The sequence below is a fragment of the Ranitomeya variabilis genome, chromosome 1 (assembly GCF_051348905.1).
Source record: "Ranitomeya variabilis isolate aRanVar5 chromosome 1, aRanVar5.hap1, whole genome shotgun sequence".
Classification (NCBI taxonomy): Eukaryota; Metazoa; Chordata; class Amphibia; order Anura; family Dendrobatidae; genus Ranitomeya; species Ranitomeya variabilis.
In genome coordinates, this window is record NC_135232.1 from 560,408,068 (window position 1) to 560,552,246 (window position 144,179).

At 47.8% G+C, this 144,179-nt stretch overlaps 2 protein-coding genes across 7 annotated transcripts; both read left to right on the top strand.

Moving 5' to 3' along the window:
* Nucleotides 1-10,872: 10,872 nt before the first annotated feature.
* On the top strand, nt 10,873-106,829 carry SYT11 (synaptotagmin 11). Of its 3 annotated transcripts, none has more exons than XM_077256689.1 (5): nt 10,873-11,036; nt 67,524-68,314; nt 68,406-68,529; nt 103,004-103,303; nt 103,993-106,829. In XM_077256689.1, exons 1-5 carry the CDS (start codon nt 11,003-11,005, stop codon nt 104,037-104,039), a joined length of 1,296 nt encoding a protein of 431 aa, XP_077112804.1. In that variant the 5' UTR covers nt 10,873-11,002; the 3' UTR covers nt 104,040-106,829. The 3 variants fall into 3 exon arrangements, with proteins under 3 accessions (XP_077112804.1, XP_077112812.1, XP_077112817.1); XM_077256697.1 differs by having other exon boundaries at nt 68,406-68,526; XM_077256702.1 differs by lacking the exon at nt 103,993-106,829 and having other exon boundaries at nt 103,004-103,446.
* A 13,103-nt stretch (nt 106,830-119,932) lies between these two features.
* RIT1 (Ras like without CAAX 1) lies at nt 119,933-122,276 on the top strand. Of its 4 annotated transcripts, XM_077256732.1 has the most exons (6): nt 119,941-120,007; nt 120,781-120,880; nt 120,984-121,040; nt 121,127-121,200; nt 121,359-121,550; nt 121,627-122,276. In XM_077256732.1, exons 1-6 carry the CDS (start codon nt 119,942-119,944, stop codon nt 121,852-121,854), a joined length of 717 nt encoding a protein of 238 aa, XP_077112847.1. In that variant the 5' UTR covers nt 119,941; the 3' UTR covers nt 121,855-122,276. The 4 variants fall into 4 exon arrangements, with proteins under 4 accessions (XP_077112855.1, XP_077112847.1, XP_077112839.1 ...); XM_077256740.1 differs by lacking the exon at nt 120,984-121,040 and having other exon boundaries at nt 119,933-120,007; XM_077256715.1 differs by lacking the exon at nt 119,941-120,007 and having other exon boundaries at nt 120,607-120,880.
* The last annotated feature ends 21,903 nt before the right edge of the window (nt 122,277-144,179 follow it).

Here is a 144,179-nt window from a genome sequence, read left to right on the forward strand (position 1 = left end):
TACACTGTATATAGAGATCAGTACTCTGTATATAGAGATCAGTACTCTGTATATAGAGATCAGTACTCTGTATATAGAGATCAGTACTCTGTATATAGAGGTCAGTACACTGTATATAGAGATCAGTACTCTGTATATAGAGATCAGTACACTGTATATAGAGGTCAGTACACTGTGTATAGAGGTCAGTACTCTGTGTATAGAGATCAGTACTCTGTATATAGAGATCAGTACTCTGTATATAGAGGTCAGTACACTGTATATAGAGATCAGTACTCTGTATATAGAGATCAGTACTCTGTATATAGAGATCAGTACTCTGTGTATAGAGGTCAGTACACTGTATATAGAGATCAGTACTCTGTATATAGAGGTCAGTACACTGTATATAGAGATCAGTACTCTGTATATAGAGATCAGTACACTGTATATAGAGATCAGTACTCTGTATATAGAGATCAGTACACTGTATATAGAGATCAGTACTCTGTATATAGAGATCAGTACACTGTATATAGAGGTCAGTACTCTGTATATAGAGATCAGTACACTGTATATAGAGATCAGTACTCTGTATATAGAGATCAGTACACTGTATATAGAGATCAGTACTCTGTATATAGAGATCAGTACACTGTATATAGAGGTCAGTACACTGTGTATAGAGGTCAGTACACTGTGTATAGAGATCAGTACTCTGTATATAGAGATCAGTACTCTGTATATAGAGGTCAGTACACTGTATATAGAGATCAGTACTCTGTATATAGAGATCAGTACACTGTATATAGAGATCAGTACACTGTATATAGAGGTCAGTACTCTGTATATAGAGGTCAGTACACTGTGTATAGAGGTCAGTACACTGTGTATAGAGATCAGTACTCTGTATATAGAGATCAGTACTCTGTATATAGAGGTCAGTACACTGTGTATAGAGGTCAGTACACTGTGTATAGAGATCAGTACTCTGTATATAGAGGTCAGTACTCTGTATATAGAGGTCAGTACACTGTATATAGAGATCAGTACTCTGTATATAGAGATCAGTACTCTGTATATAGAGATCAGTACTCTGTATATAGAGATCAGTACTCTGTATATAGAGGTCAGTACTCTGTATATAGAGATCAGTACACTGTATATAGAGATCAGTACTCTGTATATAGAGATCAGTACACTGTATATAGAGGTCAGTACACTGTGTATAGAGGTCAGTACTCTGTGTATAGAGATCAGTACTCTGTATATAGAGATCAGTACTCTGTATATAGAGATCAGTACTCTGTATATAGAGGTCAGTACTCTGTATATAGAGATCAGTACTCTGTATATAGAGATCAGTACTCTGTATATAGAGATCAGTACTCTGTGTATAGAGGTCAGTACACTGTATATAGAGATCAGTACTCTGTATATAGAGGTCAGTACACTGTATATAGAGATCAGTACTCTGTATATAGAGATCAGTACACTGTATATAGAGATCAGTACTCTGTATATAGAGATCAGTACACTGTATATAGAGATCAGTACTCTGTATATAGAGATCAGTACACTGTATATAGAGGTCAGTACTCTGTATATAGAGATCAGTACACTGTATATAGAGATCAGTACTCTGTATATAGAGATCAGTACACTGTATATAGAGATCAGTACTCTGTATATAGAGATCAGTACACTGTATATAGAGGTCAGTACACTGTGTATAGAGGTCAGTACACTGTGTATAGAGATCAGTACTCTGTATATAGAGATCAGTACTCTGTATATAGAGGTCAGTACACTGTATATAGAGATCAGTACTCTGTATATAGAGATCAGTACACTGTATATAGAGATCAGTACACTGTATATAGAGGTCAGTACTCTGTATATAGAGGTCAGTACACTGTGTATAGAGGTCAGTACACTGTGTATAGAGATCAGTACTCTGTATATAGAGATCAGTACTCTGTATATAGAGGTCAGTACACTGTGTATAGAGGTCAGTACACTGTGTATAGAGATCAGTACTCTGTATATAGAGGTCAGTACTCTGTATATAGAGGTCAGTACACTGTATATAGAGATCAGTACTCTGTATATAGAGATCAGTACTCTGTATATAGAGATCAGTACTCTGTATATAGAGATCAGTACTCTGTATATAGAGGTCAGTACACTGTATATAGAGATCAGTACTCTGTATATAGAGATCAGTACACTGTATATAGAGGTCAGTACACTGTATATAGAGATCAGTACTCTGTATATAGAGGTCAGTACACTGTATATAGAGATCAGTACTCTGTATATAGAGATCAGTACACTATATAGAGATCAGTACACTGTATATAGAGATCAGTACTCTGTATATAGAGATCAGTACACTGTGTATAGAGATCAGTACACTGTGTATAGAGATCAGTACTCTGTATATAGAGATCAGTACACTGTATATAGAGGTCAGTACACTGTATATAGAGATCAGTACTCTGTATATAGAGATCAGTACTCTGTATATAGAGATCAGTACACTGTATATAGAGATCAGTACTCTGTATATAGAGATCAGTACACTGTATATAGAGATCAGTACTCTGTATATAGAGATCAGTACTCTGTATATAGAGATCAGTACTCTGTATATAGAGATGAGTACTCTGTATATAGAGATCAGTACACTGTATATAGAGATCAGTACTCTGTATATAGAGGTCAGTACACTGTGTATAGAGATCAGTACACTGTATATAGAGGTCAGTACTCTGTATATAGAGATCAGTACACTGTGTATAGAGATCAGTACTCTGTATATAGAGATCAGTACTCTGTATATAGAGATCAGTACACTGTGTATAGAGGTCAGTACACTGTATATAGAGCTCAGTACACTGTATATAGAGGTCAGTACACTGTATATAGAGGTCAGGACACTGTGTATAGAGGTCAGTACTCTGTATATAGAGGTCAGTACACTGTGTATAGAGATCAGTACTCTGTATATAGAGATCAGTACACTCTGTATAGAGATCAGTACTCTGTATATAGAGATCAGTACTCTGTATATAGAGATCAGTACACTGTGTATAGAGATCAGTACTCTGTATATAGAGATCAGTACACTGTATATAGAGGTCAGTACACTGTATATAGAGGTCAGTACACTGTATATAGAGGTCAGGACACTGTGTATAGAGGTCAGTACTCTGTATATAGAGGTCAGTACACTGTGTATAGAGATCAGTACTCTGTATATAGAGATCAGTACACTGTGTATAGAGATCAGTACTCTGTATATAGAGATCAGTACTCTGTATATAGAGATCAGTACTCTGTATATAGAGGTCAGTACATTGTATATAGAGATCAGTACACTGTATATAGAGATCAGTACTCTGTATATAGAGATCAGTACACTGTATATAGAGGTCAGTACTCTGTATATAGAGATCAGTACTCTGTGTATAGAGGTCAGTACTCTGTATATAGAGGTCAGTACTCTGTATATAGAGATCAGTACTCTGTATATAGAGGTCAGTACTCTGTATATAGAGATCAGTACTCTGTATATAGAGGTCAGTACACTGTGTATAGAGATCAGTACACTGTATATAGAGATCAGTACTCTGTATATAGAGATCAGTACTCTGTATATAGAGGTCAGTACACTGTGTATAGAGATCAGTACACTGTATATAGAGATCAGTACTCTGTATATAGAGATCAGTACACTGTATATACAGGTCAGTACTCTGTATATAGAGATCAGTACACTGTGTATAGAGATCAGTACTCTGTATATAGAGGTCAGTACTCTGTATATAGAGATCAGTACTCTGTATATAGAGATCAGTACTCTGTATATAGAGGTCAGTACACTGTGTATAGAGGTCAGTACACTGTGTATAGAGATCAGTACACTGTATATAGACATCAGTACTCTGTATATAGAGGTCAGTACTCTGTATATAGAGATCAGTACTCTGTATATAGAGATCAGTACTCTGTATATAGAGGTCAGTACACTGTGTATAGAGATCAGTACACTGTATATAGAGATCAGTACACTGTATATAGAGGTCAGTACTCTGTATATAGAGATCAGTACTCTGTATATAGAGATCATTACTCTGTATATAGAGGTCAGTACTCTGTATATAGAGGTCAGTACTCTGTATATAGAGATCAGTACACTGTGTATAGAGATCAGTACACTGTATATAGAGGTCAGTACACTGTGTATAGAGATCAGTACACTGTATATAGAGGTCAGTACTCTGTATATAGAGGTCAGTACTCTGTATATAGAGATCATTACTCTGTATATAGAGATCAGTACACTGTTTATAGAGATCAGTACTCTGTATATAGAGGTCAGTACTCTGTATATAGAGATCAGTACTCTGTATATAGAGATCAGTACTCTGTATATAGAGATCAGTACTCTGTATATAGAGATCAGTACACTGTATATAGAGGTCAGTACTCTGTATATAGAGGTCAGTACTCTGTATATAGAGATCATTACTCTGTATATAGAGATCAGTACACTGTGTATAGAGATCAGTACTCTGTATATAGAGATCAGTACTCTATATAGAGATCAGTACACTGTATATAGAGATCAGTACACTGTATATAGAGATCAGTACTCTGTATATAGAGATCAGTACTCTGTATATAGAGGTCAGTACACTGTGTATAGAGATCAGTACACTGTATATAGAGATCAGTACTCTGTATATAGAGGTCAGTACTCTGTATATAGAGATCAGTACTCTGTATATAGAGGTCAGTACACTGTGTATAGAGATCAGTACACTGTATATAGAGATCAGTACACTATATAGAGATCAGTACTCTGTATATAGAGATCAGTACACTGTATATAGAGATCAGTACACTATATAGAGATCAGTACACTGTGTATAGAGATCAGTACTCTGTATATAGAGGTCAGTACTCTGTATATAGAGGTCAGTACACTGTGTATAGAGATCAGTACACTGTATATAGAGATCAGTACTCTGTATATAGAGATCAGTACACTGTATATAGAGATCAGTACTCTGTATATAGAGATCAGTACACTGTATATAGAGATCAGTACTCTGTATATAGAGATCAGTACTCTGTATATAGAGGTCAGTACACTGTGTATAGAGATCAGTACTCTGTATATAGAGATCAGTACACTGTATATAGAGATCAGTACTCTGTATATAGAGATCAGTACACTGTATATAGAGATCAGTACTCTGTATATAGAGATCAGTACTCTGTATATAGAGATCAGTACTCTGTATATTGAGGTCAGTACTCTGTGTATAGAGGTCAGTACTCTGTATATAGAGATCAGTACTCTGTATATAGAGGTCAGTACTCTGTATATAGAGATCAGTACTCTGTATATAGAGATCAGTACACTGTATATAGAGGTCAGTACTCTGTATATAGAGATCAGTACACTGTGTATAGAGATCAGTACACTGTATATAGAGATCAGTACTCTGTATATAGAGATCAGTACTCTGTATATAGAGATCAGTACTCTGTATATAGAGGTCAGTACTCTGTGTATAGAGGTCAGTACTCTGTATATAGAGATCAGTACTCTGTATATAGAGGTCAGTACTCTGTATATAGAGATCAGTACTCTGTATATAGAGATCAGTACACTGTATATAGAGGTCAGTACTCTGTATATAGAGATCAGTACACTGTGTATAGAGATCAGTACACTGTATATAGAGATCAGTACTCTGTATATAGAGGTCAGTACTCTGTATATAGAGGTCAGTACACTGTGTATAGAGATCAGTACTCTGTATATAGAGGTCAGTACTCTGTATATAGAGATCAGTACACTGTATATAGAGATCAGTACTCTGTATATAGAGATCAGTACTCTGTATATAGAGATCAGTACTCTGTATATAGAGATCAGTACACTGTATATAGAGGTCAGTACTCTGTATATAGAGGTCAGTACACTGTGTATAGAGATCAGTACTCTGTATATAGAGGTCAGTACTCTGTATATAGAGATCAGTACACTGTATATAGAGATCAGTACTCTGTATATAGAGATCAGTACTCTGTATATAGAGATCAGTACTCTGTATATAGAGATCAGTACACTGTATATAGAGGTCAGTACTCTGTATATAGAGATCAGTACACTGTGTATAGAGATCAGTACTCTGTATATAGAGGTCAGTACTCTGTATATAGAGATCAGTACACTGTATATAGAGATCAGTACTCTGTATATAGAGATCAGTACTCTGTATATAGAGATCAGTACTCTGTATATAGAGATCAGTACTCTGTATATAGAGGTCAGTACTCTGTATATAGAGGTCAGTACACTGTGTATAGAGATCAGTACTCTGTATATAGAGGTCAGTACTCTGTATATAGAGATCAGTACACTGTATATAGAGATCAGTACTCTGTATATAGAGATCAGTACTCTGTATATAGAGATCAGTACTCTGTATATAGAGGTCAGTACACTGTATATAGAGATCAGTACTCTGTATATAGAGATCAGTACTCTGTATATAGAGATCAGTACACTGTATATAGAGATCAGTACACTGTGTATAGAGATCAGTACTCTGTATATAGAGGTCAGTACTCTGTATATAGAGATCAGTACTCTGTATATAGAGATCAGTACTCTGTATATAGAGATCAGTACTCTGTATATAGAGGTCAGTACTCTGTATATAGAGGTCAGTACACTGTGTATAGAGATCAGTACTCTGTATATAGAGGTCAGTACTCTGTATATAGAGATCAGTACACTGTATATAGAGATCAGTACTCTGTATATAGAGATCAGTACTCTGTATATAGAGATCAGTACTCTGTATATAGAGATCAGTACACTGTGTATAGAGATCAGTACTCTGTATATAGAGGTCAGTACTCTGTATATAGAGATCAGTACTCTGTATATAGAGATCAGTACTCTGTATATAGAGATCAGTACTCTGTATATAGAGGTCAGTACTCTGTATATAGAGGTCAGTACACTGTGTATAGAGATCAGTACTCTGTATATAGAGGTCAGTACTCTGTATATAGAGATCAGTACACTGTATATAGAGATCAGTACTCTGTATATAGAGATCAGTACTCTGTATATAGAGATCAGTACTCTGTATATAGAGGTCAGTACTCTGTATATAGAGATCAGTACTCTGTATATAGAGGTCAGTACACTGTATATAGAGATCAGTACTCTGTATATAGAGATCAGTACACTGTATATAGAGATCAGTACTCTGTATATAGAGATCAGTACACTGTATATAGAGATCAGTACTCTGTATATAGAGATCAGTACACTGTATATAGAGGTCAGTACACTGTGTATAGAGGTCAGTACACTGTGTATAGAGATCAGTACTCTGTATATAGAGATCAGTACTCTGTATATAGAGGTCAGTACACTGTATATAGAGATCAGTACTCTGTATATAGAGATCAGTACACTGTATATAGAGATCAGTACACTGTATATAGAGGTCAGTACTCTGTATATAGAGGTCAGTACACTGTGTATAGAGGTCAGTACACTGTGTATAGAGATCAGTACTCTGTATATAGAGATCAGTACTCTGTATATAGAGGTCAGTACACTGTGTATAGAGGTCAGTACACTGTGTATAGAGATCAGTACTCTGTATATAGAGGTCAGTACTCTGTATATAGAGGTCAGTACACTGTATATAGAGATCAGTACTCTGTATATAGAGATCAGTACTCTGTATATAGAGATCAGTACTCTGTATATAGAGATCAGTACTCTGTATATAGAGGTCAGTACACTGTATATAGAGATCAGTACTCTGTATATAGAGATCAGTACACTGTATATAGAGGTCAGTACACTGTGTATAGAGGTCAGTACTCTGTGTATAGAGATCAGTACTCTGTATATAGAGATCAGTACTCTGTATATAGAGGTCAGTACACTGTTTATAGAGATCAGTACTCTGTATATAGAGATCAGTACTCTGTATATAGAGATCAGTACTCTGTGTATAGAGGTCAGTACACTGTATATAGAGATCAGTACTCTATGTAGAGGTCAGTACACTGTATATAGAGATCAGTACTCTGTATATAGAGATCAGTACACTGTATATAGAGATCAGTACTCTGTATATAGAGATCAGTACTCTGTATATAGAGATCAGTACTCTGTATATAGAGATCAGTACACTGTATATAGAGGTCAGTACTCTGTATATAGAGATCAGTACACTGTATATAGAGATCAGTACTCTGTATATAGAGATCAGTACACTGTATATAGAGGTCAGTACACTGTATATAGAGATCAGTACTCTGTATATAGAGGTCAGTACTCTGTATATAGAGATCAGTACTCTGTATATAGAGGTCAGTACTCTGTATATAGAGATCAGTACTCTGTATATAGAGATCAGTACTCTGTATATAGAGATCAGTACTCTGTATATAGAGATCAGTACACTGTATATAGAGGTCAGTACACTGTGTATAGAGGTCAGTACACTGTGTATAGAGATCAGTACTCTGTATATAGAGATCAGTACTCTGTATATAGAGGTCAGTACACTGTGTATAGAGGTCAGTACACTGTGTATAGAGATCAGTACTCTGTATATAGAGGTCAGTACTCTGTATATAGAGGTCAGTACACTGTATATAGAGATCAGTACTCTGTATATAGAGATCAGTACTCTGTATATAGAGATCAGTACTCTGTATATAGAGATCAGTACTCTGTATATAGAGGTCAGTACTCTGTATATAGAGATCAGTACACTGTATATAGAGATCAGTACTCTGTATATAGAGATCAGTACACTGTATATAGAGGTCAGTACACTGTATATAGAGGTCAGTACACTGTGTATAGAGATCAGTACTCTGTATATAGAGATCAGTACTCTGTATATAGAGGTCAGTACACTGTATATAGAGATCAGTACTCTGTATATAGAGGTCAGTACACTGTATATAGAGATCAGTACACTATATAGAGATCAGTACACTGTATATAGAGATCAGTACACTATATAGAGATCAGTACACTGTATATAGAGATCAGTACACTGTATATAGAGGTCAGTACACTGTGTATAGAGGTCAGTACTCTGTGTATAGAGATCAGTACTCTGTATATAGAGATCAGTACTCTGTATATAGAGGTCAGTACACTGTATATAGAGATCAGTACTCTGTATATAGAGGTCAGTACACTGTATATAGAGATCAGTACACTATATAGAGATCAGTACACTGTATATAGAGATCAGTACACTATATAGAGATCAGTACACTGTATATAGAGATCAGTACACTGTGTATAGAGATCAGTACACTGTATATAGAGATCAGTACACTGTATATAGAGATCAGTACACTGTATATAGAGATCAGTACACTGTATATAGAGATCAGTACACTATATAGAGATCAGTACACTGTATATAGAGATCAGTACACTGTATATAGAGATCAGTACACTGTGTATAGAGGTCAGTACTCTGTATATAGAGATCAGTACTCTGTATATAGAGGTCAGTACTCTGTATATAGAGGTCAGTACTCTGTATATAGAGATCAGTACTCTGTATATAGAGGTCAGTACTCTGTATATAGAGGTCAGTACTCTGTATATAGAGATCAGTACTCTGTATATAGAGATCAGTACTCTGTATATAGAGATCAGTACTCTGTATATAGAGATCAGTACACTATATAGAGATCAGTACTCTGTATATAGAGATCAGTACTCTGTATATAGAGATCAGTACTCTGTATATAGAGATCAGTACACTATATAGAGATCAGTACACTGTATATAGAGATCAGTACTCTGGACATTTCCCTGCCTTGGTTGCTTTGGCATTCTCCTGCAACCGATCACTATAGATTTCGGCTGTTTCCGTGCACTGGGCGGGGTTGAGACTTCGGCTGTTTCCGTGCACTGGGCGGGGTTGAGACTTCGGCTGTTTCCGTGTACTGGGCGGGGTTGAGACTTCGGCTGTTTCCGTGCACTGGGCGGGGTTGAGACTTCGGCTGTTTCCGTGTACTGGGCGGGGTTGAGACTTCGGCTGGTTTCCGTGTACTGGGCGGGGTTGAGACTTCGGTTGTTTCCGTGTACTGGGCGGGGTTGAGACTTCGGCTGTTTCCGTGTACTGGGCGGGGTTGAGACTTCGGCTGGTTTCCGTGTACTGGGCGGGGATGAGACTTCGGGTGTTTCCGTGTACTGGGCGGGGTTGAGACTTCGGATGTTTCCGTGTACTGGGCGGGGTTGAGACTTCGGCTGTTTCCGTGTACTGGGCGGGGTTGAGACTTCGGCTGTTTCCGTGCACTGGGCGGGGTTGAGACTTCGGCTGTTTCCGTGTACTGGGCGGGGTTGAGACTTCGGCTGGTTTCCGTGTACTGGGCGGGGTTGAGACTTCGGTTGTTTCCGTGTACTGGGCGGGGTTGAGACTTCGGCTGTTTCCGTGTACTGGGCGGGGTTGAGACTTCGGCTGGTTTCCGTGTACTGGGCGGGGATGAGACTTCGGGTGTTTCCGTGTACTGGGCGGGGTTGAGACTTCGGATGTTTCCGTGTACTGGGCGGGGTTGAGACTTCGGCTGTTTCCGTGTACTGGGCGGGGTTGAGACTTCGGCTGGTTTCCGTGTACTGGGCGGGGTTGAGACTTCGGCTGTTTCCGTGTACTGGGCGGGGTTGAGACTTCGGCTGGTTTCCGTGTACTGGGCGGGGTTGAGACTTCGGATGTTTCCGTGTACTGGGCGGGGTTGAGACTTCGGCTGTTTCCGTGTACTGGGCGGGGTTGAGACTTCGGCTGTTTCCGTGTACTGGGCGGGGTTGAGACTTCGGCTGTTTCCGTGCGCTGGGCGGTACCCAGTCTCCTCAGGACCAGAGTCGCAGCATCTTTCTCTGTGCTGCTACCGGGACATGTAGTGACGTCTCTGCCTTCCAGCGCACACGGTCAGCATGGCGGAGATCACAAGTCTCGTCCCCAGCTTCGGTGAGTGGTCAGCAGAGGCCCGGATCCGGGATGTGGCCCCTCTGTGCCGTGTCAACATCTTGCATGACGTCACTAGCCTGGTCGTTGTCATGACGTCACCTGACCAGTTACTCAATCTTAGTGACGTTTTCATAAAAAGTGGCAAGACATGTAGTAGAGTACTCATGTACGGGTGTCACACACACAGGAGGAGACGTGTATGGGCGTCACACACAGGATAGGACATGTACGGGCGTAAGCCACGGGAGGGGAACTGTACTGGCATCACACACACTGGAGGGGACGTGTTCTGGTATCATGCACAGGAGGCAACGTGTACGGGCGTCACACACACAGGAGGGGACGTGTACGGGCGTCACACACACAGGAGGTGACTTGTACGGGTGTCACACACACACAGGAGGGGACGTGTACGGGCGTCACACACACAGGAGGTGACTTGTACGGGTGTCACACACACACAGGAGGTGACTTGTACGGGTGTCACACACACACAGGAGGGGACGTGTACGGGCGTCACACACACAGGAGGTGACTTGTACGGGTGTCACACACACACAGGAGGTGACTTGTACGGGTGTCACACACACACAGGAGGGGACGTGTACGGGCGTCACACACACAGGAGGTGACTTGTACAGGTGTCACACACACAGGAGGTGACTTGTACGGGTGTCACACACACACAGGAGGGGACGTGTACGGGCATCACACACACAGGAGGTGACTTGTACGGGTGTCACACACACACAGGAGGGGACGTGTACGGGTGTCACACACACACAGGAGGGGACGTGTACGGGCGTCACACACACAGGAGGTGACTTGTACGGGTGTCACACACACACAGGAGGGGACGTGTACGGGCATCACACACACTGGAGGTGACGTGTACGGGTGTCACACACACACAGGAGGGGACGTGTACGGGTGTCACACACACACAGGAGGGGACGTGTACGGGCGTCACACACACAGGAGGTGACTTGTACGGGTGTCACACACACACAGGAGGTGACTTGTACGGGTGTCACACACACACAGGAGGGGACGTGTACGGGCATCACACACACTGGAGGTGATGTGTACGGGCTTCACACACACAGAAGGGGACGTGTTCAGGCCTCACACACACAGGAGGGGACGTGTATGGGTGTCATACACAAGAGAGGACGTATGATGGCACACATACGCAGGAGGGGACACGTTCTTGCGTCACATACGCAGGAGGGGAGACATACGGGCGACACACAGGAGAGAACTTGTACGGGCATCACACAAAGGAGGAGACGTGTACTGGCGTCACACACACAGGAGAACACGTGTACTGGCATCACATATGGGAGGGGATTTGTACTGGCGTAAAACACAGGAGGGGATGTGTACTGGCATCACACACACAACATGGGACGTGTACAGGAATCGCACACACAGGAGGGGATGGGTACGGGCGTCCCACACACGAGGGGGCGTGTACTGGCATGACACACAGGATGGGACGTGTATATGCGTCAGACACACAGGAAGGGACGTGTATGGGCATCACACACTGGAGGGGACATGTACAGGCGTCACACACACAGGAGGCGACGTGTATGGGCGTCACACACATAGGAGGTTACGTGTACGGGCGTCACACACAAGAAGGTAAGTGTAGGGGCATCACACACACAGGAGGGGAAGGGTACCGGCGTCAGACGCATAGGGGATGTGTACGGGCGTTATGCACAGGAGGGCACGTGTACGGGAATCACACACAGGGGACGTGTACTTGCATCCCACAAACAGAATGGGATGTGTACGGGCCTCATACTCACAGGAGGAGACGTGTACGGGCGTCACACACGGGATGAAACGTATCTGAGCGTCACGCGCAGGAAGGAAAACGTTCGAGCGTCACACACGCAAGAGAGGACACATATTGGGGAACTGTACGGGCGTTACACACACAGGATGGGAAGTGTACGGGCGTCACACATGCATTAGGGGACACGTTCTGGCATCACACACACAGGAGGGGACAAGTTCGGGCATCGCACACGCAGGAGAGGACATGTACGGTCGTGACACACACATGAGGGGACGTGTACAGGCGTCACAAGGGAAGACTTGTACTGGCGTCACACACACTGGAGGGGACGTGTATGTGCGTCACACACGAGGGGACATGTATGGGCCTCACTCACACAGGTGGCGACGTGTATGGGTGTCACACACACACAGGAGGAGACGTGTATAGGCGTCACACACACAGGAGGGGACATGTACGTGTGTCACACACTCTGGAGGGGACATGTACGGGCGTCACACACTGGAGGGGACGTGTACGGGTGTCACGCACAGGAGTGGACTTGTTCGGGCATCACACACACTGGAGGGGAAGTGTACGGGTGTCACACACACATGAGGGGAGTTGAATGCGCGTCACACGCACAGGAAGGGACGTGTACGGGCATCACACATACTGGAGGGGACATGCACGGGCGTCACACACACATGAGGGGACGTGTACGGGCGTCACAAGGGAAGACTTGTACTGGCGTCACACACACTGGAGGGGACGTGTATGTGCATCACACACGAGGGGACATGTATGGGCCTCACTAACACAGGTGGCGACGTGTATGGACGTCACACACACACAGGATGGGACGTGTATAGGCGTCACACACACAGGAGGGGACGTGTACGGGCGTCACACGCACAGGAGTGGACTTGTTCGGGCGTCAGACACACTGGAAGGGATGTGTAAGGGCGTCACACACTGGAGGGGAAGTGTACGGGTGTCACACACACATGAGGGGAGTTGAATGCGCTTCACACGCACAGGAGGGGATGTGTACGGGCATCACACATACTGGAGAGGACATGTACGGGCGTTACACACACTGGAGGAGACATGTACGGGCGTCAAACACACGGGAGGGGACTTGTACGGGTGACACACACAGGAGGGGTCGTGTACGGGTTTCAGACACATATAGGTGGGGACATATACGGGTGTCACACACAGGAGGAAACTTGTACTGGCGTCACACACACAGGAGGGGACATGTACTGGCATCACACACACAGGAGGGGATGTGTACGGGAATAACACACAGTAGGGGACGTGTACTGGCATCACACACACAGGAGGGGATGTGTACGGGAGTCCCACACACTGGAGTGGACTTGTACGTTCGTCCGACACAGGAGGAGTCGTGTACAGGCATTATACACACAGGAGGGGAAGTGTACAGGTGTCACACACACAGGAGGTAACGTGTAGGGCCATCACACACCCAAGAGGGAACATCTACTGGTGTCACACACACAGGAGGGGATGTGTGCTGGCATCACACACATGGGACGGGGTAACACAGGAGGGTACGTGTACTGGCATCACAAACACAGGAGAGGACGTGTACTGGCTTCACACACACAGGAGAGGACGTGTACAGGTATCACACACACAGGAGGGGATGTGTACGGGAATGTCATGAATCACAGGGGGGATATTTTTGTCATCCCACCGCTGCCACCAATATGTCATGAACCGGGGGGTGTTTGGTTGCCCCCAGTTCGTTCTGCTGGGATTTATTTACATCCCACTTCCCAGTTCTGGTATGGAACTTGCAGCTCTCTGGCGCCCCCCTTACCCTAAGGTCAGTCAGGGAACTGCACCTAGGATAATTAGTCGCCAGAAAGGCTGCCTGCTATGTACTAGCTATTGGGCACACACTGCAGTGAGGGTGATATTATTCCCAGCCGCATCTGAGCAATACACGTATAAATCCCGTTCCGTCACTGCCAGCGTTAACCAACAAGCTCAGTACGATCTGCGGACACCAGCTCCCTTTCCTAATGCTAATGGCGGGTCAGGAGCCAACCCAATCAGTAGCGTAATTTGCTTCAGGGGACGCTGGTGGTACGTTTAGAGCAAGGAGGACGAGACTAGTAAATATTATAGCTTTTACTCCACAATGATTAGGCAGTGTTTACAAAAGTATATAAAAACTATATTACAAGGTGAGACAAATGTACAGGCAATTATAAAATAAAAGGGATTAAAGATGAAAATAAACTTACATTTGTCTTATATCATGGCTGACCATGCGGGGTGGGGGAGGGATGACATCAAAATGCTTCACAGAGTCTTTAGCTGGCTCCCTGAGCAAAAACCTTGTGCAAAATGAGCGTCCACTATCTTATACCCCCCTGGTATTGACTTCACTGAGTGGGCTGTGCCATGGACTCCACTCCCCTTTAACCCCTTCATGACCCAGCCTATTTTGGCCTTAATGACCTTGCCGTTTTTTGCAATTCTGACCAGTGTCCCTTTATGAGGTAATAACTCCGGAACGCTTCAACGGATCCTAGCGATTCTGAGATTGTTTTTTCGTGACATATTGGGCTTCATGTTAGTGGTAAATTTAGGTCGATAATTTCTGAGTTTATTTGTGAAAAAAATGGAAATTTGGCAAAAAATTTGAAAATTTCGCAATTTTCACATTTTGAATTTTTATTCTGTTAAACCAGAGAGTTATGTGACACAAAATAGTTAATAAATAACGTTTCCCACATGTCTACTTTACATCAGCACAATTTTGGAAACAATTTTTTTTTTTGCTAGGAAGGTATAAGGGTTAAAATTTGACCAGTGATTTCTCATTTTTACAACAAAATTTACAAAACCATTTTTTTTAGGGACCACCTCACATTTGAAGTCATTTTGAGGGTTCTATATGGCTGAAAATACCCAAAAGTGACACCATTCTAAAAACTGCACCCCTCAAGGTGCTCAAAACCACATTCAAGAAGTTTATTAACCCTTCAGGTGTTTCACAGCAGCAGAAGCAACATGGAAGTAAAAAATGAACATTTAACTTTTTAGTCACAAAAATGATCTTTTAGCAACAATTTTTTTATTTTCCCAGCGGTAAAAGGAGAAACTGGACCACGGACGTTGTTGTCCAATTTGTCCTGAGTACGCTGATACCTCATATGTGGGGGTAAACCACTGTTTGGGCGCACGGCAGGGCTCGGAAGGGAAGGAGCGCCATTTGACTTTTTGAATGAAAAATTGGCTCCAATCTTTAGCGGACACCATGTCACGTTTGGAGAGCCCCCGTGTGCCTAAACATTGGAGCTCCCCCACAAGTGACCCCATTTTGGAAACTAGACCCCCCAAGGAACTTATCTAGAAGCATAGTGAGCACTTTAAACCCCCAGGTGCTTCACAAATTGATCCGTAAAAATGAAAAAGTACTTTTTTTTCACAAAAAAATTGTTTTAGCCTCAATTTTTTCATTTTCACATGGGCAACAGGATAAAATGGATCCTAAATTTTGTTGGGCAATTTCTCCTGAGTACACCAATACCTCACATGTGGGGGTAAACCACTGTTTGGGCACATGGTAAGGCTCGGAAGGGAAGGAGCGCCATTTGACTTTTTGAATGAAAAATTATCTCCATCGTTAGCGGACACCATGTCGCGTTTGGAAAGCCCCTGTGTGCCTAAACATTGGAGCTCCTCCACAAGTGACCCCATTTTGGAAACTAGACCCCCCAAGGAACTCATCTAGAGGCATAGTGAGCACTTTAAACCCCCAGGTGCTTCACAAATTGATCCGCAAAAATGAAAAAGTACTGTTTTTCACACAAAATTTCTTTTAGCCTCAATTCTTTCATTTTCACATGGGCAACAGGATAAAATGGATCCTAAAATTTGTTGGGCAATTTCTCCTGAGTACACCAATACCTCACATGTGGGGGTAAACCACTGTTTGGGCACATGGTAAGGCTCGGAAGGGAAGGAGCGCCATTTGACTTTTTGAATGAAAAATTATCTCCATCGTTAGCGGACACCATGTCGCGTTTGGAAAGCCCCTGTGTGCCTAAACATTGGAGCTCCTCCACAAGTGACCCCATTTTGGAAACTAGACCCCCCAAGGAACTCATCTAGAGGCATAGTGAGCACTTTAAACCCCCAGGTGCTTCACAAATTGATCCACAAAAATGAAAAAGTACTTTTTTTCACACAAAATTTCTTTTAGCCTCAATTCTTTCATTTTCACATGGGCAACAGGATAAAATGGATCCTAAAATTTGTTGGGCAATTTCTCCTGAGTACACCAATACCTCACATGTGGGGGTAAACCACTGTTTGGGCACATGGTAAGGCTCGGAAGGGAAGGAGCGCCATTTGACTTTTTGAATGAAAAATTATCTCCATCGTTAGCGGACACCATGTCGCGTTTGGAAAGCCCCTGTGTGCCTAAACATTGGAGCTCCTCCACAAGTGACCCCATTTTGGAAACTAGACCCCCCAAGGAACTCATCTAGAGGCATAGTGAGCACTTTAAACCCCCAGGTGCTTCACAAATTGATCCACAAAAATGAAAAAGTACTTTTTTTCACACAAAATTTCTTTTAGCCTCAATTCTTTCATTTTCACATGGGCAACAGGATAAAATGGATCCTAAAATTTGTTGGGCAATTTCTCCTGAGTATGCCGATACCTCATATGTGGGGGTAAACCACTGTTTGGGTGCACGGCAAGGCTCGGAAGGGGAGGCGTGCCATTTGACTTTTTGAATGGAAAATTAGCTCCAATCGTTAGCGGACACCATGTCGCGTTTGGAGAGCCCCTGTGTGCCTAAACATTGGAGCTCCCCTACAAGTGACCCCATTTTGGAAACTAGACCCCCCAAGGAACTTATCTAGATGCATAGTGAGCACTTACAACCCCCAGGTGCTTCACAGAAGTTTATAACGCAGAGCCGTGAAAATAAAAAAATAATTTTTCTTTCCTCAAAAATTATTTTTAGCCCAGAATTTTTTATTTTCCCAAGGATAATAGGAGAAATTGGACCCCAAATGTTGTTGTCCAGTTTGTCCTGAGTACGATGATACCCCATATGTGGGGGTAAACCACTGTTTGGGCGCACGGCAGGGCTCGGAAGGGAAGGCACGCCATTTGGCTTTTTGAATGGAAAATTAGCTCCAATCATTAGCGGACACCATGTCGCGTTTGGAGAGCCCCTGTGTGCCTAAACATTGGAGCTCCAGCACAAGTGACCCCATTTTGGAAACTAGACCTCCAAAGGAACTAATCTAGATGTGTGGTGAGCACTTTGAACCCCCAAGTGCTTCACAGAAGTTTATAACGCAGAGCCATGAAAATAAAAAATAATTTTTCTTTTCTCAAAAATGATTTTTTATCCCACAATTTTTTATTTTCCCAAGGGTAACAGGAGAAATTGGACCCCAAAAGTTGTTGTCCAGTTTCTCCTGAGTACGCTGATACCCCATATGTGGGGGTAAACCATTGTTTTGGCACACGTCGGGGTTCGGAAGGGAAGTAGTGACGTTTTGAAATGCAGACTTTGATGGAATGCTCTGCGGGCGTCAGGTTGCGTTTGCAGAGCCCCTGATGTGCCTAAACAGTAGGAACTCCCCACAAGTGACTCCATTTTGGAAACTAGACCCCCAAGGGAACTTATCTAGATGTGTGGTGAGCACTTTCAATCCCCAAGTGCTTCACAGAAGTTTACAACGCAGAGCCGTGAAAATAAAAAATCATTTTTCTTTCCTCAAAAAAGATGTTTTAGCAAGCAATTTTTTATTTTCACAAGGGTAACAGGAGAATTTGGACCCCAATATTTGTTGCCCAGTTTGTTGTGAGTACGCTGATACCCCATATGTGGGGGTAAACCACTGTTTGGGCACACGTCAGGGCTCGGAAGGGAAGTAGTGACATTTGAAATGCAGACTTTGATGGAATGGTCTGCGGGCGTCACATTGCATTTGCAGAGCCCCTGATGTGCCTAAACAGTAGAAATACCCCACAAGTGACCCCATTTTGGAAACTAGACCCCCCAAGGAACTAATCTAGATGTGTGGTGAGCACTTTCAATCCCCAAGTGCTTCACAGAAGTTTACAACGCAGAGCCGTGAAAATAAAAAATCATTTTTCTTTCCTCAAAAAAGATGTTTTAGCAAGCAATTTTTTATTTTCACAAGGGTAACAGGAGAATTTGGACCCCAATATTTGTTGCCCAGTTTGTTGTGAGTACGCTGATACCCCATATGTGGGGGTAAACCACTGTTTGGGCACACGTCAGGGCTCGGAAGGGAAGTAGTGACATTTGAAATGCAGACTTTGATGGAATGGTCTGCGGGCGTCACATTGCATTTGCAGAGCCCCTGATGTGCCTAAACAGTAGAAACACCCCACAAGTGACCCCATTTTGGAAACTAGACCCCCAAGGAAGTAATCTAGATGTGTGGTGAGCACTTTCAACCCCCAAGTGCTTCACAGAAGTTTATAACGCAGAGCCGTGAAAATAAAAAATAATTGTTCTTTCCTCAAAAATTATGTTTTAGCAAGTAATTTTTTATTTTTGCAAGGGTAACAGGAGAAATTGGACCCCAACAGTTGTTGCCCAGTTTGTCCTGAGTACGCTGGTACCCCAAAAGTGGGGGTAAACCACTGTTTGGGCGCACGTCGGGGCTTGGAACGGCGGGAGCACCATTTGACTTTTTGAACGCAAGATTGGCTGGAATCAATGGTGGCGCCATGTTGCGTTTGGAGACCCCTGATGTGCCTAAACAGTGGAAACCCCTCAATTCTAACTTCAACACTAACCCCAACACACCCCTAATCCTAATCCCAACTGTAGCCATAACCCTAATCACAACCCTAACCCCAACACACCCCTAACCACAACCCTAACCGCAACACACCCGTAACCCTAATTCCAACCCTAATCCTAACCCTAATCCCAACCGTAACCCTAATCCCAACCCTAACCACAACTGTAACCCCAACACACCCCTAACCCTATCCGTAACCCTAACCACAAGCCTAATCTTAACCCTATTTCAAACCCTAGCCCTAATTCCAACCCTAACTCTAATTCCAACCCTAACCCTAAGGCTATGTGCCCACGTTGCGGATTCGTGTGAGATTTTTCTGCACGATTTTTGAAAAATCTGCAGGTAAAAGGCACTGCGTTTTACCTGCGGATTTACAGCAGATTTCCAGTGTTTTTTTGTGCGGATTTCACCTGCGGATTCCTATTGAGGAACAGGTGTAAAACGCTGCGGAATCCGCACAAAGAATTGACATTCTGCGGAAAATACAATGCAGCGTTTCTGCACGGAATTTTCCGCACCATGGGCACAGCGGATTTGGTTTTCCTTAGGTGTACATGGTACTGTAAACCTGATGGAAAACTGCTTCGAATTCGCAGCGGCCAATCCGCTGCGGATCCGCGGCCAATCCGCTGCGGATCCGCGGCCGATCCGCTGCAGATCCGCGGCCGATCCGCTGCGGATCCGCGGCCGATCCGCTGCGGATCCGCGGCCGATCCGCTGCGTATCCGCTGCGGATCTGCGGCCGATCCGCTCTGTGTGCACATGCCATAACCCTACCCCTAACCCTACCCGTAACCCTAACCCTACCCCTAACCCTACCCCTAACCCTACCCCTAACCCTACCCCTAGTTCTAACCCTAGTTCTAACCCTAACCCTAGTGGAAAAAGAAAAAAAAAAATTTCTTTATTTTATTATTGTCCCTATGAGGGTGATAAAGGGGGGGGGGGGGTTATTTATTATTTTTTTTATTTTGATCGCTGTGATAGAACCTACCACAGCGATCAAAATGTACTTGTAAGGAATCTGCCGACTGGCAGATTCGGCGGGCGCATTTTCCAAGATGGCGGCGCCCAGCGAGGAGACGGCCGGACACCGGGAGGATCGGTAAGTATGAAGGGGTGGTGGGGGGGTGGATCGGAGCACAGGGGGGGTGATCGGAGCACAGGGGGGGGGGGATCTGAGCAAGGAGGGAGCGCACAGGAGGACGGGGGAGCCGGCAGGCGGACGGAGGGGACCGGACCCCATAACGGAGGACTGGGGGGGGCGATCGGTGGGGTGGGGGGGGCTCACATCAGTATTTCCAGCCATGGCCGATGATATTGCAGCATCGGCCATGGCTGGATTGTAATATTTCACCAGTTTTTTAGGTGAAATATTACAAATCGCTCTGATTGGCAGTTTCACTTTCAACAGCCAATCAGAGCGATCGTAGCCACGGGGGGGGTGAAGCCACCTCCCCTGGGCTGAAGCACCACTCCCCCTGTCTCTGCAGATCGGGTAAAATCGGAGTTAACCCTTTCACCCGATCTGCAGGGACGCGATCATTCCATGACGCATACGCTGCGTCATAGGTCGCTTTGGCACCGACTTTCATGACGCAGCGTATGCGTCAAAGGTCGTTAAGGGGTTAAAAAGAGACTCAGAACTTTATTAACACTCATATCCATCATAGCGTACTGTGGGAACCTCGTAGAGTGACGAAAGTATTACATGTCTTCTCATGAGGTTATCTTCCATTTACGTCTACACATGGGGTAGCTGTGTGACCCGGTTAAGTTTTAATCCGTTTCACTGTTTCTGCTAGGTGCTGAGCTTAGAAAAAATACTGTGCATGTCGCTCTACCCTGGCATATCCCAAATATGTAACTTTCACACCTATCTCACTACCTGGGGTCGAATTATTCCCTCTTGAATATCTCTCATACACAACAGAACGCACATGGCTGTGTAGCGCCCCCACTGCCGCAGGGCTGAGGGGTACCCGGTACCGGGCCTCTGAGTCTCTGCTCTGGGGTTGTCACGGTGGCTAGGCCCGGTCCGTGACCCTCCTGAGGGGCGTACAGTGAATGATAGATGTGGATGGTGGTGTTGCGGTGCAGTGTAGGTCGTAGTAAATAACGAGGACACCAGGTTGCAGTCTCTTTACCTCTTTACTGAAGATCTCTGGGTCCTCAGTCCGGAATCCGGATAACCAGGCTGCGCAAGTCCGGCCGGTCCAATGGCACCTCCAGAGTTCTCTTAGCAGGTGGAAATCTGTGCCTTCCTTCTAGCGCTAGGTGTTGCGGTCCTTCCCTGCTGTGCTTACGGAAAGTCCCCACAATTGTTGTGTCTGTTTCTTAAGTTCCCTCACAACTCGATTAGATGATGTTCTGCTAATCCTCCGTCCCTCCCTGATGTTACGGTTAGGACGGCACCCGTATGACGGGTAGGCTCGGAGCTCTTCCGGGACCCTAGAGTCGCCCCTCTCCACAAGTTGCCCCCCAAGACTGCATAGGTGATTTAGGTGAGACAGCCCGCCTTAGACTGACTGTCCTGCCGTTGGTTTAGAGTATTGCCTGAAGCTGAATATTGTAATACTCCCTCAGCGTTCCGGCTGCCGGTTGTGCGCCTCAGTAGGATGTTGCCTCGGTCTCACAGCACGACTCCTACTGGTATTCTCCTTCTTGCTTTGATCTCGTTTCTCACTCAGCACAATCTATCTCGCTTCCAATCCCTTCTTGGGCACCGCCGCTATGCTGAGCAGGCACGGTCCCGTTACGTTCGCTCAAGTTGCCAGGCCTCTGTCAGGATCCCACCCCTGACAGGGACCCTACCGAATCTTCTCCCGCAACACCCTCTGCCACAAGGTGTTGCCTGGTTCCAACCCAGTCAGCTTTCTGTTCTAACTTCCTGCCTGACCCCCAGTTTTACCAGTATGTGAGGAGTGGCCTAATGAATAGAACCCTTAGCTCCCCCTGGTGGCCCGACGGTGAAATGTATTGGTGTCTGTGATACCTGTTCAGATGAACTCCTTCAGTGCCATCAGACGTACCATAGCTCCCCTTAGTGGCGGAGCCACAGTACTGCAACGACCAGGACTCTGGGGCGCTGCAGCTGGAAAAAAAGAACGGGTTTTCTGCTAACCCTCGCATTCTTGAGGGAGGAGGAACAGAGTCACACACTGGAGTTTCACGTTACAGCTGTATTGTCAGCAGGGAGAAGGAGCTGGGAGGAAGGGGGGTGAAAAGCCCACAGCGTGTGTCTGTACCCAGACCTAATGGATGTAGCAGAGCTAAGTATGCTTGATAATAAAGAATCAAATACATCATATTCCTGACACCTCCCCCTTTTGGACTGCACTACGGAGGCAGGACCTCTCGGTACTCCTCCATGCGCACCTCGGCAGATTCACCCCGGCGGGACAACCCATCTGCATAGCCATGCTCGCTGCCCTTTTTGTGTTTCACGGTAAAGTCGTACTGTTGAAGGGCAAGACTCCAGCGTGGCAACCTTCTGTTGGTACCAGACATGGTGTGCAGCCAGTTCAGGGGGTTGTGGTCGGTCACCACGGTGAAGGCGCAACCATGCAGGTAGGGCTGCAAACGTTGCAGGGCCCAAACCATGGCCAGGCACTCCTTCTCGATGGTGGAATAGGTCACTTCCCTCGGCAGAAGCTTCCAGCTCAGGTACAACACGGGGTGCTCTTGGTTCCCCGAGTCCACATGCCTGAGCACAGCATGGAGGCCAAACTTGCTGGCGTCGGTCTGTACCAGGAACGGCCGACTGCTCGTCGACAGCTTGTAGCACCGGAGATCTGCACAGGGCTGTTTTCAAAGCCCAGAAAGCCACCTCACAGCCGTCTGTCCAGTCGACTGTCTGGGGTAGCCTCTTCCTGGTGAGGTCCGTCAAGGGTATTCCCAGGCTACTATAGTTCTGCACGAAGCGCCTATAGTACCCTGCAGTGCCCAGGAAGGACGTCACCTGTTTTTTGTTCTTGGGGGTGGGCCAGGATCGCATCCTCTTTCCCAGGCTCTGACCTCATGGAGCCCCCGCCTACCCGATGCCCCAGGTAATGGACCTCTCTCATGCCCATCTGGCACTTTCCTGGCTTGATGGTCAGACCTGCTTGGTGAATTCACCTGAGCACCTCCTGGAGATGCTGCAGGTGTTCCTCCCAGGTGAGATTGGAGATGGCAATTTCATCCAGGTACGCCACCGCATATTTCTCCAGTCCCTGAAGCAGGTGGTTGACCATCCGCTGTAAAGTGGCAGGGGCATTCTTCATGCCGAATGGCATGACCATGGACTCGTACAGTCCGAAGGGGGTGATAAAGGCGGACTTCTCCTGCACCTCTGCCTCAGGGGGATCTGTGTTGTGAATTCCGCTCTTGGGCTCCCTCCGGTGGTTGTAAGTAGCACTTTTGTGAATTCTGCTCTTGGGCTCCCTCCTGTGGTTTTGAGTGGTATAGCTACTTCTTGGATTTAGCATAAGCAGCTGCTTCCACTGATCGTCTTTCTGGCTCGGCTATTTTAGTCTGACCTTATTCCTCAATCAATGCCAGTTGTCAATTGTTCCTGCTTGGAGCCACTGCTCTTTTGGATTTCCCTGACACTCTGTCCAGTTCAGCAAAGATAAGTCCTTGCTTGTCCTTTTGCAGTCTACTTGTTGTGGACTTGATTGTTCAGCACATTCTATGTTTTGCTCATTTGTCCAGCTTATCAGTATGGATCTATTCAGCTAAGCTGGAAGCTCTGGGCTGCAGATTTTGCCCTCCACACCTTTAGTCAGGTGTGGAGATTTTTGCATATCTCTGCAGTGGACTTTTTCTAGTTTTTATTACTGACCGCACAGTGTACTTTCCTTACTATCTATTTAGCTAGAAGTGGCCTCCTTTGCTAAATCTTGTTTCATACTACGTATGTCATTTCCCTCTCCTCTCACAGTCAATATTTGTGGGGGGCTGTCCTATCCTTTGGGGATTTTCTCTGAGGCAAGATAGCTTTCCTGTTTCTACCTTTAGGGGTAGCTAGTTCTCCGGCTGTGACGAGGTGTCCAGGGAGTGACAGGAACATCCCACGGCTACTGTGTTATGACCCCAATGGCGAGGGTCTCAGAGGAACGTGGAAATCTGCAGAATACAAAAATCCAGCTCATAGGGCAGTGGTAACTGGGTTGACCATATATCTACTCCTAACGCCAACACTAGAAGTAGCCGGGGATCATTCCTACGTTGATTCTAGATGACACGCGCCAGCCGGAGAATCTAGCTACCCCTAGTAGAGGAAAACAAAGACCTTTCTTGCCTCCAGAGAAGGGGACCCCAAAGCTGGATAGAAGCCCCCCACAAATAATGACGGTGAGGTAAGAGGAAATGACAAACACAGAAATGAACCAGGTTTAGCACAGAGAGGCCCGCTTACTGATAGCAGAATAAAGAAAGGTAACTTATATGGTCAACAAAAACCCTATTAAAATCCACACTGGAAATTCAAGAACCCCCGAACCGTCTAACGGTCCGGGGGGAGAACACCAGCCCCCCTAGAGCTTCCAGCAAAGGTCAGGATATAGATTTGGAACAAGCTGGACAAAAATACAAAACCAAAACAAATAGCAAAAAGCAAAAGGCAGACTTAGCTGATATAACTGGAACCAGGATCAGTAGACAAGAGCACAGCAGACTAGCTCTGATAACTACGTTGCCAGGCATTGAACTGAAGGTCCAGGGAGCTTATATAGCAACACCCCTAAGTAACGACCCAGGTGCGGATAAAAGGAATGACAGAAAAACCAGAGTCAAAAAACTAGTAACCACTAGAGGGAGCAAAAAGCAAATTCACAACAGTACCCCCCCCTTAGTGAGGGGTCACCGAACCCTCACCACGACCACCAGGGCGATCAGGATGAGCGGCATGAAAGGCACGAACTAAATCGGCCGCATGAACATCAGAGGCGACCACCCAGGAATTATCCTCCTGACCATAGCCCTTCCACTTGACCAGGTACTGAAGCCTCCGCCTGGAGAGGCGAGAATCCAAGATCTTCTCCACCACGTACTCCAACTCGCCCTCAACCAACACCGGAGCAGGAGGCTCAGCAGAAGGAACTACAGGCACAATGTACCGCCGCAACAAGGACCTATGAAATACATTGTGAATAGCAAACGACACAGGAAGATCCAGACGAAAAGATACAGGATTAAGGATTTCCAATATCTTGTAAGGCCCAATAAAACGAGGTTTAAATTTGGGAGAGGAGACCTTCATAGGAACAAAGCGGGAAGAAAGCCATACCAAATCCCCAACGCGTAGTCGGGGACCCACACCGCGGCGGCGGTTGGCAAAGCGCTGAGCCTTCTCCTGTGACAACTTCAAGTTGTCCACCACATGATTCCAGATCTGCTGCAACCTATCCACCACAGAATCCACCCCAGGACAGTCAGAAGGCTCCACATGACCCGAAGAAAAGCGAGGATGGAAACCAGAGTTGCAGAAAAAAGGCGAAACCAAGGTGGCGGAACTAGCCCGATTATTAAGGGCAAACTCAGCCAACGGCAAGAATGTCACCCAATCGTCCTGATCAGCAGAGACAAAACACCTCAAATAAGCCTCCAAAGTCTGATTGGTTCGCTCCGTCTGTCCATTAGTCTGAGGATGGAAAGCAGACGAAAACGACAAATCAATGCCCATCCTACTACAAAAGGATCGCCAGAACCTGGAAACGAACTGGGATCCTCTGTCTGACACAATATTCTCAGGGATGCCGTGCAAACGAACCACGTTCTGGAAAAACACAGGAACCAGATCGGAAGAGGAAGGCAGCTTAGGCAAAGGAACCAAATGGACCATCTTGGAGAAGCGATCACATATCACCCAGATAACAGACATGCCCTGAGATAGCGGAAGATCAGAAATGAAATCCATGGAGATATGTGTCCAAGGTCTCTTCGGGACAGGCAAGGGCAAGAGCAAACCGCTGGCACGAGAACAGCAAGGCTTAGCTCGAGCACAAGTCCCACAGGACTGCACAAATGACCGCACATCCCTTGACAAGGAAGGCCACCAAAAGGACCTGGCCACCAGATCTCTGGTGCCAAAAATTCCCGGGTGACCTGCCAACACCGAGGAATGAACCTCGGAAATTACTCTGCTGGTCCACTTATCCGGGACAAACAGTCTGTCAGGTGGACAAGACTCAGGCCTATCAGCCTGAAATCTCTGCAACACACGTCGCAGATCCGGAGAAATAGCTGACAAGATAACTCCATCTTTAAGAATACCAACAGGATCAGCGACTCCAGGAGCATCAGGCACAAAGCTCCTAGAAAGAGCATCGGCCTTCACATTCTTTGAACCTGGTAAATACGAGACAACAAAATCAAAGCGGGAGAAAAACAATGACCAGCGGGCCTGTCTCGGATTAAGGCGTTTAGCAGACTCGAGATACATCAGATTTTTGTGATCAGTCAAGACCACCACACGATGCTTAGCACCCTCGAGCCAATGACGCCACTCCTCAAATGCCCATTTCATGGCCAACAACTCCCGATTGCCCACATCATAATTTCGCTCGGCAGGCGAAAACTTCCTAGAGAAAAAGGCACAAGGTTTCATAACAGAGCAACCAGGGCCTCTCTGCGACAAAACGGCCCCTGCCCCAATCTCCGAAGCATCCACCTCAACCTGAAAGGGAAGTGAGACGTCAGGCTGGCACAAAACAGGCGCCGAAGTAAACCGGCGTTTCAACTCCTGGAAAGCCTCCACGGCAGCAGGAGCCCAGTTAGCTACATCGGAGCCCTTCTTGGTCATATCCGTCAAAGGTTTCACAATGCTAGAAAAATTAGCGATAAAACGACGGTAGAAGTTAGCGAAGCCCAAGAACTTCTGAAGACTCTTAACTGACGAGGGCTGAGTCCAATCAAGAATAGCTCGAACCTTGACTGGGTCCATCTCCACAGCAGAAGGGGAAAAAATGAACCCCAAAAAGGGAACCTTCTGCACACCAAAGAGACACTTTGAGCCCTTGACAAACAAAGAATTTTCACGCAAAATTTTAAAGACCAACCTGACCTGCTCCACATGCGAATCCCAATTGTCAGAAAAAACCAAAATATCATCCAGATAAACAATCAAAAATTTATCCAGATACTTCCGGAAAATGTCATGCATAAAGGACTGAAAAACTGAAGGCGCATTGGAGAGCCCAAAAGGCATCACCAAGTACTCAAAATGACCTTCGGGCGTATTGAATGCGGTTTTCCATTCATCACCTTGCTTAATGCGCACAAGGTTGTACGCACCACGAAGGTCTATCTTGGTGAACCACTTGGCACCCTTAATCCGGGCAAACAAGTCAGACAACAGCGGTAAAGGATACTGAAATTTGACAGTGATCTTATTTAAAAGTCGATAATCAATACAAGGTCTCAAAGATCCGTCCTTTTTTGCCACAAAAAAGAATCCCGCACCAAGAGGGGAAGAAGACGGACGAATATGTCCTTTCTCCAGAGACTCCTTGATATATGAACGCATAGCGGTATGTTCAGGTACCGACAGATTAAACAGTCTTCCCTTAGGAAATTTACTGCCTGGGATCAAATCTATAGCACAGTCACAGTCCCTATGAGGAGGCAGTGCACTGGACTCAGACTCACTGAAGACATCCTGATAATCAGACAAATACTCCGGAACTTCCGAAGGCGTAGAAGAAGCAATAGACACAGGCAGGGAATCCCCATGAATACCACGACAGCCCCAACTTGAGACTGACATAGCCTTCCAGTCCAGGACTGGATTATGGGTCTGTAACCATGGCAGCCCTAAAACAACCAAATCATGCATTTTATGTAAAACCAGGAAACGTATCACCTCGCGGTGTTCAGGAGTCATGCACATGGTAACCTGTGTCCAATACTGCGGTTTATTTGCTGCCAATGGTGTAGCATCAATACCCCTAAGAGGAATAGGATTTTCTAATGGTTCAAGAGTAAAACCACAGCGCTTAGCAAATGAGAGATCCATGAGACTCAGGGCAGCACCTGAATCTACAAACGCCATGACAGGATAAGATGACAGTGAGCAAATCAAAGTTACAGACAGAATAAATTTAGGTTGCAAATTACCAACAGTGACAGGACTAACAACCTTAGCTATACGTTTAGAGCATGCTGAGATAACATGTGTAGAATCACCACAGTAGTAGCACAAGCCATTCCGGCGTCTATGAATTTTCCGCTCATTTCTAGTCAGGATTCTATCACATTGCATTAAATCAGGTGTCTGTTCAGACAACACCATGAGGGAATTTGCGGTTTTTCTATCACATTGCACCGAATTAGGTGTCTGTTCAGACAACACCATGAGGGAATTTGCGGTTTTGCGCTCCCGCAACCGCCGGTCAATTTGAATAGCCAGTGCCATAGTATCATTCAGACCTGTGGGAATGGGAAAACCCACCATAACATTCTTAATGGCTTCAGAAAGGCCATTTCTAAAATTAGCGGCCAGTGCACACTCGTTCCAATGTGTCAGCACGGACCATTTCCGAAATTTTTGGCAATACACTTCAGCCTCGTCCTGCCCCTGAGACATAGCCAGCAAGGCCTTTTCTGCCTGAATCTCAAGATTGGGTTCCTCATAAAGTAAACCGAGCGCCAGAAAAAACGCATCAAGATCAGCCAATGCCGGATCCCCTGGCGCCAGCGAAAAAGCCCAATCCTGAGGGTCGCCCCGTAAGAACGAAATAACAATTTTTACTTGCTGAGCAGAATCTCCAGATGAACAGGGTCTCAGGGACAAAAACAATTTACAATTATTCACGAAATTCCTAAACTTAAACCTGTCTCCGGAAAACAGTTCAGGAATCGGTATTTTAGGTTCTGACCTAGGATTTCTGATAACATAGTCTTGTATGCCCTGCACACGAGTAGCCAGCTGGTCCACACTTGTAATCAAGGTCTGGACATTCATGTCTGCAGCAAGCATAGCCACTCTGAGGTAAAGGGGAAGAAGAAAAAAAAAACAAACTCAGAATCTTCTTTCTTATAATCCCTCTTCTGCAATGCATTAAACATTTAATACTGGCCTGGCAAACTGTTATGACCCCAATGGCGAGGGTCTCAGAGGAACGTGGAAATCTGCAGAATACAAAAATCTAGCTCATAGGGCAGTGGTAACTGGGTTGACCATATATCTACTCCTAACGCCAACACTAGAAGTAGCCGGGGATCATTCCTACGTTGATTCTAGATGACACGCGCCAGCCGGAGAATCTAGCTACCCCTAGTAGAGGAAAACAAAGACCTTTCTTGCCTCCAGAGAAGGGGACCCCAAAGCTGGATAGAAGCCCCCCACAAATAATGACGGTGAGGTAAGAGGAAATGACAAACACAGAAATGAACCAGGTTTAGCACAGAGAGGCCCGCTTACTGATAGCAGAATAAAGAAAGGTAACTTATATGGTCAACAAAAACCCTATTAAAATCCACACTGGAAATTCAAGAACCCCCGAACCGTCTAACGGTCCGGGGGGAGAACACCAGCCCCCCTAGAGCTTCCAGCAAAGGTCAGGATATAGATTTGGAACAAGCTGGACAAAAATACAAAACCAAAACAAATAGCAAAAAGCAAAAGGCAGACTTAGCTGATATAACTGGAACCAGGATCAGTAGACAAGAGCACAGCAGACTAGCTCTGATAACTACGTTGCCAGGCATTGAACTGAAGGTCCAGGGAGCTTATATAGCAACACCCCTAAGTAACGACCCAGGTGCGGATAAAAGGAATGACAGAAAAACCAGAGTCAAAAAACTAGTAACCACTAGAGGAAGCAAAAAGCAAATTCACAACATACTGCTAGTGTTGTGTTAAGATCAGGAACTGCGGTCTGTATAGTTACCACCTGCTCGGAGCTAGTCGCATGTCGCTCCTAAATTACCAGTCCATAACAGATCTGCCAATATCCCCGGCTCAAATCCTTTATGAATAAATATTTTGTGCCAGTTAACTACTCAAGCGGCTCCTCAATGCATGGCATTAGGTGTGCGTCAGAGGTGGTGACGGCGCTGAGTCCCCTGTAGTCCACGCAGAAACATGTGGTCCGATCCTTCTTTGGCACGAGGACTACAGGTGTATCATCTAATCGATCTCCTGGCTCATAACCTGCTGCACCTCGTCAAAGATCTGATAGGGTGTTTGCTGTCGTGGTGCATGATTCCCGGTGTCCACCTCGTGGACCGCTAACTCAGTCCTTCCAGGTCTGTTGATGAACTCAGACCGGAAGGGTTCCAGCATGGTCTGCAACGGCGACCGCTGGGGTTCGGATAGCAAGGCGCTTACTTCCACGTCATCGATGGACCCACCGGCCTTGGCTTGGGCCAGCATGTCCAGGAGGGGGTCTTCCTCCCCGTCTTCGGGCAGGTTGCAGACCGGTAGGACGCAGGCTTCACGTTCGTGATGAGCCTTCATCATATTGACGTGAAAGGCCTTTCGCCTACCCTGAGCGTGACCACATAGGTGACTGGGTTGAGCGGTTGGTGGATGATGTACGGGCCTTCCCAGGCTGCCTGAAGCTTATTCTTTGGTACGGGGACCAGCACCCACACCGTCTGACCCACCTGGTAAGTCCGCTCCCAGGCGTTCTGGTCGTACCAGTGCTTCTGATCAGCCTGGGCCTGCGCCATGTTGTCATGCACCAACTGCGTCAAGGTCTGCATTTTGTCACGGAAGCGCATGACATAATCAATTATGGACACTTCAGAAGGGTTCGGCTCCTCTTCCCAGGATTCCCTTACCAACCCAAAAGGTCCCCCAAATCACCTGCCGTACAGGATCTCGAAGGGGGAGAACCCCGACAAGCCCTTCTTAACTTCTCGGTAAGCGAATAGCAGGTGTGGGAGGTACCGCTCCCAGTCGTGTCCTTGGGACTCAACCAGCATGAGTAGCATCTGTTTCAGGGTACCGCACTCACACAAACCATTGGTCTGAGGGTGATACGCACTCGATACCAGATGCTTCACCTGCATTTTCATACAGAGACCCTCCATTAGGTGAGACATGAATTGGGTCCCTTCCTCGGTAAGCATCTCCTTGGGAAATCCTACCAGTGAAAAGATGGCCAACAGGGCATCCGCCACCTTATCCACTCTAGTTGAGGACAGAGCCGCTGCCTCTGCCTACCGGGTAGCGTGTAGTCTACCACAGTGAGGACGTATTGCTTTCCAGAGCTGCTGGGGACGGCCAGCGAGGCCACAATGTTCACCGCGATCCTCTGGAAAGGCTCCTCTATCTCTGGCAAAGGGATCAGGGGAGCCTTAAGAGCAGGCTCCGCCTTCCCCACTCTTTGGTAGGTGATACAGGAGCGGCAGTAGTTTGTCACTTCTGTCCCGATCTTGGGCTAATACAAGTGTTGAGACGGCCGGGCCTTAGTTTTGCTGATCCCCAAGTGTCCAGCGAGTGGGATCTCATGGGCAATCCGCAATGACTCACCCCTGAATTGGTATGGGACGACCAGCTATCTTTCCCTCCACCACTCCTTTTGGGATTGACCGGAAACTGTCTCCCGGTATAACCTCCCTCATTCCCAGAACACCCTCTTGTCAGGAAATAGGAAGAATTTCTTATTTCAATTACACATACAGAGCTCTCAGCTGCACTTTCCTCTGTCTGCATGTGCCTGTGTGAGATTTCACCTTTCCCCCTCCCTCCCCCATGCTAAACAGCTGTAATGTGAAACCAGCGTGCCGGCAACCTGCACTGAGGAGTTTTATGGCTTTAAACTGGGAAAGCCAGTACTTTGTTTGAAACCATTTGCTCCTTTGTGTATCAGAGAATTATTCAAGATGGAATAATTACACCCCAAATAGTGACATAGATTTGAAAGTTATATATTTGGCATGTGCAACAATAGGGCTCCTAACTGGTGGGTTTCAGGAGCCCAACGCGTAGCAGAAAGTGAGAAATGCATTACTACATAACTGGGTCACCCAGATACCCCATGTCTATACTTAAACGAAGCCCTAGGTCACGCTGAGCATAATGAAACAAGTGTCATCTTTCTACAAGGTTTATAAGCCGAGATATGCGGGATGATGGTTTTTCATATGCTCAAGAAAAAGGAGTGCATTCCATAGCTCTGCCCACCCCATGAGGTCATCCAGGGGGAGAGACCCTTAGTTTTGGGCAAAGGTATAAAACTCAGAGGCCCAGACCAAGGGGGGTCTTTTGCCGGAGGATTAAGCTATGACAGGCTGTGCAATCTGACCTGAACATAAGTGGGGAAAGTCCCCTCCCCTGCCACCGCATAGCGTACCCTTGAATGATATGAAAGAACTTTAAGTCGATTTCCACCGTTAATCCCTTTTTATTTGTATTTGTTTGTACATACGATACCTGTCTTCTTTTATAATATCTTTTTACCCTTTTTTAAACGCTGCTTACCTTTTTGGAGTAAAATATATAAAATTACTAGCTTTGTTTCTCCTTGCTCTATAACGTACTGTCACGTCCTCTGAAGTGAATTACGCTACTAATTTGGGTTGGCTCCAGACCTGTTATTAATTAAGGAATCGGAGCTGATTACAGCGGATTTGTTCTGGGCGTTTGGGAGACCTGGCAGTGACGGACGGCGTTGATAACTATTGCTCTTCCCTGAGTGGGAGTAGTTATATCGCCCTCACTGCAGCATGCCCATTAGTCAGTACAAAGTAAGGCAGCCTTTCTGGTGACTAATTGACTAATTATCCTAGGTGCAGTACCCTGTCTGACTTGAGGGTAAGGGGGGCGCCAGAAAGCTGCAATAAATCCCCTTCAGAAAAGAACATGGCAACCAAACAACCCCGGTTCATGACATATTAGTGTGAGTGGCGGGGATGATAAAGATATCTTCCCTGGGATCTGTGACACCACGAAAGCTGGCAGCAGCCACACGCGCCTCGACGGAAGGTGAGAATAGCAAGGGTTTTTTTTATTCGTTTTAACATTACATCTTTTTACTGTTGATGCTGCATAGGCAGCATCAATAGTAAAAAGTTGGGGACACACAGGGTTAATAGCAGCGATAACGGAGTGCGTTACTTGCGGCATAACGCGGTCCATTACCGCTGGCATTAACCCTGTGTGAGCGGTGAGTGGAGTGGACAGGCAGCTGGCGAGACCAATCAGCGACGTGGGATTTCCGTTACGGAAGTTGAGGACAGAAAGATGGAAGTAACCCTTAGACAATTATATATATAGATATCACTCTCAGGGGACGCATGCAATTCTCCGTCATTATCCGCATTTGCATCACCTTTAGCATCACATTGGGTAGGGGGAATCGGGGACATAATATGCAGGCATTCTCCCTAAATCAGTCCCCAATGAAATATCTGTGGGCAAGTTATCGGACAACCCCACTTCCTTCACCCTGGCTCCCGACACCTCAATCTATAAACACCCGAGCCATTGGCAGGGGACAGCGGATGCCCCCAATCCCGGTGACAGTCAGGGTTTTCCAGAGAATAATCTCTTCAGGGGCTGCAAGTTCGGGTCGGAGGGTTCATTCAACCCCGGTTTCCTTGAGGCCTTGAGCGACATGGCCCCCCACAGTGATGTGCTGCACATTGTCATAGACCCTCCCAACTGCCCCACCTACCAAAACAACTGCTGCATTAGGCCCTGGGGCTTTGGCTGGGGGGTTCTTCTGCTTCTCCGGACACAGGGTGCTAATATGACTTATTGCAGGAGAAACAATTGAGAAGATCGTTAATAGGTCTGTTGCTGGCAACGGGGACAGGGCCTCCGGTGAGTCGGCTGGCAGTGGCACTGGGGTTGGTTGCAGGCTAACCCCCTCTCCAGCTGGTTGGGGCTGGCTTCCGCACTTCCGATCTACGGTTGGCCTTATAGGTGTTGGCAGTCTGCGCTGCTTTAGCCACGTCTGGGTTCTCTGTCCATCACGAACTGTCGCACCTCAGCTGGGCAAAGATATAGGAACTGCTCTTTGATCATCAGGTCTCGCAGCTGTGCAAAGGCGGTCACTGACAGTCCTTGGGTCCACTGGTCAAAGTGGGTCCCTTGTCCATGCGCCACATTGCTGTAACTGTCATGTGGGCCAAGTTGGAGGTTCCGGAACTTTCTAGGGTAAACCTCAGGTGTAAGCTGGTGCTTTGTTATCAGGGCCTGCTTGATGGCTTCATAGTCTTCATCTTGGTCTGGCGGGAGAGAAGCAATCGGCTCCAGAGCTTTGCCTTTTAGCCCTGGGGTCAGGTTTCGGGCCCATTGGTTCTCAGGCAGCCGGTACTGTCGGCAGGCTTTCTCAAAGGCCCGCAGAAAAGTGTCCAAGTCCCCATCCTTTTCCATCACAGGAAAGTGCTCTGGCCGGGGTTTAGGGAACGGAGCATTGCTGGACTCACTGATCTGCATGGTAGACGGTACTGCCCTGAGTTGGGCCAACCGCAGTTCATGGTTCCACTGAGCTTGGGCCTCCCGCTCGGCTCTCTCCGCCTCCTGCTGGGCTCTCTCTGCCTCCCACTTTTCCGCTTTCTCTTGGTATTGCTGGATCAGCTTCAGACGTCCATCATGGTCATAGGCGGGGAGTTGTTCCAAGGCCAGCTGCAGGTTGGGGTCCAATCCACCCTGGTTGCAAGTAGGGCCGGCATTCCATGGTTGGCCCTCAGCAGCAGCACCCTCTGCGCTGATGCTGGCTTCTGCGTCCACTGGGCTCTGAGAACCGGCTTGGTCCGCTTCAAATTGCACCAGTTCCGTGACCATTTTGGTTTTGCCATGGGGGTTCAGGCCGTGGTACGTGCATGTTCCCACAAGAGTGTCCTTATTCTGCTGGGTGTACCATCGCTCTCCTTTTGCGGTCATCATTGCCAAATAAAAGATAGGATAGAAAAAGGAAGGGGGTAATCGAAAGTACACACGGTATCGTCTCAGGACTAGTAAACACTGAGCTCGTTCTCCAAAACTTTTTTGCGCAGAGTTCTAACAAGAACTGTGCAAGTTTTTAGTGAGAGGAATGATTGCTCAAACCCGTTCAGTAATGCTCTATTATCCCACCGCTCTGCCACCAAAAATGTCATGAATCACAGGGGGATATGTTTCCATCCCCACCGCTGACACCAATATGTCATGAGCCTGAGTTGTTCGGTTGGCCCCGGTTCTCTTCTGCAGTCTATATCCCACTTCCCAGTTCCGGTTTGGAACTTGCAGCTCTCTGGTGCCCCCTTACCCTCAGGTCAGACAGGATACTGCACTTAGGGTAATTTGTTGCCAGAAAGGCTGCCTTACTATGTCCTGGCTAATGGATACACCGCAGCGAGGACGATATAGCTACTCCCACTCAGGCAGGAACAATAATTAACAACACTGTCCGTCCATCGCTACCAGTTTTCTCAACAGCTCAGGACACTTTCCGCTGCCACCAGCTCCTATTCCTGAATTGGTAATTGGTCAGGAGGCAACCCAATTAGTAGCGTAATTTACTTCAGAGGACATGACAGTACATTATAGAACAAGGAAAAACGAAGCTAGTATGTTGTGGATTCTGTTTGTGGGCTCCCTCTGGTGGTTACTGCTGGTACTGGGTGACTTTGGTGGGTTGCGGCCTTTGGTTTCCACCTGTCCATCAGTGGCTGGGTGTTTCCTATTTTACCTGGCCTTTCTGTCATTTCCCTTGCCGGCTATCAATGTGTTCAGATGTGCTCTGTTTGGTTCCTGCTACCTGCTCCCAGATCTTTCAGGATAAGCTAAGTGCTGATTTTCAGTTGTTTGGTTTTTGGTCCAGCTTGCTTAGAATGTCTCTATGCTAGCTGGTTGCTCTAGTGGACTGAGGTTCTCCCCATGTGCCATGAGTTGGCACATGGGTTCTTGTAATCTCAGGATGGTATTTTTGATTAGGGTTTTTTGCTGACCGCTCAGTCCCCTTTTGTATCATTCTGCTTTCTAGTTTTCAGCCGGCCTCTATTTGCTAAAGCTATATATATCATCTCTATGTGTGTGCCTTCCTCTCATTTCACCGTCAATACATGTGGGGGGCAACTATACCTTTGGGGTTAATTCCTCTGGAGGCAAGTGAGGTCTTTGTTTTCTCTGCAGTACTAGTTAGCTCTTAGGCTGGTGCGTGGCGTCTAGAACCAACGTAGGCACGCTCCCTGGCTATCTCTAGTTGCGTTTGTCAGGCGTAGGGCAGCGGTCAGCCCAGGTTCCATCACCCTAGAGCTCGTCCGATATTTGTTAGACTTCGCTTGTCCTGTGCTATCCCTCGCCATTGGGGATTCATGACACTAGTAATTTTATTTTACTCCAAAAGGTAGGCAGTGTTTACAAAAGGGTAAAAAGATATTCTAAAAGAAGACAAATATCGTATGTACAGACAATTACAAAAATAACAGAGATTAAAGGTGAAAATCAACTTACAGTTCTTTCATATCATTCAATAGTATGTCATGTGATGGCGGCTGGAGTGGACCTTCCCAAAATCATCAGGTCAGATTGCACAGCCTGTCGCAGCTGAATCCCGACGGCAAAAGACCCCCCCTTGTCTGGGCCTCTTGAGTTTTAAACCTTTGCCCAAAACTAAGGGTCTCCTCCCCTGGATGACCTCATGGAGTGGGCAGAGCTATGGAATGCACTCCCCTTTTCACAAGAACTGAAACCTTATTAATTCCATAACTCAGTGTCAGGACTCTGAACATTTTTTACCTTTTGTGCATTACTGCCCTTTTTCAAGATGGCGTCTTTGGTCTCATGTGCACTGTGTCTCCTGCTATAAAACTCCACCCCAGCCTTCAGTCTGTGCTAGAGTATTCTGCCTTGCATCCAGCTCCTGACCTATGATTACTCCCTGGCTATACACCTGCTCCTGTGAACCTGTATGGTGATCCTGCTACTTTGCTCTGAGTTCCTGCTGCATACACAAGTTTCCAGTAATCCTCCTTCATCTGCTGTTCGTGTTTACTTCCATCTGCATTTGCTGGTCATGTAAGCTGTTGCTGCTTTGCAATAACCTGAGACTATTAACCAGGCCTCCCTGGTTGAGCTAAGATATGATTTGAACTGCCTAATAAGCATATCTATCTGTGCCTGGACTAAGACAAGGATTTATTCATGTCAAGTATCCTCAAGAATAACTGCTTCATAGACTTTCTGCTTCATTGCATTTTCCTCTGAAGTTTCCTATAGACTGCTAAGCTGCGTTTATTATTTGCACCAAGTGTTGTGGACTTGAGTTTCTCTCTGCACCTGTTTGAATCACCGTGTGATAATATAGACTTTACCACTTATAAAACTGTGTCCTGTAGTTGTCTTGTTCCACGCAAAGAGTCTCCTGAGTTATCCCCTATAATTATTACAGGATACTCTAGCTTAAAAAAAGGAGACTGCTGGAACAATCACTGCAGAAAGCAAATTAGAGCAGGTGTTTTCCATAATTAGATCACTGCAGAAAGATGTGGAAGGTCTGCAAAAGAAGTTTGGAAGCTTTGAACACAATCAACAAGTGTTTGGACAAACTTTGCAGGACTTGAGCAACCGCATGGCAGCCCAGGAAAACAAACTTGCTGGCATAGAGTCCCAGTATGGACGGGCTTTTCAGGACATAAGCACGCAAATAGCTGCACAAGTGACTTTACCCTCTGGGCAACCGCCACCAGCTAGCCCACCTAAGTTGCCCCCATTCAGATTTAATGGTGATCGCGACAAATTTCGTGGCTTTATGAATCAATGTATGCTATATTTTGATGTGCATGCTGACTGTTTTCCTACTGATAGATCCAAAGTATTGTGTGTAATAATGCTACTGACCTCACGAGCACTCCCCACGGTTAAATGACGGATGATTTCTTGGCCGCTATGGCATTAATGTTTGATGACCCTAATCGCCGTGCAACCGCTGAATCTGCTTTGTTGTCTTTACGCTAGGCTAAACGTTCTGTTATTGAGTATGCCACTGAATTCAGGAGATTGGCGGTAGATACCAATTGGGACAGTTATGCACAATTGCCTATTTTTAAAAGGGGGCTGTCTAGTATTGTAAAAGATGAACTAGCCCGCTCTGAGTCACCACAAGAGCTAGAGACATTTATACAGCATTGTGTGCGCATAGACATTCGCCTTACTGAGCGTACGCAGGAGAAATTTGCTGCATATAACCGTGTTTCTAACTTTTCCCTTCCTTCCAAAGAGCCTGCAGGTAAAACCTCTCGGGAGGTGGAGGAGGTGCCCATGCAAATTGATTCCGTCCAGAGGCGCGAGATCAATGAGCACCGCCTGCATGAAAGTCTATGTTTCTACTGCGGCCAGTCTGACCACTTCTTGATCAATTGTCCTAAGTGTCCTAGATGGCCTAACAAGGTGCTAGCAGCAATAGGGGAGTATGAAAACTGTGATGATGAATCTGACATCTCTGAATGTAGCCTGCCTTTAAACGCTGTATTCCATTCACTTTCTATGACTTCACCCCCCAAGGAGCTGAAGGAAAAGAACTCTCACTGTTCTCTCCCTATTAAGATCCTGTGTTCAGGACAGTGGATTTCCAGTTCAGCTATGATTGACTCTGGTGCAGGTGGCAATTTCATGGATATCGCATTTGCCAAGGAACATGGTCTTAAAATTCCGCAAAGAGCCTCTCCAATTACCATGGAAACAGTGGATGGGTCACCTTTAATCTCTGGGCCTGTGGATCAGGAGACCGTACCCCTTGAAATTTTTTTGGAGCCTAAGCATCAGGAGCAACTTTCTTTCTTGCTAATTTCTTCTCCTCATTTTCCTGTGATTCTAGGCATTCCTTGGTTGCGTTCTCAGAACCCAATTATCAACTGGGAGACCAAGGAGATTATCTTCCCAACAAGGAGCAACTCAGCGTTAACAGAAGCTGTCCCTGTGTCCACGGCTACAGAACCACATGTACAAGTATTTTCTTTACCTCCAGCTTATAAAGAGTTCTCTGACATCTGTGACAAGAAGAATGCAGATAAGCTTCCTCCACACAGGCATTATGACTGTCCCATTGAGCTGCTTCCCGGGGCAGCCATTCCTTTTGGTAACGTATACCCTTTGGCGGCACCTGAGCTTCAAGCCTTAAAAGAGTATATTGATCAAAATCTGGCCAAAGGCTTCATACATCCTTCTTCCTCACCAGCAGGGGCACCTATCTTTTTTGTAAAGAAGAAGGATGGGACCCTGAGACCCTGTGTTGACTATCGAGAACTCAATAAGGTAACCATACGAAACCGTTACCCTTTGCCTCTGATTCCCGAATTACTGGAAAGAGTCCGCCATTCTAAGGTGTTCTCTAAACTGGATCCTCGTGGGGCTTATAATTTGGTGCATATTCGTCCAGGGGATGAGTGGAAGACAGCATTCAGATGCCGGTATGGACACTTTGAATCTCTTGTGATGCCCTTCGGGCTTTTTAACGGCCCAGCAACATTTCAACACCTTGCTAATGACATTTTCAGAGATTTGTTGGACCAGTTTGTAGTGATCTATTTGGACGATGTACTAATCTTTTCTGACTCTCTACAGGAACATGAAGAACATGTGAAAACTGTTTTAAGATGTCTGAAAGAGAACCATCTGTATATTAAGCCGGAGAAATGCGAGTTCCATTGTTCTGAGATACAGTTCTTAGGTTATATCATCTTTCCCCAGGGGCTGAACATGGAATCTGGTAAGATTCAGGCTATCCTTCACTGGCCGGTACCCAAGAACGTTAAGGAGGTCCAACGTTTTATTGGTTTCTACAGACGCTTCATTCGAAATGTTTCTGATATTGTCCGTCCCATTACTTCCTTGACAAAAAAGGAAAAGCCCTTTAAGTGGTCATCACAGGCTCAAGAAGCTTTTGATCAGCTTAAAGTCTGTTTCACATCAGCATCGCTGTTGATACACCCTGATCCAACACTTCCTTTCATTGTGGAGGTGGACGCTTCTGATAATGCTTTGGGGGCTATTCTCTCCCAAAGAACTGGTGAGAAGGGTCTGCTACATCCTTGTGCTTTCTTTTCCCGTAGACTAACCTCAGCAGAGAAGAATTACGACATGGGAGACAAGGAATTGCTGGCTATTATTGCGGCTTTCAAAGAATGGAGGCATCATCTGCAAGGAGCTGCACAACAGATCATAGTGCTAACTGACGATCGCAATCTAGAGTTCCTTAGATCCGTTAGATGTCTTTCTCCTCGTCAGGCTCGTTGGAACTTATTTTTAAATCAATTTAACTTTGTTATCTCGTACCGTCCAGGTTCTCCTAATGGGAAGGCTGATGCTTTATCCCGAATCCATACTGCGGATTCCGTACCTGGAGCCCCGTCCAAGACCATTCTATCTGATGCCAATTTCATCTGAGTTATCCACGATCAGGACTTGTGGAAGGAGTGCAGGGAGGCCTATGAAGGTGATGTATTTCTGGCCAACCCACCTGTGGATATTAATCTTGTCTTTATGGGTGGCATGTGGTTCAGAGATCGAAGTATCTACGTCCCGGAGGTCGTCCGTCTGCAGATCCTCAAGTTGGTACATGACTCCAAGTTGGCTGGTCACAGGGGGATACAGAAGACACAAGAGTTCCTGAGCCGATTCTTCTGGTGGCCAACTTGCCTGAAGGATACCAAGGACTATGTTCTCTCTTGCGAGGTATGTGCCCATTACAAGACTCCTCATGTGGCCCCTACGGGTCTTCTACAATCATTACCTGTTCCGTCCCGCCCTTGGGGTCTATATCAATGGACTTTATTGTGGAGCTGCCTACATCGGGGGGCATGAATACAATCATGGTGGTAGTTGATCGCCTGACTAAAGCTGCTCATTTTGTTCTGTGCACCGGACTCCCCTCAGCTAAAGATACAGTGAACTTGGTTATACAGAATGTCTTTCGGTTGCACGGGGTTCCGGATGAGATCATCTCTGGCCGTGGAGTACAGTTCACTTCAAGATTCTGGAAGGGGTTTTGCTCTGCACTCAATATTAATGTCTGTCTCTCTTCTGCTTACCATCCCCAGACAAATGGTCAGACTGAGCGTACCAACCAGACACTGGAACAATATCTAAGATGTTATGTCAGCCATCTCCAGGATGATTGGTTGGAGTTGTTGCCGTTAGCCGAATTTTCATATAATAATTCTCAGAGCGCCGCAACTAAATTTACACCTTTCTTTGCCAATCTGGGTTATCATTCGTGTATTTTACCTAGGTCTCCAATTAATTCTCCGGTTCTAGCAGTGGAGGAAAGGCTGACTGCGATGAGACAGAATCTGGAGGTTCTGAAGGAATCCCTGACCACAGCTCAAGAACGTTATAAGAGATCGGCTGATAGATTCCGTAAACCTGTACCCATGTTCAAGGTAGGAGATTCCGTGTGGTTAGCAACTAAAAATCTGAAGTTAAACGTTCCTTCACAAAAACTTGGACAGAAATTCATTGGCCCTTTCAAGATCAACGGTATTGTGAGCTCTGTGGCCTGCCGGCTGAAGCTGCCAGGACAATGAAGGTACACCCAGTTTTTCATGTATCTTTACTAAAGCCTGTATCTCCTAATACCTTCCAGGGACGTGTTGTGCCACCTCCGCAGCCTGTGGTGATTGATAGGCAAGAACAATTCGTGGTGGAGGAAATTATTGATTCCAGGATTCGCAGGAATCGGCTCCAATATCTGATAAGATGGCAGGGATAGCCCCCTGAGGAAGACTCTTGGGAACCTGTGGAAAATATCAATGCCCAACAGAAGATTTCTCGTTTTCATCAGATTCCCTGAGAAACCAGGTCCAGGATCGTCCTGAGGCACCTTCTAAGGAGGGAGTAATGTCAGGACTCTGAACATTTTTTACCTTTTGTGCATTACTGCCCTTTTTCAAGATGGTGTCTTTGGTCTCATGTGCACTGTGTCTACTGCTATAAAATTCCACCCCAGCCTTCAGTCTGTGCTAGAGTATTCTGCCTTGCATCCAGCTCCTGACCTCTGATTACACCCTGGCTATACACCTGCTCCTGTGAACCTGTGTGGTGATCCTGCTACTCTGCTCTGAGTTCCTGCTGCATACACAAGTTTCCAGTAATCCTCCTTCATCTGCTGTTCGTGTTTACTTCCATCTGCATTTGCTGGTCATGTAAGCTGTTGCTGCTTTGCAATAACCTGAGACTATAAACCAGGCCTCCCTGGTTGAGCTAAGATATGATTTGAACTGCCTAATAAGCATATCTATCTGTGCCTGGACTAAGACAAGGATTTATTCGTGTCAAGTATCCTCAAGAATAACTGTGCTTTATAGACTTTCTGCTTCATTGCATTTTCCTCTGAAGTTTCCTATAGACTGCTAAGCTGCGTTTATTATTTGCACCAAGTGTTGTGGACTTGAGTTTCTCTCTGCACCTGTTTGAATCACCGTGTGATAATATAGACTTTACCACTTATAAAACTGTGTCCTGTAGTTGTCTTGTTCCACGCAAAGAATCTCCTGAGTTATCCCCTATAATTATTACACTCAGGGTGGAAGTCTCGTTGAGCGACGGTGGGACCATCATCATTCTGGTTTTGAAATTCGTTTTCTATTAAGTCTAAACATGGAGTGTAAGTATGACCCGGTTAAGCAGAGATCCATTTATGTGGTTGTGCTGGTTCTGGACCCTAGAAACCTCACTGGCTGGTAGTTCTACCGAGGCACATGCCAAGGATGTATTTGTCCCACTTCTATCATTAAAGGGAACCTGTTACCCCCCCCCAGGCGTTTGTAACTAAAAGAGCCACCTTGTGCTGCACTAATGCTGCATTGTGACAAGGTGGCTCTTTTAGTTCTGCTCCCTGGCACTGCTGAAATAATCGTTTTTGAAATTTGTCCCTCATACTTCGAAATTGTCCCGGGGCAGGCCTCGGGAACGTTAATGAAGGAAGAAGCGGCGCGCAGATGCCATGAGTGACGGCTGTGAGGCGTCTGGGTTAGGGGGAAAGACCTGCCCCCGGGATGATTTGGAGGTATGAGGGACAAATTTTAAAAACAATTATTTCAGCAGTGAAAGGGACCAGAACTAAAAGAGACACCTTGTCAGAATGCAGCCTTAGTGCGGCACAAGGTGGCTCTTTTAGTTACAAACGCCTGGGGGGGTGACAGGTTCCCTTTAATCGGTGCTAAGATATTTACATTTGCAAGGACAAAGAAACTGTGGTTTTTCCTTGTGCATCTACTTTGTACTCTCAGTTTAGGGCCATAAACTACTCAGGGAGGGCTGCTGGCACACTGGTCTCACATTACAGCTGTATAGCAGGGGAGAGGGAGGGGGAGTGAAATCGCACACAGGCATATGCAGGTAGAGGGAGCCCTGTATGTGTAATTGAAATAGTAAGAAATTCTTCATATTTCCTGACAGTCCATTTGATAGCTAAGAGTTCTCTATTACCAATATCATAGTTTCCCTCAGCTGGCGAAAGTTTTTTAGAAAAGTATACACATGGTTGCCATTTACCAGGAGACGCACCCTGCGACAATACAGCCCCTACCCCTACCTCATGAGCATCCACCTCCACAATGAAAGGCTGAGTGACATCAGGCTGAATAAGAATCAGCTCAGAAGCAAAACACTTTTTCAATGCGTCAAATGTCTTCCTGGCAGGTCTGGACCACCTGGAGAAGTCCGTCCCCTTCTTGGTCATATCAGTGAGCGGCTTGGCTACTACCGAAAAGTTTTTTTTTATGAACTTGCGGTAGTAGTTAGTGAAACCCAAAAACCTTTGCAAAGCCTTCAAATTCTAAGGATGATCTCACTCCAATGCCGCCCGGACTTTCGCCGGATCCATGCGAAAGCCGGTGGCAGATAATACATATCCAAGGAAAGAGATCTCAACCGAGAACATACACTTCTTAGGTTTGACATTACAATTTATTGTCACAAAGTATATGTAGGACTTACCTGACATGTTGCTGGTGTGACTCAAGGTCAGGAGAATACACAAGAATATCATCCAGGTAGACAACAACAAACCTGCCTACTAGGTGACTAAATATGTCATTAATAAAGTGCTGGAAAACGGCGGGCGTGTTCGTCAACCAAAAAAGCATCACTAGATTCTCGTAGTGTCCTTCTGGCATATTGAGACAAGAGAAAAGACCAATGCATAAATATGTGCACACCTGCTATATACTGAAGAAAATTATAAACTTTATTATAACAACAAAGACACATAAACCTATTTAAAACCAACTAAAACATGGTGAAAACACCCTTCCCCATATGAGGATATCAAAATAGTAATCCCCTATACAATGCTATAAACCTGAACACAACAATCTACAACAAGAAATGATCGTCATGCAATACAACAGTCATGACCACTAATATGCATGAATAATCACTATATATACAACATGTGGATACATGTATAGCTAGACCATAGTCTTAATGCGAGTGTAATAGGACAAAAAATGGGCGTCCCCAAAAATGTCATAAATAACTAACCAAAACAGGCATGTGGTGCAAGACAGTGAGCAGGTAAGCTGAAGCCCTGTTGGAGTTTTAAATGGTGTAGCCAGATGTTTCACCGATAACGAGGTACGAAGTAATGGCTGGAAAAAATGCCATATATAGTTCCTGTGCCAAGCACAACTGACAAGCCTACCCCATATGTGGTTCAGCCAGGAGTGACTGGACCCAGAAACAGGCAAAGCCTGTGAATATGCACAGATGGAAATGCAGGTTAAGCCGAACTCCAGAATGACAGGGATAAGAGTAGCAGGGGGAAGGGCGTGGGAAGATCCCACGCGTATCGCTGCCGCTAAGCAGCTTCGTCAGGGAAAGTGATTTGCCAGTAGTATCTACTATATATAGCTGCGATCATGAACATAATCAATTACCGGTGTCCGATGTTCCTGCAGATAGACCAGAAGCCAGTGTGGAGATGGGACGCAAGCGCAGAAAGCATGTTAGGACAAGGTGAACTGCGCGTGCGCAAAGAGTGGAGACTCCAAAATGGAGACCAACCACTAAGGCAAGCGCAATGTGCTGCCGCACATCTGATAGTGAAGCGCATGTGTGGGAGGAAAAGGGGAAGGCTGCTATAGGAAAAGATGGATGGAGTGTGTAATGGAAGGGCCAGGTGGAGTGCACAAGAATTGTACAAATGCGAACTAAATAAGACAAATAAGACCTTGCTGGTAAGAATAAGGTCTAAGGAATGTGCTAAAGTAATGTAAATAAAGCAGCCTTAGAAACAAATATATATACACAAAGGAAATATATATATGATATGTAATATAGAAAATGTATTATTAATATAGATACAAAATGCTGTACAATAATGAATACAACACCAAAATATTATAAGTACCTATAAATATTTGAAATATATTCACATAAATAAGAACTCTATATGCAAATGTCCATTCCATATGCCACATCCGTCCTCAAGGTCAATCCAGAATACAATAACATCAGAAAAAAGTCCATCACTTGTTAGTCCCAAATGCAGCTAAGTCACAGATAATGTAAAAGGGGAAGGGAAAAAGGGGAAATAAAAGAAATCTCAGAAGCTCTAAAAAGGCGGGGGGGGGATGTTATTCATGATGAAAATTTTGCAGAGAACTGGGTTTGAGTTCTAGCCCATGAATCCTGTGTATAGGAGCTCATCATTCAGACCAGAGGGTGAAATAGACTTTAAGCGAAAAATCCAGTGAGCTTCATGTTGTAGTAATAGTCTGTGTCGATTACCACCCCTTTCATTACACAGTATTTTTTGTAGACCAAAATAACGGGTGTTAGTAGGTTTGCCTCCATGCATTTTAAGATAGTGGGCTGCTAGAGGGGTTAAGACCTTGCCCTTCTTGAGATCTGAATGAGCCAGATTGATTGTCGACAGATGTTTTTGTGCCCGTCTTCTTAGTTCCTGCAAGGTTTGACCTACATAAACTTTATGACACGGGCCAATGATTGCATAGATCATGAAACTCGTATTACAGATAATATACTGATAGAGTGAATGATCAGAGTTGTCAAAAGGATTAGTAAAACAGTCTCTCGTAGGTGGCATATGGGAACATATCGTACAGTCACCGCAGGGGAATGAGTCCCTGAGACGAATCCCTCGGTTGAGTTTGGTGACGGGTCATGAAAAATGGCTCCTAGTAAGTATGTCACGTAGGTTTGGAGCCCTTTTTGCAGTCATCAAAGGTCTGGGGCTCACACAAGTCGAAGTTTGGGTATCTGTAGTCAAAATATCCCAATTCTTAGTTAAAATGTTCCTCACCTGATTCCAGTTGGTACTGTATTCCGTGATGAACCTTACTGTAGGGTCTTGTAGGCGAGGATGTGACGTTAAGAGAGTCTCTTGATTAAATGTTTTAGCATGTTGGAAGGCTTTAGAGACTGTCTTCCGAGGGTACCCCCTCTGCTGGAACCTCGTAGTTAGATCCCTAGATTGTTCCCTGAAACATTCATCTGTTGTACAATTGCGGTGGGTCCGAAGAAATTGTCCCATCGGAATTCCAACTCGAGTATGTAAAGGATGGAAACTCTGATACTGTAGAAGGCCAGTAGTAGCTGTAGGTTTACGATACAGATCTGTCACCAATCTGTCCCCATCTGTGAGCACTCGAATGTCCAAAAATATTGCTGAGTCCGGAGAACAAGAGTGTGTTAAGAAGATATTAAACGTATTGTCATTAAGTTCCCTCAGGAACTGTGCATATGAAGCTTCAGTACCTACCGAAATGAAAAAGACATCTATGTAGCGGTGCCAATGTTTGATGTGATCCCGAAATCCCTGTGAACGAAAAACAACCGTCTCTTCCCACCATCCAAGAAAGATGTTTGCGTAGGCCGGCGCACAACATGCGCCCATGGCCACGCCCGATACTTGCTTGTAATAAGTCCTATCAAAAAGGAAATAATTATGATGCAAGACAAAACTGAGAAGATCTAGAATGAAAGAGTCATGGAGACGGTGACATTAAGTCGATTAAGAAAGAAAGCTAATGCCTTGATACCATGGGAATGACTAATGTTGGAATATAATGATTCAACATCATAGGTCACTAGTAACTCTTGGCCAGTCAGAGTGATGTTACGGCAGATGTGGATAAAATCTGACGTATCTTTAATGAAAGACGGCAACGCTGATGCTGTTGGTTTTATGAAAAAATCAACATAGGTACATACCCGTTCACACATGCTTCCAATGCTAGACACAATTGGCCTGCCTGGTGGTTTGAGGGCCTTCTTATGAACCTTTGGCAAAAGGTAGTATGTGGGGGTAACTGGATTGTCAATCCACATGAATTTCATTTGTGGAGATAATCCCCATAGATGCTGCTTAATTAATTAATTTATGCAGCCTCACTAAGAACACCTCTGTTGGGTCTGAAGGCAATCTCACATGGAAACCTGGGTTACTCAATTGTCTATTTGCTTCCTCAAGATATAAATGGGTAGGCCATAGTACCACATTCCCACCCTTATCGGCTTCTCTGATAATGATAGAGTCATTATTTTTCAGAGAGCCAATAGCTTTCCTTTCTTTCAAAGAAAGATTGTATAAATTACCAATAGTGGGTGGTAAACGTAAGATATCCCTTTTTCTGGCATATTGAACGCAGTCTTTCACTCCTCTCCCTCCTTAATGTGGATGAGGTTGTATGTCCCCTTGAGGTCCATCTTAGAGAAACATTTTGCCCCAACAATTTGATTAAAGAGATCAGGAATCAGATGTAGCGGATATGGATCACGGACAGTGATCGCATTGAGCTCCCGGAAATCCAGGCAAGGATGTAACCCCCCATCCTTCTTGACAAAAAAGAGCCCTGCAGCAAGGGGAGAAGAGGATGGTCTGATATGACCATTAGCCAGACTTTCCTTAAAGAGACCCTGTCACCTGAATTTGGCGGGACCAGTTTTGGGTCATATGGGCGGGGTTTTCGGGTGTTTGATTTACCCTTTCCTTACCCGCTGGCTGCATGCTGGCCGCAATATTGGATTGAAGTTCATTCTCTGTCCTCCGGAGTACACGCCTGCACAAGGCAATATTGTCAGATGGGAGAGAAAATGCCCATGCTTGTGGATCCCCCTGTAGGATCGAGATAACAATCCCCACCCGTTGCTCCTCTGTACCAGAGGATACCGGAAGCAGCCGAAAATACAGTCCCTTACTTAAGTATTTGGCCCCCTGGAATTTTTCATCCTTTTCCCACATATCATGCATCAAACATAAAGATACCAAATGAATTTTTTGGAGAAGAATCAACAACAAGTGGAAGACAATTGTGAAGTTGAACTAAATTTATTGGTTATTTTAAATTTTTGTGGAAATTCAAAAACTGAAAAGTGGGGCGTGCAATATTATTCGGCCCCTTTAACTTAATGCTTTGATGCGCCACCTTTTGCTGCGATTACAGCTGCAAGTCACTTGGGGTATGTCTCTATCAGTTTTGTACATCGAGAGACTGAAATTCTTGCCCAGTGAGGTTTGATGGGTGGGGTGGTTTGGAGGGTCTATGACAATGTGCAGCTCGTCACTATGGGGGGCCATGTCGCTATAGGCCTCAAGGACATCGGGGCTGAACAAACCCTTATCTGACCCGAACTGGCGGCCCCTGCAGAGATTATTCTGGGGAAAACCCTGACTATCACCGGGATTGGGGGCATCCGCTGTCCCTTGCCCATGGCCCGGGTGTTTATACACTGGGGTGCCAGGAGTGGGGTTGTCCGATAACTTGCCCACCGATATTTTATTGAGGACGGATTTGGGGAGAATGTTTGCATATTACGCCCCTGATACGCTACCCAATCTGATGCTAAGGGTGATGCTAATGCGGATGATAATGATGGGAAATTGCATACGTTACCTGCTAACCATTTATCTCCTAATGATGTGTCTACAGGTACAGGGTGCTCAGCCACTTCACTCTGCGGGGTGACATGGCTAAGGAACCTCTAACAGGAGCAAGCGATGGTGCTAAGGGAAATGGGTAGATGCATGGGAACCATGAGGAAGGTGATGCCGTGCAACTGACCAGTGCCACAGAGGAAGGTAACTGCCCCATATATAGCACTGCTCCTGAGGTGATGGGTTTGGATGGGGAGGTAGAACCCATAGCAGCACCGGCTGATGGGTCTGTGGAAGTCCCCGGGGAGACAGCCTACGTAACTGTTGTCACCCGCAGTCAGAGTGTCCGGAAAGCAGATAACGTTCTGCCTTCCGCACCCTCAGTCACAGGGGTGACTGAACCAGAGATGGACCTAGAGCAGGTCCCAGAAGGTTCCCGTGGGGAAGGGACCCTGCCAGGAGTTCCAGGATGCTCTGCACTATGCGAGCATGGAGAACTTGAAACACCTCGCCGAGACGCCCACCTCCGTGAATGATAAGGAGATGGTGTTCTGGGAACGAGGGAGGTTATACCGGGAGACAGATCCTAGTAACTCCCAAAAGGAGTGGTTGAGTGAAAGACAGCTGGTTGTCCCGTACCAATTCAGTTGGGTGTTTTGTTATTGCCCATGAGATCCCACTCGCTGGACACTTGGGGATCAGCAAAACTAAGGTCCGGCTGTCTCAACACTTCTATTGGCCCAAGATGTGGACAGATGTGACAAACTACTGCCGCTCCTGTATCATCTGCCAAAGAGTGGGGAAGTCGGGGCCTGCTCTTAAGGCCCCCTGATCCCGTTGACAGTGATAGAGAAGCCTTTCCAGAGGATCGCGGTGGATATTGTCGGCCCGCTGGCATTCCCCGGCAGCTCTGGAAAGCAATACATCCTCACTGTGGTAGACTACGCTACCCAGTACCCAGAGACAATGGCTCTGTCCTCAACTAGAGTGGATAAGGTGGCGGATGCCCTGTTGGCCATCTTTTCACGGGTAGGATTTCCCAAGGAGATGCTTACCAACCAAGGGACTCAATTTATGTCTCGCCTAATGGAGGCACTCAGTAAGAGAATGCAGGTGAAGCGTCTGGTATCGAGTTCATATCACCCCTAGACCAATGGCATGTGTGAGTGCTTCAGCGGTACCCTCAAACAGATGCTACGCATGCTGGTTGAGACCCAAGGACGCGACTGGGAGCGTTACCTCCCACACCTGCTATTCGCTTACCGAGAGGTTCCGCAGGCCTCGACGTGGTTCTCCCCCTTTGAGCTCCTGTACGGCAGTCGAGTCCGGGTACCCCTTGGGTTGGTAAGGGAATCCTGGGAAGAAGAGCCGAACCCTTCTGAAGTGTCCATCGTGGAGTATGTCATGCGCTTCCGTGACAAAACAGACCTTGACGCATTTGGTGCATGACAACATGGCGCAGGCCCTGGCCAATCAGAAGCACTGGTACAACCGGAACGCCCAGGAGCGGACTTACCAGGTGGGTCAAAAGGTGTGGGTGCTGGTCCCTGTACCAAAGGATAAGCTTCAGGCAGCCTGGGAAGGCCCGTACTTGTTCACGCTTGACCACGCTCGGGTAGGCAAAAGGCCTTTCACATCAATATGATGAAGGCTCATCACGAACGTCAACCCTGCGTCCTACAGGACCTGCCCGAAGATGGGGAGGAAGACCCCTCCTGGATATACTGGCCCAAGCCAAGGCCGGTGGGTCCATCGAGGATGTGGCGGTAAGCGCCTTGCTATCTGAACCCCAGCGGTCGCAGTTGCGTACCACGCTGGAACCCTTCTGGGCCATGTTCATCAACAGACCTGGAAGGACTGAGTTAGCGGTCCATGAGGTGGACACCGGGAATCATGCCCCACTAAGGCAAACACCCTATTGGATCTCCGACGAGGTGCAGCAGGTTATGCGCCAGGAGATCAATAAGATTTTACAGCTGGGGGTGATTCAACAGTCTAAAAGCGCGTGGGACTCACCTGTAGTCCTCGTGCAAAAGAAGGATTGGACCACCCGGTTCTGCGTGAACTACAGGGGGCTCAACGCCGTCACAACCTCTGACACGCACTTAATGCCGCGCATCGAGGATCTGCTTGAGCGGTTTGTCCATAATGGATTTGAGCTGGGGATATTAGCAGATTCCCCCGAGCCCCGAGGTGCAGGAGAAATCTGCCTTTATCACCCCCTTCGGACTGTACAAGTCCACGGTCTTGCCATTCGGCATAAAGAATGTCACTGCCACTTTCCAGCGGATGGCCAACCACCTGCTTCATGGACTTGACAAGTACGTGGTGGCGTACCTGGATGACATTGCCATCTTCAGTTCCTCTTGGGAGGAACACCTGCAGCATCTCCAGGAGGTGCTCAGGCGAATTCACCATGTAGGCCTGACCATCAAGCCGGGAAAGTGCCAGATGGGCATGAGCGAGGTCCACTACCCGGGGCATCGGGTAGCGGGGGCTCCATGAGGCCAGAGCCTGGGAAAGTGGACGTGATCATGTCCTGGCCCACCCCGAGGACCAAGAAACAGGTGATGTCCTTCCTGGGTACTTCAGGGTACTATAGGCGCTTCGTACAGAACAATAGCAGCCTTGCAAAACCCTTGATGGACATCACCAGGAAGAGGCTACCCCAAACAGTCGACTGGACAGACGACTGTTAGGTGGCTTTCCAGGCTTTGAAAACAGCCCTGAGCAGTTCTCCGGTGCTAAAAGCTGCTGACAGCAGTCGTCGGCCGTTTCTGGTACAGACTAAAGCCAGCGAGTTTGGCCTCGGTGCTGTGCTCAGTCAGGTGGACTCGGGGAACCAAGAGCATCCCGTGTTGTTCCTGAGCTGGAAGCTTCTGCCAAGGGAAGTGGCCTATTCCACCATCGAGAAGGAGTGCATAGCCATGATTTAGGCCCTGCAATGTTTGCTGTCCTACCTGTACGGACGCGCCTTCACCATGGTGACCGACCACAACCCCCTGATCTGTCTGCACACCATGTCTGGTACCAACGGAAGTTTGCTACGCTGGAGCCTTGCCTTCCGACAGTACGACTTTACCGTGAAACACAAAAAGGGCAGCGAGCATGGCAACGCAGATGGATTGTCCCACCGGGGTGAACCTGCCGCGATGCGCATGGAGGACTACCGATAGGTCCTGCCTCCATAGCGCAGTCCAAAAGGGGGAGGTGTCATGATAATATAAATATGCCATATTCTGAGTATACTTCTAGAAAGTTCCATGGCTTTACAGACACATGCTGTGGGCTTTTTGACCCCCCTCCCAGCTCCTTCTCACTACACACTCTGTGCAACGTGATACCAGTGTGCTAGCAGCCCCCCACTGAGTAGTTTATGGCCCTAAGCTGTCTGAAGGCAGTTGTGGAAACGTGCTCTTTTGTTCATTTAAAAACTTAAAAGTAGGGCATAACTTGACCCCAAATAGTGATAGAGATATAAAAGTTACATATTTGGAATATCCACCGATAGATCTATAACCCAGTGAAATCTTTGGGATCCAGACCCAACAATATCCAAGGAATGGATTTCTCCATAAGCAGGTCATGTATCCACGTCTTGTTTATACTTAAATGAACCTCCATGTCATGCTGAGCATAATGATAATTTTGTCTTTCTTCTACGAGGTTCACTCTAAGAGATATAGATAATAGATATTTCATAACTGTTCTGAAAGGGGAGTTCCCCAACCACCCAGTGAGGTCAGCACAGTGGGAGTGCCTTAAGTTTGAGCACAGGTATAAGACACATTGGCGGGACTAGAGCCCCCTCTCTCTTTCTCCGTCTCTCTTGGCCTGGGAAGTCACCTAGCAGATACTGTGTCCGATGCATTGGGACATATGCTCCTCCTCCCTGCCGCATGGCTTACCATAGAATGACATAAGACAAATGTAAATTTATTTTCTTCTTTAATCCCTTTTATTTTGTAATCATTCTGTACATACTATAATTGTCTCATTTTGGTAATATCCTATTAGACTTTTGTAAACACTGCCTATTTATTTTTGGAGTAAAAGTTACAATATTTACTAGCTTCTTTTCCTTGCTTTAAAACGTACCCCCAACGTCCTGTGAAGAAATTCACGCTACTGATTGGGTTGGCTCCTGACCTGCTATTAATCATAGTAATAGGAGCTGGTGGCAGCAAAGCGTTCTGAGCTGGTTGGGCAAAACTGGCAGCGATGGGCAGCATTTGATAATTATAGTTCCTGCCTGAGCGGGAGTAGTTATATCACCCTCGCTGCATTGTGCCCAATAGCCAGTGCATGACCGAGCAGCCTTTCTGGCAACTAATTACCCTAAGTGCAGATCCCTGACTGACCTGAGGGTAAGGGGGCGCCAGAGAGCTGCAAGTTCCAAACCGGAACTGGAAAGTGGGATATAAATAAATCCCTGAGGAAAGAACTGAGGCAACCAAACACCACCAGTTCATGACAAAGACCATCTCCAAGCAGCTTGATGTTCCTGTGACTACAGTTGCACATATTCAGAAATTTCAGATCCATGGTGTCACGATTCCCACCGTGACGGTCACCAAAATGTCACGATTCCCACCGTGACGGTCACCAAAATGTCACCAATCGGGGGTGACCTTTGTCAGCACACGGCTATCACATGTGCAGCGGGACTTATCTTAGGTATCCCTCCACTGCTACAATGTGATGAAAACACAGACAAGGCTATTGACCTATCAATTTACCACAGGGGCTTATTTTAGTTATCTCACTGCTGCTACAATATCACGAACTGCAGGGATATATGTATATCCAGCTTTCCAGTTCCGCTTGAGAACTTGCAGCTCTCTGGCGCCCCCCTTACCCTCAGGTCAGACTAGGTACTGCACCTAGGGTAATTAGTCACCAGCAAGGCTGCCTGCTACGTATTGGCTATTGGGCACGCTGCAGCAAGGGCGATATAACTTCTCCCACTCAGGCAGGAACAATAATTATCAACGCCGCCGTCGCTACAACGACTCCCAAATGCACAGAACAAGTATGCTGCCACCAGCTCCGATTAAACGGGTCCGAAGCCAACCCAATTCAGTAGCGTAATTCTCAGAAGCGTAATTCTCTTCAGAAGACTTAGGGTACATTTTAGAGCAGGAGAACGAAACTAGTACTTTATAAGTTTTACTCCATAAAAAGATCAGGCAGTGTTTATAAAAGGTATATACAGATATTACAATTTGAGACAAAGTATGTACAAAGCATTTATAAAATAAACATGGATTAAAGAAAGATAAACTCACATTTGCTTAGATCATTTCAGACAAACCATGCTGGTAGGTGGACCCCAAATGTCCCAATGCATCAGGGAGGCTGTCTGTATTGTAGTCACAGGCAAGAATGAAGGCTGGGTATAACTGCAGGCTTGTGACATCACTAAAGGGGTTTGAGTTACCATTGCTGTCCCCTCTCCTCCGATGTACAGTTTGTACCAACAATACTTGTAACTCTCATATCTTAGCTTTATAACATATCAAAATCACAGCACACCCATCATTCATCGTCCTATTTGTTTCACACGGTTCCGGAGAAATCCGCACTTTGTACTTGTTGTGTTCAGCTGCTCGGGCTTACAGTGTTTGACAGAGCTACCGATGGAAGTTAGCAATATATATTCCTTATTTTTCTAGCCCAAATCGGTGGCCCAATATCTCATTATAATAGAACATAGAACTTCATGTCTTTTGAGAGACACTAGACCAGTTTCAACTGGTACTGGAGGGAGATTTGTTGCGCTAAAGGCACAATAAAAATTCTTGTGGTCGGGGCCATGAGGGATTTGGGATCCACACACTCATCTCAGCAAGCAGAAACACAGAGAGAAGGGGAGTCTGTTGTGAATTTGGTTTTTGGGCTCCCCCGGTGGTCACTGGTGGTACTGGACTTGTGTGCTTCACTTTCTCTGTTCACCTGTTTCCATCAGGATATGGGAGTATCCTATTTAGCCTTGCTGCTCAGTTATTCTAGTGCCGGCCATCAATGTAACCAGAGCCTTTCTGTTGCATGTTCCTGCTTCTAGACTACTATCAGCTAAGTTGGACTCTTAGTCCTAAGTTTGTTTGCATTTTTGTTCAGTTCACAGTTATGTTATGTTTCTGTAGCTGGAAGCTCTTGTGGGCCGAAATTACCACTCCGGTGTCATGAGTTGACACATGAGTCTTAAAGTAATTTCTGGATGGTATTTTAATAGGGTTTTCAGCTGACCGTGAAGTCCCCTATTGTATCTTCTTACTATCTAGTAAGCGGACCTCGCTTTGCTGAACCTACCTTCATACTGCGTATGTCTTTTCCTCTGAACTCACCGTCAATATATGTGGGGGGCTTCTGTCTCCTTTTTGGGGGAATTTCCCTAGAGGTAAGCCAGGTCTGTTTTTTCCTCTAATAGGGTTAGTTAGTTCTCCGGCTGGCGCTGGGCGTCTAGGGATAAAACGTAGGTACGTCACCCGGCCACTGTTAGTTGTGTGATAGGTTTAGCTCACGGTCAGCTCGAGATTCCATCACCCAAGAGCTAGTCTGTTATTTAAGTTCTCTGACGTTCCCTTGCCATTGGGAACCATGACAGTATGGCCGGCCTAGAATAACTGAGCAGCAAGGCTAAATAGGATACTCCCATATCCTGATGGAAACAGGTGAACAGAGAAAGTGAAGCACACAAGTCCAGTACCACCAGTGACCACCGGGGGAGCCCAAAAACCAAATTCACAACAGTAACTGTCATGGTTCCCAATGGCAAGGGAACGTCAGAGAACTTAAATAACAGACTAGCTCTTGGGTGATGGAATCTCGAGCTGACCGTGAGCTAAACCTATCACACAACTAACAGTGGCCGGGTGACGTACCTACGTTTTATCCCTAGACGCCCAGCGCCAGCCGGAGAACTAACTAACCCTATTAGAGGAAAAAACAGACCTGGCTTACCTCTAGGGAAATTCCCCCAAAAAGGAGACAGAAGCCCCCCACATATATTGACGGTGAGTTCAGAGGAAAAGACATACGCAGTATGAAGGTAGGTTCAGCAAAGCGAGGTCCGCTTACTAGATAGTAAGAAGATACAATAGGGGACTTCACGGTCAGCTGAAAACCCTATTAAAATACCATCCAGAAATTACTTTAAGACTCATGTGTCAACTCATGACACCGGAGTGGTAATTTCGGCCCACAAGAGCTTCCAGCTACAGAAACATAACATAACTGTGAACTGGAACAAAAATGCAGACAAACTTAGGACTAAGAGTCCAACTTAGCTGATAGTAGTCTAGAAGCAGGAACATGCAACAGAAAGGCTCTGGTTACATTGATGGCCGGCACTAGAATAACTGAGCAGCAAGGCTAAATAGGATACTCCCATATCCTGATGGAAACAGGTGAACAGAGAAAGTGAAGCACACAAGTCCAGTACCACCAGTGACCACCGGGGGAGCCCAAAAACCAAATTCACAACAGGAGTCAGAGCCCACAGTATGTGTGCTAACAGGGAAAACTAAAAACCATATTATACATTATCATCACACCTCCCCATCCTGGTGTGCGTTACGGAGGCAGGACCTCTCGGTACTCCGTCATGCGCACCTCAGCAGGATTACCCTGGTGGGACAACCCATCTGCATTTCCATTCTCCCTTCCAGTTTTATGTTTGATGGTGAAGTTAAACTGCTGAAGGGTAAGGCTCCAGCTTAGCAACCTTCCATTGGTTCCACACATGGTGTTTAGCCAGCGCAGAGGGGTGTGGTCAGCCACCACAGTGAAGGTGTGACCGTACAAGTAGGGCTGCAAGCGCTGCAGGGTGCAGGGCCCAGATTATGGCCAGGCACTCCTTCTCGATGGTGGAGTAGGCAGAAGTTTCCGGCTCAGGTATAACACGGGGTGCTCTTGGTCCTCCGAGTTAACCTGGCTGAGCACAGCACCGAGGCCAAACTCGCTGGCGTCGGTCTGCAACAAGAACGGTCGACTGCTGTCGACTGCTTTCAGCACAGGGGCACATTGCACAGTGTTGTTTTCAACGCCTGGAAGGCCCCCTCACAGCCGTCGGTCCAGTTGACGATGTGGGGTAGCTTCTTCCTGGTGAGGACCGTCAAGGGTTTTGCCAGGCTACTGCAGTGCTGTACGAAGCGCCTATAGTACCCAGCAGTGCCCAGGAAGGACATCACCTGTTTCTTGGTCCTGGGGGTGGGCCAGTTCACGATTACTCCCACTTTCTCAGGATCTGGCTTTAGGGTGCCCCCGCCTACCCAGTGCCCCAGGTAGTGGACCTCACTCATGCCCATCTGGAATTTTCCCGGCTTGATAGTCAGTCCGGCTCGGTGAATTTGCCTAAGCACCTCCTCGAGATGCTGCAGGTGTTCATCCCAGGAGGAACTGAAGATGGCAATGTCATCCAAGTACGCCACTGCGTACTTCTCCAGTCATTCAAGCAGGTCGTTGACCATCTGCTGGAAAGTGGCAGGGGCATTCTTCATGCCAAAGGGCATGACCGTGGACTCGTACAGTCCAAAGGGTGTGATAAAGGCGGACTTCTCCTGCGCCTCGGGGCTCAGGGGAATCTGCCAGTATCCCCGATTCAGATGAATTTTGGTCAGATATTTTGCACCAGCTAACCTCTCAAGCAGCTCCTCGATGCACGGCATTGGGTGCGCATCAGAGGCTGTGATGGCGTTGAGTCCCCTGTAGTCCACACAGAACCGGGTGGTCCAATCCTTCTTTGGCACGAGGACTGCAGGTGAGGCCCACACGCTCTTTGACCGTTGAATCACCCCCAGCTGTAACATCTCATCGATCTCCTGCCGAATAACCTGCTGCACCTGGTCGGAGATTCGATAGGGTGTTCGCCGTAGTGGGGCATGATTCCCGTTGTCCACCTCGTGGACCGCAAACTCAGTCCTTCCAGATCGGTTGGCGAACACGGCCCGGAAGGGTTCCAGCTTGGTCTGCAACTGCAACCGCTGGGTTTCGGTTAGTGAAGCGCTTACCTTCACATCCTCGATGGACCCACCGGCCTTGGTTTGGGCCAGCATGTCCAGGAGGGTGTCTTCCTCCCCGTCTTCGGGCAAGCTGCACACCGGTAGGATGAAAGGTTCATGTTCGTGATGCGCTTTCATCATGTTGATGTGAAAGGCCTTTCACCTACCCCGAGCGTGGTCAAGCATGACCACGTAGGTGACCGGGTTGAGCTGTTGGTGGACGACGTATGGGCCTTCGCAGGCTGCCTGAAGCTTATCCTTTGGTACGGGGACCAGCACCCACACCTTTTGACCCACGTGCTAGGTCCGCTTCTGGGCATTCTGGTCGTACCAGTGCTTCTGATCAGCCTGAGCCTGCATCACGTCATCATGCACCAACTGCGTCAACGTCTGCATCTTGTCACGGAAGCGCATGACATACTCCACTACACTTCAGAAGGGTTCGGCTCCTCTTACCAGGATTCCCTTACCAACCCAAGGGGTCCCCGGACTCACCTGCCGTACAGGAACTCGAAGGGGGAGAACCCTATCGAGGCCTGCGGAACCTCTCAGTAAGCGAATAGCAGGTGTGGGAGGAACCGCTCCCAGTCACACCCTTGGGTCTCAACCAGCATGCGTAGCATCTGCTTGAGGGTACAATTGAAGCGCTCACACAAGCCATTGGTCTGTGGGTGATACGCACTTGATACCAGACGCTTCACCAGCATTCTCTTACAGAGAGCCTCCATTAGGCGAGACATGAATTGGGTCCCTTGATCAGTAAGCATCTCCCTGGGAAATCCTACACGTGAAAAGATGGCCAACAGGGCATCCGCCACCTTATCTGCCCTAGTTGATGAGAGAGCTACTGCCTATGGGTACCGGGTAGCGTAGTCTACCACATTAAGGATGTATTGCTTTCCAGAGCTGCTGGAGACGGCCAGCGGGCCCACAATGTCCACCGCGATCCTCTGGAAAGGCTCCTCTATCACTGGCAAAGGGATCAGGGGAGCCTTAAGAGCAGGCCCCGCCTTCCCCACTCTTTGTCAGGTGACACAGGAGTGGCAGTAGTTTGACACATCTGTCCCCATCTCACTCCGGTATTGCTGCGGGACGACCAGCTGTCTTTCCCTCAACCACTCTTTTTGCGATTTTCCGGGTACTGTCTCCCGGTACAACCTCCCTCGTTCCGAGAACACCCTCTCCTTATCAGTCAGGTGGGCGTCTCGGCGAGGTACCTCAAATTCTCCAGGCTCGCATCTGTGTGCAGAAAGGCCTGAAACTCCTGGCTAGGGGAAGCCAGAAGCGACGTCAGGGTCCCTTCCCCACGGGAACCCTCATAGCGTCATAGCGATGACTGAGGAGGGTCCAGAAGGCAGACCGTTATCTGCGTTTCGGGCACGCTGACTATGGGTGACAGCAGCTACGTAGGCTGTCTCCCCGGGAATTTCTACAGACCCATCAGCCGGCGCTGCTATGGGTACTGCCTGCCCATCCACCCCCAACGTTCCAGGAGCAGTGCATCTTATGGGCCAGTTACCTTCCTCGGTGGCACTGGTCAATTGCATGGCATCACCTTCCTCATGGTTCCCATGCATCTCCTCATTTCCTGTAGCACCGACACTTGCCCCTGCTAGGGGTTCCTCAGCCGTCTCACTCCGCAGAACGATGTGGCCGAGCACTCCTATACCTATGGACACATCAACTTTTGCAGAAAAATGGTTATCAGGTTCAGTTGGCACAGTTACATCATTTCCAGCATCATACCTAGTTAAAAAAATGGTAAACAGATGCATCAATACTAGATAAAGCATGGTCAGGTAACACATGCGATTTCCAATCATCATCATCATCAACAGGGTTAATGTTACCCTTATTAGCAGATTGGGGAGGGGTGTCAGGGACGTAGTATTCAACCATCCTCCCCAAATCAGTCCCCCCAAAAAGTTATCAGACAGCCCCACTTCCTTCACCCTGCTCCCGGCACCCCAATCAATATAAACCTGTGCCATTGGCAAGGGACAGCTGATGCTCCCAATCCCGGTGACAGTTAGGGTTTTCCCTGGAATGATCTGTTCAGGGGCCGCCAGTTCGGGTCGGATGAGGGTCCATTCAGCCCCGGTGTCCTTGAGGCCTGTAGCGACATGGCCTCCCACGGTGACATGCTGTACGTTATCACACACCCTCCCAACCACCCCACCCACCAAAAGAACTGCTGCATTAGGCCCTGGGGCCTTGGCTGGGGGGTTCTTCTGCTTGTCTGGACAGTAGGGACTGATATGGCCAATCCGTTTGCAAACATAACACTGGTGGTCGGTGGTAGGCCTGGTGCTGTTGGCAACAGGGACAGGGCCTCTGTTGTGTTGGCTGGCAGGGGCACTGGTGTTGGTTGCAGGCTTACCCCCTCTCCAGCTGGTGGTGACTGGCTTCTGCACTTCCGATTTATGGTTGGCCTCATAGGCATCGGCAATCTACATTGCTTTCGTCACGTCTTTGGGTTCTCGGTCCATCACAAACTGTCGCACCTCAACAGGGCAAAGATGTAAGAACTGGTCTTTGATCATCAGGTCTTGCAGCTGTGCACAGGTGGTCACTGACAGTCCTTGGGTCCACTGGTCAAACTGGGTCCCGAGTCCATGGGCCACATCGCTGTAACTGTCGTGTGTGCGTTGTTGGAGGTTCCGGAACTTTCTACGGTAAACCTCGGGTGTAAGCTGGTACTTTGTTATCAGGGCCTGCTTGATGGCCTCATAGTCACCATCTTGTTCTTGAGGGAGAGCAGCAAACGCCTCCAGAGCTTTGCCCTTTAGCCCTGGAGTCAGGTATCGTGCCCATTCTTCCGTAGGCAGCTGGTACTGTCTGCAGGCTTTCTCAAAAGCCCGCAGAAAAGTGTCCAAGTTCCCGTCCTTTTCCATCACAGGAAAGTGCTCTGGCCGGGGCTTCGGTATCTCAGCGCTGTTGGGCTCACGGCTCCAGGCGGTGCAGGATATCCCCCCTGCCGGACCATCTCCAGTTCCTGGACTCGCTGGGCTTGGCGCTCAGCTCTCTCAGCCTCCCGCTCAGCTCGCTGGGTCTGGGCCTCTCGCTCAGCTCTGGCCTCCCGCCGGACTCTCTCAGCCTCCCTCTCGGCTCTCTCAGCCTCCCGCTCGGCTCTCTCCGCCTCTTGGAATTGCAGGACCAGCTGCGGACATCTCTCTGTGTCGTCCGCGGAGAATTGTTGCAGAGCCAGCTGCAGGCGGATGTCCACGCTCCCCTGGTTGCAAGTAGGGCCGGCATTTAGTGTATGAACCTCTGTGGCACCACCAGCATCTGCGGCCAGTGGGCTCTGAGAGCGGTCTGGAGCGGCTTCCCATTGCACGAGAACCGCGACCCGTTTGTCTTTGTTTTTGCCTGCAAAGTCAATCTGCTGTGACATGCCCAAGGTCATAAGAGTGTCCTTGGACTGCTGCTTATAAAAGGTTTCTCCCAGCACAACCATGGTTGCCAAATAAAAGATAGGATAAAAAAACAAAGAGAAGGGAAGGGATAATTACCAGTACACACAATTGTCTCAGGACTAATATACACTGAGTTCGTTCTCCAAACTTATTTGCATCGAGTCCTCGCAAGAACTTTGCAAGTTTTAGTGAGAGGAATGATTGCTCAAACTAGATCACTAATGCTCTATGATCCCACTGCTTGCTGCCAATATGTCTCGATTCCCACCGTGACGGTCACCAAAATGTCACGATTCACACTGTGACGGTCACCAAAATGTCTCGAGGGTGACCTTTGGCCAGCACACGGATATCACATGTGCAGGGGGGCTTATCTTAGGTATCCCTCCACTTCTACAATGTGATGAAAACACAGACAAGGCTATTGACCTATCAATTTACCACAGGGCTTATTTTAGTTATCCCACTTCTGCTACAATATCACGAACTGCAGTGATTTTTTTATTCCCGCTTTCCAGTTCCGCTTGAGAACTTGCAGCTCTCTGGCGCCCCCTTACCCTCAGGTCAGACTAGGTACTGCACCTAGGGTAATTAGTCACCAGCAAGGCTGCCTGCTATGTACTGGCTATTGGGCATGCTGCAGCGAGGGCGATATAACTACTCCCACTCAGGCAGGAACAATAATTATCAACGCCGCCGTTGCTACAACGACTCCCAAATGCACAGAACAAGTATGCTGCCACCAGCTCCAATTAAACGGGTCCGAAGCCAACCCAATTCAGTAGCACAATTCACTTTAGAAGACTTAAGGTGCGTTTTAGAGCAGGAAAACGAAACTAGTACTTTATAAGTTTTACTCCATAAAAAGATCAGGCAGTGTTTATAAAAGGTATATACAGATGTTACAATTTGAGACAAAGTATGTACAAAGCAATTATAAAATAAACATGGATTAAAGAAAGATAAGCTCACATTTGCTTAGATCGGTGTTTCTCAACTCCAGTCCTCAAGACCCACCAACAGGTCATGTTTTCAGCATTTCCTTAGTATTGCACAGGTGATTATTTAATCACCTGCTCAAGCATTAATTCCATCACCTGCAATACTAAGGAAATCCTAAAAACATGACTTGTTGATGGGTCTAGAGGACTGGAGTTGAGAAACACTCGCTTAGATCATTCCAGGCAAACCATGCTGGTAGGCGGAGCCCCAAATGTCCCAATGTATCAGGGAGGCTGTCTGTATTGATGTCCCAGGCAAGAATGAAGGCTGGGTCGAGTGCAGCAACTTATAACTGCAGGCTTGTGACATCACTAAAGAGGTTTGAGTTAACATTGCCCTCCCCTCTACTCAGATATACAGTTATACCAACAATACTTGTAATTCTCATATCTTAGTTTGAGAGCATGTCAAAATCACAGCACACCCATCATTCATCTTATTTTAAAATTGGCTTTCTAATGATACCAAATTCGTCCTAATTGTTCCACACGGTTCCGGAGAAATCCGCACTTTGTACTCTTTGTGTTTAGCTGCTCGCGCTTACAGTGTTTGACAGATCTACCGCTGGAAGTTAGCAATATATATTCCTTATTTTTCTAGCCCAAATCAGTGGCCCAATATCTTATATTAGAACAAAGAACCTCATGTCTTTTGAGAGAGACTAGACCAGTTTCAACTCGTACTGGAGGGAGATTTGTACGGCTACAGGCGCAATAAAAATTCTTCTGGTCGGGGCCATGAGGGTTTTGGGATCCACACACACTCAGCAAGCAGAAACACAGAGAAGGGGGGTCAGAGCCCACAGTAGGTGTGCTAACAGGGAAAACTAAAAATCATATTACACATTATCATCACACATGGGAGTGTAGCCAACCTCGCTGGACGTGGCGCCAGGAGGAAAATTGATGACAAATCAAAGAGACGGATAATACGAATGGTAACAAAAGAGCCCAGAAAAACTTTTTGACAGATTAAAGGTGAACTTCAAGCTCAAGGAACGTCAGTTTCAGATCACATTATCTGTCATTGTATGAGCCAAAATGGACTTCATAGGAGACGACCAAGGAGGACATCATTGCTGAAAAAAATCATAAAAAAAGCCAGACTGGGATTTGCCAAACTACATGTTGACAAGCCACAAAGCTTCTGGGAGAATGTCCTATGGATAGATGAGACAAAAATGGAACTTTTTGTCAAGGCACGTCAGCTCTATGTTCCCATATGGAAAAACTAAGCATATCAAGAAAAGAACACTGTCCCTACTGTGAAACATGGAGGAGGCTCTGTTATGTTCTGGGGCTGCTTTGCCGCATCTGCCACAGGGTGTCTAGAATCTGTGCAGGGTACAATGAAATCTCAAGACTATCAAGGGATTCTAGAGAGAAATGTGCTGCCCAGTGTCAGAAAGCTTGGTCTCAGTTGCAGGTCATGGGTCTTGCAACAGGACCCAAAACACACAGCTAAAAACACCCAAGAATGGCTAAGAGAAAAATATTGGACTCTTCTGAAGTGGCCTTCTATGAGCCCTGACCTAAATCCTATTGAAAATCTTTGGAAAGAGCTGAAACATGCCGTCGGGAAAAGGCAACCTTCAAATACGAGACAAATGGAGCAGTTTGCTCTTGAGGAGTGGTCCAAAGTACCTGTCGAGAGGTGCAGAAGTCTCATTGACAGTTACAGGAATCGTTTTATTGCAGTGATTACCTCAAAAAATATTAAGTTAAGGGTACCATCATTTCTGTCCTGGCCTATTTCATGAGTTTTTTTTTTTATTCTGTGGAAGCATGGTTGAAAAGCAATGTCTGACTTTCATTTGTTCATTTTCATAGATTTTCTATTATTAATTTTGTCACATTCAACTTATTTCTGTGACCATTGTGGGTTTTTCTGTCATTAAACGAGGGGTACCAATAATTTTGACCACGTGTGTGCACAGGAGATGATATCTACGGGTGTCACACACACAGGAGGGCAAGTGTTTGACCATCACATACACAGGAGGGGACAAGTTCAGACGTCACACACAAGATGGGTCGTGGTCGAGCCTCTCACTCGCAGGAAGGGATATGTACAGGCGTCTCACATGCAGGAGGAGACACGTACGGGCGTCACAAGCACAGGAGTTGACACACATACAGGAGGGGACATGTATGCACGTCCCACACATGGGGGGGCGTGTACGGGGTCACACGCACAGGAGGGGACACGTATGGATGTTGCACACACACAGAAGGTGACATGTAGGGGCATCACACACGCAGCAGGGACATGTACGGACGTCACGCACACAAGATGGGTCGTGTTCAATCCTCTCACTCGCAGGAGGGGATTTGTACAGGCGTCTCACATGCAGGAGGAGACTCGTACAGGTGTCACAAGCACAGGAGTTGACACACACATACAGGAGGGGACGTGTATGCGCGTCCCACACATCTGGGGACATGTACGGGGTCACACGCACAGGAGGGGACACGTATGGATGTCGCACACACACAGAAGGTGACATGTAGGGGCATCACACACGCAGCAGGGACATGTACGGGCGTCACGCACACAAGATTGGGATGTGTACAGGCGTCATACACAGGAGGGGACACGTACAGGCGTCACACAGGACGGAGGGGAACATGTACAGGCTTCACACACACAGGAACGTGTTTGGGTGTCACACACACAGGAAGGGACTTGTACAGGCGTCATACATACACTAGAGTGGACTTGTATGGACGTCACACACACACAGGAGTGGACACGTATGGGCGTCAAACACATAAGAGGAGACTTGTATGGGTGTCACACACACATGGGGACGTGTAAGTGGTCACACAAACAGGAGGGGATGTGTACGGATGTCACACACACAGGAGGGGACGTGTACGAGTGTCACACTCAAGGGGACGAGTGCAAGGTGTACTGGCGTCACACGCACAGGAGGGGACGCTTACGGGTGTCACACAAGAGTGGACGTGTACGGGGTCACACACGAGGGGACATACGGGCGTCACGCACACAGGAGAGGACGTGTACTGCGTTACACACAGGAGGGTATGTGTACTGTCATCACACACAGGAGTGGACATGTACTGGCATCACACACACAGGAGGGGACGCTTATGGGTGTTAGACACACAGGAGGGGACACATTCAGGCATCACACACACACAGGAGGGGACGCGTGTGGGCATCACACAGGAGGGGACGTGTACGGGGTCACACAGGAGAGGATACATACGGGCGTCACACAGGAGGGGACACGTGCGAGCGTTACACAGGAGGGAACATGTACAGGGGTCACACAGGAGGGAACATGTACGGGCGTCACACACACAGGAGACGACACATACTAACGTCACACAGGAAAGGACGTGTACGGCCTTTACACACACATCAGGGGACATGTACAAGCTTCGCATAGACAGGAGGGGTCGTGTATGGGCTTCAAAATCACAGGGGGGAAGTGTACGGGTGTCACGCACACAGGTGGTTATGCACATGGGCGTCACACACATAGGAGGGGAGATGTACAGGCATCACACACAGGAGGGAACGTGTACAGGTATTACACACCGGGGGGACACGGAATAGGCGTCACACACAGTAGGGGACGTGTATGGGCGTCACACACAAAGGAGGCGACGTGTTCAGATGGCAGACACATTGTAGGTATGTGTACAGGCGTCAAACACACTGCAGGGGATGTTTATGAGAGACGAACACATCGGAGGGACGGGTGCAGGCGTCACACACACTGGAGGGGATGTGTGTGGGCGTCACACACAGGAAGTGACAAGTACAGTTGACACACACAGGAGGGGACACGTACAGGCGTCACACACAGGAGGGACTGTGTACAGGCATCACACACAGGAAGGGACACGTAGAGGCGCCACTCACACAGAAGGGGACACGTATGAGCGTCACACACACAGGAGGAGATGTGTCCTGGCGTCACACACACAGGAGGAGATGTGTTCTGGCGTCACACACCTGTAATAATATAGATAAAGATTATTATTATAGCACACATTCCGGCGTCACACACAGAGGAGGTAACAGATACAGGCGTCACACACACAGGAGGTGACACAGGCGTTATACTCACAGGAGATGTCGTATACCGGCGTGACACAAATGAAAGGGGACATGTATGGGCCTCACACACACACACAGGAGGGAATGTGTACTGGCGTCACACACACACAGGAAGGGATGTGTACGGGTGTTACACACACAGGAGGGGGCACGTACAGGCGTCTCATTTCCAGGAGAGGATCTCTACGGGCGTTACACACACACAGGAGCGGACACATAAATCGGACGTTACACATAATGGACAGGCAGCGTGGCGACGGGACATGGTGGTTTCTGTTCATGGAGGATGGAGCAGGGGATGATTTGTGTATGTCCGCACCCGTCTGCAGTTCTTTGCGTAGTGATGGGACACACTGGTTTCTGGTCATGGAGGATGGAGCGGGGGATGACCCGTGTAGGACCATGCCGGTGTGCAGTTCCCTGTGTAGTGACGGGATGCGGTGGTTTCTGGTCATGGAGGATTGAGCAGGGGATTAAATAAGTAGGTCCATGCTGATCCACAGGTCCTCACGTGGTGATGTGATTGATTGGCATGGTACATGTGTGACTTGCATCTTTTGTTCTGTTTTATAGACATGTCTCCCATCGCAGCGGGTTTCATTGGTGCTGCGGTCTTAGTAGTGTCCGTCTCGGTGGCTGTCTTTATCTGGAGCTGTTGCCACAGCCGTATGGAGGAGAAGTATAAGACCCCCCCATACAAGTTCATCCACATGCTGAAAGGGATCAGTATCTACCCAGAGACCCTCAGCAACAAGAAGAAGACCTTCCGTGTGCGCAGAGATAAGTCACATGCAGACGGTGGCAGCACTGAGGCTGGTCTGATGGGATCTGAGAAAGGTCCTAACGGTCTGGCCACTGCTGTTACTCAGCTGCCCACCAGCCCACACTATGGGCAAGAGGTAAGTCCAAGTGTGAGCACAAGCTCTGGTGCTAGCAAGACCTCATCCCTATCAACCCCCGAAGAGGAGGTGACGCTGGGGTCACTAACCATCGCTGTGGACTATAACTTCCCTAAGAAAGCCTTGGTGGTGACCATACAAGAAGCTCACGGCCTCCCAGTGATGGACGAGCAGACCCACGGCTCTGACCCCTATATCAAAATGACCATCCTGCCAGACAAGAAGCATCGGGTGAAAACTCGAGTCTTACGGAGAACCCTAGATCCCGTGTTTGATGAGACTTTCACCTTCTATGGCATCCCCTACAGCCAGCTCCAGGACCTGCTTCTTCACTTTCTGGTGCTGAGCTTTGACCGCTTCTCACGGGATGACGTGATTGGTGAGGTGATAGTGCCGCTGTCAGGGGTTGATCCCAGTACAGGGCGTGTGCAGATCACCCGACACATCATGAAGAGGAACATCCAGGTAATGGATGAGCGGTATAATGTGGAGAGCTCAGCATATCTCATGTCCTGCTGACTACACATGAAGGGTTAATTTTGTATTCTTGTCACAGAAATGTGTCAGCCGTGGTGAACTGCAGGTGTCTCTGTCGTATCAGCCGGTGGCACAAAGAATGACGGTTGTGGTGCTGAAAGCCAAACACCTGCCCAGAATGGACATCACTGGCCTCTCAGGTAGCAGCTATTTATCTACCTCGTGTTCTGTATATCGTATCTCATCACCATATTCTCCTCTATCCTATCCTCTTCCATCGGTCTCTGGCATCTTCTCATATCTCATTAGTCTATGGTTTCTATAGATCTCTTCTCTCCCATCAGTCTCTGTAAATCTCTCTCATCAGTCTCTGGCCTCTATAGCTCTCCTCTCTAAGTCTCTGGCCTCTATAGCTCTCCTCCTCTCTCAGTCTCCGACTTCTATACTGTAGCTTTACTCTTCTCGTTCTCAGTCACTGGTCTCTATAGCTCTCCTCTTCTCTCTCTCAGTCTCTGGCCTCTAATAGCTCTCCTCTTCTCTCTCTCGGTCTCCAGCCTCTATGTCATGATCCATTTTTGGATTCCTGGCAGCTCTGGTTCTACTCTGTTTTAAAAGTGTTTTTTTTCCTTTCAGGACCATCGGGGGTTAATGGCAGTTTCTCCCATCCCCCTAAGCCCCCAACCCCCCCACCCCCTCTGGCAATCTGGTGTAGCTGCAGTGCTTCTGGGTCAGCTGATGTGGGTGGAGACCACTCCCATCATCATTTAAATGGTCACCTGATGCATCAGCTGAATGTTGGTGATAGAGTTTCTCTATGGAGACCAGCCTTGCAGGAGCAGCTCTCTGGTGTTTGGAGTCCTGTTGCTGTGCTATTTGCAGTGTGGAGCTTGGCAGCGGTGTCTGGGAGCTAAGTGCTGTGCTTTCTCCTTGTCCCTTTTGTGTTCGTCACTATCCCCTCTGTGGTACCATCTGCAGTGGTGAGGCTAGCGCTCCTTGCCGGCCAGTGCACTAGCCAGGGCAGCGTGAGGTGACAGTGAAGGACTAGGTTTGTCACAAAGTAACTGAAGCGGTGTGACACGACCTACAAATGGTTGGTCACCAGAAGGCACAACACACCAGGGGACACCAGGGAAACTTTAACATCGGTGGGCCCTGTTGGTAGGGAACGGGGGAATGGACACCTCCTGCACTCACCTGAGGATGTGCCCTGATCTAACTATTGTCCCTCTACGGGTTCTTTCACGCCATCGCCGAGCAGGATACCTAATCCCTCACTTGCCCTGCTCTTATTCCTAAGTAGGGAATTGGCAAGTGAGAACACTGGTCCCACCGCTGCACTTAGGCTAAGTTCACATTAGCGTTGCGTCAGGCGCAGCCGCGGCGATGCATGCGTCATGCGCCCCTATATTTAACATGGGGGGCGCATGGACATGCGTTGCACTTTGTGACGCATGCGTCACTGTGGTGCATGCGTCAGGGCGCAGAGGACGCAGCAAGATGCAGTTTTTTCTGCGCCAAAAACCATGCAAAACGCTGCGTTGTGCATGCGTTTACATTTGCGTTGTGCGTTGCGTCGCCGACGCTGCACCGCACAACGCAAATGTGAACTTAGCCTAAGACAACAAAAGGTAAGGTAAGACACACTGAAAGGGACAGGGTATTAAAAATACCACACTTAGCTTTCTGCTGCAAAGCATCGCATAGCAAGATAACGACACAGATAAGCCGAACACAGCTGTAGAATCACTTCTCCCAGAAAGCTCCTTCTCCCAGCAAGGTCGCTGCAGAATGAACTAACACCGACAGTCAGCTGATGCATCAGGTGACCTCTTGAAGGATGGTGAGAGTGGTCACCACCCACATAAGCTGACACAGCAGCAATGCAATTACACCAGCAGGCCACTGGGGAAACTGCATTAACCCCCCCAATGACCTGAAAGGAAAAAAGTTTTAATCTGCCACAAATCCAAAAATGGATTGTGACAAGGTTCCTCATGGCGGTGGGGATAGGGCTTTAGGGGAGTTCAGGGACAGGCTCAGGTTTGGGCTCGGGTGTCCCTTCCTCCATTTCCCTATTGACAGGGCCTTCCTCACCCCTTTTCCATCCCGTTGTGTCTTTGTTGTGCCGTCCACTACCGACCCCCCCAAGGTTGCTGTATATATCGTGACGTTTTCACCAACCGATACCGATGGTTCAAGCAAAGGCTTTTTCCCAGCTGATCCACATCCCTCACTGATGAGGTTAAGGAGCTGCGGTGTCAGGTGGTGCAGCAGCTTCAGCAGTTGTCGGGGTTCTGGGTCTAGGCTCATGTGCAGGCTCAACCAGAACCCAAGATATCTTTCCCTGACAGGTTCTCTGGAGGGAGTGATAAATTCTTGTTTTTTTCAGGAGGCCTGTAATATTTCAGGCTCCACCCTCGTTCTTCAAAGAGTGAGGAACAGCGTGTGGGGATTATAGTCTCCCTTCTCAAGGGTGATCCCTAATCCTGGGCCTTCACCCTGCCGACCGATTCACCATCTTTGCGGTCGGTGAACAAGTTTTTTGCGGCATTGGTGCTTGTGTATGGGGATCCTGATGGCGTCTCCCTGGCTGAGTCTAAACTCCGTAAAATCAAGCAGGGGGTCGGCTGAGGAGTACTGCTCAGAGTTTAGAAGGTGGGCCACTGACACGCAGGGGAATGACCCTGCTCTTATGAGTCATTTTTGTCAGGGTGTGTCACATAGGCTACAGGATACTCTGGTGCAGTATGCTACTCCTGGGTCATTGGAAGCCACCATGGCCCTTGCTACCCGGGTGGATAGATGCCTCAGGGAGAGACGTACACCAAAGCTGCCCCCTGTTGTTCTTTCTAGGGAGGAGGACACATTGGTGCAGATGGACGAATCTATGCAGGTGGGAGGAGTCTCTTCTCAAACGGGGTTGCCTGCAGTTCACTGAGGTATGGGGGCATGTTTCTACTGTGGTAAGACTGGTCATTTCATCAATATCTGCCCGGCTCACACCAAAGTATGTGCACCATCTCAAAAGCCGCGTCCCCCTGGTCGTGAGGAGGGAAATGACCAGGGTGAGTATATTTCCTCCCTCTTTTCACTTCAGTGTACCTTACCTGCTGAAGTGATATTTGGTGGGGTTACTGAGAATATACCGGTGCTTGTGGACAGTGGAGCGGGAGTCAATTTGGTGGATGCTCGCTTTGTTCAGTCCCATGACCTGATGGGTAAGATGCTGGCGAGACCCAAGTCGTAGATATTAACCTACTTATAGGGACTCTTCATGAGGAGTCCCTGTCATGCTACGTCTTGGAGGATATGCCAACTCCCATCGTTCTAGACTTTCCCTGGCTGAAGAAACACAGCCCGGTCATAGCTTGGCGGTCCATGGAGGTAGTCAGCTGGGAACAGTCGTGTAAGGACAGCTGCCTGAGTGCTACTGTCTCTACCGTCCTTCTTAAACCTACCCCTTCTTCTTCGGTGGGGGTAGCTAAGGAGCTTCCAGGGAGTAGGGACAAGACTAAACCCTCACCACAAGTAAACCCTGAGTCTCGAAGTCCTCATGGGAAGAGGGGTCAGGGGAAGGTGGTGGTTCCCTCTGTGTGTACTGGGGGTATGAGTTGGTGACACAGGGGGACGCCTCTGTTGTCCGTTCCTCAAAGAGTTCACCATCTTGTGGCAAACGAATGCATGAAAATAAACGTTTAGGCCCGGACCTGTGTGTGAATGAGTACGTGTTGGTGTCCACCAAAACCACCAGGTGGAAGTATGCTTCTGAGACCTGGAGTTCTAGGGTGATCGAGCCGTATCAGGTGTTGTCCGTTCTTAGCCTGGTGACTTTCCAGCTGGAGTTATCCCCAGTAATGCATGTACACAACGTATTCCACAGGTCGGTACTCTGGAGATTTGTGGCGCCTACGGAACCTACGTTATTGCCATCTCCATTGGCCTGCATTTGCCGTAAGCCTGAGGATCAGGTGACTTCAGCGGTGAACTCTGGTGGATTGAGGCGTCCTCACCATACGTCGTTTCCGGTGAGGTCCGGTGTTGACGGTCCAGAGGCCCCTCATTGAAAGGGGGGTACTGTCATGATCCATTTTTTGATTCGTGGCAGCTCTGGTTCTACTCTGTAGCTTTTTTCCTTTCAGGACTATTGGGGGTTAATGGCAGTGTTCCCCCACTGGCAATATGGTGTAACTGCAGTGCTGCTGGGTCAGCTGATGTGGGTGATGACCACTCCCATCATCCTTTAAATGGTCACCTGATGCATCAGCTGACTGTTGGTGATAGAGTTTCTCTATGGAGACCGGCCTTGCAGGAGCAGCTCTCTGGTTTCAGTTACTTCTGGCGTTTGGAGTCCTTTTGCTGTGCTATTTGCGGTGTGGAGCTTGGCAGCGCTGTCTGGAAGCTAAGTGCTGTGCTTTCTCCTTGTCCCTTTTGTGTTCGTCACTATCCCCTCTTTGGTACCATCTGCAGTGGTGAGGCTAGTGCTCCTTGCTGGCCAGTGCACTAGACAGGGCAGTGTGTGGTGACAGTTAGGGACTAGGTTCCTGACGGTGGTGGGGGAAGGACCCACTTAGGGTGTTAGGGGAGGGCAGGGACAGGCTCAGGTTTGAGCTCAGGGGTGTCCCTTCCTTCCTCAACCTTTTTCCATCTCATTGTGTCTTTATTGTTCTGTCCGCTACCTGTTGTGAATTCTGTTGTGGGTTCTGTTCTTAGGCTCCCTCCGGTGGTTATAAGTGGTAGTGCTGCTGTCTGTCCTTCACAACAGTCATCAGCTGCTTCCACTTTGGACGGGGCTATTTAGTCTGGCTCCTTCCTTTAGTGAGTGCCAGTTGTCCATTGTTTTCTAGGGATCCACATTTCTGCTTGGTTTCTCCTTCTGGATTGTCCAAATCATCAAAGATAAGTCCTGGCTCTGTTTTTGCAGTCCACATGCGGTGGACTTAATAGTTCTGTGAATTGCTATGTTTTTTCTTGTCCAGCTTTGTCTGTGTTAAGATTTATTCAGCCAAGTTGGAAGCTCTGGAGTCACAGAGTTACCCTCCATGCCTTTAGTTAGGTGTGGAGATTTTTTGTATTCTCTGTGGTGGATTTTGTAGTATTTTTTATACTGACCGCACAGTACTCTTTCCTGTCTTTTCCTTCTAGGTAGCGTGGCCTCCTTTGCTAAATTCTGTTTTCAGTCTGCGTTTGTAATTTCCCTCTCCTCTCACAGTCAATATTTGTGGGGGCTGCCTTCCTTTGGGAATTTTCTCTGAGGCAAGATAGTATTCCTGTTTCTTTCTTTAGGTGTAATTAGTCCTCCGGCCGTGACGAGGTGTCTAGGGAGTGACAGGAACATCCCACGGCTACTTCTAGTTGATGTGTTAAGTTCAGGGTCTGCGGTCAGTATAGAGGCCACCTACTCCAGAGCTCGTCCATGCTGCTCCTAGGCCACCAGTTCATAACAGCTACCGACCCCCCCCCTGAGGTCGCTATATATATCGAGACACTATAGCTCTCCTCTTCTTTCTCTCTCTCTTAGTCTCTGGCCTCTATAGCTCTCCTTTTCTCTCATCAGTCTCTGGCATCTATAGCTCTACTCTTCTCTCTCTAAGTCTCTGGCCTCTATACCTCTACTCCTCTCAGTCACTGGCCTCTATAGCTCTACTCCTCTCTCTGTGTCTCTGGCCTCTATAGCTCTCCTCCTCTCGTTCTCAGTCACTGGCCTCTATAGCTCTCCTCTTTTCTCTTATCAGTCTCTGGCCTCTATAGCTCTCCTCTTCTCTCTCTCTGTCACTGGCCTCTATAGCTTTCCTCTTCTCCTCTCTTATCAGTTTCTGGCCTTTATAGCTCTCCCCTTCTCCTGTCTCAGTCACTGGCCTCTATAGCTCTCTGTGAAGAAATGGGGTTAGTGGGTGCTCTCGTCCGCCCGGCTGCCTTTAACAAGACTGTATGGGCCAGGGCTCATACCACTGAACACCCACTCTATCTCCCCATAGGTAATACACTACACAGACAATGCAGGGTTAGGGTAAAACAGTGTGGCAATACTTTATTGAACCACAACACCCAGTAGCAAACAGACCAATCCCAGCAATTATCCCAAGATGGTGGACATTACAGGGTCTCACCCTTCCGCTGACTTGCCGGGATAATGGTAGATGTTACGTCAGCGCTCCCAGGGTTGCTATTCCACCTGTGATACACACAGAGAAGAGATATCGACAAGCGTAGGGAGATGACCGAGGACAGTCTATAGAGTCCGTAGAAGGTCCAAAGCCAGTTGACACGATGACAGAGCTCCCAGGGTCGCTATTCCACCTGTGATACACACACAGAGAAGAGGTAACGACAAGCGTAGGGAGATGACAGAGAACAGTCCACAGAGTCCGTACAGGGTCCAAAGCCAGTTGACAAGAGAGTCACCACCTGGCTTATTCGACAATCTCCTTGGAGCCAGGCGACCAGCGGGTCCCAAAACCTGGCTTTCTCCAAACATATCCATAGTTCAGAGATGGTCACTGGATCAGATCTGTGTCCTTCCGACCGGAGCCGAAAACCCCTAGGTTGTTTCCTATAGTATCATAGATCCGTGTCCCTTGTGATGGTGCCATGATGAATTGGCTGCAGTCCTCTCTCTCGTCTGTTGGGTGTTTTGCAGAATATCCGGCTGGTGGATTTTGTAGTATTTTTTATACTGACCGCACAGTACTCTTTCCTGTCTTTTCCTTCTAGGTAGCGTGGCCTCCTTTGCTAAATTCTGTTTTCAGTCTGCGTTTGTAATTTCCCTCTCCTCTCACAGTCAATATTTGTGGGGGGCTGCCTTTCCTTTGGGAATTTTCTCTGAGGCAAGATAGTATTCCTGTTTCTTTCTTTAGGTGTAATTAGTCCTCCGGCCGTGACGAGGTGTCTAGGGAGTGACAGGAACATCCCACGGCTACTTCTAGTTGATGTGTTAAGTTCAGGGTCTGCGGTCAGTATAGAGGCCACCTACTCCAGAGCTCGTCCATGCTGCTCCTAGGCCACCAGTTCATAACAGTACAACTGGCCAACAATGAGTTAACCGCATCTCAAAAGAAGGGAAAGAAAGTGCTGAGCCATTTTTTTTTCTGTACTCTGTTGTGTTTTTTTTTTCCCTCTTCACTTCTGGGTGGCTCAGGAGTTAGGCGTTGACATGGATGTTCAGGGACTTGCTTCTCGGGTGGATCAACTTGCTGCTAGAGTACAGGGTATTTCTGATTATATCGTGCAGACTCCTGTTTTAGAGCCTAGAATTCCTACCCCCGATCTGTTCTTCGGGGACAGGTCCAAATTTTTGAGCTTTAAAAATAATTGTAAACTGTTTTTTGCTCTTAAGCCCCGTTCCTCTGGTGATCCCATCCAGCAGGTAAAAATTGTCATTTCTCTGTTGCGTGGTGACCCGCAGGATTGGGCATTTTCCCTGGAATCTGGGAATCCGGCCTTGCTTAATGTAGACACCTTTTTTCAGGCGCTTGGGTTATTGTATGATGAACCTAACTCTGTAGAGCATGCTGAGAAAACACTTTTCGCCCTGTGTCAGGGTCAAGAAGCGGCAGAGTCATATTGCCAGAAATTCAGAAAATGGTCTGTGCTGACTAAGTGGAATGAGGATGCTTTGGCGGCAATTTTCAGAAAGGGTCTTTCTGAATCTGTTAAAGATGTTATGGTAGGGTTCCCCACGCCTGCAGGTCTGAGTGATTCTGTGTCTCTGGCCATTCAAATTGATCGGCGCTTGCGTGAGCGCAGAGTTGTGCACACTATGGCGTTGTCTTCCGAGTGGAGTCCTGAGCCTATGCAGTGTGATAGGATTGTGTCTAGAGCGGAACGCCAAGGATTCAGACGTCAGAATAGGTTGTGCTTTTACTGCGGCGATTCTGCTCATGTTATTTCTGATTGCCCTAAGCGTGCCAAGAGAATCGCTAATTCCGTTACTATCAGTACTGTACAACCTAAATTTCTGTTATCTGTGACCCTGATCTGCTCATTATCGTCATTCTCTGTCATGGCATTTGTGGATTCAGGCACCGCTTTAAATTTAATGGACTTAGAATTTGCCAGACGTTGTGGTTTTTCCTTACAGCCTTTGCGGAGTCCTATCCCTTTGAGGGGGATTGATGCTACACCATTGGCTAAAAATAAACCTCAGTTTTGGACACAGTTAACCATGTGCATGGCGCCAGCCCATCAGGAAGATTGTTGCTTCCTGGTGTTACATAATTTGCATGATGCTGTTGTGCTGGGGTTTCCATGGTTACAGGTACATAATCCGGTGTTGGATTGGAAATCTATGTCTGTGACTAGTTGGGGTTGTCAGGGGGTTCACGATGACGTTCCTCTGATGTCAATTTCCTCCTCCCCCTCTTCTGAAATTCCTGAGTTTCTGTCAGATTTCCAGGATGTTTTCGATGAGCCCAAGTCCAGTTCCCTTCCACCGCATAGGGACTGTGATTGTGCTATTGATTTGATTCCAGGCTGTAAGTTTCCTAAGGGCCGACTTTTCAACCTGTCTGTGCCTGAACATGCCGCCATGCGGAGCTATGTAAAGGAGTCTTTGGAGAAGGGGCATATTCGGCCATCTTCTCCATTAGGAGCAGGTTTTTTTTTTTTGCCAAGAAGGATGGCTCCTTGAGACCCTGTATTAATTATCGCATCTTGAATAAGATCACGGTCAAATTCCAATACCCTTTGCCTTTGCTTTCTGATTTGTTTGCCAGAATTAAGGGGGCTAGTTGGTTTACTAAGATTGACCTTCGAGGGGCATATAATCTGGTTCGTATTAAGCAGGGTGACGAATGGAAAACTGCGTTTAATACGCCTGAGGGCCATTTTGAGTATTTTGTGATGCCATTCGGACTCTCTAATGCCCCATCTGTGTTTCAGTCCTTCATGCATGATATTTTTCGGAATTATCTTGATAAATTCATGATTGTATATTTGGATGATATTTTGATTTTTTCAGATGATTGGGAGTCTCATGTGAAACAAGTTAGGATGGTATTTCAGGTCCTTTGTGACAATGCCTTGTTTGTGAAGGGGTCTAAGTGCCTCTTTGGAGTACAGAAGGTTTCTTTTTTGGGCTTCATTTTTTCTCCATCATCTATAGAAATGGATCCGGCTAAGGTTCAGGCCATTCATGATTGGATCCAGCCCACATCCGTGAAGAGCCTTCAGAAATTTTTGGGCTTTGCTAATTTTTATCGCCGTTTCATTGCCAACTTCTCCAGTGTGGTTAAACCCCTGACCAATTTGACGAGGAAGGGCGCTGATGTTGCTAATTGGTCCTCTGAGGCCGTTTCTGCCTTTCAGGAGCTTAAGCGCCGATTTACTTCTGCCCCTGTGTTGTGTCAGCCAGATGTTTCTCTTCCTTTTCAGGTTGAGGTTGACGCTTCTGAGATTGGGGCAGGGGCCGTTTTGTCTCAGAGGAATTCTGATGGTTCCTTGATGAAACCGTGTGCCTTCTTTTCTCGAAAGTTTTCGCCTGCGGAACGCAATTATGATGTCGGCAATCGTGAGTTGTTGGCTATGAAGTGGGCATTTGAGGAGTGGCGACATTGGCTTGAGGGGGCCAAGCACCTTATTGTGGTCTTGACCGATCATAAGAATCTGATTTACCTCGAGTCTGCCAAACGGCTGAATCCTAGACAGGCCCGATGGTCCCTGTTTTTCTCCCGTTTTGATTTTGTTGTCTTGTATCTTCCAGGTTCTAAGAATGTTAAGGCTGATGCCCTCTCTAGGAGTTTCTTGCCTGATTCCCCTGGGATTCTTGAGCCGGTTGGTATTCTTAAGGAGGGGGTGATTCTTTCTGCTATCTCCCCTGATTTGCGACGGGCTCTTCAGGAGTTTCAGGCTGATAAACGTGATCGCTGTCCAGCGGGGAAACTGTTTGTTCCTGACAGATGGACTAGTAAACTGATTTCTGAGGTTCACTGTTCTGTGTTGGCTGGCCATCCTGGGATTTTTGGTACCAGAGATTTGGTTAGTAGGTCCTTTTGGTGGCCTTCTTTGTCACGGGATTGTGCGTTCTTTTGTGCAGTCCTGTGGGATTTGTGCACGGGCCAAACCTTGCTGCTCCCGCGCCAGTGTGTTGCTTTTGCCTTTGCCGGTCCCTGAGAGGCCTTGGACGCATATTTCTATGGATTTTATTTCGGATCTTCCTGTTTCCCAGAGGATGTCTGTTATCTGGGTGGTCTGTGACCGGTTTTCTAAGATGGTTCATTTGGTACCTTTGCCTAAGTTGCCTTGCTCTTCTGAGTTGGTTCCGTTGTTTTTTCAGCATGTGGTTCGTTTGCATGGCATTCCAGAGAATATTGTGTCCGATAGAGGTTCCCAGTTTGTTTCTAGGTTTTGGCGGTCCTTTTGTGCTAAGCTGGGCATTGATTTGTCTTTTTCTTCCGCATTTCATCCTCAGACAAACGGCCAAACCGAGCGAACTAACCAGACTTTGGAAACTTATTTGAGATGCTTTGTGTCTGCCGATCAGGATGATTGGGTGGCTTTCTTGCCATTGGCCGAGTTTGCCCTTAATAATCGGGCTAGTTCTGCTACCTTGGTGTCACCATTCTTTTGTAATTCTGGGTTTCATCCTCGTTTTTCTTCAGGGCAGGTTGAGTCTTCTGCTTGTCCTGGGGTGGACTCTGTGGTTGACAGGTTGCAGCAGATTTGGGCTCATGTTGTGGACAATTTGGTGTTGTCTCAGGAGGAGGCTCAGCGTTTTGCCAACCGTCGTCGGCGTGTGGGTTCCCGGCTTCGGGTTGGGGATTTGGTCTGGTTGTCTTCTCGTCATGTTCCTATGAAGGTTTCTTCCCCGAAGTTCAAGCCTCGGTTTATTGGTCCTTATAGGATTTCTGAGATTATCAATCCAGTGTCTTTTCGTTTGGCCCTTCCAGCCTCTTTTTCCATCCATAATGTTTTTCATAGATCTTTGTTGCGGAAATATGTGGTGCCCGTGGTTCCCTCTGTTGATCCTCCTGCCCCGGTGTTGATTGATGGGGAGTTGGAGTATGTTGTGGAGAAGATCTTGGATTCTCGTTTTTCTAGACGGAGGCTTCAGTATCTTGTCAAGTGGAAGGGTTATGGCCAGGAGGATAATTTTTGGGTTGTTGCCTCCGATGTTCATGCTGACGATTTGGTTCGTGCCTTCCATTTGGCTCGTCCGGATCTGCCTGGGGGCTCTGGTGAGGGTTCGGTGACCCCTCCTCAAGGGGGGGTACTGTTGTGAATTCTGTTGTGGGTTCTGTTCTTAGGCTCCCTCCGGTGGTTATAAGTGGTAGTGCTGCTGTCTGTCCTTCACAACAGTCATCAGCTGCTTCCACTTTGGACGGGGCTATTTAGTCTGGCTCCTTCCTTTAGTGAGTGCCAGTTGTCCATTGTTTTCTAGGGATCCACATTTCTGCTTGGTTTCTCCTTCTGGATTGTCCAAATCATCAAAGATAAGTCCTGGCTCTGTTTTTGCAGTCCACATGCGGTGGACTTAATAGTTCTGTAAATTGCTATGTTTTTTCTTGTCCAGCTTTGTCTGTGTTAAGATTTATTCAGCCAAGTTGGAAGCTCTGGAGTCACAGAGTTACCCTCCATGCCTTTAGTTAGGTGTGGAGATTTTTTGTATTCTCTGTGGTGGATTTTGTAGTATTTTTTATACTGACCGCACAGTACTCTTTCCTGTCTTTTCCTTCTAGGTAGCGTGGCCTCCTTTGCTAAATTCTGTTTTCAGTCTGCGTTTGTAATTTCCCTCTCCTCTCACAGTCAATATTTGTGGGGGCTGCCTTTCCTTTGGGAATTTTCTCTGAGGCAAGATAGTATTCCTGTTTCTTTCTTTAGGTGTAATTAGTCCTCCGGCCGTGACGAGGTGTCTAGGGAGTGACAGGAACATCCCACGGCTACTTCTAGTTGATGTGTTAAGTTCAGGGTCTGCGGTCAGTATAGAGGCCACCTACTCCAGAGCTCGTCCATGCTGCTCCTAGGCCACCAGTTCATAACAGCTACCGACCCCCCCCCTGAGGTCGCTATATATATCGAGACACTATAGCTCTCCTCTTCTTTCTCTCTCTCTTAGTCTCTGGCCTCTATAGCTCTCCTTTTCTCTCATCAGTCTCTGGCATCTATAGCTCTACTCTTCTCTCTCTAAGTCTCTGGCCTCTATACCTCTACTCCTCTCAGTCACTGGCCTCTATAGCTCTACTCCTCTCTCTGTGTCTCTGGCCTCTATAGCTCTCCTCCTCTCGTTCTCAGTCACTGGCCTCTATAGCTCTCCTCTTTTCTCTTATCAGTCTCTGGCCTCTATAGCTCTCCTCTTCTCTCTCTCTGTCACTGGCCTCTATAGCTTTCCTCTTCTCCTCTCTTATCAGTTTCTGGCCTTTATAGCTCTCCCCTTCTCCTGTCTCAGTCACTGGCCTCTATAGCTCTCTGTGAAGAAATGGGGTTAGTGGGTGCTCTCGTCCGCCCGGCTGCCTTTAACAAGACTGTATGGGCCAGGGCTCATACCACTGAACACCCACTCTATCTCCCCATAGGTAATACACTACACAGACAATGCAGGGTTAGGGTAAAACAGTGTGGCAATACTTTATTGAACCACAACACCCAGTAGCAAACAGACCAATCCCAGCAATTATCCCAAGATGGTGGACATTACAGGGTCTCACCCTTCCGCTGACTTGCCGGGATAATGGTAGATGTTACGTCAGCGCTCCCAGGGTTGCTATTCCACCTGTGATACACACAGAGAAGAGATATCGACAAGCGTAGGGAGATGACCGAGGACAGTCTATAGAGTCTGTAGAAGGTCCAAAGCCAGTTGACACGATGACAGAGCTCCCAGGGTCGCTATTCCACCTGTGATACACACACAGAGAAGAGGTAACGACAAGCGTAGGGAGATGACAGAGAACAGTCCACAGAGTCCGTACAGGGTCCAAAGCCAGTTGACAAGAGAGTCACCACCTGGCTTATTCGACAATCTCCTTGGAGCCAGGCGACCAGCGGGTCCCAAAACCTGGCTTTCTCCAAACATATCCATAGTTCAGAGATGGTCACTGGATCAGATCTGTGTCCTTCCGACCGGAGCCGAAAACCCCTAGGTTGTTTCCTATAGTATCATAGATCCGTGTCCCTTGTGATGGTGCCATGATGAATTGGCTGCAGTCCTCTCTCTCGTCTGTTGGGTGTTTTGCAGAATATCCGGCTGGTAGCTCTGTGTTACTTCAGTACTAGTGATGAGATCTGCTCTCTCTGTCTCTTGAGTCTTTTTATACCCAAGGCATGTAATCTATTTTTAGATTTACCCAGTGTCCTTCAGTCCACCCTAACATTCTTTTCCCTCTTTGCTTTAGAAGTCAACAAACTAGTTCCAGAATACAGTGCACAATTAGCATATCAGCACACATCAATAGACAAAGATAAACACACATTATGTACAAGTCACTATTACAGACTTAGGGTACTGTCACACAGTGGCACTTTGGTCGCTACGACGGTACGATCCGTGACGTTCCAGCGATATCCATACGATATCGCAGTGTCTGACACGCTACTGCGATCAGGGACCCCGCTGAGAATCGTACGTCGTAGCAGATCGTTTGAAACTTTATTTCGTCGCTGGATCTCCCGCTGTCATCGCTGGATCGTTGTGTGTGACAGCGATGCGTGACGTCACCGCTGTGATCTGCTTTCACTTTACGGCGGCACTCAGTCAGAGCGGGAAGCAGACGGCAAGGGACCTGAAGGACACCGGAGTGTGAGTATGTACGGTTTTTTTTTTTTTACTTTTACGCTGGTAACCTGTTATGATCCTGGTGGTAGGATCTCAAACTGACCTGACAAATATACCCTGAGTATATAGGACAAGTTCTGGGAATGTGGAAGCTATACTGACCGCAATCCTGATCCTATCCAAACACACTAAAGGCAGCTGTGGAACGTTACCTGAAAACCTAGACGTCTCGTCACAGCCTGAGAAACTGACTACCCCTAGAGAGAAAGCAAAGACCTCACTTGCCTCAGAGAAATGTAACCCCAAAGTTTTAGATAGCCCCCCACAAATAATAACGGTGAGTCAAGGAGAAAACACAAACGTAGAGATGAAACAGATTTAGCAAATGAGGCCCGCTAATACTAGATAGGCAGAAAATAGATAGGTGTCTGTGCGGTCAGTACAAAAACTATCAAAAGTAAACCACGCAGAGAATACAAGAACCCCCACACCGACTCACGATGTGAGGGGCGCACTCTGCACCCCAGAACTAACCAGCAAGCAAAAAATCACATAAAAGCAAGCTGGGCTGAACTCATGATAAAATGAGAAACGTTTTCAAGGAAATAATGAGAAACTGAACAAGCAAACTTAGCTTCTCATAGCAGGAGACTGGTCACAAGGAATATTCAGGAGAGCACAGGATCAGGACTGAATACACCGACAGCAGGCGACAAGTAAAGGTCCAGGTGAGTTAAATAGGCCCAGCCTAGCAGGAGATGAAACAGCTGAGCCCAGCCAAGACCAGCCATATCGCTAAAGGCCACCAGAGGGAGCCCAAGAACAAACTCACACAGTACCACTCATGACCACAGGAGGGAGCCCGAGAACGGAATTCACAACAGTACCCCCCCTTGAGGAGGGGTCACCGAACCCTCAACAGAGCTCCCAGGCCGATCAGGATGAGCCAAATGAAAGGCACGGACCAAATCGGCCGCATGGACATCGGAGGCGACAACCCAGGAATTATCCTCCTGACCATAACCCTTCCATTTCACTAAGTACTGAAGCCTCCGTCTCGAAATACGAGAATCCAAGATCTTCTCCACCACATATTCCAACTCCCCCTCGACCAAGACCGGAGCAGGAGGATCAACAGAAGGGACCACAGGCACCACATATCTCCGCAACAATGACCTATGGAACACATTATGAATGGCAAACGATGTTGGGAGGTCCAAACGAAAAGACACAGGGTTGAGGATTTCCAAAATCTTATAAGGACCGATGAAACGAGGCTTGAACTTAGGAGAGGAAACCTTCATCGGGACATAACGAGAAGACAACCATACCAAATCCCCCACACGAAGTCGGGGACCCACACAGCGACGGCGGTTAGCAAAGCGCTGAGCCTTCTCTTGGGACAAAGTCAAATTGTCCACCACATGGTTCCAAATCTGCTGCAACCTATCCACCACAGAATCCACCCCAGGACAGTCAGAAGACTCAACCTGACCCGAGGAGAAACGAGGATGAAAACCAGAATTGCAAAAGAAAGATGAAACCAAAGTAGCAGAACTAGCCCGATTATTGAGGGCGAACTCAGCCAATGGCAAAAAGGTCACCCAATCATCCTGGTCAGCAGAAACAAAACATCTGAAATAAGTTTCCAAGGTCTGATTAGTTCGTTCGGTTTGACCATTCGTCTGAGGATGGAAGGCTGACGAAAAAGACAATTCAATGCCCATCTTAGCTCAAAAGGATCGCCAAAATCTGGACACAAACTGGGATCCTCTGTCGGACACAATGTTCTCCGGAATACCATGTAAACGAACCACATTCTGAAAAAACAATGGCACCAAATCGGAGGAGGAAGGCAACTTAGGCAAGGGTACCAAATGGACCATTTTGGAAAAACGATCACACACCACCCAGATGACAGACATCTTCTGAGAGACAGGAAGATCCGAAATAAAATCCATGGAAATATGCGTCCAAGGCCTCTTTGGGACAGGCAAAGGCAAAAGCAATCCACTGGCACGAGAACACGAAGGCTTGGCCCGAGCACAAATCCCACAGGACTGCACAAAGGAACGCACATCCCGCGACAAGGAAGGCCACCAAAAGGATCTCGCCACCAAATCCCTGGTACCAAAAATCCCAGGATGACCCGCCAACACCGAAGAATGAACCTCAGAAATAACTCTACTGGTCCATCTGTCTGGGACAAACAGTCTCTCCGGTGGACAACGGTCAGGTCTATTGGCCTGAAACTCCTGCAACACCCGTCGCAGATCAGGAGAGATAGCAGACAAAATCACCCCCTCTTTGAGAACACCAGTCGGTTCAGAAACTTCCGGGGAGTCAGGTACAAAACTCCTAGAAAGGGCATCAGCCTTCACGTTTTTCGAACCCGGAAGATATGAAACCACGAAATTGAAACGAGAGAAAAACAGCGACCATCGAGCCTGTCTCGGATTCAACCGTTTGGCAGACTCGAGATAAGTCAAATTCTTGTGATCCGTCAAGACCACCACACGATGCTTGGCTCCCTCAAGCCAATGTCGCCACTCCTCAAATGCCCACTTCATTGCCAACAACTCTCGATTACCAACATCATAATTCCGCTCGGCAGGCGAAAACTTTCTTGAAAAGAAAGCACATGGTCTCATCACAGAGCCATCAGAGCTTCTCTGCGACAAAACAGCCCCTGCTCCAATCTCTGAAGCATCAACCTCGACCTGAAAGGGAAGAGAGACATCGGGCTGGCGCAAGACAGGAGCCAAAGAAAACCGACGTTTCAACTCGTGAAAGGCCTCCACGGCCGCAGGAGACCAATTCGTCACATCAGAACCCTTCTTGGTCAAATCCGTCAAAGGCTTCACCACACTAGAAAAATTTGTGATGAAGCGACGGTAAAAATTAGCAAAACCCAAGAACTTCTGAAGACTCTTCACAGATGTAGGTTGAGTCCAGTCATGAATAGCCTGAACCTTGACTGGATCCATCTCGATAGTAGAAGGAGAAAAAATAAAGCCCAAAAAAGAAACCTTCTGGACTCCGAAGAGACATTTAGAGCCCTTCACAAACAAGGCATTGGCACGCAGGACCTGAAATACCATCCTGACCTGCTTCACATGAGACTCCCAATCATCAGAAAAGACCAAAATATCATCCAGGTACACAATCATAAATCTATCCAGGTACTCTCGGAAGATATCGTGCATGAAGGACTGAAACACAGAGGGGGCATTAGAAAGCCCAAAAGGCATCACCAAGTACTCAAAATGGCCTTCGGGTGTATTAAATGCTGTTTTCCATTCATCGCCCTGCTTTATGCGCACAAGATTATACGCTCCACGAAGATCTATCTTGGTGAACCAACTGGCCCCCCTAATCCGGGCAAACAGATCGGACAACAGTGGCAAGGGATACTGAAATTTGACCGTGATGTTATTTAGAAGGCGATAATCTATACAGGGTCTCAGAGAACCATCCTTCTTGGCCACAAAAAAGAACCCCACACCCAAAGGGGACGAGGACGGGCGAATATGTCCCTTCTCCAAGGACTCCTTTATATAACTCCGCATAGCGGTATGTTCTGGTACAGACAAATTAAAAAGTCGTCCCTTAGGGAACTTACTACCAGGAATCAGATTTATGGCACAATCACAATCCCTATGAGGAGGTAGGGCACTGGATTTGGGCTCATCAAATACATCCTGGTAGTCCGACAAAAATTCAGGGACTTCAGAAGGAGTAGAAGAAGCAATTGACACCAAAGGAGCATCGTCATGAATCCCCTGGCACCCCCAACTTGACACAGACATTGCTTTCCAATCCAGGACTGGATTATGAGCCTGCAGCCATGGCAGACCCAACACGACAACATCATGCAAATTATGTAGCACCAGAAAGCGAATTACCTCCTGATGTACAGGAGCCATGCACATGGTCAATTGAGTCCAGTACTGAGGTTTATTCTTGGCCAATGGTGTAGCATCAATTCCCTTTAGCGGAATAGGGAATTGTAAAGGCTCCAAGATAAAACCACAGCGCATGGCAAATGACAAATCCATCAAATTCAGGGCAGCACCTGAATCCACAAAAGCCATAACTGGGTAGGATGACAGAGAGCAAATCAAAGTAACAGACAAAATGAATTTAGGTTGTACAGTACCAATGGTGACAAACTTGGCAACCCTTTTTGTGCGCTTAGAGCATGCTGAGATAACATGAGCAGAATCACCACAGTAAAAGCACAACCCATTCTGACGTCTGTGGTTTTGCCGTTCAACTCTGGTCAGAATCCTGTCACATTGCATAGGCTCAGGTTTCTGCTCAGAAAATACTGCCAGAGGGTGCACAGGTTTGCGCTCCCGCAAACGCCGATCAATCTGAATGGCCAAAGACATTGACTCATTCAGACCCGCCGGCGTGGGGAACCCCACCATAACATCTTTAAGGGCTTCAGAAAGACCCTTTCTGAAAATCGCCGCCAGGGCGCACTCATTCCACCGAGTGAGCACTGACCACTTCCTAATCTTCTGACAATAAACCTCTGCTTCATCCCGACCCTGAGAGAGAGCCAGCAAAACCTTCTCTGCTTGGTCTACCAGATTTGGTTCCTCATAAAGCACTCCAAGCGCCAGAAAAAACGCATCAACATTTAGCAGTGCCGGATCTCCTGGCGCCAAAGAGAATGCCCAATCTTGAGGGTCACCCCGCAACAAAGAAATAACAATTTTGACTTGCTGAACAGAGTCGCCAGATGAGCGAGGTCTCAGAGAAAGAAATAACTTACAATTATTCTTAAAGTTCAAAAACCTAGATCTATCTCCGGAAAACAGCTCAGGAATAGGTATTTTAGGCTCTGACATAGGACTGCGGACTACATAATCCTGAATGCCCTGTACCCTTGCAGTGAGATGATCCACACTAGAAGACAGACTCTGAATGTCCATATTAGTAGCTGCATACAGAACCACCCAGAGATTAAGGGGAGGAAAGAGGCAAAACACAGTGCAGAGGGAAAAAAAAAAAAAAAAATTACCTTAAGATTTCTCTTCTCTCTCTTTAACTGCATTAACACTTTCTGGCCTGCTGTACTGTTATGATCCTGGTGGTAGGATCTCAAACTGACCTGACAAATATACCCTGAGTATATAGGACAAGTTCTGGGAATGTGGAAGCTATACTGACCGCAATCCTGATCCTATCCAAACACACTAAAGGCAGCTGTGGAACGTTACCTGAAAACCTAGACGTCTCGTCACAGCCTGAGAAACTAACTACCCCTAGAGAGAAAGCAAAGACCTCACTTGCCTCAGAGAAATGTAACCCCAAAGTTTTAGATAGCCCCCCACAAATAATAACGGTGAGTCAAGGGGAAAACACAAACGTAGCGATGAAACAGATTTAGCAAATGAGGCCCGCTAATACTAGATAGGCAGAAAATAGATAGGTGTCTGTGCGGTCAGTACAAAAACTATCAAAAGTAAACCACGCAGAGAATACAAGAACCCCCACACCGACTCACGATGTGAGGGGCGCACTCTGCACCCCAGAACTAACCAGCAAGCAAAAAATCACATAAAAGCAAGCTGGGCTGAACTCATGATAAAATGAGAAACGTTTTCAAGGAAATAATGAGAAACTGAACAAGCAAACTTAGCTTCTCATAGCAGGAGACTGGTCACAAGGAATATTCAGGAGAGCACAGGATCAGGACTGAATACACCGACAGCAGGCGACAAGTAAAGGTCCAGGTGAGTTAAATAGGCCCAGCCTAGCAGGAGATGAAACAGCTGAGCCCAGCCAAGACCAGCCATATCGCTAAAGGCCACCAGAGGGAGCCCAAGAACAAACTCACACAGTACCACTCATGACCACAGGAGGGAGCCTGAGAACGGAATTCACAACAGTAACCACAGTAAACATCGGGTTACTAAGCGCGGCCCTGCGCTTAGTAACCCGATGTTTACCCTGGTTACCCGGGACCTCGGCATCGTTGGTCGCTGGAGAGCGGTCTGTGTGACAGCTCTCCAGCGACCACACAACGACTTTCCAACAATCACGGCCAGGTCGCATCGCTGGTCGTGATCGTTGGAAAGTTGCAGAGTGTGACAGTACCCTTACACAGTATATTAAATGGTATATCAGTTTGCAAGTCGGTCTTCTTGACCCACCAGAAATAAACACTTAAATCCAGAAGCCAATATACAGATAAAAAGTCAATTCTTCTTGGTTTGCAAAAACATAGTCGACTGGGAAATTAAGATATAGTCTGGTTTCTTCACATTCTCCTCTTCTCTCTGTCACTGGCCTCTATAACTCTCCTCTTCTCCTCTCTCTATCTCTGGCCTCTATAGCTCTCCTCTTCTCTCTCAGTCACTGACCTCTATAACTCCTCTTCTCTCTCTATCTCTGGCCTCTATAGCTCTCTTTTCTCTCTCTCAGTTTCTGGCCTCTATAGCTCTACTCTTCTCTCTCTCTCAGTCTCTGACCTCTATAGCTCCCCTCTTCTCGCTCTCAGTCTCTGGCCTCTATAGCTCTCCTCTTCTCTCTCTGCCTCTGGCCTCTATAGTTCTATTCTCTCTCTCAGAAACTGGCCTCTATAGCTGTTATGATCCCAATGGCAGGGGACCTCAAAGATTACAGCAAAGTCTGCAAAACATAAATACCAGCTCATAGGGAAGTGGTAACTAGGCTGACCATATACCTGATCCTAGCGCAAACACTAACAGCAGCCGGGGAACGTGCCTACGTTGATTCTAGACGTCTCGCGCCAGCCGGAGAACTAACTACCCCTATCAGGGAAAATAAGACCTCTCTTGCCTCCAGAGAAAAGACCCCAAAGTAATACAAGCCCCCAACAAATAATAACGGTGAGGTAAGAAGAAAAGACAAACGTAAGAATGAACTAGATTTAGCAAAGAGAGGCCCACTGACTAATAGCAGAATATAGTAAGAAGACTTATATGGTCAGCAAAAAACCCTGCAAAATATCCACGCTGAATATCCAAGAACCCCCAAACCGACTGACGGTGTGGGGGGAGAATATCAGCCCCCCCTAGAGCTTCCAGCAATAACAGGAATCACATATTGTACAAGCTGGACAAAAAATATGAACAATGCAAATGATCAAGAGTACGAAAGCAGGACTTAGCTTATCTTGCAAAGAACCAGGACCTGAAGACAGGAGCAAACAGAAGTGAACTGATTACAATGAAGCCAGGCACTGGACTGAGAATACAGGAAGTTTAAATAGCAACACCCCAGGCCTAACGAAGCAGGTGAGCACACAAACCTGGTAAAAGACAATCCAAGTGCCAAATCACTAGTGACCACAAGAGGGAGCCAAAAAGTATAGTTCACAACAGTACCCCCCCTTTAAGGAGGGGTCACCGAACCCTCACCAAGACCACCAGGGCGACCAGGATGAGCAGCGTGGAAGGCACGAACCAAATCGGCCGCATGAACATCAGAGGCGGCCACCCAGGAATTATCCTCCTGACCATAGCCCTTCCATTTGACCAAATACTGGAGCCTCCGTCTAGAGAGACGAGAATCCAAGATCTTCTCCACCACGTACTCCAACTCGCCCTCAACCAACACCGGAGCAAGAGGCTCAACAGCAGGAACCACAGGCACAACGTACCGCCGCAACAAAGACCTATGGAACACGTTGTGAATGGCAAACGACACCGGAAGATCCAAACGAAAAGAAACTGGGTTAAGAACTTCCAAAATTTTATAAGGACCAATAAAGCGAGGCTTAAACTTAGGAGAGGAAACCTTCAGAGGGACATACCGAGAAGACAACCAAACCAAATCCCCAACACGAAGTCGGGGGCCCACACCGCGGCGGCGGTTGACAAAACGCTGAGCCTTCTCCTGTGACAACTTCAAGTTGTCCACCACATGATTCCAAATCCGCTGCAACCTATCCACCACGGAATCCACCCCAGGACAGTCAGAAGACTCAACATGACCCGAGGAGAAACGAGGATGAAAACCAGAGTTGCAGAAGAATGGCGAAACCAAAGTAGCGGAACTAGCCCGATTATTAAGGGCAAACTCCGCCAATGGCAAGAAGGTCACCCAATCATCCTGGTCCGCAGAAACAAAACATCTCAAATAAGCCTCCAGTGTCTGATTAGTTCGCTCCGTTTGACCATTAGTCTGAGGATGGAAGGCAGATGAAAACGACAAATCAATGCCCATCTTAGCACAAAAAGATCGCCAGAATCTGGACACCAACTGGGATCCTCTGTCGGACACGATATTCTCCGGAATGCCATGCAAACGAACCACATTCTGAAAAAACAAAGGAACCAGATCGGAAGAGGAAGGCAACTTAGGCAAGGGTACCAAATGGACCATCTTGGAAAAACGATCACACACCACCCAGATGACAGACATTCCCCGAGACACCGGAAGATCAGAAATGAAATCCATGGAAATGTGCGTCCAAGGCCTCCTCGGGACGGGCAAGGGCAAAAGCAACCCGCTAGCACGAGAACAACAAGGCTTAGCCCGAGCACAAGTCCCACAGGACTGCACAAATGACCGCACATCCCGTGACAAGGAAGGCCACCAAAAGGACCTAGCCACCAAATCTCGGGTACCAAAAATTCCCGGATGCCCTGCCAACACCGAGGAATGAACCTCGGAAATGACTCTGCTGGTCCATTTATCAGGAACAAACAGTCTGTCGGGTGGACACGAGTCAGGTCTACCAGCCTGAAATCTCTGCAACACACGTCGCAAATCCGGAGATATGGCCGACACGATCACTCCCTCTTTAAGAATACCAGCTGGCTCCGAGACTCCAGGAGAGTCAGGCACAAAGCTCCTAGAGAGAGCATCAGCCTTAACATTCTTCGAACCAGGCAGGTATGAGACCACAAAGTCAAAACAAGAGAAAAACAATGACCAACGAGCCTGTCTAGGATTCAGGCGCTTAGCAGACTCGAGATACATCAGATTTTTGTGATCAGTCAAGACCACCACACGATGCTTAGCACCCTCGAGCCAATGACGCCACTCCTCAAATGCCCACTTCATGGCCAACAACTTCCGATTACCAACATCATAGTTCCGCTCAGCAGGCAAAAACTTGCTAGAGAAAAAGGCACATGGTCTCATCACAGAACAACCAGAGCCTCTCTGCGACAAAACAGCCCCAGCACCGATCTCAGAAGCATCCACTTCAACCTGAAAGGGAAGTGAGACATCAGGCTGGCACAAAACAGGTGCCGAAGTAAACCGGCGCTTCAGCTCCTGGAAGGCCTCCACGGCTGCAGGAGCCCAATTAGCCATATCAGAACCTTTCTTGGTCATATCCGTTAAAGGTTTAACAACGCTAGAAAAATTAGCGATAAGCGACGGTAGAAATTAGCGAACCCCAAGAACTTCTGAAGACTCTTAACAGACGTGGGCTGAGTCCAATCATGAATAGCTCGGACCTTGACTGGGTCCATCTCCACGGCAGAAGGGGAGAAAATAAAACCCAAAAAGGAAACCTTCTGCACTCCAAAGAGACACTTTGAGCCCTTCACAAACAAAGCGTTATCACGCAAAACCTGAAACACCATCCTGACCTGCTTTACATGAGAATCCCAATCATCCGAGAAAACTAGAATATCATCAAGATACACAATCAAAAATTTATCCAGATACTTCCGGAAGATATCATGCATAAAGGACTGAAACACTGAAGGGGCATTAGAGAGCCCAAAGGGCATCACCAAGTATTCAAAATGACCTTCGGGCGTATTGAATGCAGTTTTCCATTCATCTCCCTGCCTAATGCGCACAAGGTTGTACGCACCACGAAGATCTATCTTGGTGAACCACTTGGCGCCCTTAATCCGAGCAAACAAGTCTGACAATAGCGGCAACGGATACTGAAACTTAACAGTGATTTTATTCAGAAGCCGATAGTCTATACAAGGTCTCAAAGACCCGTCTTTCTTGGCCACAAAAAAGAATCCCGCACCGAGAGGGGAAGAGGATGGACGAATATGCCCCTTCTCCAAAGACTCCTTGACATAAGAACGCATCGCGGCATGCTCGGGTACAGACAAATTAAATAATCGTCCCTTAGGAAGTTTACTGCCAGGAATCAAATCTATAGCGCAGTCACAGTCCCTATGAGGAGGAAGAGCACTGGACCTGGACTCACTGAATACATCCTGATAGTCACACAAATACTCAGGAACTTCTGAAGGAGTAGAAGTAGCAATAGACACCGGCGAAGAATCGCAATGAATTCCCTGACAACCCCAACTTGAGACAGACATAGCCTTCCAATCCAAAACAGGATTATGGGTCTGTAACCATGGCAGACCTAAAACGACCAAATCATTCATTTTATGCAGAACAAGAAAACGAATCACCTCCCGATGTTCAGGAGTCATGCACATGGTCACTTGTGTCCAATACTGCGGTTTATTTTCCGCCAGTGGCGTAGCATCAATTCCTCTGAGAGGAATCGGAACCTTTAAAGGCTCCAGGACAAAACCGCAGCGCTTGGCAAACGACAAGTCCATAAGACTCAGGGCAGCACCTGAATCCACAAATGCCATAACAGGGTAGGAAGACAATGAACAAATTAAAGTCACAGACAAAATAAATTTAGGCTGCAAATTACCAATGGTGACAGGACTGACAACCTTGGTTAGGCGTTTAGAGCATGCTGATATAACATGTGTAGAATCACCACAGTAAAAACACAGCCCATTCTGACGTCTATGATTTTGTCGTTCGGTTCTAGTCAGGATTCTATCGCATTGCATTGAGACAGGTGTCTGTTCAGACAACACCGCCAGAGGTTTAGCGGATTTGCGCTCCCGCAAACGCCGATCAATCTGAATAGCCAGCGCCATAGAATCATTCAGACTTGTAGGAATTGTAAAACCCACCATCACATTCTTAATGGCTTCAGAAAGGCCATTTCTGAAATTTGCGGCCAGAGCACATTCATTCCATCGAGTAAGCACGGACCATTTCCGAAATTTTTGGCAGTACACCTCAGCTTCATCCTGGCCCTGAGAGATGGCCAGTAGAGCTTTTTCTGCCTGAATTTCAAGATTAGGCTCCTCATAAAGCAATCCGAGCGCCAGAAAAAACGCATCAACATCCGCCAATGCAGGATCTCCTGGCGCTAACGAGAAAGCCCAATCCTGAGGGTCGCCACGCAAGAAGGAGATAATAATTTTAACTTGCTGAGCTGAATCTCCAGACGAACGAGGTTTCAAAGATAGAAACAATTTACAATTATTCCTAAAATTCCTAAATTTAAATCGATCTCCAGAGAACAGCTCAGGAATAGGTATCTTAGGCTCTGACATAGGACTGCTAACAACAAAATCCTGAATGCCCTGCACACGTGCAGCAAGCTGATCCACACTAGTAATCAAGGTCTGAACATTCATGTCTGCAGCAAAGCTTCAAGCCACTCAGAGATAAAGGGGAGGAAGAGAAAAAAAAAAAAAAACTCAGAACTTCTTTTCTTTTAATCCCACTTCAGCAATGCATTAACTATTTATAGGCCTGGCTTACTGTTATGATCCCAATGGCAGGGGACCTCAAAGATTACAGCAAAGTCTGCAAAACATAAATACCAGCTCATAGGGAAGTGGTAACTAGGCTGACCATATACCTGATCCTAGCGCAAACACTAACAGCAGCCGGGGAACGTGCCTACGTTGATTCTAGATGTCTCGCGCCAGCCGGAGAACTAACTACCCCTATCAGGGAAAATAAGACCTCTCTTGCCTCCAGAGAAAAGACCCCAAAGTAATACAAGCCCCCAACAAATAATAACGTGAGGTAAGAAGAAAAGACAAATGTAAGAATGAACTAGATTTAGCAAAGAGAGGCCCACTGACTAATAGCAGAATATAGTAAGAAGACTTATATGGTCAGCAAAAAACCCTGCAAAATATCCACGCTGAATATCCAAGAACCCCCAAACCGACTGACGGTGTGGGGGGAGAATATCAGCCCCCCTAGAGCTTCCAGCAATAACAGGAATCACATATTGTACAAGCTGGACAAAAAATATGAACAATGCAAATGATCAAGAGTACGAAAGCAGGACTTAGCTTATCTTGCAAAGAACCAGGACCTGAAGACAGGAGCAAACAGAAGTGAACTGATTACAACGAAGCCAGGCACTGGACTGAGAATCCAGGAAGTTTAAATAGCAACACCCCAGGCCTAACGAAGCAGGTGAGCACAAACCTGGTAAAAGACAATCCAAGTGCCAAATCACTAGTGACCACAAGAGGGAGCCAAAAAGTATAGTTCACAACATATAGCTCTCCTCTTCTCTCTCTTAGTCTCTGGCCTCTATAGCTCTCCTCTACTCTCAGTCTCTGGCCTCTATAGCACTCCTTTCTGTCTCTGGCCACTATAGCTCTCCTCTTCTTTCTCTGTCTCTGGCCTCTATAGCTCTATTCTTCTCTCAGAAACTGGCCTCTATAGCTCTCCTCTTCTCTCTCTCAGTCTTTGGCCTCTATAGCTCTCCTCTTCTCTCTCTGTCACTGGCCTCTATAGCACTCCTCTTCTCTCTGTCTCTGGCCTCTATAGCTCTCTTCTCTCTCTGTCTCTGGCCTCTATAGCTCTCCTCTACTCTCTCTCAGTCTCTGGCCTCTATAGCACTCCTCTCTGTCTCTGGCCTCTATAGCTCTCCTCTTCTCTCTCTGTCTCTGGCCTCTATAGCTCTATTCTCTCAGAAACTGGCCTCTATAGCTCTCCTCTTCTCTCTCTCGGTCTCTGGCCTCTATAGCTCTCCTCTTCTCTCTGTCACTGGCCTCTATAGCACTCCTCTTCTCTCTGTCTCTGGCCTCTATAGCACTCCTCTCTGTCTCTGGCCTCTATAGCTCTCCTCTCTCTGTCTCTGGCCCCTAAAGCTCTATTCTTCTCTCTCTCAGAAACTGGCCTCTATAGTTCTCCTCTTCTCTCTCTCAGTCTCTGGCCTCTATAGCTCTCCTCTTCTCTCTCTTTCTCAGTCTCTGGCCTCTATAACTCTCCTCTTCTCTCTCAGTCTCTGGCCTCTGTAGCACTACTCTTTTCTCTCTCTCAGTCACTGGCCTCTGTAGCTCTAGTCTCTCTCAGTCACTGGCTTTATAACTCTCTTCTTCTCCTCTCTCATCAGTCTCTGGCCTCTGTAGCTCTCCTCTTCTCTCGCTCAGTCTGTGGCCTCTATAGCTCTCCTCTACTCTCTGTCTCTGGCCTCTATAGCTCTCCTCTTCTCTCTCTCTTTGCCTCTGGCCTCTATAGCTCTATTCTCTCTCTCAGAAACTGACCTCTATAGCTCTCCTTTTCTCTCTCTCAGTCTCTGGCCTCTATAGCTCTCCTCTTCTCTCTCTTTCTCAGTCTCTGGCCTCTATAACTCTCCCCTTCTCTCTCAGTCTCTGGCCTCTGTAGCACTACTCTTTTCTCTCTCAGTCACTGGCCTCTGTAGCTCTAGTCTTCTCTCTCAGTCACTGGCCTTATAACTCTCTTCTTCTCCCCTCTCATCAGTCTCTGGCCTCTGTAGCTCTCCTCTTCTCTCGCTCAGTCTGTGGCCTCTATAGCTCTCCTCTACTCTCTGTCTCTGGCCTCTATAGCTCTCTTCTCTCTCTCTCTCTGTCTCTGGCCTCTATAGCTCTATTCTCTCTCTCAGAAACTGACCTCTATAGCTCTCCTTTTCTCTCTCTCTGTCTCTGGCCTCTATAGCTCTCCTCTTCTCTCTCTGTCTCTGGCCTCTATAGCTCTATTCTTCTCTCTCTCAGAAACTAGGCTCTATAGCTCTCCTCTTCTCTCTCTTAGTCTCTGGCCTCTATAGCTCTCCTGTACTCTCTCTCAGTCTCTGGCCTCTATAGCACTCCTCTCTGTCTCTGGCCTCTATAGCTCTCCTCTCTCTGTCTCTGGCCCCTAAAGCTCTATTCTTCTCTCTCTCAGAAACTGGCCTCTATAGTTCTCCTCTTCTCTCTCTCAGTCTCTGGCCTCTATAGCTCTCCTCTTCTCTCTCTTTCTCAGTCTCTGGCCTCTATAACTCTCCTCTTCGCTCTCAGTCTCTGGCCTCTGTAGCACTACTCTTTTCTCTCTCAGTCACTGGCCTCTGTAGCTCTAGTCTTCTCTCTCAGTCACTGGCCTTATAACTCTCTTCTTCTCCTCTCTCATCAGTCTCTGGCCTCTGTAGCTCTCCTCTTCTCTCGCTCAGTCTGTGGCCTCTATAGCTCTCCTCTACTCTCTGTCTCTGGCCTCTATAGCTCTCCTCTTCTCTCTCTCTCTCTCTCTCTCTCTCTGTCTCTGGCCTCTATAGCTCTATTCTCTCTCTCAGAAACTGACCTCTATAGCTCTCCTTTTCTCTCTCTCAGTCTCTGGCCTCTGTAGCTCTCCTCTTCTCTCTCTTTCTCAGTCTCTGGCCTCTATAACTCTCCTCTTCTCTCTCAGTCTCTGGCCTCTGTAGCACTATTCTTTTCTCTCTCAGTCACTGGCCTCTGTAGCTCTACTCTTATCTCTCAGTCACTGGCCTCTATAACTCTCTTCTTCTCCTCTCTCTTCAGTCTCTGGCCTCTGTAGCTCTCCTCTTCTCTCGCTCAGTCTCTGGCCTCTATAGCTCTCCTCTTCTCTCTGTCTCTGGCCTCTGTAGCTCTCCTCTTCTCCTCTTTCATCAGTCTCTGGCCTCTAAAGCTCTCCTCTTCTCTCTCTCTCAGTCACTGGTGTCTATAGCTCTCTTCTTCTGCTCCCTCATCAGTCTCTGGCCTCTATAGCTCTCCTCTTCTCTCTCTCTGTCTCTGGCCTGTATAGCACTCCTCTTCTCTCTGTCTCTGGCCTCTATAGCTCTCCTCTTCTCTCTCATCAGTCTCTGGCCTCTATAGCTCTCCTCTTCTCTCGCTCAGTCTTTGGCCTCTATAGCTCTCATTTTCTCTTTCTCAGTCTCTGGCCTCTATAGCTCTCCTATTCTCTCTCTCTCAGTCTCTGGCTTCTATAGCTCTCCTCTTCTCTCTCTCAGTCTCTGGTCGGCAGTCACTATAGCTCACCGCAGATCCTTAGGCTGGGAAGTGTGGATCCAGCATTGCCAGGACACCGCAGGTCCTTAAAGGGAATCTATCACCCCCCTCTGGTGTTTCTAACTAAAAGAGCCACCTTGTGCAGCACTAATGCTCCATTCTGTGAAGGTGGCTCTTCTTTTTGTGCTCCCTTCCAACTCTCTTCTTCTCCTCTCTCATCAGACTCTGGCCTCTATAGCTCTCCTCTTCTCTCGCTCAGTCTCTGGCCTCTATAGCTCTCCTCTTCTCTCTCTCAGTCTCTGGCCTCTATAGCTCTCCTCTTCTCCTCTCTCATCAGTCTCTGGCCTCTATAGCACTCCTCTTCTCTCTGTCTCTGGCCTCTCTAGCTCTCCTCTTCTCTCTCTCAGTCTCTGGCCTCTATAGCTCTATTCTCTCTCTCAGAAACTGACCTCTATAGCTCTCCTTTTCTCTCTCTCTGTCTCTGGCCTCTATAGCTCTCCTCTTCTCTCTCTGTCTCTGGCCTCTATAGCTCTATTCTTCTCTCTCTCAGAAACTAGGCTCTATAGCTCTCCTCTTCTCTCTCTTAGTCTCTGGCCTCTATAGCTCTCCTGTACTCTCTCTCAGTCTCTGGCCTCTATAGCACTCCTCTCTGTCTCTGGCCTCTATAGCTCTCCTCTCTCTGTTTCTGGCCCCTAAAGCTCTATTCTTCTCTCTCAGAAACTGGCCTCTATAGTTCTCCTCTTCTCTCTCTCAGTCTCTGGCCTCTATAGCTCTCCTCTTCTCTCTCTTTCTCAGTCTCTGGCCTCTATAACTCTCCTCTTCTCTCTCAGTCTCTGGCCTCTGTAGCACTACTCTTTTCTCTCTCAGTCACTGGCATCTGTAGCACTACTCTTTTCTCTCTCAGTCACTGGCCTCTGTAGCTCTACTCTTATCTCTCAGTCACTGGCCTCTATAACTTTCTTCTTCTCCTCTCTCATCAGTCTCTGGCCTCTGTAGCTCTCCTCTTCTCTCGCTCAGTCTGTGGCCTCTATAGCTCTCCTCTACTCTCTGTCTCTGGCCTCTATAGCTCTCCTCTTCTCTCTCTCTCTCTGTCTCTGGCCTCTATAGCTCTATTCTCTCTCTCAGAAACTGACCTCTATAGCTCTCCTTTTCTCTCTCTCAGTCTCTGGCCTCTATAGCTCTCCTCTTCTCTCTCTTTCTCAGTCTCTGGCCTCTATAACTCTCCCCTTCTCTCTCAGTCTCTGGCCTCTGTAGCACTACTCTTTTCTCTCTCAGTCACTGGCCTCTGTAGCTCTACTCTTATCTCTCAGTCACTGGCCTCTATAACTTTCTTCTTCTCCTCTCTCATCAGTCTCTGGCCTCTGTAGCTCTCCTCTTCTCTCGCTCAGTCTCTGGCCTCTATAGCTCTCCTCTTCTCTCTGTCTCTGGCCTCTGTAGCTCTCCTCTTCTCCTCTCTCATCAGTCTCTGGCCTCTATAGCTCTCCTCTTCTCTCTCTCAGTCTCTGGCCTGTATAGCACTCCTCTTCTCTCTGTCTCTGGCTTCTATAGCTCTCCTCTTCTCTCTCATCAGTCTCTGGCCTCTATAGCTCTCCTCTTCTCTCGCTCAGTCTTTGGCCTCTATAGCTCTCATTTTCTCTTTCTCAGTCTCTGGCCTCTATAGCTCTCCTCTTCTCTCTCTCTGTCTCTGGCTTCTATAGCTCTCCTCTTCTCTCTCTCAGTCTCTGGTCGGCAGTCACTATAGCTCACTGCAGATCCTTAGGCTGGGAAGTGTGGATCCAGCATTGCCAGGACACCGCAGGTCCTTAAAGGGAATCTATCACCCCCCTCTGGTGTTTCTAACTAAAAGAGCCACCTTGTGCAGCACTAATGCTCCATTCTGTGATGGTGGCTCTTCTTTTTGTGCTCCCTTCCAACTCTCTTCTTCTCCTCTCTCATCAGTCTCTGGCCTCTATAGCTCTCCTCTTCTCTTTCTCAGTCTCTGGCCTCTATAGCTCTCCTCTTCTCCTCTCTCATCAGTCTCTGGCCTCTATAGCTCTCCTCTTCTCTCTGTCTCTGGCCTCTCTAGCTCTCCTCTTCTCTCTCTCAGTCTCTGGCCTCTATAGCTCTCCTCTTCTCTCTCACAGTCTCTGGCCTCTATAGCTCTCCTCTACTCTCTCTCAGTCTCTGGCCTCTATAGCACTCCTCTTCTCTCTGTCTCTGGCCTCTCTAGCTCTCCTCTTCTCTCTCTGTCTCTGGCCTCTATATCTCTTGTCTCTCTCTCAGAAACTGGCCTCTATTGCTCTCCTCTTCTCTCTCATCAGTCTCTGGCCTCTAAAGCTCTCTTCTCTCGCTCAGTCTCTGGCCTCTATAGCTCTCATTTTCTCTTTCTCAATCTCTGGCTTCTATAGCTCTCCTCCTCTCTCTCAGTCTCTGGCTTCTATAGCTTTCCTCTTCTCTCTCTGTCTCTGGCCTCTATAGCTCTTGTCTCTCTCTCAGAAACTGGCCTCTATAGCTCTCCTCATCTCTCTCAGTCTCTAGCATCTATAGCTCTCCTCTTTTCCTCTCTCATCAGTCTCTGGCCTCTATAGCTCTCCTCTTCTCTCGCTCAGTCTCTGGCTTCTATAGCTCTCCTCTTCTCTCTCTCAGTCTCTGGCTTCTATAGCTTTCCTCTTCTCTCTCTGTCTCTGGCCTCTATAGCTCTTGTCTCTCTCTCTCAGAAACTGGCCTCTATAGTTCTCCCCTTCTCTCTCAGTCTCTGGCATCTATAGCTCTCCTCTTCTCTCTCTGTCTCTGGCCTCTATAGCTCTTGTCTCTCTCTCTCAGAAACTGGCCTCTATAGTTCTCCCCTTCTCTCTCAGTCTCTGGCATCTATAGCTCTCCTCTTTTCTTGCTCAGTCTCTGGCCTCTATAGCTCTCCTCTCTCAGTCTCTGGCCTCTATAGCTCTACTCTTCTCCTCTCTCATCAGTCTCTGGCCTCTATAGCTCTCCTCTTCTCTCGCTCAGTCTCTGGCTTCTATAGCTTTCCTCTTCTCTCTCTCAGTCTCTGGCTTCTATAGCTCTCCTCTTCTCTCTCTCAGTCTCTGGTCAGCGGTAGCTATAGCTTACCGCAGGTCCTTAGGCTGGGAAGTGTGGATCCGGACACCGCAGGTCCTTAAAGGAAATCTATCACCCCCCTTTGGTGTTTTTAACTAAAAGAGCCAACTTGTGCAGCACTAATGCTGCATTCTGTGAAGGTGGCTCTTCTTTTTGTGCTCCCTTCCAACGCAGCAATATTCATTTTTATAATTTTCACGCCATACCTTTAGTCTGTCCGGGGGGCACATCTTTTCCCCTGAACACAACCACCTCCCAGCCTTCAGTCAGCCCCTCCGTGCACCAGGCGCCACCTCCTCTGTCTTCGGTAACGTACCCTTTGCCTGCGCTGTGCTTTTCTTTTTTGGGCATGCGCCGTTTGTGCTGCCCTTCGTCTCACATCACCTGATGGAATTCATCTCGCGCCTGCATGTACCCGAGGCCCGAGATCCCACCCCGCAGTGTGTTCTGATTCACACTGCGGGGCGGGATCTCGGGCCTCGGGTACACACAGGTGCGAGATGAATTCCATCAGGTGATGTGAGTCGAAGGGCAGCACAAACGGCACATGCCCGAAAAAGAAAAGCACAGCTCAGGTGCCGGGTACATTACTGAAGACAGAGGAGGCGGTGCCCGGCGCACGGAGGGGCTGACCGATGGCTGGGAGGCGGTTGTGTCCGGGGGAAAAGACTAAAAGTATGGCATGAAAATTATAAAAAATTAATATTTTTGTATTGGAAGGGAGCAGAAAAAGAAGAGCCACCTTCACAGAATGCAGCATTAGTGCTGCACAAGGTGGCTCTTTTAGTTAAAAACGCCAGAGGGGGGTGACAGGTTTCATAATGGAATTGACTATGCTCGTAGCTGCTCCTACCGCAAACCCTCAGAAGGAGGGATATGGAATGATAAAGGAAATAGTTGTAGTGGTCTATGGAGCGCTGAGATGAGGGATAAATGTAAGGACAGTGATCTGGTTAACAAACCTTTATTAACCCTTCGATCTCCACAGCGCATTTCGATAGCATAACACTATCTTCATCAGGTAGTGTTATGCTATTGAAATGTGTTGTGGAGATAAAAGGGTTAATAAAGGTTTGTTAACCAGATCACTGTCCTTACATTTATCCCTCATCTCAGCGCTCTATTGACCGCTACAACTATTTCCTTTATCATTCTTTTTCAGTCTCTGGCCTCTTTAGCGCTCCTCTTCTCTCTCTCGGTCACTGTCCTCTATAGCTCTTATCTTCTCTCTCTCAGTCTCTCGCCTCTATAGCTCTCCTCTTCTCTCTCATCAGTCAGCCTCTATAGATCTCTTCTCTCATCAGTTTCTGCCCTCCATAGTTTTTTCTTTCATTAGTCTCTGACCTCTATAGATCTCTCCTCTCTCATCAGTCTCCAGGCTCTATAGCTCTCTTCTCTCATCAGTCTCTGGTCTATTTAGATCTCCTCTCTCATCAGTCTCTGGCCTCTATAGATCTCTCCTCTCTCATCAGTTTCTGCCCTGAATAGCTCCCTCTTTCATCAGTCTCTGGCCTCTATAGATCTCTCCTCTCTCATCAGTCTCCAGCCTCTATAGCTCACCTCTCTCATCAGTCTCTGGCCTCTATAGATCTCCTCTCTCATCAGTTTCTGTCCTCCATTGCTCTCCTCTTCTCATCAGTCTCCAGCATCTATAGATCTCCTCTGTCATCAGTCTCCAGCCTCTATAGCTCTCCTCTCTCATCAGTCTCCAGTCTCTATAGATTCCCTCTTTTCATCAGTCTCCATCCTCTATAGATCTCCTCTCTCATCACTCTCCAGCCTCTATAGATCTGCTCTCTCATCAGTCTCAGGTCTCTATAGCTTTCCTCTCTCATTAGTCTCCAGCTTCTATAGCTCTCCTCTCTCATCAGTCTCCAGCCTCTATAGCTCTCCTCTCTCATCAGTCTCTGGCCTCTATAGATCTCCTCTCTCATCAGTTTCTGTCCTCCATATATCTCCTCTTTCATCAGTCTCTGGCCTCTATAGATCTCTCATCAGTCTCCAGCCTCTATAGGTCTCCTCTCTCATCAGTCTCCATCCTCTATAGCTCTCCTCTCTGATCAGTCTCCAGCCTCTATAGCTCTCCTCTGTCATCTGTCTCCGGTCACTATAGCTCTCGTCTTTCACCAGTCTCCGGTCTCTGTAGATCTCCTCTCTCATCAGTCTTCGGCCTCCATAGATCTCCTCTCTCACTAGTCTCCGGTCTCTATAGATTTCTCTCATCAGTCTCAAGTCTCTATAGCTCCTCTCTCTCTTCAGTCTCAGGTCTCTATAGCTCTCCTCTCATTAGTCTCCAGCCTCTATAGCTCTCCTCTCTCATCAGTCTCCAGCCTCTATAGATCTCCTCTTCTCATCAGTCTCCAGCATCTTTAGATCTCCTCTCTCATCAGTCTCCGGTCTCTATAGATCTCTCATCAGTCTCCGGTCTTTATAGATCTTCTCTCTCACCAGTCTCCAGCCTCTATAGATCTCTTCTCATCAGTCTCCAGCCTCTATAGCTCTCCTCTCTCATCAGTCTCTGGTCTCTATAGATCTCCTCTTCTCATCAGTCTCCAGCCTCTATAGCTCTCCTCTCTCATCATTCTCCGTTCTCTGTAGAACTCCTCTTCTCATTAGTCTCCGGCCTCTATAGATCTTCTCTTTCATCAGTCTCCAGCATCTATAGATATCCTCTCTCATCAGTCTCCAATCTCTATAACTCTCCTCTCTCATCAGTTTCCAGCCTCTATAGATCTCCTCTCTCATCAGTCTCCAGCATCTATAGATCTCCTCTCTCATCAGTCTCCAATCTCTATAGATCTCCTCTCTTCTCAATCTCTGGCCTCTATAACTCTCCTGTCTCATCAGTCTCCGGTTTCTTTTTATCTCCTCTTCAGTGGCCAGGGTAATGTGTGAGATCTTCTTCCACAGATCCTTATGTAAAAGTGAACGTCTATTATGGTCGAAAGAGGATAGCAAAGAAGAAAACTCACGTGAAGAAGTGCACGCTCAGTCCAGTCTTCAACGAGTCCTTCATCTATGACATTCCCATAGACCTGTTGCCGGACATCAGCATTGAATTCCTTGTCATCGACTTTGATCGTACTACCAAGAACCAGGTGGTGGGCCGGCTAATCCTAGGGGCTCACAGTGTAACGGCTGACGGCATTGAACATTTGCGGGAGGTGTGCGATAACCCTCGTAAGCTGATTGCCAAGTGGCACAGTTTGAGTGAGTACTAGAGGCTGTTGAACAGGGTGATGAGGTAACACGGGTCTAGAGATGGAAGGAGAGCTGGAACCTGATGGGCACAAGGTATCCATTGTTTCGTATTATCCAGTTTAACCCTCCAGTGACCGACCACCCATTACACTTTGTACCTTAGGTCTGCCAAATGCTGAAGGTGTTAGCCTCGTTTTAGTGGTAGGTCAAACTTTTGTAAGAGGTCAGTTCTGATGTTTTACAGGGCACTAATACTAAATACTAAGCCACATGGTAACACATCTGTATTATATATATATATATATATATATATATATATATATATATACAGAGTATAACCCTTCGTTTGCATGTTTACGACAGACACTTGTGTCCGCTGTGTCTTTACAAGCCCTGTGCATGTGAGGTCCACATCCCTAACTCTTGGTCATGGGAGTCCTTAAGGCTGATCTTGTGATATTGGAGGCTCTTCTGTTGTAGGCTATGATAGCTCAAGTTTTGCTAGTGGAGAGGATCACCTTTCGTCTTCTTCTCCATGAGTCATGTGATTGCATGCAAGCAACTGATGTTGGCTTAATTTCTCCTGGACCGTGGCTCACACCTCAGTCCAGATAAATATACTTGTGAGGACACAGCATTTAATCTTAATTATGCTAGACATATATTTTCAGTAGGTCTGAGTAGTATTCTATCCACAGGAAAGGGCGTTCAGTGGGATGAGCCCTGGTCCACGCGGTCTTTCTAAAGACAGCCAGTCCAGCGGACAGGAACACCCAGTGACTCTCGTGTCTCCACAATACTGACCTGAAGCGAAATCCTCCTCAATCAAGTTGTCCTTCTGTAAGCTTACACTTGCTTCCAGCATGGACTTGTGTCAGGGTTGTTTGTGCAGTTATCACCGCTCTGATCTGGAAGATGTAAGTGTGGAGATAGGTAGAGCTTGTTTAGAAATACTTGCCACCATCAAAGAAACCTGGCACTGAAGAGGACCTCAGGTTGTAGATGTTGACAAACGTTCTGAAGACCTTGTGTGCAGATTCTGTGCTGTCGTCCTCCATATCAGGTGTGTATGCACACCCAGCCTCTTCTTTCTAGTAAATATAGCTGAATTACTGTCAGTCCACAGTTATCTTGTATGACATAAGGAAGGAGATGCAGTGGTGCCTCAAACACATTTCCATTGTATGCAATGAACCTTCGTACTGGCCAAGAACCAAAGAATGAAACTCCCCTTCCTGATTCAGGGTGTCCTTTGACTTATGTGATCAGGTTCTTAGAAAATCAGCATCATCTACATTGGCACCCTTAATACCCATTTGGGGAGTGCATCTGTATTGTTCAGTAGGGTACCTAACTTTCATCTGTGGTCAGTTTTAAAGCAAGCAAGCTGAATGCCTTCAGCGGGGCTCTCTTCACATTATTGCTGTGCCACTTCTAGAGGAAAGATATGGTTTTGGCCTGTCCCATGAGTAATCTGCACTTCCTGGAATAATCTTACTGCACAGTATCTGAAATATTCCCAATTTTCTCATAATGCCTTCAATACCTTTTACTGACTTTCTAATACTAGACTCAAAACTGCTACACTTTAGGGCTAGAAATTTTGTGATAGGCTTATATTCCCAATGTTCTGTGATCACGGGGAGAAGTATGGTTTAGATCTCGATGTTATTATGCGCTATTTGACACAAATATTATTAAAGGGCTCTGACCATTTTGAACTCTGCTACTAGGCTCAGATCTCCCACATAAAAGGCTCCGATCTCTCCATACTCTGCTCAGATCTCCAACATAAAAGGCTCCGATCTCTCCATATTCTGCTCAGGTCTTCAACATAAAAGGCTCTGATCTCTCCATACTCTTCAACTAGGCTCAGATTTCCAACATAAAAGGCTCTCATCCATAATATAATAATAAACTCAGATCCTTAACATAAAAGGCTCTGATCCCTCTGTACTCTGCTACTAGGCTTAGATCCCCAACATAAAAGGCTATGATCTCCATTCTCTGCTACTAGGCTCAGATGTCTAACATAAAAGGCTCTCCTCCCTCCATACTATGCTAGTAGACTCAGATTCCTAACATAGAAGGCTCTGATCTTTCCATACTCTGCTACTAGGCTCAGATGTCCAACATAAAAGACTCTAATCCCTCCATACTATGCTAGTACACTCAGATCCCTAACATAAAAGGCTCTTATCCCTCTGTACTCTGCTGCTAGGCTCAGGTCCCCAACATAAAAGGCTCTGATTCCTCTGCACTCTGCTACTATGCTCAGACCTCCAGGATTAAAGGCTCTCATACTATGCTAGTAGACTCAGATCCCTAACATAAAAGGCTCTGATCTCTCCATACTCTGCTACTAGGCTCAGATCTCCTACATGAAAGGCTTTCATCCTTCCACACTATGCTAGTAGACTCAGATCCCTAACATAAAAGGCTCTGATCCCTCTGTAGCCTGCTACTAGGCTCAGATCCCAACATAAAAGGCACTGATACCTCTGCACTTTGCTACTAGGCTCATATCTCCAACATAAAAGGCTCTGATGTCTCCATACTCTGCTACTAGGCTCAGATCTCCGACATAAAAGGCTCTCATTCCTCCATGCTATGCTAGTAGACTCAGATCCCTAACATAAAAGGCTCTGATCCCTCTGTACTCTGCTACTAGGCTCAGATCCCCAACATAAAAGGCTCTTATCTCTCTACACTCTGCTTCTAGGCTCAGATCTCCAACATAAAAGGCTCTCATCCCTCCATAGTATGCTATTTAGCTCAAATCCCCAACATAAAAGGCTCTGTACGGTACCGAAACCCCTCTAGCAGCGCTCCCTGTATGGTTTTGAGGCCCCTCTAGCAGCACTCCCTGTACCGCTTCAAGGCCCCTCTAGCAACACTCCCTGCACAGCACTGAGACCCCTCTAGTTGGTATTTGGTCCAGACCTTGCTCACATATTTCCTTTAGGATCGGTATTCTCTGATAAGATTGGGATCTGCTGAATCTCAAGGCTTCAATTCCCCTTAATGGCCCTGATCCGCTTTGACAAGGCTATCTACTTCAAAGCTCTGATCATCCCTCCTCTCTTTAAATGGTTTGGAACTCATTGATTATGCTCCGATCCCCACCTTAATGCCTTTAATAAGACTTAGTTCTTCCCTCTACTCAATGTATCCATTCAAAGCTCTGAGCCTTCCTAATAATAGGTTGAGATGCGCAGGTTACCTCATATAAGGCTTAGATACCCAGTCATATAATTTGGGTCCCCTGTGAAAGGCAGGGAGCAGCCCAGTATTATACTTGCCCCCTCCCTTTTCATTGGGATGACCTGACTGCTGCAGACTATGCAGTTGCTTTTAGGAGGTTATGAGTAAGAAGGGTTTATGTTCCAGAGTATGCCCCTGTATGTGAGGTCGGTAGACCCTGTACTTGTGCTATGTGACCCTGCATACAGCAATGTGCTGCCATATTACTGCTCTGTAATGCTATATTGTACCCTGGATCTGTTAACACAAAATAAAGACTGATTCACTGGAATAGTATGACATCATTATCTGTACTGAGTGACATCACCTGTCCGCAGTCTCACCTTACTGTAAATCACTGACACTATTTCACCTATGTAATACTATCCCTGTACTAAGGAACATGTAACATGCTCACACCCAAACTGCAACCATCAGCCACCACATCTCTCATCTCCCTCTACCACATTCTGTAACCATAGCACCTTTTATCCCCCTCATACTGTAACCTCTGCCCCCTCATCATCCCCTCTATACTGTATAATCTCTGCCTCCCTCATCACCTCCCCACCTGCTGCTTCAGCCCCGCCCCTCTTATCTGCCCCACATACTGTAACCTCTGCCCACTCATAATCCCACCTACACTGTGTAACCTCTGCCCCCTCGTCACCTCACCACCTGCTACTTCAGCCCTGAACCTCTTATCTGCCCCACATACTGTGTAACCTCTGCCCACTCATCATCCCACCTATACTGTGTAACCTCTGCCCCCTCCCTCGTCACCTCCCCACCTGCTGCTTCAGCCCCACCTCTCTTATTTGCCCCACATACACACATCATCCCACCTATACTGTGTAACCTCTGCCCCCTCGTCACCTCCCCACCTGCTGCTTCAGCTCCGCCCCTCTTATCTGCCCCACATACTGTGTAACCTCTGCCCACACATCATCTCACCTATACTGTGTAACCTCTGCCCCCTCATCAATTCCCCCATGCTGTGTCAGCCCTGCACTTATCTGCCCCTCATACTGTGTAACCTCTGCCCACTCATCATCCCACCTATACTGTGTAACCTCTGCCACCTCATCAATTCACCCATGCTGTGTAACCTTTGAACCTTTGCCCTTCATCATATCCCTCCACTTTGTCAACCCCACAACACTCACCTCCTCCCTTCCTGTGTAGCCTTCACCTCTCATCATCTCACTCCCACTTCGTCAGCCCCGCACCTCTCATCTTCCCCCATACTATCACTCCCGTACCTCTCATCATCTCCTCCACCCATACTACTGTATGTAATCAACCCCATCTCATCTTCTCCCCAGACTGTAACCTCAGCCACTTCATCATATCCCACCGTGCTGCTCATCTCCCCCAATACTGTGGAACCTCTGCCCCCTCATCTCCCTCCGTACCGTGTCACCCCCACACCACTCATCTCTCCCCACACTTTGTAACCTTCACCCCTCATCATCTCACCCCCATACTTCTTCAGCCCCAAACTTCTCCCCCAATACCCTCGTACCGCTCATCTCCTCCACCCATACTATATGAACAACCCCATCTCATCTTCTCCCAACACTGTGTAATCTCCGCCCCATCTCTACCCCATACTGTGTCACCCCCACGCCTCTCATTATATCCTCCCCCATACTATATAAACCCCTTCTCATCTTCTCAGTCCCATACTGTGTAACCTTATCATCTCCCCTATTCCGTGTAACCCCTGCACCTCTTATCTCCCTCACATACTGTCACCCCATACGTCTCATTATTCCCCCATACTGTGTAACCCCCGCCCCCTGATCTCTCCTCCATGCTACGTCAAACTTCTGTGTAACCTCAGCCCCCTCCTCATCTCCCTCCCATACTGTGTCACTCCTGCACTTCTCACCATTCCCCATACTGTAAGCCCCAGACCTCTCATCATCTCTCCCCCATACTGTGTAACCCCTGCTCTTCTCATAATCTCCACCATACTGTTTAACCCCCTTTTTCTCCCCAGCACTTCACATCATCTCCACCTCATATTTTGTAACCCTGCACCTCTCATCATTGCCCCCCCATACGGTGTAACCTCTGACACCTCATCACCTCCCCCATAGTGCATCACCTCTCTTCCTTCCCCATACTGTGTCAGCCCTGCACTTCTCATCCTTTCCACCCTCTCATCACCTCCACCCCAGACTGAGGAAACCCCATACCCTCTCATCATCTCCACCCTAGACTGTGTAACCCCAGACCCTCTCATCATCTCCACCCCAGACTGTGTAACCCAAGACCCTCTCATCAACTCCACCCCAGACTGAGTAACCCCAGACCCTCTCATCATCTCCACGCCAGACTGAGTAACCCCAGACCCTCTCAACATCTCAACCCTATACTGTGTAACCTCAGCCCCTCTCATAATGTCCACCATACTGTGTAATCTCGGCCCCTCTCATCTCCCCCTATTCTGTGTAACCCCAGCTCCTCTCATCATCTCCACCCCAGACTGTGTAACCCCAGACCTCTCATCTCCCCCCCACAATGTGTAAACCCTGAACCTCTCATCTCCCCCATATACTGTGTAACCCTGCACCCCTCATGATTGCTCCCCCCCCATACGGTGTAACCTCTGACACCTCATCATGTGGTGCAGCATGAGTACTGCACCACTCTTCTCTCCCCATTCTGTCATCCCAGCACTTCTCATCGTCTCCACCATACTGTGTAACCCCCACCCCTCTCATCATCTCCACCCCAGACTGTGTAACCCCAGACCCTCTCACCGCCACCCCAGACTTTGTAACCCCAGACCCTATCATCATCTCCACTCCAGACTGAGTAAGCCCAGACCCTCACATCATCTCCACACCAGACTGAGTAATCCCTGCACCTCTCATCATCTACCCTCTTACTGTGTAACCCCAGACCCTCTCATCATCTCCACCCCATACTGTGTAACCTCAGCCCCTCTCATAATCTCCACCATACTGTGTAACCTCCCCCTCATCATCTCCCCCTATACTGTGTAACCCCTGCACCGCTCACATCTCTCCCTATACTGTGCAACTCCTGCACCGCTCACATCCTGTGTAAACCCAGACCCTCTCATCATCTCCACCATACTGTGTAACCCCAGACCCTCTCATCATCTCCCCCCATCCTATGTAATCCCTGAATCTCTCATCATCTCTCCCTATACTGTATAACCCCTGCACCTCTCATCATCTCCAACATACTGTGTAACCTCTGCACAGCTCATCCTCTTCCCCTATCTTGCATAACCCCTGCACCTCTCATCATCTTCACCCCATACTGTGTAAACCCAGACCCTCTCATCATCTCCACCATACTGTGTAACCCCAGACCCTCTCATCATCTCCCCCCATCCTATGTAATCCCTGAATCTCTCATCATCTCTCCCTATACTGTATAACCCCTGCACCTCTCATCATCTCCACCATACTGTGTAACCCCTGCACCTCTCATCGATTCCACCATACTGTGTAACCCCTGCACTGCTCACATCTCTCCCTATACTGTGTAACCCCTGCACCACTCATCATCTCCCCCCCATACTGTGTAACCCCTACACCTCTCATCATCTCCCTCTATACTGTGTAACCCCTGCACCTCTCATCATCTCCCCCCATAGTGTGTAACCCCTGCACCGATCATCTCCACCATACTGTGTAACCCGTGCACCTCTCATCCTCTCCCCCCCATACTGTGTAACCCCTGTACCGCTCATCATCTCCACCATACTGTGTAACCCCTGCACCTCTCATCATCTCCCTATATACTGTGTAACCCCTGCACCTCTCATCATCTCCCCCCATACTGTGTAACCCCTGCACCTCTCATCATCTCCAGCATACTGTATAAACCCTGCACCGCTCATCATCTCCCTCTATACTGTGTAACCCCCTGCACCACTCATCATCTCCCTCTATACCGTATAACCCTTGCACCGCTCATCATCTCCCTCTATACTGTGTAACCCCTGCACCACTCATCCTCTCCCCCCATACTGTGTAACTCCTGCACCGCTCATCATCTCCCTCTATACTGTGTAACCCCTGCACCACTCATCATCTCCCCCCATACTGTGTAACCCCTGCACCGCTCATCATCTCCCTCTATATTGTGTAACCCCTGCACCACTCATCCTCTCCCCCCATACTGTGTAACCCCTGGACCGCTCATCATCTCCCTTTATACTGTGTAACCCCTGCACCACTCATCATCTCCCCCCATACTGTGTTACCCCTGCACTGCTCATCATCTCCCTCTATACAGTGTAACACCTGCACTGCTCATCATCTCCCCCCATACTGTGTAACCCCTGCACCTCTCATCATCTCCCCCCATACCATGTAACCCCTGCACTGCTAGTCATCTCCCCCCATACTGTGTAACCCCTGCACCGCTCACCTCTCCCCCATACTGTGTAACCCCTGCACCACTCATCATCTCCCTCTATACTGTGTAACTACTGCACCGCTCATCATCCCACTCTATACTGTATAACCTCTGCACTGCTCATCATCTCCTTCTATACTGTGTAACCCCTGCACCACTCATCATCTCCCTCTATCCCATGTAAACCCTGCACCTCTCATCATCTCCCTCTATACTGTATAAACTTTGCACCACTCATCATCTCCCTCTATACTGTGTAACTACTGCACTGCTCATCATCTCCCTATATACTGTATAACCTCTGCACCGCTCATCATCTCCCTCTATACTGTGTAACCACTGCACCACTCATCCTCTCCCCTCATACTGTGTAACCCCTGCAACTCTCATCCTCTCCCCCCATACTGTGTAACCCCTGCACCGCTCATCATCTCCCTCTATACTGTATAACCCCTGCACCGCTCATTATCTCCTCCTATACTGTGTAACCCCTGCACCACTCATCATCTCGCTCTATACTGTGTAACTACTGCACCGCTCATCATCTCCCTATATACTGTATATCCTCTGCACCGCTCATCATCTCCCTCTATACTGTGTAACCCCTGCACCGCTTACATCTCTCCCTATACTGTGTAACCCCAGCCCCTCCCATCATCTCCCCTCATACTGTGTAACCCCTGCACCTCTCATCTCCACCATACTGTATAACTCCTGCACCGCTCATCATCTCTCTCTATACTGTGTAACCCCTGCCCTGCTCATCATCTCCCCCCATACTGTGTAACCTCTCACCCTCTCCCCCATACTGTGTAACCCCTGCACCACACATCATCTCCCCCCATACTGTGTAACCCCTGCACCACTCATCATCTCCCCCATATTGTGTAACCCCTTCACCGCTCATCCTATCCCCCATACTGTGTAACCCCTGCACCACTCATCCTCTCCCCCATACTGTGTAACCCCTGCACCGCCCATCATCTCCCCCCATACTGTGTAACCTCTGCACCGCTCATCCTCTCTCCCTATACTGTGGAACCCCTGCACCGCTCATCATCTCCCCCCATACTGTGTAACCCCTGCACCTCTCATCATCTCCCCCCATACTGTGTAACCCCTGCACTGCTCATCCTCTCCCCCATACTGTGTAACCCCTGCACTTCTCATCATCTCCCCCCATACTGTGTAACCCCAGCATTGCTCATTATCTCCCTTTATACTGTGTAACCCCTGCACTGCTCATCCTCTCCCTCTATAATTTGTAACCCCTGCACCTCTCATCCTCTCCCCCCATACTGTGTAACCACTGCACCTCTCATCCTCTCTCCCATACTGTGTAACCCCTGCACTGCTCATCATCTCCCTCTATTCTGTGTAACCCCTGCACCGCTCATCCTCTCCCCCATACTGTGTAACCCCTGCACCGCTCATCCTCTCCCCCCATACTGTGTAACCCCTGCACCGCTCATCATCTCCCTCTATACCGTATAACCCCTGCACCGCTCATTATCTCCCCCTATACTGTGTAACCCCTGCACCACTCATCATCTCGCTCTATACTGTGTAACTACTGCACCGCTCATCATCTCCCTATATACTGTATATCCTCTGCACCGCTCATCATCTCCCTCTATACTGTGTAACCCCTGCACCGCTTACATCTCTCCCTATACTGTGTAACCCCAGCCCCTCCCATCATCTCCCCCCATACTGTGTAACCCCTGCACCTCTCATCATCTCCACCATACTGTATAACTCCTGCACCGCTCGCTCATCATCTCTATACTGTGTAACCCCTGCCCTGCTCATCATCTCCCCCCATACTGTGTAACCTCTCACCCTCTCCCCCATACTGTGTAACCCCTGCACCACACATCATCTCCCCCCATACTGTGTAACCCCTGCACCACTCATCATCTCCCCCATATTGTGTAACCCCTTCACCGCTCATCCTATCCCCCATACTGTGTAACCCCTGCACCACTCATCCTCTCCCCCATACTGTGTAACCCCTGCACCGCCCATCATCTCCCCCCATACTGTGTAACCTCTGCACCGCTCATCCTCTCTCCCTATACTGTGGAACCCCTGCACCGCTCATCATCTCCCCCCATACTGTGTAACCTCTGCACCGCTCATCCTCTCTCCCTATACTGTGTAACCCCTGCACCGCTCATCCTCTCCCCCATACTGTGTAACCCCTGCACTTCTCATCATCTCCCCCCATACTGTGTAACCCCTGCACTGCTCATTATCTCCCTTTATACTGTGTAACCCCTGCACCTCTCATCATCTCCCCCCATACTGTGTAACCCCTGCACTGCTCATCCTCTCTCCCTATACTGTGTAACCCCTGCACTGCTCATCCTCTCCCCCCATACTGTGTAACCCTGCACCGCTCATCCTCTCCCCCATACTGTGTAACCCCTGCACTTCTCATCATCTCCCCCCATACTGTGTAACCCCTGCACTGCTCATTATCTCCCTTTATACTGTGTAACCCCTGCACCTCTCATCATCTCCCCCATACTGTGTAACCCCTGCACTGCTCATCCTCTCCCTCTATAATTTGTAACCCCTGCACCTCTCATCCTCTCCCCCCATACTGTGTAACCACTGCACCGCCCATCATCTCCCCCCATACTGTGTAACCTCTGCACCGCTCATCATCTCCCTCTATTCTGTGTAACCCCTGCACCACTCATCATCTCCCCCCATACTGTGGAACCCCTGCACCTCTCATCATCTCCCCCCATACTGTGGAACCCCTGCACCGCTCATCATCTCCCCCCATACTGTGTAAACCCTGCACTGCTCATCATCTCCCTCTATTCTGTGTAACCCCTGCACTGCTCATCCTCTCTCCCCATACTGTGTAACCTCTGCACTGCTCATCCTCTCCCCCCATACTGTGTAACCCCTGCACCTCTCATCCTCTCCCCCCATACTGTGTAACCCCTGCACTGCTCATCCTCTCCCCCCATACTGTGTAACCCCTGCACTGCTCATCCTCTCCCCTCATACTGTGTAACCCCTGCACTGCTCATCCTCTCCCCTCATACTGTGTAACCCCTGCACTGCTCATCCTCTCCCCCCATACTGTGTAACCCTGCACCGCTCATCATCTCCCTCTATTGTGTAACCCCTGCACTGCTCATCCTCTCCCCTCATACTGTGTAACATCTGCACTGCTCATCCTCTCCCCCCATACTGTGTAACCCCTGCACTGCTCATCATCTCTCCCATACTGTGTAACCCCTGCACCTCTCATTATCTCCCTTTATACTGTGTAACCCCTGCACCTCTCATTATCTCCCTTTATACTGTGTAACCCCTGCACCTCTCATCCTCTCCCCCCATACTGTGTAACCCCTGCACCTCTCATTATCTCCCTTTATACTGTGTAACCCCTGCATCTCTCATCCTCTCCCCCCATACTGTGTAACCCCTGCACCTCTCATCCTCTCCCCCCATACTGTGTAACCCCTGCACCGCTCATCATCTCCCCCCATACTGTGTAACCTCTGCACCGCTCATCCTCTCTCCCTATACTGTGGAACCCCTGCACCTCTCATCATCTCCCCCCATACTGTGTAACCCCTGCACCGCTCATCCTCTCCCCCCATACTGTGTAACCTCTGCACCGCTCATCATCTCCCTCTATTCTGTGTAACCCCTGCACCACTCATCATCTCCCCCCATACTGTGTAACCTCTGCACCGCTCATCATCTCCCCCCATACTGTGTAACCCCTGCACTGCTCATCATCTCCCTCTATTCTGTGTAACCCCTGCACTGCTCATCCTCTCCCCCATACTGTGTAACCCCTGCACCTCTCATCCTCTCCCCCCATACTGTGTAACCCCTGCACTGCTCATCCTCTCCCCCCATACTGTGTAACCCCTGCACTGCTCATCCTCTCCCCCCATACTGTGTAACCCTGCACCGCTCATCATCTCCCTCTATTCTGTGTAACCCCTGCACTGCTCATCCTCTCCCTCTATACTGTGTAACCCCTGCACCTCTCATCCTCTCCCCTCATACTGTGTAACCCCTGCACCTCTCATCCTCTCCCCCCATACTGTGTAACCCCTGCACCTCTCATCCTCTCCCCCCATACTGTGTAACCCCTGCACCGCTCATCATCTCTCCCCCATACTGTGTAACCCCTGCACTGCTCATCCTCTCCCCCCATACTGTGTAACCCCTGCACTGCTCATCATCTCTCCCATACTGTGTAACCCCTGCACCTCTCATTATCTCCCTTTATACTGTGTAACCCCTGCACCTCTCATCCTCTCCCCCCATACTGTGTAACCCCTGCACCTCTCATTATCTCCCTTTATACTGTGTAACCCCTGCACCTCTCATCCTCTCCCCCCATACTGTGTAACCCCTGCACCTCTCATCCTCTCCCCCCATACTGTGTAACCCCTGCACCGCTCATCTCCCCCCATACTGTGTAACCTCTGCACCGCTCATCCTCTCTCCCTATACTGTGGAACCCCTGCACCTCTCACAATCTCCCCCCATACTGTGTAACCCCTGCACCGCTCATCCTCTCCCCCCATACTGTGTAACCTCTGCACCGCTCATCATCTCCCTCTATTCTGTGTAACCCCTGCACCACTCATCATCTCCCCCCATACTGTGTAACCTCTGCACCGCTCATCATCTCCCCCCATACTGTGTAACCCCTGCACTGCTCATCATCTCCCTCTATTCTGTGTAACCCCTGCACTGCTCATCCTCTCCCCCATACTGTGTAACCCCTGCACCTCTCATCCTCTCCCCCCATACTGTGTAACCCCTGCACTGCTCATCCTCTCCCCCCATACTGTGTAACCCCTGCACTGCTCATCCTCTCCCCCCATACTGTGTAACCCTGCACCGCTCATCATCTCCCTCTATTCTGTGTAACCCCTGCACTGCTCATCCTCTCCCTCTATACTGTGTAACCCCTGCACCTCTCATCCTCTCCCCTCATACTGTGTAACCCCTGCACCTCTCATCCTCTCCCCCCATACTGTGTAACCCCTGCACTGCTCATCCTCTCCCCCCATACTGTGGAACCCCTGCACCTCTCATCCTCTCCCCCCATACTGTGTAACCCCTGCACCGCTCATCCTCTCCCCCCATACTGTGTAACCCCTGCACCGCTCATCCTCTCCCCCCCTACTGTGTAACCCCTGCACCGCTCATCCTCTCCCCCCATACTGTGTAACCCCTGCACCGCTCATCCTCTCCCCCCATACTGTGTAACCCCTGCACCGCTCATCTTCTCCCCCCATACTGTGTAACCCCTGCACCGCTCATCCTCTCCCCCCATACTGTGGAACCCCTGCACCTCTCATCCTCTCCCCCCATACTGTGTAACCCCTGCACCGCTCATCCTCTCCCCCCATACTGTGTAACCCCTGCACCTCTCATCATCTCCCCCCATACTGTGTAACCCCTGCACCGCTCATCCTCTCCCCCCATACTGTGTAACCTCTGCACCGCTCATCATCTCCCCCCATACTGTGTAACCCCTGCACCGCTCATCCTCTCCCCCCATACTGTGGAACCCCTGCACCTCTCATCCTCTCCCCCCATACTGTGTAACCCCTGCACCGCTCATCCTCTCCCCCCATACTGTGGAACCCCTGCACCTCTCATCCTCTCCCCCCATACTGTGTAACCCCTGCACCGCTCATCCTCTCCCCCCATACTGTGTAACCCCTGCACCTCTCATCATCTCCCCCCATACTGTGTAACCCCTGCACCGCTCATCCTCTCCCCCCATACTGTGTAACCCCTGCACCTCTCATCATCTCCCCCCATACTGTGTAACCCCTGCACCGCTCATCCTCTCCCCCCATACTGTGTAACCTCTGCACCGCTCATCATCTCCCTCTATTCTGTGTAACCCCTGCACCACTCATCATCTCCCCCCATACTGTGTAACCTCTGCACCGCTCATCATCTCCCCCCATACTGTGTAACCCCTGCACTGCTCATCATCTCCCTCTATTCTGTGTAACCCCTGCACTGCTCATCCTCTCCCCCATACTGTGTAACCCCTGCACCTCTCATCCTCTCCCCCCATACTGTGTAACCCCTGCACTGCTCATCCTCTCCCCCCATACTGTGTAACCCCTGCACTGCTCATCCTCTCCCCCCATACTGTGTAACCCTGCACCGCTCATCATCTCCCTCTATTCTGTGTAACCCCTGCACTGCTCATCCTCTCCCTCTATACTGTGTAACGCCTGCACCTCTCATCCTCTCCCCTCATACTGTGTAACCCCTGCACCTCTCATCCTCTCCCCCCATACTGTGTAACCCCTGCACTGCTCATCCTCTCCCCCCATACTGTGGAACCCCTGCACCTCTCATCCTCTCCCCCCATACTGTGTAACCCCTGCACCGCTCATCCTCTCCCCCCATACTGTGTAACCCCTGCACCGCTCATCCTCTCCCCCCATACTGTGTAACCCCTGCACCGCTCATCCTCTCCCCCCATACTGTGTAACCCCTGCACTGCTCATCATCTCCCATACTGTGTAACCCCTGCACCTCTCATTATCTCCCTTTATACTGTGTAACCCCTGCACCTCTCATCCTCTCCCCCCATACTGTGTAACCCCTGCACCGCCCATCATCTCCCCCCATACTGTGTAACCTCTGCACCGCTCATCATCTCCCTCTATTCTGTGTAACCCCTGCACCACTCATCATCTCCCCCCATACTGTGTAACCCCTGCACCGCTCATCATCTCCCCCCATACTGTGTAACCCCTGCACTGCTCATCATCTCCCTCTATTCTGTGTAACCCCTGCACTGCTCATCCTCTCCCCCATACTGTGTAACCCCTGCACCTCTCATCCTCTCCCCCCATACTGTGTAACCCCTGCACTGCTCATCCTCTCCCCCCATACTGTGTAACCCCTGCACTGCTCATCCTCTCCCCCCATACTGTGTAACCCCTGCACCTCTCATCCTCTCCCCCCATACTGTGTAACCCCTGCACCGCTCATCCTCTCCCCCCATACTGTGTAACCCCTGCACCGCTCATCCTCTCCCCCCATACTGTGTAACCCCTGCACTGCTCATCATCTCTCCCATACTGTGTAACCCCTGCACCACTCATCATCTCCCCCCATACTGTGTAACCTCTGCACCGCTCATCATCTCCCCCCATACTGTGTAACCCCTGCACCTCTCATTATCTCCCTTTATACTGTGTAACCCCTGCACCTCTCATCCTCTCCCCCCATACTGTGTAACCCCTGCACCTCTCATCCTCTCCCCCCATACTGTGTAACCCCTGCACCGCTCATCCTCTCCCCCCATACTGTGTAACCCCTGCACTGCTCATCATCTCTCCCATACTGTGTAACCCCTGCACCACTCATCATCTCCCCCCATACTGTGTAACCTCTGCACCGCTCATCATCTCCCCCCATACTGTGTAACCCCTGCACCTCTCATTATCTCCCTTTATACTGTGTAACCCCTGCACCTCTCATCCTCTCCCCCCATACTGTGTAACCCCTGCACCGCCCATCATCTCCCCCCATACTGTGTAACCCCTGCACCGCCCATCATCTCCCCCCATACTGTGTAACCCCTGCACCGCTCATCCTCTCCCCCCATACTGTGTAACCCCTGCACCGCCCATCATCTCCCCCCATACTGTGTAACCCCTGCACCACTCATCCTCTCCCCCCATACTGTGTAACCCCTGCACCGCTCATCCTCTCCCCCCATACTGTGTAACCCCTGCACTGCTCATCCTCTCCCCCCATACTGTGTAACCCCTGCACCGCTCATCATCTCCCCCCATACTGTGTAACCCCTGCACCGCTCATCATCTCCCCCCATACTGTGTAACCCCTGCACCACTCATCCTCTCCCCCCATTCTGTGTAACCCCTGCACTGCTCATCCCCTCCCCCCATACTGTGTAACCCCTGCACCGCTCATCATCTCCCCCCATACTGTGGAACCCCTGCACCTCTCATCATCTCTCCCCCATACTGTGTAACCCCTGCACCGCTCATCATCTCCCCCCATACTGTGTAACCCCTGCACCGCTCATCATCTCCCCCCATACTGTGTAACCCCTGCACCGCTCATCCTCTCCCCCCATACTGTGTAACCCCTGCACCGCTCATCCTCTCCCCCCATTCTGTGTAACCCCTGCACCGCTCATCCTCTCCCCCCATACTGTGTAACCCCTGCACCGCTCATCCTCTCCCCCCATTCTGTGTAACCCCTGCACCTCTCATCCTCTCCCCCCATACTGTGTAACCTCTGCACTGCTCATCCTCTCCCCCCATTCTGTGTAACCCCTGCACCGCTCATCCTCTCCCCCCATACTGTGTAACCCCTGCACTGCTCATCCTCTCCCCCCATACTGTGTAACCTCTGCACCGCTCATCATCTCCCCCATACTGTGTAACCCCTGCACCGCTCATCATCTCCCCCCATACTGTGTAACCCCTGCACCGCTCATCATCTCCCCCCATACTGTGTAACCCCTGCACCGCTCATCCTCTCCCCCCATACTGTGTAACCCCTGCACCGCTCATCCTCTCCCCCCCTACTGTGTAACCCCTGCACCGCTCATCCTCTCCCCCCCTACTGTGGAACCCCTGCACCGCTCATCCTCTCCCCCCATACTGTGTAACCCCTGCACCGCTCATCATCTCCCCCCATACTGTGTAACCCCTGCACCGCTCATCCTCTCCCCCCATACTGTGTAACCCCTGCACCGCTCATCCTCTCCCCCCCTACTGTGTAACCCCTGCACCTCTCATCATCTCTCCCCCATACTGTGTAACCCCTGCACTGCTCATCCTCTCCCCCCATACTGTGTGTAACCCCTGCACTGCTTATCATCTCAATGCCACATGTAAAACATACAGCCGCTATACTCGTTGCCAAAGAGATTAATGAATGAACTGAAAGAAAATTAACTCCTCCTACTCCACCCTCGTGACTGGTCATATGACCATGACATCAATTCCTGATGACGTCATCTCCTGCACTCCCAGAAACCCTGCAGTGGTGGAGGTACGAATTTGTATATTTACACGGGGGGGGGGGTGTATGCACACGGGAGGCGAGAGGTGGAGGTGTACATACACACAGGAAAGTTATATATATATATATATATATATATATATATATATAATATGCGAAGGGCATTGGTGAGGATGGGTAGACAAGGGGCACAGGTGGGTGGACCATGATACGATGGGGACATATGGAGGAGAGGTGCCACAAGAGGGAGGAAGGGGCTTCCGGGGAGAGGACAGGATAGGACGGGCACAGATGGAGGAAGGGGGCACAGGGTGGGGACACGAGGAGCACAGGGGGAGGATGAAGATATGAGGGGAACAGGAGAAAGGATTGGGATAGGAGGTGGACAGGGACACGAGGGGCACAGAGGAGAGGATGAGTACAAGGGGCGGAGGATGGGGATAAGAAGGGCACATGACGGACAAAGGGGACGCAAGGGAGGAAGGGGACGTGAGGGGCACAGGGTGGAGGATAGGAATACGAGACGAGAGGCACATGGGAGGGATGGAGATATGAGGGGCACCGGGAAGAGGACGGGGGATTCGAGGGGCACATGAGGGGGAAGGGGATACCAGGGGCACAGATGAGAGCATAGGGATGCGAGGGGACATTGCAGAGGATGGGGATTTGAGGGGCACATGGGGAAGGACAGGGATACGACAGGCACATGGAAGGGGATGCAGGGTGGGAATATGGGCACTGACATGGTAGGGCTGTGGTTCACATCTCGTGTTGTTCATCTCCATAATGGGCCATTATTCCAGATGGATGCAGTTGGTAACCGCAACACCACTCCGGCACAATCAGCACAACCACGAGAGTACAAGCTGGTGATGCTGGGAGCGGGCGGTGTTGGGAAGAGCGGTGAGTATGAATTGGCACACAGGAGCTGCTCTGTGGTTGGTTGGTGCATGTTGGGTGTCTGTGTCAAGTGGCTGCTGTGTAATGTGCACATCTACATCCACAGCAATGACCATGCAGTTCATCAGCCATCGCTTTCCCGAGGATCATGACCCCACCATTGGTGAGTGGCGATCTTTCCTATTGGCTGCAGATTTAACCCATTCTCTTCTCTCACAAGTGACTTTTGGATTCTCTCACAATTTCCAGAGGATGCTTATAAAATACGCATACGGATTGATGATGAACCTGCTAACCTGGACATCCTAGATACTGCCGGACAGGTAGGGTGGATGGGACATATAGCAGATCAACTCCGTCCCTTCTCTGCAGCCTGTCTAGAAAGTCCTCTTATGTGGTGGCACTCTCTCTGGGGTTGGGGTGTGTTATGGCTGCCCAATGCAGTGCTCCTTTAACTGTTCCTCTGCTATTTTTGATGCAGGCTGAGTTTACAGCAATGAGAGACCAGTACATGAGAGCCGGCGAAGGCTTCATCATCTGCTACTCCATTACCGACCGCCGCAGCTTTCATGAAGTTCGCGAATTCAAGCAGCTTATCTATCGCGTGCGGCGGACAGATGACACACCTGTGGTGCTGGTGGGAAATAAGTCAGATCTCTCACGCCTCCGTCAGGTATAGTGCGGGGAATACTCATTACTTACGGACAAGTGGCCCCCTCTGTCCTGACCACACATCTTCTCATTCTCAGGTCTCCAAGGATGAGGGCATCTCGTTAGCTCGAGAGTTCAGCTGTCCGTTCTTTGAGACGTCGGCAGCGTTCCGTTATTACATCGATGATATTTTCCACGCTCTGGTACGTGAGATCCGGAGGAAAGAGAAAGAGGCGGCTCTTGCGAGTGAGCGCAGATCCAAACCCAAGTCTTCTTTGTGGAAGCGGCTGAGGTCTCCATTCAAAAAGAAGGAGTCCGTGACCTGAGGTGCCATGTAATGGGGGATTGGCACTGATCTGGGACCATGAGAGGGAGAAAGGGGCTCGTCACAGCTGGGCTAAGTGTAGATATACTGTGTGTGTATATGCTATACATACACGAGGCTGTGAATTACTAACTGCACATACTGCATGTACATGACGCATATGTCGTGGCAGAGCCCCAGGCGCAGCATAACCCAACTGCATTACTAACATGTCCACGACTGGAACCACGATGGGACCAAGCCTCCGTCATCAAGACTGTAATTGATTAATTGACTATTCTGCCATAAGGCACCTTCCCTCCAAATATGATGTCACCGGTGAATCTGTATCCACTCATAAAAGGAATCTGCAGACTTGTGCGCACATATTGTGTCCATTTTTCTATATTTTGTTAAGTTATTCATATTAAATCTGTTCCTTTTCCCGTGGCTCCATAATTGGTATTAAGTAGGAGGAGGAGACTGTCCTGCGTGGTAGATAACAGCCGCTGTCCCACGTGTCCCCACACACATTAGAGCATGAAGTGCTCTAAAATTTCCTGGGAGTCGGCTGCGCTGACTTTGTTCTTGATAAAACACAGTGGACCTACACCAGCAGATGACATGTCTCCCCAAACCATCACCGATTGTGGAAACTTCACACTAGACTTTGAAAGTCAAGGTCCCAGAGTCTGAAGGGAGAGACAGACAATCCAAGCTGCTGAGGTCTAGTGTGAAGTTTCCACAATCAGTGATGATTTGGGGAGCCATGTCATCTGCTGGTGTAGGTCCACTGTGTTTTAGCAAGACCAAAGTCAGCGCAGCCATCTACCAGGAAGTTTTAGAGCACTTCTTGCTTCCCCCTGCCGAAAAGCTTTTTGAAGATGGAAATTTCATTCTACAGCAGGACTTGGCACATATCCACACTGCCAAAAGTACCAATACCTGGTTTACAAACAACAGTATCACTGTGCTTGATGGGCCAGCACACTCATCTGACCTTAACCCCATAGATTGTCAAGAGGAAGATGAGAGACACCAGACCCAACAATGCAGATGAGCTGAAGACTGCTATCAACGCAACCTGAGCTTCCATAACACCTCAGTAGTGCCACAGGCTGATCACCTCCACGCCACGCTGCATTGATGTAGTAATTGATGCAAAAGGTGCATTTACTGAACGTAAATTTCATTAGGCCAACATTTTGGATTTTAAAATCATTTTTCAAGCTGGTGTTATCTCAGTAAATTAGAATACTTTATATTGACTTTTGGGTTTTCGTTGGCTGTAAGCCACAATCATCAACATTAACAGAAATAAACACTTGAAGTAGATCACTCTGTAATGACTCTATATAATATGAGTTCCACTTTTTGTATTGAAAAACTGAAATAAATTAACTTTTTGATGATATTCTAATTTTATGAGAAGCACCTGTATGGTCCCCTCATCCCCATCCTGGTGTACATGGCCCCTTATCCCTAGCTGGTACGCAGGGCCCCATCTCCAGGCCAGGTATGCATGGCCTGATCCTTATCTTGGTATGATTGTCCCCCATCTCTGTCCTGGTATGCAGGGCTCCAATTTTATCCTGGTATGCAGGGCCCCATCAGAAAAACATTAAAGGGAACCTGTCACCCCCAAAATTGAAGGTGAGCTAAGCCCACTAGCATCAGGGGCTTATCTACAGCATTCTGTAATGCTGTAGATAAGCCCCCGATGTATCCTGAAAGATGAGAAAAAGAGGTTAGATTATACTCACCCAGGGGCGGACCCGCTGCGGTCCGATCCGATGGGTGTCGCGGTCCCGTCCGCGGCCTCCCATCTTACGATGACGTCCTCTTGTCTTCAGGCTCCGGCGCAGGTGTACTTTGTCTGCCCTGTTGAGGGCAGAGCAAAGTGCTGCAGTGCGCAGGCGCCGGGAAAGGTCAGAGAGGCCGGGCGCCTGCGCACTGCAGTACTTTGCCCTCAACAGGGCAGACAAAGTACACCTGCGCCGGAGCCGCAGCGTGAAGACAAGAAGAGGACGTCAACGTAAGAAGATGGGAGGCCCCGGACCGCGACGCCCATCGGACCAGAACCGCAGCAGGACGGCCCCTGGGTGAGTATAACCTAACCTCTTTCTCATCTTTCAGGATACATCGGGAGCTTATCTACAGCATTCCAGAATGCTGTAGATAAGCCCCTGATGCCGGTGGGCTTAGCTCACCTTCGATTTTGGGAGTGACAGGTTCCCTTTAAAAAATACCATTATACTTACCTTATAATCTTTATTTTATCTTCCCGCTCTCCCTCATAGTGTATTGTTCTGGTACCAACACCTACTTTACGCTTGTAAGCAGCACTTGGCAGGGACGCCATGTGCTGCTTACAAGCCGAGGACAGCTGCCGGAATACTCATTGCTCCCCATGCCAGGACTATGTGCGTGGAGGCAAGTGAGTATTCATTGCTCTCTAGTAGTGAGCACAGTGTCGGCCGCTGGCTTCCTGCAATGCTGGGCTCTCACATGTCCCAGGTACTATAGGGAATAAATACTGCATTCCATGCCCGCACGGGGGGAGAGGTATATACAGGTGTACACAGGCACAGTGAAGCAGTATACACGGACACGGGGCAGCGGTATATACAAGTGTACACAGGCACGGAGCGATATATATTGGTGTGCACAGACACAAGGGGAGCGGTATATACAGGTGTACACAGACACGGGTGAGTGGTATATACAGATGTGCACAGACACGGGGAAGCAGTAGATACAGGTGTACACAGACACGGGGAGCAGTATATACAGGTGTACACAGGAGGAGCGGTATATACAGGTGTGCACAGACACGGGGTAGCGATATACACAGACATAGGGTAGCAGTAGATACAGGTGTACACAGGCATGGGGAGCGCTATATACAGGTGTGCACAGACATGGGAGCGGTAAATACAGATATACCCAGGAGGAGAGGTGTGCACAGTCATGGGAAGAGAGGTATATAGACGTGTACACAGACATGGGAGCAGTATATACAGTTGTACACACACGGGGAGCAGTATATACATGTGTACACAGACAAGGAGTGCTATATACAGTGTACACAGAAACGAGGGAGCGGCATATACAGGTGTACACAGACACGGGGAAGCGGTATATGCAGGTGTACACAGACACGGGGAAGCGGTATATGCAGGTGTACACAGACACGGGGAAGCGGTATATGCAGGAGTACACAGACACGGGGAAGCGGTATATGCAGGTGTACACAGACACGGGGAAGCGGTATATGCAGGAGTACACAGACACGGGGAAGCGGTATATGCAGGTGTACACAGACACAGGGAAGCGGTATATGCAGGAGTACACAGACGGGGAAGCGGTATATGCAGGTGTACACAGACACGGGGAAGCGGTATATGCAGGAGTACACAGACACGGGGAAGCGGTATATGCAGGTGTACACAGACACGGGGAAGCGGTATATGCAGGTGTACACAGACACAGGGAAGCGGTATATGCAGGTGTACACAGACACGGGGAAGTGGTATATACAGGTGTACACAGACACTGGGAAGCGGTATATGCAGGTTTAGACACATGGAAATGGTATATACAGGTGTACACAGACACGGGGAAGTGGTATATACAGGTGTATACAGACACGGAGCTGAATATACAAGTGTACACAGTATATTGTCGAATGAAGACCTTCGGCACTCAGTAAGACAGATAGCAGTACTATTTCAATCAAAGTAATACTGAATTTAATTCACAGCCGACATGATGCAATATTACAGATATTAATCCAACGTTTCGGCAACATTGCCATTATCACAGCTATCCATGGGTATCAAAGCAAAAAATATATATTATTAATACGATTAACATCATCATAAATAGGATAATTACAGCATTATGTCATTTAACAAAGTAAAAGAAAAATAAACAACCGCGAATGATGCCCAGCATGAGGTGAATAAAGCCAAAAGGAAAAAAAGAAAAAAGGGGGAAAAAAAAACAGAAAAGAAAAGGACCAGAAGGACAAAACGGGGGAAAACAGAAAGAAATGGTATAAAAAATGAAAAAATAAGGGAAAAAAAGAAAGGTAAATCCTGATACAGTTTCACTGGAGGTATCAAGTCAGCTATCACCACAGTGGGGAGACACAATAGCAGGCATAATGAGAATTCATAGATCAGAGGATAGATGTGTAATTGTATTCATATATTACAATACCAAGTAGTCCCATAATAACACCAAGCATAGCATAATATAGGTACAATTAAAATATAGTCCCATACAAAGGTAAAGAATAGGTCGATTGAGGCCCACGGTGTTCAGAGATAGTTAACTGTGAGGGTATGTGCACATACAGTACAATGTAAATCAATAAGAAAAATAATGCTGTGCTAATGGTGCGGAAAAATCCGCATGGAAAGCGCAGCAGATTCAAAAAAGGACCATGTCAATTGTTTTTGCAGAGCTGCTGCGTTTCTGCACCTATTCCATAATAGAAATCTGCAGGGAGAAAAAAAGAAAGAAATCCACACAAAAATCTGCAGTGTGTGCACATACCAAAAAAAGGCGCAGATTCTGACCTGCGTTTTCTGCCAAGAAATGCAGAATCTGCACAGAAAATTCCACAGTCAAATCTGCAAAGTGTGCACATAGCCTGAAAAGGAGTCCGCCGGCTTCAGTCCGGTGCTACAGTGCAGTGTGGTGGAGTAAGCGCTGCGCTGCTGTAAGGCTATGTGGACACGTTGCGGATAAGCCTCTGGAATTTTTTGTGCAGATTCTGCTTCTCCTGGCAGAAAACGCAGGTGCGGATTTGATGCATTTTTTATGCGGATTTTGTGTGGATTTACTGTGGATTTTGTGCGGATTTCATACATTTTTACCCCTGTGGATTTCTATAATGGAGTGGGTACAAAAACGCTGCAGATCCGCACAAAAGAAGTGACATGCTCCTTCTTTTAATCCGCAGCTTTTCCATGCGGAATTTTCCGCGCCATTAGCACAGCAAATTTTTTTTTCCATTGATTTACATTGTACTGTAAATCACTTGCGGATCTGCAGCGTTTCTGTGCGGAAAAAATGCAGATCCGTAGGAAATCCGCAACCTGTGCACATAGCCTAACAAGTACAGCTTCCTGTGTCACGTCACATCCGGATACGTCGTGCCTGCAGTGCTAGTGCCGGAAAAGCCCGAAGTGCAAGACAGGCGGTGCATGCGCAGAAGGACTCCATGTGCGGAGTGAAACACAGAACAAGAATGAAATGTGCAAGCGCTGTCAGTGCAATAAGGAATAGCGCTGAAGTAGAGAAAGTATGAATAGGAAAAAACATCTAGTAAGAGAAAGTGATCAAACAAGGAGAAGGAAAAGAGAAATTTGGCAATGGGAAAAAATATTGGATACAGAAGACAAGTAAAGTATAAAAGAATTAAAGGAGACAATAATGTGAGTGAAAGAAAGGAAAATGATGGAAATTAAAAGGAAATATATGCATATATATATATATATATATATATATACATGTAAACATAAGAGGGACAAAAGAAGAAAGGAAAATAAGGATAATGAAATGAAGAATAAGGCTATGTCACACGATGCGGATTTAGTGCGGATCCGCAGCGGATTTTTCCGCGCAGAAATGCTGCAGATCCGCACTGTGATGTACAGTATAATGTTATTCAATGGGAAAAAAAAAAGCTGTGCAGATGGTGCGGAAAAATCAGTGCAGAATTGCTGCGGATTTCAAAGAAGTGCTTGTCACTTCTTTTGTGCGGATCTGCAGCGTTTCTACACCCCTCCATGTTAAAATTCCACAGTGGCAAAAAGCGCAGAAAATCCGCATCAATTCCGCATAGAAACCGCACAAAATCCACATAAAAACCGCTGCAAATCCGCGGCTGCGGATTTTGTGCAGAAAATTCTGCACCTCTTTTCTTACGTGTGCACATAGCCTAAGGGTACGTGCACCTGTTGCAGATTTGCCTGTGGATTTTTCTGCACTAAATCCGCAGCTCTTGGCAGAAAACGCAGGTGCGTTTTTTGCGAATTTTTGATGCATTTTTGCACTTTTTTTAATGCATTTTTGTGTGCGTTTTTGAAAGTTAAATAAAGATGTATTATTGAATAACAAAAAAAAAGATTTGTCATGTAATTTCTTGTCCAACCTCCTCTTTTACATTTGTCCAACCCACATTCCATTACAGATAGATAGATAGATAGATAGATAGATAGATAGATAGATAGATATGGGACAGATAGATAGATAGATAGATAGATATATGAATAGATAGATCTATGTATCTATCTATAGATATATGTATGGATAGATATATCTATGGATAGATGTAGATAGATATATGGATAGTTAGGCTACTTTCACACATCAGTTTTTTTCCGTCAGGCAGGATCTGGCGAATTTTTGAAAAAACGGATCCATTGCAAATAGTGAAAAACTAATGCAACTGATTTGTTTTTTTGAGAGAGAGAACGGAAAATGTGCATGATTCGAATGGAAAAATGCATGAAAAACCAGATTCGGAGGCCGGATTCATAATTTCACATCTCAGTTTCATACAGCGCGTAACCCTGTGGACGCCGGGGGACGTGACAGACATCAGAAGGTGAGTATGTACTGTTTTTTTTTTTTACTTTTACAATGGTAACCAGGGTAAATATCGGGTTACTAAGCGCGGCCCTGCACTTAGTAACCTGATGTTTACTCTGGTTACAAGTGAACACATCGCTGTATCGGCGTCACACACGCCAATACAGCGATGACAGAGGGTGATCAAGCGACAAAATAAAGTTCTGGACTTCTAGCTCCGACCAACGATATCACAGCGGGATCCAGATCGCTGCTGCTTGTCAAACACAACGAGATCGCTATCCAGGACGCTGCAACGTCACGGATCGTCGTCGTTCTCGCTGCAAAGTCGCTTAGGGTACTGTCACACAGTCACACTTTGATCGCTACGACCGTACGATCCGTGACGTTCCAGCGATATCCATACGATCAGGGACCCTGCTGAGAATCGTACGTCGTAGCAGATCGTATGGAACTTTCTTTCGTCGCTTGATCACCCGCTGTCATCGCTGGATCGTTGTGTGTGACAGCGATCCAGCGATGTGTTCGCTTGTAACCAGGGTAAACATCGGGTAACTAAGCGCAGGGCCGCGCTTAGTAACCCGATGTTTACCCTGGTTACCAGCGTAAACGTAAAAAAAACAAACAGTACATACTTACATTCCGGTGTCTGTCCTCCGGCGTCTCAGCTTCTCTGCACTGTGAGCGCCGGCCAGCCAGAAAGCGAGCACAGCGGTGACGTCTGACGTCACCGCTGTGCTTTCCGGCCGCTGTGCTTACACAGTGCAGAGAAGCTGAGACGCCGGGGGACAGACACCGGAATGTAAGTATGTACTGTTTGTTTTTTTTACGTTTACGCTGGTAACCAGGGTAAACATCGGGTTACTAAGCGCGGCCCTGCGCTTAGTAACCCAATGTTTACCCTGGTTACCCGGGGACTTCGGCATCGCTCCAGCGCCGTGATTGCAACGTGTGACCGCAGTCTACGACGCTGGAGCGATAATCATACGATCGCTGCGACGTCACGGATCGTGCCGTCGCAGCGATCAAAATGGCACTGTGTGACGGTACCCTTAGTGTGAAGGTACCTTAAGTCTGTAATAGTGACTGTACATAGGGTGTGTTAAGCTTTGTTTATTGATGTGTGCTGATATGCTAATAGTGCTACCTTGATCCCATCACCATTGTTTACCTTGTCTTGATGTTGGACTGAAGGACCCTGGGTAATTCTAAAAATAACTTACATGACTTGGGTATAAAAAGACTCAGAGATCACATCCTGGGAGACTAAAGTAACACAGAGCTACCAGCCAGACATTCTGCAAACCACCCAACAGACAAGAGAAAGGACTGCAGCCAATTCATCATGGCACCATCACGAGGGACACTGATCTATGATTCTATAGGAAACAACCTAGGGGTTTTCGGGTCCGGTTGAAAGGCCACAGATCTGATCCAGTGACCATCTGAATCATGGATATGTTTGGAGAAAGCCAGGTTTGGGACCCGCTGGTCGCCTGGTTCCATGGAGAAGGTCAGATAAGCCAAGTGGTGACTCTCATGTCAACTGGCTTTGGACCTTGTATGGACTCTATGGACAGTTCTTGGTCATCTCCCTACGCTTGTCGTTACCTCTTCTCTGTGTGTGTATCACAGGTGGAATAGCGACCCCGGGAGCTCTGACATGTCAACTGGCTTTTGACCTTGTACGGACTCTATGGACTGTTCTGTCATCTTCCTACGCTTGTCGATATCTCTTCTCTGTGTGTATATCACAGGTGGAGTAGCGACCCTGGGAGCTTCGATATAACATCTACCATTCTCTCGGCGAGTCAGCAGAAGGGTGAGGCCCTGTAATGTTCACCATCTTGGGGTAATTGCTGAGATTGTTCTGTTTGTTATTGTGTGTTGTGGTTCAATAAAGTATTGCCACACTTTTTTACCTTAACCCTGTGTTGTCTGTGTAGTGTATTGCCCACCGGGAGATAGAGCAGGCGTTCAGTGGTATGAGCCCTGGTCCATGCAGCCTTGCTAAAGACAGCCGGGCCAGTGGACGAGAGCACCCACTGACCCTGTTTCTCCACAGTGTGTATGTGGGTTTTTTTTGCATTCAACACATTAGCCGGATGATGGGACTACTACTGTCCCATCATTGGCTAATGTGTCACACACACCCAAAGACCCCTCCCGCACAGCCCCGTAGACCCCTGGACAGCCCGCAGACCCCCGACAGCCCCGCACAGACCCCCAGCAGCCCCGCACAGACCCCCAACAGCCCCGGCAGACCCCCAACAGCCCCGCACAGACCCCCGGCAGACCCCCGACAGCCCCGCACAGACCCCCGACAGCCCTGGCAGACCCCCGATAGCCCCGCAGACACACTGGCAGCCCCGCACAGACCCCTGACAGTCCCGCAGACGCATCGGCAGACCCACTGACAGCCCCCAGACCGCGCCTGCACACACATACACACACACAGTCACCGCCCACACACTCCCTCCTCCCAATCTGCAGCGTTTCATCCGCAGCTAAACCGCAGATCATTTTTACATCTGCGGTTTTGCTGCGGATGTGCCAGACTCAACGCAAGTAAATGGGTGCAGAAAAGCTGCAGATCCGCACAAAAAATTGACATGCTGTGGAAAAAACAACGCTGCGTTCCCGCTCGTTTTTTTCCGCAGCATGTGCACAGCGGATTGGGTTTTCCATAGGTTTACATGGTACTGTAAGGCTATGTGCACACGTTGCGGATTTACTGCAGATCTGCAGCGTTTTTTTCCGTGCAGAAACCCTGCAGATCCGCAAGTGATTTATAGTACAATGTAAATCAATGGAAAAAAAATAGCTGTGCTAATGGTGCGGAAAATTACGCTCAGAGAAAGCTGAGGATCAAAAGAAGGAGCATGTCATTTATTTGTGCGGATCTGCAGCATTTCTGCACCCACTGACTTGCATTGAGTCGGGCACATCCGCAGCAAAACCACAGATGTAAAAAAGATCTGCGGTTTAGCTGCGGATGAAACGCTGCAGATCGGGAGGAGGGAAGTGTGTAGGCGGAGACTGCGTGTCTGTGTGTGCGGGCGGGCTGTCTGGGGGTCTGCTGGGGCGTCTGCCTGTCTGTCGGTGATCTGTGCGGTGCTGCTGGGGGTCTGTGCGGGGCTGCCAGGGGTCTGTGCGGGGCTGGCGGTCTGCGGGGCTGCCGGGGGTCTGTGCTGGGCTCTGAGCGGGGCTGTCGGGAGTCTGCGGGGCTGTCGGGAGTCTGCGGGGCTGTCGGAGGTCTGTGCGGGCTGTCGGGGGTCTGTGCGGGTCTGCCGGGGGTCTGCGGGGCTGTCGGAGGTCTGTGCGGGCTGTCGGGGGTCTGTGTGGGGCTGCCGGGGGTCTGCGGGGCTGTCACGGCGCTGCTGGGGGTCTGTGCACGTCTGTGCGGGGCTGTCGCGGGGCTGCCGGGGGTCTGTGCAGGGCTTCCAAGGGTCTGTGGGGGCTGTCGGGAGTCTGCGGGGCTGTTGGGAGTCTGCAGGGCTGTCGGGGGTCTGTGCAGGCTGTCGGGCATCTGTACGGGGCTGTCGGGGGTCTGTGCGGGTCTGCTGGGGGTCTGTGTGGGGCTCTCGGGGGTCTGTGCGGGACTGTCGGGGGTCTTTGGGGGTGTGTGTGTGCAGGCATCGTCCGATGGGACTATAAGTCCCATCGGGCTATGCCTGCTACAGAGACAGTGAGTGACACATTAGCCAATAGTGGGACAGTAGTAGTCCCATTATCCGGCTAATGTGTTGAATGTAAAAAAAACACACATACAGTACATATAACATACAGAACATACAGTACATACAACATATGACATACAGTACATACAACATACAACAGAACATACAACATTCAGTATATACAACATACAACAGAACATACAACAGTACATACAACATATGATATACAGTACATACAACATACAACAGAACATACAACATACAGTACATACAGCATACAACAGAACATACAACAGTGCATACAACAGTACATACAACATATGACATACAGTACATACAACATATGACATACAGTACATACTACACCAGAACATACAACATACAGTACATATGACATACAGCATACAGTACATACAACATACAACAGTACATACAACATATGACATACAGTACATACAACATACAACAGTACATACAACATATGACATACAGTAGATTGTGAGCCCTCATGGGCAGGGTCCTCTCTCCTCCTGTACCAGTTGTGACTTGTATTGTTCAAGATTATTGTACCTGTTTTTATTATGTATACCCCTCCTCACATGTAAAGCGCCATGGAATAAATGGTGCTATAATAATAAATAATAATAATACAACAGTACATATAACATACAACATATGACATACAGTGCATACAACATACAACAGAAGATACAACATACAACAGTACATACAACAGTACATACAACATACAGTACATACAGCATACAACATACAGAATATACAGTACATACAACAGTACATACAACATATGACATACAGTACACACAACATACAACAGTACATACAACAGTACATACAACATATGACATACAGTACATACAACAGTACATACAACATATGACATACAGTACATACAACATACAACTGTACATACAACACAACAGTACATACAACAGTACATACAACATGACATACAGTACACACATATGACATACAGTACATAAAACATACAACTGTACATACAACACAACAGTACATACAACATACAGTACATACAACAGTACATACAACATGACATACAGTACACACAACATACAACAGTACATACAACATAAAAGATATGACATACAGTACATACAACATACAACAGTACATACAACATACAGTACATACAACATTACATACAACATATGACATACAGTACATACAACAGAACATACAACACATACATATAGACATACAGTACATACATATAAGACATACAGTACATACATATAGACATAGAGTACATACAACATAGAGTACATACTCACCATCAGCTTGATCCCCGAAGCCCTTGCTCACCTGTAAAAAATATTAAAATAATAAAACAATATACTCCCTGAATGCGCAGATATCCAATTAAAACGAGTGTCCCACGATGATCTCCCATGGAGAGTGGCCACATCAGCTCATGCGACCACTCTCTAGGGGCTCCAGCAATACAATGACGGAAGGTATCCTTCCGCAATGTATTCCTCCGCCGCTGTGAGAAATAGTCCCTATTCTCACTTGTGGCACTGCTGTGTGGTAAAATTCCCACACAGCTTTGCCATAAAGTGAGACCCTGAACACAGGTAACCTCTTCAGTGATGCACTGCAGGAGCCATTGTCTCCTGTCAGAGTGTCACTGGAGGCCTATAGAGCAGTGACATCACCCGATGTCACTGTTCTATAGGGGACATCTTCGTGGGACACTTGTTATTAATTGGACTACAGCGGAAAGGGAGTATACGGTTGGTTTATTATTCTTAATTTTTGCAGGTGATCGAGTATGATAGGTATGGTGAAAATAAGAATATTAAAATACTTTTTTCTGGCGGTTTCCTTTTTTTTTAACTCATTCACTTTTTTTGTTTTTGCGTTTTCGTTTTTCGCTCCCCTCCTTCCCAGAGCCATAACTTTTTTATTTTTCCCTAAATATGGCGGGACAAGTTGTACTTTTGAACAACACCATTGGTTTTACCATGTCGTATACTAGAAAACGGGAAAAAAATTCCAAGTGCGGTGAAATTGCTAAAAAAGTGCAATTTCACACTTGTTTTTTGTTTGGCTTTTTTGCTAGGTTCAAAAAAGACTAAAATTGACCTGCCATTGTGATTCTCCACATCATTACGAGTTCATAGACACCAAATATGTCTAGGTTCTTTTTCATCTAAGTGGTGAAAAAAATAGAGAGGGAAGGCAATGTTAGGTCCTGGAAAAGAGAAACGCCTTACCGTGGCTTCCAGGTACACATGAATTGGCCAATTTCTGAGCTAAGCTTTCACAATTTTTCATATTTCTAGTGCAGTAATGCAATTACTACAAAGTGCTGCCATTTTTGTTTGTATGTATATGAGTTGGTGACTCTAGGTTCAGCACCTGTTCACACTTAGTCCATGTTTAAAATGGATGTGATGGTCAGTTTTTTGAAAGCTGTTCAAAACAGCTGACATGTCCCGGCTTTGATGCGGGCTCACTGCCGGAGCCCGCATCAAAGCGGGGGTTCTACCATCAGACGTACTATTCCGTCCGATGGCAGAAAGAGGTTAATATTTTCTGTGGATACCCCATTGGGCAAATTTCTTGTGCGTTTCTGAAATGCGCTGTTCTCTCACGATCGGATCAGTGACTATACGATTCACTCTGGATTTGTGACCTCGGTAGTGACTTCTTGATATGAGAAGGGTGGCGACTAGAAAAATGTAATTATCTGTTTTTGCTTACCTTGAGAAAGAGGGTCGTCACCCTCGAAACGCGTCGGGCTTGGCCCTTGTCTGTGTCGGGTCTCACAGACTGGTGACGTCACCGTTCAGCCACGCCCCCTTTTCGCTACGCTACTGTCCGGCGGCGCCATCGGCCGAGGCGGCAAGCCGGGATCTCCAGCGGCGAGCGTGCAGGGGACTATTACACCACGGGAGGACGCTCCCTTTTGAGTTATGCACTGCTGACTCCGCAGCCTTCTCACACTTCGGAGGATACAGTTTTGTGGCAGCTACCTTCTAATCCAGGACATTCGTCAGCTTCCGTCTTTGAGGTAGGACATAGAAATCCACTCACCATACGTCTATAGCCTTCGTGCAGCGCGGCACCACTTATTTATTTTACTGTTTAGTTCTTGTTTGGCAGGGTTTTTGCACACAGTCCGCCCAGGTGCCTGCAGCTTCATTTCGGGGTGTTTATCTTAGCGCCAGTGTGTTTGTTTATTGCTTAATTAACTGTTTTTATTGGTGGGTTTTGTATACAAATCATTAACCAAATAGCAATCCTCCTTCAATGAAATTGTAGTGTCCAAAAAATGTATTTGATGTTGATCCTTAGTAATCCTTAGCATAGTAAATGTTAAATTTGGAATCCGAGAATTCATCTCATAAAAAATTGAGCAAGGGAAACCTCATCACCAATCCACATCATAAAGACATTATCTATAAAGCTTTTCCTGTGTAAATAAAGAGTGCTTCTGGAACATCTCATGAGTATATACAGTACATATCTTTCCTCAAACAGTGCCATAAATATATTTGCATACAGTGGCGCCATGTTGGACCCCAGAGCTGTGCTCACCATCTGGATAAAAAATTGATCAGAGAAGAGAAAAAATTCTAGTTAGGATCAAATTTAGTAGTGCCATACAAAATGCTTTCTGTGTTTGTAAAAAGATGGTGTAAGTATCAAGGAAAAGATGTACAGCCTCCATACCCCTATTGTGATCGATATATATGTGTATATATATGTATACAGACTGTTGACGTCCATTGTGACTAAAATATAGTTCCTTGGTAATGTGCCTAATATACGTAGGCCTGTCAAAAAATCCAAGGTATCCTTGATAAATGAAGTAACATGTTTCAAAAGAGGAGTAAGAATTTCATAACAAGTGTACACAGACACGAGGAGCGCTATATACAGGTGTACACGGACACGGGGGAGCGGTATATACAGGTGTGCACAGACACGGGGAGCACTATATACAGGTGTACACAGACATGGGGAAGAAATATATACAGGTGTACACTGACACTGGGGAGCGGTATATAAAAGTGTACACAGACACAGGAGGAGCACTATATCCAGGAGTACACAGACACAGGGGAGCAATATATGCACATGTACACATACACAGGGAGTGGTATAGACAGGTGTATACAGGCATGGGGGGAGCAGTATATACAGGTGTACACACAGGGGAAGCACTGTATACAGTGTACACAGACATGGGGGAGCGGTATATACAAGTGTACACAGACACGGGAGCGATATATGCACGTGTACAAATACACGTGGAGTGGAATAGATAGGTGTACACAGACATGGAGCAGTATATACAGGTGTACACACATGGGAAGCACTGTATACAGTGTACACAGACACGGGGAAGCAGTATATACAAGTGTGCACATACACGGTGGAGCGGTATATACATGTGTACACAGACACGGGGAGAGGTATATACAGGTGTGCACAGACACAGGAGGAGCAGTATATACATGTGTGCACAGACAAAGGGGAGTGGTGTATAAAAAAAGGGGTACACAGACATGGGTGAGAGGTATATACGGGTGTACACAGAAACTGGAGGAGCGGTATATACAGGTGTGCACAAACACGGGGGGGTGGTATATATAGGTGTACACAGACACAGGGGAGTGGTATATACAGGTGTACACAGACTTGGGGGAGTGGTATATACAGGTGTACACAGACACGGGGGAGCAGTATACACAGACATGGGGTAGCAGTAGATGCAGGTGTACACAGATACAGGGGAGCGGTATATACAGGTGTACACAGACATGGTGGAGCGGTATATATAAGTGTGCACAGAGACGGGGGAGCGGTATATACAGATATGCACAGACTCGGGGGAGCGGTATATACAGGTGTGCACAGACACAGGAGGAGCAGTACATACAGGTGTGCACTGAAACGGGGGAGCAATATATACAGGTGTACATGTAGGGGGTATAATATATTACGTTTATACTTTTACCTTTCTCTTTCATCCCAGTGCAGTATATTATCAGTGTTTGTATATTTGTTAACATCTGATGGTACTGCTACACGATTTAGTGTATTACCACTCCTATACAATGGTACTGCTACACTGTTATGTGTATTACCATGTATTGCTAAATGTATATATGTATAATGTTATAGTGTTGCATTGCTGCTATGTATAGTATAGGGTAAGTGCAGTTATTGGATTGGCCACCAGATTCTAGTGTACAGAGCTTTCAGCTAGGGTATAGTGTAGGAAAGGGTTAACATAGGAGGTGCTGCTGTGTGGTAAGCTAGGAAAGTTCCCTTAGGTGGAGAGAAGGGCCTGGGCGCCCAAGTAGTCCACCTGGGCTCTAGGCCCAGGACACCACAACAGTCACAGAACATTTAAGAAGAGAAGTATAGCCATTCAGAGTCTATAGGACAGAACAATGGTGTCAAGCAGCAGGATTGCAGCAGTTCATAGCTGGAGGAAGGATGCGGTCCAGAGAAGTACAGGGCGCAGATTGTTCAGCATGTGGCAGATAATTGCATGGGTGGATGCTCTCAGAACCGGGGCAAAACGGACTGGAGAATCCCAAGGTACAGTGAGGCTTAACAGGGAGAACGCTGCAATACCGCCTAAGGTGCTATTACCCCGCAATGTACTGGAGGACGTGGAACTGAGTGCAGGGAAAGAGCAGAATGAGAACTGTGTGGAACTTGCTGTAGATGTTGTTACTGACAAGAATGTGCTACCAAGTAAAAGTTTCACATGTTGCATTTGAACCCGTCTGTATCTCAATTCTTGTGAAGCCAGTTGCAGAAAGGCCTCAGCTCCACAGTGGTATCCCTGATGGTGCAGCGGGAGAAGACAGAGGTACGCTGGTGAAACAATGCTGTTTTCATGTAAGCAGAGGCTAGGGCAAAGATACACCAGAGTGCTCTGCCATGACTATGAAACTGGCTCTGCCTTACATACACAGACACGGGGGTGCAGTATATACAGTGCACACAGACACAGGAGGAGCAGTATATGGGCTAATTCCAGGACACAGGACAAAAGACTCATGTTTTTGGCAGGGTCAGTTGGTGACCTGCGAAGGCCTGGGATCTTATGCTGAGGCGAGATCCCGGTGACCGTGCGTATTGTTAGAAGCTGCCACATGGGACTGCGTTGTATCCCTCATCTGCAAGATACATTGAACTCATGCAAGGACTATTTCTATATTTCCCTGGCATCAGATTACTTGGTGGCGCCCCCGAGTTGGCTCCCTTTGTGTGGGCTCATTGTGGACTCATTACGGACGCTCTAGCATTGCCCTCATTTGTGCTGCCCAGCTCCCTGTTCCAATAAATCTCAGATTGTTTATCGGCCTGGTGTCTCTTTTTGCTCTGTCGCATACCCCGTCACAGGGGCGGACAGATATATACAGGTGTACACAGACATGGGGGAGCGGTATATGCAGGTGTGCACAGACACAGTGGGTGGTATATACAGGTGTGCACAGACACGGCGGGAGCGGTATACACAGACATGGGGTAGCTGTATATAAAGGTGTACACAGACACGGGGGAGCAGTATAGACAGGTGTACACAGATACGGGGAGCGCTATATACAGGTGTACACAGACACAGGGAAGAGGTATAAACAGGTTTGTACAGACACAGGAGGAGTGGTATATATAGGTGTACACAGACACTGGGAGTGCTATATACAGGTGTACACAGACACAGGAGGAGTGCTATATACAGGTGTGCACAGACACATGGAGCGGCATATACAAGTGGACACAGACACGGGGAGCCCTATATACAGGTGTACACAGACATGTAGGAGAGGTGTAAACAGACATGGGGAGAGGTATATACAGGTGTACACAGACACAGGACAGTGGTATATATAAATGTACACAGACACAGGAGGAGCAGTATATACAGGTGTAATAAGACACAGGGTGGTATACACAGGTGTACACAGATACGGGAGAGCGGTATATACAGATGTGTAAAGACACGGGGTGGTATACACAGGTGTACAAAGATACAGGGGAGTGGTATATACTGGTGTACACAGACACGGGGTGGTATTGTGATGATAATGTATAATATGATTTTTAGTTTTCCCTGTTAGCACACATACTGTGGGCTCTGACCCTCCTTCTCTCCGTGTTTCTGCTTGCTGAGATGTGTGTCTGTTGATCCCAAATCGCTCATGGCCCCAACCACAAGAATTTTTATTGCACCTGTAGCCGCACAAATCTCCCTCCAGTACCAGCTGAAACTGGTCTAGTCTTTCTCAAAAGACATGAGGTTCTTTGATCTATTATAATAAGATATTGGGCCACCGATTTGGGCTAGAAAAATAAGGAGTATGCGACTTTCCATAGGTAGATCTGTCAAACACTGTAAGCACTAGCAGCTAAACACAACGAGTACAAAGTAGGGATTTCTCCCGAACCGTGTGGACCAACTGGTCCGAGTGCGGTATCATTAGAAAGCAAATTTCAATATAAGATGAATGATGTGGGTGCTGTTACTCTGCTAGGTTGTCCACGGAAGATATGATAATAAGTTAGGCTGGCAAATCTGTAGCTTTGAGGGAAAGGGGAGGGCAGTGGTAACTCAGCCCCTTTCGTGATGTCACAAGCCTGCAGGTATAAGTTGACTGCCAGTGAGCCCAACCTTCAGTCTTGCCTGAGGAGCTGTTACAGCAGGTCTTGTCTGATGAACTGGGACATTTGGGGCTCCGCCCCCCAGCATGGTTGCCGGAAATGATCTGAGCACATGAAAGTGTTAATTTCTCATTTAATCCCTGTTTATTTTATAATTGCTGTACATACGTTAAATTGTCATACCCTAAGTCTTCTAAAGTTAATTACGCTACTAATTTGGGTTGTCTCGAACCCCTGCCTGTGAGAAATCTGAGCTGAGCTGGTGGCAGCGAAGTGTGTTCTGGGCTAAGCAGGTGAGCTGGCAGTGACGGAACGGTGTTTATAAGCTATTGTCTGGCTGCGGCCTAATCATTTATAATTCCCTCGCTGCAGCATGCCTGCTAGCCAGTCCACAGTGAAGCGGCCGGTTCGGCGACTAATTATCCCAGGTGTAGTTCCCTGACTGACCTGAGGGTAAGGGGGCGCCGGAGAGCTGCAAGTTCCAAAGCGGAATTGGAAAAGCGGGATAGACATAAATCCCTGCAGTTCGTGATATTGTAGCAGCAGTGGGATAACTAAAAAAAGCCCCTGCGGTAAATTGATAGGTCAATAGCCTTTGCTTGTGTTTTCACCACATTGTAGCAGTGGAGGGATAACGAAGATAAGCCTCCCTGCACATGTGATAGCCTGGTGCTGGCCAAAGGTCACCCCCGATCCATGACATAGTGGTTTCAGCACGGTGTGAATCGTGACATATTGGCGGCAAGCGGTGGGATCATAGAGCATTAGGGATCTGGTTTGAGCAATCATTCCTCTCACTAAAAACTTGCAAAGTGCTTGCGAGGACTCTGTGCAAATAAGTTTGGAGAACGAACGCAGGGTTTATTAGTTCTGAGACAATTGTGTACTGGTAATTATCCCCTTATCTTCTCTTTGTTTTTCTATCCTATCTTTTATTTGGCAACCATGGTTGTGCTGGGAGAAACCTTTCAAAAGCAGCAGACCAGAGACACCCTTATTGTCTTATGCAGGTCACAGCACATTGACTTTGCAGGCAAAAACAAAGCCCAACTGGTCGCGAATCTGGTGCAATGAGAAGCCTCTCTAGACCGCTCTCGGAGCCCAGTGGCCGCAGAAGCCAGCACAAGCAAACATGGTGCTGCAGCAGAGGTCCAACCACTGAATACTGGCCCTACTAGCAAACAGGGCGGATTGGACCCCAATCTGCTGGCAGTCTAGGAACTACTCCCCGCTGATGACCGTGATGGACGTCTGCAGCTGATCCAGCAATACAGAGCCGAGAGAGAGGCCCAGGCCCAGCGAGCCGAATGGGAAGCTGAGAGAGCTGAGCACCAAGCCCAGCGAGTCCACGAACTGGAGCTGGTCCGGCGGGGAGATACCATCCACCGCCCGGAGCCGAGAGCCCAACAGCGCTCAGATACCGAAGCCCCGGTCAGAGCACTTTCCTGTGATGGAAAAGAACAGGGACTTGCACACTTTTCTGCGGGCCTTTGAGAAATCCTGCAGACAGTACCAGCTGCCTACGGAAGAATGGGCACAATACCTGACCCCAGGGCTGGGAGGCAAAGCTCTTGAGGCGTTTGCTGCCCTCATGTCAGTATTCTGGGTTTTCCAAGTCACCTTGTGAATGATCTTGCCCTTTGTTAAGATGGAGTTTGCTGTTTTTGTCTGCCCTACTTCCTGTTCATTTGTTTAAAACCCGGGTCAGGTGTCAGCTTCCTTGCTGGAGTATTCTGCTTCCGTTCCCCTTCAGCTCAGCTGCTTGTTCTACTGTGCTTCTACCTGTGGCTCTGGACATTCTCTGGGTATGTAAGATTCACTCTCTAAGTTATCCTTAGTCTGTTGACTTTGGAACTTAACCCTTGGTTCACTCCTTCTGGTAAGAACTCTGTTTCTAAACTGTGTTTTTGAACTATGTTGCTGGACTGTGTTTTGCTACTTAATCCTTCATTTACTCCCCCCGGTGAGAGCTGCTGGAATCTACACCAGTATAATACATTCATGTAAACATTTTTCTGGACTTACCCGTGTTTATGCCACAATTGAGATCAACTTAAGAACTAGTTTCTGGACTTACCTGTGTTCATGCCACACCTGGGATTAACCTGTGGACTTGTTCTGGACTTCCCTGTGTTTACTACATACCTGGATTTGACTCTTTCTGCACCATCAGTGTTTTGGATCTGCACCACATCACCTGTCACACTCACCTTATGATCACCTTGCCGAGGACTCTGCCTTAAGAACTCTGCCGATGTGCTGTATATGTTTCAAGGACTTGTTTCATTGCAGGTCACTGCAGGTAATCAGTATATTGTTTTGGATGTTATTGCTGTGATACAAATACACTATTTGCACTAAAGAAACCCATCTCTGTCTGTTCATTTCCCCACGCTACGAGAATCCTCGAATTCCTACAATAGTATTACACCTCCATAAGGAGCAAGATGGTGACTATGAGGCCATCAAGCAGGCCCTGATAACAAAGTACCAGCTTACACCCAAGGTTTGCCGTAGAAAGTTCCGGAACCTCCAACGTGGCCCACACGACAGTTATAGCGATGTGGCGTATGGACTCAGGACCCACTTTGACCAGTGGACCCAAGGACTGTCAGTGACCACCTTTGCACAGCTGCGAGACCTGATGATCAAAGACCAGTTCTTACATCTTTGCCCAGCGGAGGTGCGACAGTTCGTGATGGACCGAGAACTCAAAGACGTGATGAAAGCAGCGCAGATTGCCGATGCCTACGAGGCCAACCGTAGATCGGAAGTGCGGAAACAAGTCACCGCCAGCTGGAGAGGGGGTAAGCCTGCAACTAATGCCAGTGTCCCTGCCAGCCAACACAACAGAGGCCCTGTCCCTGTTGCCAACAGCACCAGGCCTACCGCCAGTGTTAAGTTTGCAAACGGACTGCCCATATCAGTCCCTACTGTCCAGACAAGCAGAAGAACCCCCCAGCCTAGGCCCCAGGGCCTAATGCAGCAGTTCTTTTGGTGGGTGGGGTGGTTGGGAGGGTGTGTGACAATGTACAGCACGTCACCATGGGAGGCCATGTCGCTACAGGCCTAAAGGACTCTGGGGCTGAACGGACCCTCATCCGACCCGAACTGGCGGCCCCTGAAGAAATCATTCCGTTGAAAACCCTAACTGTCACCGAGATTGGTGGCATCAGCTGTCCCTTGCCAATGGCCCGGGTTTATATAGATTGGGGTGCCGGGAGCGGGGTGAAGAAAGTGGGGCTGTGTGATATCTTGCCCACTGTTGTTTTGTTGGGGACTGATTTGGGGAGGATGGTTGCATACTACGTTCCTGACACCCCTCCCTAATCTGTTAATAAGGGTAATGTTAACCCTGATGATGATGATGATGGAAAATCGCATGTGTTACCTGACCATGCTTTATCTAGTATTGATGCATCTGTTAACCAATTTTTACCTAGGTATGATGCTGAAAATGATGTAATTGTGCCAACTGAACCTGATAACCATTCTTCTGCAAAAGTTGATGTGTCCATAGGTACAGGAATGCTCAGCCACGTCGCTCTGTGGAGTGAGACAGCTGAGGAACCCCTAGCAGGGGCAAGTGTCGGTGCTACCGGAAATGGGGAGATGCATGGGAACCGTGAGGAAGGTGATGCCATGCAATTGACCAGTGCCACCGAGGAAGGTAACTGGCCCATAAGTAGCACTGCTCCTGGAACGTTGGGGGTGGATGGGGAGGTAGCACCCATAGCAACGCCGGCTGATGGGTCTGTGGAAATCCCCGGGGAGACAGCCTATGTAGCTGATGTCACCCGTAGTCAGAGTGCCCTGAACGCAGTTAACATTCTGCCTTCTGGACCCTCCGCAGTCACAGGTGTGACTGAACCAAAGATGGACCCAGAGCAGGTCCCAGAGGGTTCCCATGGGGAAGGGACCGTGATGTCGCTTCTGGCTTCCCTTAGCCAGGAGTTTCAGTCCGCTCTGCACTCAGATGTGAGCCTAGAGAAATTGAGACAACTTGCTGAGATGCCCACTTCCGTGACTGATAAGGAGAGGGTGTTCTGGGAAAGAGGGAGGTTGTACCGGGAGACAGTACCTGGAAAATCGCAAAAGGAGTGGTTGAGGGAAAGACAGCAGGTCGTCCCGCAGCAATTCCAGAGTGAGCTGTTGTGCATTGCCCATGAGATCCTGCTCGCTGGACAATTGGGGATCAGCAAAACTAAGGCCTGGCTGTCTCAACAATTCTATTGGCCTAAGATGGGGACAGATGTGTCAAACTACTGCCGCTCCTGTATCACTTGTCAAAGAGTGGGATAGGCGGGTGTTATGACCCCAATGGCAGAGGGTCTCAGAAGTAATTACCAAGTCTGCAAACACAAAAAACCAGCTCATAGGACAGTGG

Bases quoted from the DNA above. Each gene is read 5' to 3' on its own strand.
- SYT11 (XM_077256689.1), top strand. From the start codon at position 11,003: ATGGCGGAGATCACAAGTCTCGTCCCCAGCTTCG. The intron at 68,315-68,405 runs GTAATGGATGAG...TTCTTGTCACAG, and splicing joins TCATGAAGAGGAACATCCAG to AAATGTGTCAGCCGTGGTGA. The intron at 103,304-103,992 runs GTGAGTACTAGA...TTCTATCCACAG, and splicing joins TGCCAAGTGGCACAGTTTGA to GAAAGGGCGTTCAGTGGGAT.
- RIT1 (XM_077256715.1), top strand. From the start codon at position 120,655: ATGGGGAAGGACAGGGATACGACAGGCACATGGAAGGGGATGCAGGGT. The intron at 121,041-121,126 runs GTGAGTGGCGAT...CACAATTTCCAG, and splicing joins GGATCATGACCCCACCATTG to AGGATGCTTATAAAATACGC. The intron at 121,201-121,358 runs GTAGGGTGGATG...TTTTTGATGCAG, and splicing joins TCCTAGATACTGCCGGACAG to GCTGAGTTTACAGCAATGAG.